At 38.5% G+C, this 132,257-nt stretch overlaps 2 protein-coding genes and 3 long non-coding RNA genes across 5 annotated transcripts; 2 read left to right on the top strand and 3 right to left on the bottom strand.

Moving 5' to 3' along the window:
* Window positions 1-22,229: 22,229 nt before the first annotated feature.
* Window positions 22,230-52,304, bottom strand: LOC116715637 (NACHT, LRR and PYD domains-containing protein 12-like; the record flags this gene model as incomplete). Its single annotated transcript, XM_032556169.1, has 14 exons — window positions 48,946-52,304; window positions 44,737-44,860; window positions 44,051-44,277; window positions 43,919-43,923; window positions 43,422-43,472; window positions 37,859-39,612; window positions 34,529-34,705; window positions 33,374-33,547; window positions 30,459-30,632; window positions 28,425-28,598; window positions 25,760-25,933; window positions 23,223-23,396; window positions 22,539-22,691; window positions 22,230-22,296 (listed from the first exon to the last, which is right to left on the bottom strand). Coding segments are annotated over exons 1-14 (3,450 nt in total), but the record flags the coding sequence as incomplete, so codon positions are not given.
* A 2,354-nt stretch (window positions 52,305-54,658) lies between these two features.
* Window positions 54,659-113,871, bottom strand: LOC116715638 (NLR family CARD domain-containing protein 3-like). The gene is made up of 10 exons (XM_032556171.1): window positions 113,754-113,871; window positions 112,611-112,796; window positions 110,806-111,153; window positions 109,653-109,976; window positions 109,466-109,576; window positions 107,865-108,182; window positions 89,002-90,742; window positions 57,196-57,375; window positions 55,347-55,520; window positions 54,659-54,815 (listed from the first exon to the last, which is right to left on the bottom strand). Exons 2-10 carry the CDS (start codon window positions 112,660-112,662, stop codon window positions 54,659-54,661), a joined length of 3,405 nt encoding a protein of 1,134 aa, XP_032412062.1. The 5' UTR covers window positions 112,663-112,796; window positions 113,754-113,871.
* On the top strand, window positions 75,936-76,830 carry LOC116715735 (uncharacterized). Its single transcript, XR_004338228.1, has 3 exons — window positions 75,936-76,030; window positions 76,446-76,572; window positions 76,782-76,830. It is a non-coding gene; the product is annotated as an uncharacterized LOC116715735 (long non-coding RNA).
* LOC116715747 (uncharacterized) lies at window positions 80,584-81,475 on the bottom strand. The gene is made up of 3 exons (XR_004338242.1): window positions 81,384-81,475; window positions 80,842-80,968; window positions 80,584-80,632 (listed from the first exon to the last, which is right to left on the bottom strand). It is a non-coding gene; the product is annotated as an uncharacterized LOC116715747 (long non-coding RNA).
* On the top strand, window positions 95,075-99,818 carry LOC116715749 (uncharacterized). The gene is made up of 2 exons (XR_004338244.1): window positions 95,075-96,132; window positions 96,566-99,818. It is a non-coding gene; the product is annotated as an uncharacterized LOC116715749 (long non-coding RNA).
* Window positions 113,872-132,257: the final 18,386 nt, after the last annotated feature.

The following is a 132,257-nucleotide window of genomic DNA, read 5'->3' as shown; positions in this document are numbered from 1 at the left end:
TATTTAGATTTTCTGCACTATGTATCTTTGCAAAAACTTTAACTAATAACTCAGCTTTATTTTTATTATCTATTTTTATATTTTTCCATTATCTTTTATTACTGGGAAAAATATTCTTTTGAACTTCCAGACATTTTTTAATATTATTCCAAACTCTGTCTAAATCATTATTTTTCCCCAAAGATTCACAATATTTCCTCCAATAATCCCTTTAATCATTTCTTATAGTTTTATAACTTCTGTTTCCTTTTATAATTAATTAGATTTTGGAAACAAATAATTTTTAAAAGCCTTATTCTGCTGTTTAATTGCTGTTGAACATTCTGGTCCACCAAGGAACTATTTTCTTTTTTTAATGCCACTACTTCTAGGAATAAATATTTTGGCTGTATTAATAATACATTAACTCATTTCTGAATTTAATTTATTTATCAGTTTATTTATATCTACATTTTTCATATTAACTTCACTCTTCACTTTAAAACTATCCCAGTTTGTTTCCCTAATTTCCACCTCCTTCAGTTTCTTCCTGGTTTTCTTCTGTTTCTATTTCTATCCTGATAAAAATAAAATAATGATCATTTCATTGTGTTTTCTTTAAACTCTCCAGCTGCAAATATCAGCTAAAGATTGAGAAACTAATATCAGATCAATAGTCGATTCTTTACCTCTTACCAAGTCCACCTGAGAGCCAACCCCGTTATTTAATATCACCAAATCTTTTTCTTCAATCATCTTTTCTAAAGTTCCTCCATTATTATCATCTTGATCTCCCATAAATGCGCTGAAGTTCCCACACCAAACTATTTTCCCTTCCATGCTCTGGGATTGTTTAAGTTTTAACTTTTCTAATTGTTTAAAGGATTGTAATAATTTATTATTTTAATATTCTCATCATTTGTCCAAATTTCTACAGCAATAATTTCTAAATCTGACATTATTTGGAGCTGAATAAATAGAATATTTTCCGTTAAAAATATGTCCCAGCCTCCTCCATCCCATTCATCCTGTCTTTACTGAGTAACCATGAATATTAAACTGTAATGACGGCTTGAGCCATGATTCTTGAATATATATTATATCTGGTTTTGTATTTAGATTATTAATGAAGCCTTTAAATTCCTGATCATTTGCTATTAGCCTGCCAGCGTTTCATTATTAGAATAATGTGACGATTTGAGAAGCTTCAGATTCAGATGATTTTTCTCCATCTCTAAGTTCATCATGGATTTTTTAACAAGTTAAATCTTTGGCATTAAAAAACTTTGTCGCTGCTTTTACTATGACTTTTATTTTGTCAGTTTTAGTTTTTCCTTGTTCTGAACAATTTATGAAATATGCAAGAAAATGAATAAATTTTCTAATGTAATATTACACTGATTATTGCCTGCCACTCTTTTCCTTTCATAATTTGTTTTTTGGATCATTATCATTATTTTTTAATTCTCTCACTGCTTCAGCAGAAATAATTCTCTTATCAGTTTTAACTCTTTGAATTTCAGCCGCCTCTTTTCTTACCGTACATCCTGCGTTTGCTGCAGTATGATTTCCTCCACAGTTACAACATTTAACAGGATTATTTCCACCTCTTCACCTCCATTCCTCCACTTCTCTGTTTCCCTTTACAAACGTTCACATTTTGTCCAAACCTTTGACATTTATAACATCTTAGAGGTGGAGGAATATAAACTCTTATATTAAAGCTCATGTAACTAATCATCACCTTATCAGGCAGAACTTGATCTTTAAATCTTTGAATCCAGTAGTTCAGATCTACGGTCCATTTTCTCCTCACTCCTAAAAGCCTGTAACTTCTCCTCCTCTTATTATTTTCTTTAGCTCCTCCAAGTTTCTCCTACAGGAATCCCTGATATTACTCCTTTTACTCCTCTTTCTTTCCATCACTTCTTTTTTACACACCATTTGTGATTTTATTCTTTTGCTCAGCGTTTTTACAAATGATAAATAGGTTTCCATCCCTTAAGACTTTAGCTAGTTCTACATCTCCAATAACTTTCTTTAATCCATTTGACAAACTGATAGGACTGATAGGACTTACTCCAATCATTTCCTGTCCAGCCTTCAATTTTAATAAAACTTTAAAATCTTCCTTCATTATTTTCTTTCTTCTTCATCCTCAAAGAAACCAACATTTAGTCCCTTTTAACTTTATCTTTTCCCCTCTTCTATTTTCTACCATAAACCATCCAATGTCCATATTTTCATCTGCCAAAGTCTCCACTACAACTAGTCATCTTGATCCACTCACAATCCAGATTAAGCCAAAAACCATCTTTAAATTCAACGTATTACTCGCCAGATAACGTTTAATCGCTTTCACTTAAAAAACAATAACAAAAAAACGCGTTCTCTCGTTGTTCCTTCCCTGCACCTGGAGCTGATGTTAACGTCTGAAGAAATGCAGCAAAAACAGCCAATCAGAGCCAGGAGGAGGGGCTTAGTGCTGTCAATCACCCTCATGTACTCGCTGCTGAATGTGTTAATGGCAGAAAAACAATTTACTGTTACAGGAAAACTGTTTCTGGTTTTCCTTTTTCTACCAAACACTGGATGATTCAAGTCTTCAGGTTGGTGTTTTAATCTCAACCAGCCTGTTTTTTGTAGGATAGTTTTGTTTACAGAGACTTCAGGTTTCATTTTATTTGTTGTTTTATTTATTTTAGATATTTAAAATGTCTTCCAGTTCCAGTGCTAAGTGGTCAATAAATTAAAAGTTTATTGAACTTTAAGAATGTGTTCTTGCATTATTATTATCTTGAAAATGGTCTTAAATAACAATATATTGATGGTTTCACCCATCAGGTTAGTAGAACATGGAAACATGTTCCACCTGGTTCTGTTCCTGCTCAGGTTGGTTCTGGACCCACCTTCTCCTTGATGAACATGCCGGTGATGATGAGGCATTGATGACACACACACCATCAGTCAAGATCTCACTGCAGCTGCTAGCATGTGTGTTTGTGTGTGTGTGTGTGTGTGTGCAAATGTAAGGTTTGGTTTGTTTTTTCTGCAAAATAAAACTATTTATCAAAGGCCTTTATTAGTTTTGATTAGTTTTTAATTTAGAAATTTAAATTTGATTAAAAAAAATCTCTTCCTGAAAGATGTGGAGCAGAATATAGAAAAAACAAACTGTGTTAAATAATTTCTGTAATTTGTGCATCTTTAATCTTCCATTATTCTAATGTTTGTTTGCATATTGCTAGTATTATAAATATGATGCTTTTATGTAGCTTCCACTGATTTTGTTGTTCCAGGAGCTTATTTTAAAAAACCTTGTACATAATATTAAATATTCATGATAAAAGAGTAAAAACCCTGGCTCTTTATGATTTACTTATGAAATAAACTGAGTTTTTCCCTGAATTGATAGAACTGGATATCAGGACAAAGATCAACAATAAATTATGGTGAACAAGATGTTTCACTGACTTTCTTTCTAAGGTGGTTTCCTCCAGAAACTGTCTCTCTACCGCCCTCTGGTGGCCACAGCTTGTAATTACACACTAAAATCCTCCTGGTTTCTGACAGGTAAAATAAATCAAGCTCCTCTGTCTTCTCACAGAGCTAACTACACAAATACACAGCTTGGTCATATAGAAGCGATCATTAGCAGCTTGTGTAACATTCACTCCAAACATTCTCTCACTATGGAATAAATGTTTTTGCTGTAACTTAATCAGTTTTAATACATTTTAAGCTTTGATGGTGGTTAATATATATTTTCTTGTTTCTGTTTCTAAATGTACATAGGATAGGAAAGAAAATAAGTATCTGCAGACAAAAAAAATCCTCATTATAAAAATCTTTAGAGTCAAAGCAGAAGAAGCAGATTGTGAAAAATCAGCTGCATCACTGACCGGATTCTTTAGCGTTCAGAGTCGTGATCTTCTTGGTCGAGCATTTGAGCCCCCAGGGTGGAGAAGACTCCTTCAGAGGGCAACCTGTGTCTGGGGTTGTGCTGCAGCAGCTTGGCCTCCAAGTCTTTAGCTTCGGCACTAATGGAAGCAAGTGGAGGGTAATAAAAGAAAAAAAGGCCTTCCAGTAACTGTGGCTGCATCAGCGCCTCCTCACACACACACACACACACACACACACACATCTCTTCCTCTTCCTCACCAATTTGCAACACAAAGTTACATCCTTGCATTCAAATAATGATACATGTCAGATTTATTTAATTTTTCCTGCATGTATTCTAACGTTAGAAAAACGTATCTTGAACTAGAATATTAAATAAAAGTACAAGAAGTAATAAAAACTTTAATGTTAATCCTCAACTTCCGGTTCCAGCTTCTCTTCTGAAGGTGAGCTTCTATGATCGTCCTGCAGGTGGCGGTAAAAGCACCTGAAGTTGGTTTGCCAGCCGCCAGTAAAACCCAGAAGAAGAAGAAGATCAACACCGGTTCTGTATTTCATTTAAAATCGATCCGCTTTGCTCGGTAAGTTATTGGTTTCATATTTATTTGTGTCATATTCTGACCAAACATCTAGAACCCATATAGGTTGTTAGTTGCGCTTTAATAAAAGTGTAATTTTGTGCTTTGTCTTGCTTCATAAAGACAACATGGCGCCACTCGGACTTCTCAGCTTTGATTATAAGTTCTGGTTATGAGTTGGGAAAAGTCGAGCTGTTTTATTATTAATGTCGCAGTTTCCTCTTGTTCGCGTTTGACGTCTTAAGGCAGGAAAAGTCGGAGAAAGTCACTTTACTCACTATTCAGCTGAACCAGGAGGAAAGACACCACTTACTTTATTAGACAGTCAATCACAGAACTGCGCATGTCTCACATCTTAAATAGTCGCACAATGATGACGTCAGCGAAGAGCACACCACCGTAGGCCGGGTCCTAGTCCTCACTCTGCACCCTACGCCTCTATGAAGTGTGGACTAGTCAAAGTCACAGTGTTTTATTGGAGTGTGTAAAAATGTGAGAATTGTGACGTCACTTCTACATCCAATAAAGTAAAATACAAATAAATAATATAAATAAATAACTTTCTATTTCACTCCCACAAAAGATTTGACATTAATTTCATAATTATGTATTAAATTTTCCCTGTAATGAGTTTCTGTAAATGAAATTTAAAATTTAATATCAATTCCTGTTTGTTTTGTGTCTGAGTTTTGGAGACAATAAACATTTTTTTATTGCAACTTCATTAATGTTTTTAGAAATATTTTCAAAATTGATTTTGTACAAGAATTTTATTCCACTTTTAATTTTTAATGTGATCAAATTTGGTCAAATTGGGATGAAAAGTTAAATTATGATATTAACAATTTAAACAATTTAAGTTTTTATTCACATTTCCTTCCTTCCTAAAAATCACCCCAGTTTTTAAAGTGAAATTATTTTAATGTTTAAACGTTGCAACATCACAAAATCCCAATCTTTACACCAATATATTAATAACTTAATTTAAGATTAGAAATTCATCTCATTTGTAACATTTTCTGTTTTTCTTTCCTCAGTTAGTTTGTGACGATTCTTTTTTATTTCTTCTTTTTTCTGCTCAGTTTATGAGAACTTGATAGTAAGAAAAGAACTTTGAACGTGAACGGTTCTGAACTGAACTGGTTCTGTTTCAGATCAATTAATTCGTTCTTGTTTTCTCCACAGTTCAGAGTTTCAGGATGAACTGAAGACAATCTGCTGCCGTTTCTCCTGGTTCTGGTTCTGGTTCTGGTCTACATTTTATTATATGTTTATATTTGAATTTAATTTTTTGTTTAATATCAAGAAAAATAAATGTCAATAAAATGAAGATTAATCAATTATTAAAATAATAATCAGCTAATTTGGTAATCGATTAATCAATAACTTCAGTATTCACTCAAAAGTTAATTTGCTGGAAAAAAAACATTCAGATGTAATTAAACCAAAACTGAACAAAAAAATCTATAATTTTACATTTAAGATGAAATAAAATCTGTTTGTAAATATTTTTACTCAGAACTCATTAAGCTGCAGTTTTAGCTTCACCAGGTTCAAATTATGTAAAAAATTAAAATCTCTTATTAATCACCAATTATTAACTGATTAATTGATAAAATAATCAATAGGTCAGTTCTCCACTCTATTGATAAAACCTAGAAATGATCAAGTGATCAATAAAGGAATTCTGTCATTAAATGTTTATTTTCTTATTTAAAAAAGAAACTGAATTATTTGTTTATTTGCATCTTTTATTTCTAATATTGTACAAAAAGGTTCAAATGAAAAATATTGAAAATGTGATTTTTATTTGTATCAGATTTAGTTACTGAAACATTTTAATGTCATTTTATTGTGAAAATTAAAAACTAAATGTCACTAAAAACAGAAAATGGTTCAAATCTTCTTTGTTTCTTGTTTAAAGTTGAGTTTGTGATGTTTAGTCCTAACGAGCTGCAGGCTGCAGAGCTCTGCTTTAACTAGTCTAACTAACCTTCATCACTGCTGAAGACTCTGGAAACTCTCCTGTTTGGAGAAAATGCGACTCTGCTCGGCTCGTCGGGCTTTAACTGTTCCCTCTGAGGTCGAGGCCCAGAGAAAGTCTTTGTGTGTAAAGATGAAGAAATAAAGCTTCAGCGTGTGAGAAGCCGAGTCCTGCTGGCGGATTTAGCGGCCAACAGACGAAGGTCCGCCGGAGCTGAACGAGAGTCGCTGAAGAGAATCTGGAAAGTCTTTGGTCTGAAGATGAAGATGAAGAGAATGTGAAGCAGTGAAGCTCCAAGCAGCCAGCAGTCCTCTGATCAAATCATCAGCACTTTTCCTCGCCTCATTTCTTCCCTCGGCTGGTTTTTCACCAAAATTTTACAAAGTGTCAAAATGTGGTGATTTTTCTATGACAAATTTACGCGGAAATCATAACTTTTTGTATTGAGCAGTAGCTCAGAGGAATAAGAAGTGGACTGGGAGTCCACAGGTTGCAGGTTCGAGTCCTGAACTCGACCAATTTTACTTTAATTTTTCCTTTATTTGAGTCAAAACACAACAAGATCCCTGCTGGACTCGAACCAACAACCTTTAGATAAGCAGCCTGTATTCCTGCTCTCTCCGCCACTCGCTCATCTACACTAAAATACTTTTTTTTTAAAACTTGTCTTCTGTTTTCTGAGGATTTCGGTGAAAAAGGGGCGTTGCCAGCGACGACTGAAGGCGTGGCTTCAGAATCGTCTCTAATCCAGGAAAAAAGGTCAGAGTTCAGATCCAGAAGCCACAGGTCCAAGCTGAGCTGATGAATCAACATGTTCAGAACAACAACGGAGGAGATCTGGAACAATTTACTCCACATTTCACTTCATCTGCAGAAACACTTTTTCTTCTTCACTTGGAAACTTGGGACTTTTTATTCGTCCTCACATGTTGGGAACTTTTAAGGTCATTGAAACTAGAAGGAAAATATTGATTTTCCATCCAGTGTTCAGTTTGAAATCTGTAAAAACACAAAATGTTTCCAGGATTTTAGTCCAGTTTCTGTTGCAAATGAAGGAGAAAAGTTCAACTTTTATTTCTCTGCAAATTCATGAAACACAAAAATAAAAATTAACTTTTGAAATTTAGTCTCACCTGGTTGGAAATAGAGGAAAATAAAATGAATTTTAGTTAAAACACAACCAACCCTAATTACATTTTTAATTTTTATATTAAAAAAACATTTGAAAATATAAAAAATAAAATAAAAAGTTTGGAAAGTCAGAAGCGTTTAGAAGCAGCTGTCTTAATTCCTGAATGAAATTATGACTAATTAAATGAGAGGAATGCAGATTGTTTTTCATATTTAGTTTTTATTTGGATGTGAATAAATATCTGCTGGTGGCGCAGCGGCATAAAAACACATGAAGAAGAACCAGAACAAACACGTTACATTCAGAAAGAAACTAAACGTCACATGATCCAAAGAGCTGCAGCTCGGACCGCGCCGCCGCCGCCGCTTTGTGCTTCCTCCGCCACCATCGACCCGACTACCGGCCGGTTCTGACCCAACTACCGGCCGGTTCTGACCAGACTACTGGCCGGTTCTGACCCGATTCTGGAATGATCCTCCTTTTTTTAAAGTTTGGATTTGGGAGAAAAAACAACTAAAACATGATTGTTTCAAACTTTCAGCACAAAAACAGAACCGGACTCTTCAAGTATGAGTCAGAAACAATCTGCATCAGAAAGACACACACACACCCACACACACACACACACACCTACACACACAGACACACACACAGACACACACACACCTCAAACGTGGCATCAGCAGGGAGAATATTCAGGTTTCAGCCAAATCTTGGACCAGAACTTCACCCAGCAGGTCTTACTGGTTCTGTTGAAGGTCGTTGCCGTGGTAACCCTTCCTGCCACCTGAATATTGGTCCCTTCTGACTGCGGCCCGGTCAGAACCGGTCCATTCAGTCTGGCAGTGTCTCTTCTGATATGTACAAACGGCTTCATGTTCAAACAGAAGAGAGAAATAAGAGAGGAAATAAAGTTTTACAGGAAAACAGTTTAACAGCTGAACATATTTACACGTCTTATATACAGAACACACCACCGGGTCAGGGTCACACCATCAACGCCTACTCCACTTCCTGTTTCCAGAATAATTGATTGATTCATGGTTGGACGCAGAGGAGGAAATAAAAACCGATTATTTTACTGGGAGAACAGATAACAAACATGATGAGGAGCTTTTATACTGAAGGAGCCTTCAGGAAGTGACAGCAGGCCGTCCAGGTTCTTCTTGGCACTCTGTGGGTCGGCGGCGGCGGCATCCTGACGGCTGCATCCAGGTTCTTCTGAATAAATTGGTGTTTCATATAAACTCAGCAAACATTTTGAATTTGACAGAAGTTGACTTGTAATTGAGTTTCCAATTCAGGAAGTGGCTAAAAAGCCTCCTAGTGTTTCTACACCTTGAGCATCTTTAGTTTGTTAAAGTTTGAAAGATAAAATATTTAAACTCTTAAAATGTGGTCAAGATTATTCTACACCAATAGCAGAATACTTGAAGTTTGTGATTAGTGAGACTTTGACTATAAATCCAGGTAAAATCCAGGAGTTGGTAAACAACCTCTCACTGCCTGATGATCATCTTTCTGCATGGAGTCGAGCCACTAGTTACCTCTCTGGTTTTTACCTCTTCATTATAGTTTGTAGTTTATGTTTCTAGTATCTTTCTCCAGTTCACCTCTTGTGGTTTCTGGGCCTCCATGGTTTCAGGAGCCTTGTTGGTCCCAGATTCTCCTCCACTCCTCTGTTGTCGGCTGCAGCTCTGCTGTCCTCACATTCATCTGACGGATTTTTCTCCAGCAGCATTTGGATCTCAAACTCTCCACTTCCTGAAGAAGCTTCTCTGTAAAATAACTCCTTACTGATTTCTACATTTAGTAGAAATATAGAATCATCTGCAAGGATGAAGCTCAACCACACCTTGAACCAGGGAGCTTCTCCGTGACCTCAGTGACCTCTGACACAGTTTAAACCACTCTTTTTCCTATATGGAGGACGTGGTGACTGTGGTCCAGATGATTGTGGTCCAGTTACATCAAAAGCCCTGAAATCAACCTGGACTGAAGTTTTATGAATCAAAAGACTAAAAACTTGGTTTTAAATATTCTTTCCTTAGTGTAAAATAATCTGCACCTAGTTTGAAATCTAAGAATTGTAGTTTTTGAAGTAGATCCCATTAAAGATGCTCAAGGTCGTGACCTTTAGTCATTTCCTGTATTAAAAGCTGCAGTCGGGGCATCAAACATCAACATCATTCTGACTGTTTCCTGGATAATTTAACTTTTCATAAATATTTTCCTACCTTCAGACCGGAAGCTCAGCATCTTATCGTCTAAACCAGAGTTGTAGAGCTTTGATTCAGCTCTGTTGGAGCTGAAGCTCCAGTTTAGGAGCCACAGCTGCTGCTGGAGCCTGTTAGCATCGTTAGCATCGCTAGCTCCGCTCAGAGTCTCTGCGGGCTGTTTTCATCTCTGTGGAGCTGCTTCTAGTTCACACTGACAGATAAAACATTGATTTCATGTTAAAGTAGAAAGAAGATTTAAGAAATAAAACAGCAGAAACACGAAGAAAGCAACAAGGGCTTCATTAGCCGATCAGGAGCGGGAAACTAGCTAACAGCTAACTTAGCCTTCTGCCCCCTAGTGGACTCACTGTGTAACTACAACAACCAGAGTAAAGCTAGAGAGCTGATATGTGAAAAGCACTTCCTTTAGGTTCTTTCAAAGTAAAACACAAGGAACTAAATTCTCCTGTAAATACATTTTAGCGCGTTAGTTTATTCTATTATCAGAAGTATAAGGGTGTAATTTTATTAGGATGTTTTATAAATTATATAATTGAGCACTGAAGCCAAATTATCGTAATTATTTTGTTTTCTAGAAAAAAATAAATATTTCATAAATATTCTCCTGACTAAACAGGAAACGCAGATAATGTATGTAAATAAAACATCTATATATTAAATCAGCTGTCAGTCCTTTAGACAGACCATAATAATATTAATATTTATAATGAGAAAGATATAAACGTGATCAACTTAACAGAAATCAGAAACCAGCTGCAGCTCTACAAACTCACCTCTATATTCAGAGCGGGGAATTTCCGCCCTCTGGTGGCCATAGTGGGAACTACAGTCCTGATAATGCTGCATTATTTACATTTAATATCCACTTAATGTGGAGTTTAGAGAAAAACTAACAGTCTTCCTGAGTCATATTGACAATTTACTGACTCAAATATTATCCCGACATTTTTTAATTCACTGTTTGGAGTTATATATATAATAAAAACAGTTTTAAATCTTAAAATGAAGCTGCTGTGTTAAACTCTTACAGGTTTTTTCTGATCACTGAATAAAATTCTGCAGTGACTTTTATTTAACGACAGTAATGTAAGCTGACTTGATCTAACTTTATAACATTTAAAATTATAATAAAGATAAAGATCCGGTTGAACAATTTCCATGAAGAATGTCTGTAGTTATGATAGTTCACCACCAGAGGGCAGTAAGAACTCAATCAACCATCATAAAACTGATAAACTTTAAACTTTTCACTAAATAGTTTCTAATGACAACAACTATATTAATTTAATCCTGTGAATAATAATCTATATATTTTATACTTGTATGTTATTAGAGATGGAGATTAATTATTAAAATAATTTAGGCACAAAGTGAAAAACAACTACTTAGAAAGTAACAATTTCTATTACTCTAGATGAAAATGTAGATGAAAAAATTTACATTTTATTCTGTAAATCTCCTAGAAATATTAACTGAGGGTAATTTTGAGAATCAAAGTCTCAAAAAGCCACAAATATTAAGAAAAACATATTTATTAGTGATAAGTTTCAACCAGCAGAGATCAGAGCATCAAGCTGGATAAAACCACCTACAGGACAATTAATAAAATTAAAAAGTCAAAGAAACTTTTAAAAATATCTGAGCAAAATAGTAAACAGGTTATTTAAGTTTTATTTATATTATTTGGAAGAGACTCGCTCTCTACCGCCCTCTTGTGGTCACACGCTGTAACTACACACTAAAATCCTTTATACTAGTTTAATAATAAATTAATGAGTGATTATTAATTTCCTTTGTCCTTTATACCAGTTTAATAATAAATTAATGAGTGATTATTATTTTTCTTTGTCCTTTATACTAGTTTAATAATAAATTAATGAGCAATTATTAATTTCCTTTGTCCTTTATACTAGTTTAATAATAAATTAATGAGTGATTATTAATTTCCTTTGTCCTTTATACTAGTTTAATAATAAATTAATGAGTGATTATTAATTTCCTTTGTCCTTTATACTAGTTTAATAATAAATTAATGAGTGATTATTAATTTTCTTTGTCCTTTATACTAGTTTAATAATAAATTAATGAGTGATTATTAATTTCCTTTGTCCTTTATACTAGTTTAATAATAAATTAATGAGTGATTATTAATTTCCTTTGTCCTTTATACTAGTTTAATAATAAATTAATGAGCCATTATTAATTTCCTTTGTCCTTTATACCAGTTTAATAATAAATTAATGAGTGATTATTAATTTCCTTTGTCCTTTATACCAGTTTAATAATAAATTAATGAGTGATGATCAGTGAACTGAAGGACAGTCGCTGCTGTTCAGCATCAGAGTTTAAATCTGCAGCTGCTGATAATCAGTTTGTGTGTAAAACAAGCTGCTGCTGGAGCCTGTTAGCATCGTTAGCATCGCTAGCTCCGCTCAGAGTCTCTGCGGGCTGTTTTCATCTCTGTGGAGCTGCTTCTAGTTCACACTGACAGATAAAACATTGATTTCATGTTAAAGTAGAAAGAAGATTTAAGAAATAAAACAGCAGAAACACGAAGAAAGCAACAAGGGCTTCATTAGCCGATCAGGAGCGGGAAACTAGCTAACTGCTAACTTAGCCTTCTGCCCCCTAGTGGACTCAGTGTGTAACTACAACAACCAGAGTAAAGCTAGAGAGCTGATATGTGAAAAGCATTTCCTTTGGGTTCTTTCAAAGTAAAACACAAGGAATTAATTCTCCTGTAAATACATTTTAGCTCGTTAGTTTATTATATTATCAGAAAGCATAAGGGTGTAATTTTATTAGGATGTGATTTAAATTATATGATTGGGCTCTGAAGCCAAATTATCATAATTATACTGTTTTCCAGAAAAAGATTTTTTTTTATAAATATTCTCCTGACTAAACAGGAAACTCTGCATCTTGACCAGTTATTTATTTCATCAGGAAACATTAATATTTAATTTATTTAGGCTATATAGATGAGTTATCTGTATGTAAATAATAAATCTATATATTAAATCAGCTGTCAGTCCATTAGACAGACCATAATAACATTAATATTTATAATGAGAAAGATATAAACGTGATCAACTTAACAGAAATCAGAAACCAGCTGCAGCTCTACAAACTCACCTCTATATTCACAGCGGGGAATTTCCGCCCTCTGGTGGCCATAGTGGGAACTACAGTCCTGATAATGCTGCATTATTTACATTTAATATCCACTTAATGTGGAGTTTAGAGAAAAACTAACAGTCTTCCTGAGTCATATTGACAGTTTACTGACTCATATATTATCCTGACATTTTTTAATTCACTGTTTATAGTTATATATATAATAAAAACAGTTTTAAATCATAAAATAAAGCTGCTGTGTTAAACTCTTACAGGTTTTTTCTGATTACTGAATAAAATCCTGCAGTGACTTTTATTTAACGACAGTAATGTAAGCTGACTTGATCTAACTTTATAACATTTAAAATTATAATAAAGATAAACATCCGGTTGAACAATTTACATGAAGAATGTCTGTAGTTATGATAGTTCACCACCAGAGGGCAGTAAGAACTCAATCAACCATCATAAAACTGATAAATTTTTAGCTTTTCACTAAATAGTTTCTAATGACAACAGCTATATTAACTTAATCCTGTGAATAATAATCTATATATTTTATACTTGTATGTTATTAGAGATGGAGATTAATTATTAAAATTATTTAGGCACAAATTGAAAAACAACTACTTAGAAAGTAACAATTTCTATTACTCTAGATGAAAATGTAGATGAAAAAAATTACATTCTATTTTGTAAAACTCCTAGAAATATTAACTGAGGGTAATTTTGAGAATCAAAGTCTCAAAAAGCTTCAAATATTAAGAAAAACATATTTATTAGTGATAAGTTTCAACCAGCAGAGATCAGAGCATCAAGCTGGATAAAACCACCTAAAGGACAATTAATAAAATTAAAAAGTCAAAAAGCTTTAAAAAAATATCTGATCAATATAGTAAACAGATTATTTAAGTTTTATTTTTATTTTTTGGAAGAGACTCGCTCTCTACCGCCCTCTTGTGGTCACACGCTGTAACTACACACTAAAATCCTTTATACTAGTTTAATAATAAATTAATGAGTGATTATTAATTTCCTTTGTCCTTAATACCAGTTTAATAATAAATTAATGAGTGATTATTAATTTCCTTTGTCCTTTATACTAGTTTAATAATAAATTAATGAGTGATTATTAATTTCCTTTGTCCTTTATACTAGTTTAATAATAAATTAATGAGCGATTATTAATTTCCTTTGTCCTTTATACTAGTTTAATAATAAATTAATGAGCGATTATTAATTTCCTTTGTCCTTTATACTAGTTTAATAATAAATTAATGAGCGATTATTAATTTCCTTTGTCCTTTATACTAGTTTAATAATAAATTAATGAGCGATTATTAATTTCCTTTGTCCTTTATACTAGTTTAATAATAAATTAATGAGTGATGATCAGTGAACTGAAGGACAGTCGCTGCTGTTCAGCATCAGAGTTTAAATCTGCAGCTGCTGATAATCAGTGTGTGTAAAACCAGCTGCTGCTGGAGTCTGTTAGCATCGTTAGCATCGCTAGCTCCGCTCAGAGTCTCTGCGGGCTGTTTTCATCTCTGTGGAGCTGCTTCTAGTTCACACTGACAGATAAAACATTGATTTCATGTTAAAGTAGTGTTAAGAAAAGTGATTGATTTTAATGTTTAATACAGCTAATCTACGACATGTGTAACAGTTATATACAATACTCTTATTTGGAACAGGTCTCGTCTGAGATGCGGTAAGCAGACAAAGCAGGGCCCTTTTTTCCTCCCCCGCTGACAGACACAGCAATAAAATTTACAGTCCGAAGGGGCAAGAGACTTTTTGGCGTCAGGGATCTGCCCGTATCAGGCGGAGATGAGCGCGAAGTGGTGCGCCCTCTTACTTAGATAAAAACCAGACATCTGAGCTGTAATGAGGGGAGTTTCCAAGTTTCTAATAGGTCAAAGAACGGAACGCCTTGGCTGCATAAATTAAATAGGGAAACACCTATTTGCTATAAGATTACGTACATTTTAGCACGCAGAGAGAGAGAGAGCGGCCGCTATTTTTTGCCTTTTTTATCTGTGTCTTATGTTTGTCTGTCTTCCCCTTTGTGTGTGTTTTTTATTTTTATGAAAAATGCATATCTCTGTTCCTCTGCAGCTTTGTTGTCGATTGCTTTGTATGAGATTAAACTCTGTGATCTGTGACGTCAACAGGCTTTGTTGTTGTTTCGTTTTAGCAGCACGCCGTCGCTGCACGTCGTCCACGGAGAACGTCACTCGCCGAGGATCCCGGGAAAAATAAAAGAGGAAAAAAAGGAGCCAAACGTTTTATCCAAAGCTAGCATTAAATTACCTCTTTTTTTAATAGTAGAAAGAAGATTTAAGAAATAAAACAGCAGAAACACGAAGAAAGCAACAAGGGCTTCATTAGCCGATCAGGAGCGGGAAACTAGCTAACTGCTAACTTAGCCTTCTGCCCCCTAGTGGACTCACTGTGTAACTACAACAACTAGAGTAAAGCTAGAGAGCTGATATGTGAAAAGCACTTCCTGTGGATTCTTTCAAAGTAAAACACAATGAACTAAATTCTCCTGTAAATACATTTTAGCTCGTTAGTTTATTATATTATCAGAAAGCATAAGTGTGTAATTTTATTAGGATGTGATTTAAATTATATGATTGGGCTCTGAAGCCAAATTATCATAATTATACTGTTTTCTAGAAAAAAATTTTTTTTTATAAATATTCTCCTGACTAAACAGGAAACTCAGCATCTTGACCAGTTATTTATTTCATCAGGAAACATTAATATTTAATTTATTTAGGATATATAGATGAGTTATCTGTACGTAAATAAAACATCTATATATTAAATCAGCTGTCAGTCCTTTAGACAGACCATAATATTATTAATATTTATAATGAGAAAGATATAAACGTGATCAACTTAACAGAAATCAGAAACCAGCTGCAGCTCTACAAACTCACCTCTATATTCAGAGCGGGGAATTTCCGCCCTCTGGTGGCCATAGTGGGAACTACAGTCCTGATAATGCTGCATTATTTACATTTAATATCCACTTATTGTGGAGTTTAGAGAAAAACTAACAGTCTTCCCGAGTCATATTGACAGTTTACTGACTCATATATTATCCTGACATTTTTTAATTCACTGTTTGGAGTTAAATATATAATAAAACTGTTTTAAATCATAAAATAAAGCTGCTGAGTTAAACTCTTAAAGATCGTTTTTCTGGTCAGACTGAATAAAATCCTGCATTGACTCTTATTTAACGACAGTAATGGAAGCTGACTTGATCTGACTTTATAACATTTTAAATTAAAACAAAGATAAAGATCCGGTTGAACAATTTCCATTGATGATGTAAATAATGAATAAATCCAGAAAGACGGCAGGGTGACCGATGGAGAAAGTCCTGATATGTGATGAAAATCGACTGTTTCATCTCATGTAGATCTTAACATATAAACTTATATCCAAGCATCATCATAGGTGGAGTCGTTGGTCCCGTCCGTATTAGCGCTGAATTTTCCTGCTGCCCTGAACACATCTTCAGTAAAACCAGCCTCACTGAGGCCAATAGACCAGCGCTACGTTGCAGGAAAACTCTGAAGCTTCTTGGCTGGTTTTGGCCTCTAAACTGAGACGCTCTCATATGAAGTGAAATGTTGCACATTATAGGTGCTGGAGATGACCTTTAACCCCTCGCTGTCCCAGGTTTTAGGTAGTGTTGAGGTGAAGAGCCAGACTCCTGATCTGCTGTGAGTGACGTGACGCTCGGTGGAAGTCCTGCATCCTGTTCCATCTTCATGTTGGAGACGTGAGGCTTTGCTTCTCCTGTCTGGGATTTGATGGGAAACGAGTCACAAGATTCAGATGATTTCACAGTCGTCACTTTGACGATGCAAACTCTGGTTCCTCTCAGTGTTTGGTCTGTCAGAACGCTGCTCAGGTTCCTCCTCAAGGTTTTCCTGCTTTTCTTTAAAGTTGTACGACTTTAAATCCACACAAATAAACCATAGAAAGTCGGTTATTATCTCATCTTCTAATGCAAATTTTCATCCGTCAACAAAAGCTGGAAAACAAAACTGTTCTCCTGGAACAACAGCTGTTCAAACTGATCCATCACATCTGTGAGCAACATGGAGTTTATCTCTGTTTCATTTCAACTTTGACCTTTTGTTCCTTCCTGTTGCATCAGAAACTTCCCGTCCTTAAAGTGAATCAGACGGTTTGAGTGAAACCAGGTTTCAGGTGGACTGAAGTCGTCTTCACTGTGAACTTCATCAACTTTCTGCTTCACAACAAAACCTTTCAAAGCCAAACACACATCCAAGCAGCTGAGTCACAAATGATCCAAGTTCAAATCTTGTGTTTCTTTTCTCTGGAGGATCTGCTCAGGACGTCTGGATCTGTTCTGAAGTGGATTTAATGCTACAGATCCGGAGGAAGTTTTAGTGTTTGGCTCTGAATCTATAGAGCTGCTATCATGTCTCATTTTAGCTCAAGTTTTTTCACCACAACAGAATAAAATCACATTTTGCCCCATTAACATGCTCTTTAAAGCTTTTTAAATGAAACTAGTACTTCATATTTCTGCTGAATTCAACTCTTCTAACTTGAACTCAGAGTATTTTTCTCTCTTCTGTTCCTGCAGATCATCAAACAGATCAGATGAAAAATAAAACTGAAAATCTTCAACATCCTGATCGACGTCTGGAAACTATTTGAAATAGAAACGTAAAATGTTCTGAGGTCGGTGACCGCCTCGTCGTCGGCCTGTTGCTACACCTGCACGTGAAACCAGCAGAAACGCTGTCGCCATGGAAACGCTACGGGGACAGCTCTGGTCCAAACATGGAGGAGGCAGCATCATGCTGAGGGGAAGCTGGTCCCAGTTGATGTGAGTCATTTTGATGCTTTTCAAGGTCATAGTGAAAGTAAAAAGCTTCAACATATAAAACATTATTTTATTAAGATAAATATAGCCTTCTCAAAAATAAAAACACTTTTTACTCTGAAGAATCTTAAAGAACTAATAGAATTATAATTAGTTTTATTATAATGAAACTATTTTGGATTAAAACCAAATTAAAAACTAAAACTTTTCATAATAATGACAAAATAGAATCTGAATTTGTAATAAAACCTTTTTCTATCAAAATAAAAGCCAATAAAAAGAGAAAAGTGTTTAAAGCCATAAAGTAGAAAGATAAATAAAGCGTACTTCTTGAGGAGGAGTCGGTCCAGCGCTCCGTCTGAGGTCGTCTCCATGGCGACCTTCAGCGTCTCCTTGACCTCTTTGAGCCGAGGGTCTCCGGTCCGACGCCCCGTGGATTTCAGAGCCTGAAGGCAGAGACGGCGAGGCGGACGGCGTCTCCGTGTCCGTCCTCTGGAGACTCACGCTGGGACGTCCTCCTGTCCCTCTGCCATGGTGGAGAACAGCAGATCCTCCAGGACGGCAGGACGCCGCCTTCCTTCTCCTGCAGGAAACACAGAGAGGCGGCGGCATGATGCTGCCACCGCCGGGCCCCCGAGGGCCGCCGGTGTCTGGGTGCTGCAGCAGCAGCCGGAACGAGCTGCGGCGATGAAGGCCTGGAGGAGTCTTCGTCACTCTGGGAGGTTTCCATGACAACTGTCAGCAAATCTCAGTCTGTTTTCTGCTAATGTCAAAAAAACACAATTTCACTGTTGCAGTGTTTCCATGAAATAAGAAATGAAATTAAAACCACATGTGAATAATTTATCTCCAGAGAAAAGTCATTAATATTCATGGCAGACACGGATGGAAAGTTCAAACTCATAACTCAGCCATGGTGGCGCTAGCGCTCATCATCTATCAGCCAATCAGAGGAGACGTCAGCGTCTCGTTCAGGCCTTGGAGCGATAAGCCCCGCCTACTGTGGAGCGGCTACCTGTGCTGCGTTTTGGGAAATTGTATTTTGACAGAAGAGCGGTGGATTCAACATGTTGGAACGACTCTCAGCTTTTTCTCACCTGATGCTGTGAAGCTCTGGAGGAGCCAGAAAAAACTAAAACAAACCATCATCCTCCAAACACTTCCTGCCGTCTTCCTGGTTTCCGCCCAGCAGTAACATCCGGCTGTTGATCACGTGACTCGTGGTGTGAAAAAGTGTTTCGATTGGCTGAAAAACCTCCTCATCCTGCCGCTAAAACTTTCATCCAAACCCCTCAGTGGGTTTATTCCGTTACATTTCTCAGTTTTTATAGTTGATGGAAACGGAGCGACTGTGGAGGGACACAAACGATGAGGGCGGGAATCGAACCAGCAACCCACCGACTGCAGGATGAACTCCTGCTGCTCCTGTTCTCATTTCCTTCACATTTGAGTTTCATCCACCAGAACATGATTTAATCCTGTTCCTGTTATTCCATGTAACATTCTGGAATAAAACCAGGGATTTAATCCACACAATGTTCAGATTTTTCTCCTTCCATGTTTCCAGCTGGTGGCCTCAGAGAACAGAAGATGTTTTAAAATCAAAATTTAAACCAGAATGAAAAACTAAAGCAACATCAAGCTGCACTGTAGCTGAAAAACCCATTGAGCTTCAGTGAAGCGGCTGAGATGAATCGTTCTCACCTCCATGTCCAACTGGAAACTCCTGACAGCAAAAACTGCAGAAAGTTTGAATCCCGTCGCCACTGACAGGCTGAACCAGATTATTTGCTTCTCATTCCTGCTGCAGCTGCAGAGTCTCTTGTTCTTTCTAGTTTCCTCCATATGAATCTAGGAGAGAAATGTTTCTAATTAGATGTGACCTCTGACCTGAAGAATCCTCTGCAGACGAAGCTCATCTGCACTTTTTTCTTCTTCTTCTATTTTTATGGAAGTTGGTAAAAAACTTAAAGTGTCGCCGACACGATAAAACCACTGACATGATTTACAAAGATGAACTATTGACCTTTCATTGTGTGGACACAAAAACCTCCATCATGTGACCTGAAGGCCTCTGATTGGTGGCCTCTAGTGATGTCATCAGAGGCTGCTTGTTGCTCTGCAGGAGACAAAGTGTCTAAAGAGATTCTCCAGAAAGATCCGGCTGCTGCTGCAAAGAATCAGATCAACTGGGAATAAAGTTGGAATTTCAGTTTTCAGCTTTTCTTCAGCAGCTGAACCAGAATCTGCAGTTTCATCCTGGAAACCAGTTTTTCCTGGTTCTGCTCAATTCTTCCTCTAAAACCAGATGTGAGTCTCTGAGGTCAGAGGTTTCTGACATCAGGAGGAAGAGCAGCAGAACCAGTAAAGATACTGGAACCAGTTCAGCTCAGCAACTGGAAACTGCAGCTTTAAGAGAGTTTGTAGAAATCTGCTGTCAGAGTTTGTTGGTTCTGATCAGCAGGAAACCAGAACCCAACCAGAACCACAGCTCCATGAAGCCAGCAGCTTGGTTCTGAAGGAGAACCGGGCCGAGTTCTGGTTCTGGTTCCTCCACAGAGAGAAAACCCAGAGAGGAAAACAAGAAGTGAAAACTCACCTGATCCAGACTCTGCTCTGCTGCTGCATGGAGTCGGAACCGGATCTGATCCAAACCTGACTAGAGCTGAGGCTCCGCCCCCTGACTCTCCTGAGGCTCCGCCCCCTGACTCACCTGAGGCTCCGCCCCCTGACTCTAATGAGGCTCCGCCCCCTTCCAGGTGACATTAAACTCCTTTCCTTCCATGTTTCCTCTCTTTGTTTCCATGGTGATCTGAGCTGTGAAACTCTGAGGTCAGATTTGAACTTTTTCAGGTTTTTCTCAGTTTTCTGCTCATTTCCAACCAACATTTTATTGCAGGAAATCATTTCAGGAAGGAACCAGAAGATTCAGGAGTCTGGGAGATGAGACTGTAACCGACCTGAACACTGAGGCCCCAGAGCGCCCCCTGCAGGATCTGCTGCACCATTAACCAGACAGAAATGGCAGTTTTATACAAGTTATTAATCTAATTCAATAGTTGATGTAATTAATCGAGTTTTGATTATAGAAATGGTTCTCATCTGTTTTTTAAAATCATCTTCAGTCTCAATCCTGCAAAAATAAACTGCTGGCTAAATTAGTAGCTTAAAGCTGAAATCAACTTGAGATGTTTCTGCTTTTACTAATTTAAGCTTTTAAACTAAATGTGAAAACTTAAAATACAGCAAAAATGGCATGGAGGATTAAAATGAAGGTTTAGTTATTATGTGTGTACACAGTCAGCTGCATAGAAAATACACAAAGATTTTTAAAAAACTTTATTTGGTCATTAAACATCCAGCAACCCACATTACATTAGAAGAAATATGAAAATAATCATGAACCAATCAGCACATTATCCCAGTGATTCTCTGAGGTTTGAATAAACCAGTAAAATCCCAGTAAAGAGCCTGATGTGACACATCGAGTCCTAAAGTTCTCTAGAAAACTCAAAACATGAAATATGGAGTTAAAAAAGTAAAAACCAAAACAAACTGAGAATCAATGATGATGCAAAACTTCAAGATTTAGTTTTTAGAATCAACATAAAAATATATAAAATCTTTTTTTCCAGGTTCCAGATGTTCCTGAAAACTGATCTAAGATCAGAGTTTCTGTGGGACATCCAGTTCTAAACTGGTTCAACTGGTTTCTGTGATGGAAGCTGAAGTTTCTCTGCAGTTTCCAGTAAAGCATCTTTTTATCTGTGGAGCTTTGAGGAACATTTTCATGTCAGCAGAAGGAAGAAGCAGCAGAGAAAAGAGGTTTGAAGTGTCTTTCATGGCTTCAAAGCTGAACTGAAAATGATTCCCATGTTTCCATTCTCAGACCATTTCTGGTTCCAGGATGAAAATGAATCACAGAGAAAAAAGATCAACTTTCCAGTTGAATCCAGTTAAGATCAAAACTCCATGAAGCCTCTAAATGGAGCCCAGTTTGAATTGGATCTTTATTGATCCAAAGAGACAAACAATATCAGACACTAAATGACAACATGAGAAAATAAACAGGAGGGAAATCTTGGAGGTCAGAGGTCATCATCATGATCCAGTCAGAGTCTCTTTAGGCTCAAACTGCTGCAGCTTCAACCTCTGAGGATCAGCAGGACACAGAGACCATTTTATACTTTACAGAGATCTGAACCTGCAGAGAGAAGAAGGAAGGAGAGAGCAGATCAGTGAGTGTTTCCAGCCTCTCTCCAGCAGCAGTCAGTGACGCAGCACATCCACTAGATGGTTTCCAGGCTGCAGTCAGACTGATCTCAGAGCTGTGACCAAGATGAACCTGATCAGTTGTTTCCTGTTGAACTGAGAGAACAAACAGATCTGAGATCAGATCTGCTGCTGCCACAGTTTGATGGATGAGGACCACTGTCTCTAGACATGTTGGACGGCTGGACGCTGGAGTCCAGCTGGACTTCCTGGAGACATGGACACAGCAACAACACTCATCTTCACACCAACACAAACACAGGAACACAGCAAGCTGCTGCTCCTCTGATTGGCTGATTGCTGTCTCTGTGTCCAATCAGGAAGCCTGAACCATTCTCCTCCCACTGAGAAGCTGCAGCTTTACTGGGAACACTGGATCTTTGCTTTGATGCTAACTGGGTTTAGTTCAATATGCTGACAGCAGCTGGACTCACTACAAACATTTACTTACTTTACTGTCTCTACAAGATCCTTCAGCTGCTGAACATCTGAATCCTTCAGGTTGTTGTATTCCAGGTCCAGTTCTGTCAGACGGGTCGGGTTGGACTTCAGAGTTGAGGTCAAATAATCACAGCTGATCTTTGACAAACTGCAGTAAAACAACCTGAATAAAGAATAAAAGATGTGAGCTGAAGCCAACAGGATGCAGGTTAACCAGTCCAACAGAACCAGTTAAAGATTCTCATCAATATTAATGCCAACAAGCTGCTGCTTCAATAAAGACCTGCTGACTTCAGAACCAGAACCAGAACCTGGTACTGGGTCATGTTGTGTTGGAGGATTTTAGTCAGTAAAATCATTCCAGGTTCTGATCAAAGTGTTGAAGCATCAATCATTGATTATTGATTAGTTCCTGTCAGATTCCAGGAATTCACTTTTCTAGACTGGGTTGAATGACCTTTGACCTGCTTCATATGAGGGGGATTTCTACACACTGGGGGTCCGAATGCTGTCCTGTTCTGACCTCAGATCAGCAGGTCCAACTCAGTTACACAGAGGGACTAAATTAAACTCTGGATCCAAGTCCAGGAACAAACTCAGAAAATATTTATTAGAACAGAAGAAATTAATTTGATTTATGATCAATTATATCTAATTATTCACAGAAATATCAATAATTATAGAATTAAAATACTTCAATGTCTCCAGTCTGCAGCCTTCAGTCTGTAGAAAACCACAGAGCTCCTTCACTACAGAATCTTCCAGGTTGGTTCCACTCAGGTCCAGTTCTGTCAGATGGGTCGGGTTGGACTTCAGAGCTGAGAACAGAGAAGTCCAGCTGGTCTCTGATAAATTGCATTCATCCAATCTGAATAAAGAATAAAAGATGTGAGCTGAAGCCAACAGGATGCAGGTTAAAACTGAAATATGAACAAATAAATAATAAAAATGTAGAAAATTAATTTCCCTGAATGTAAAAGAAACATGATGAACTGATTCTAACATCTGATCCAGTCAAACTGGTTTAAAGAGTCCAAACCAGCAGAACCAGAACATTTGATCCAAAAAGAAACTCAAAGTTTTTCTAAAAGTTTCTCAGGATCTTAAACTCAGTCGATGTTTTTCTCTCTCCATGTTTCCTTCCAGGCTCTGTATTAGCCGACTGCTCTGTACCATCATTTATCTACTGAGATATTTTATGTCTCCAGTTTTTGTTCATTAATCTATTAATGATGTTTTCTTGCTGGTTGTATTTTAACTGCAGCTCATTGCTAAGTATAACAGATGTAAACGGGTTTATTTCAATCCGTCTAATTCAGCGTTTTACAATATCCATTACAGCTCACATTCTGAAAGTTGATCATTTTCTCATTTTGTGCTGATTCAGTTACTGAACTATCAACTAGAAAATATTTAGTCTTTTCTCTGTGAGATTGATGTGGGTCATTTAGTTCAAGTTCTGAATCCTTCATCAGAGACGGCTGCAGAAATGGGAACATTATCATAAAGGATAAACCAGATTGTGAAGATGAATCATTTTAAATCTATTTTCCTGGTAAACCACATGAGAATGATTTCAGTGAACTGCTGAAGCTTGTTGCATACAAAGCATTACAAAGCTAAGATCTCACTTCCTGTCCTACAAAATAAGAGCTGAATCAAGATGTTTGAACAAAATGACTTTAACACCATAACCTTCACAAAGTCAGTATTTACTGCAGGATTGTTAATTAATTATCTTTCTGTTATTTATGTCTCCTTAATGTCCAGGAACTCTGCCGGAAGACTGTGGTCATCCTGATAGAGTCTGACTGTCAGAACAAACTCAGATTTTCCTCTGGAAGCTGCTCTCAGTGGTTTGGAGGACGACTGACTAGGAATTTGCTCCATCAGTGGAATTGACAATAAAATGGAAACTCATCACTTGCTTCCATTTTGTTTTGCTTCCTGCCAACATCAAACTCCTGCATGTGCTGCAGCTCCATATGAGCAGGCAGTCAAGTCCCCAGAAAGCTTCCCTGTTTCTAGGAACCATTTCATCCAGAGTTAGTCGACTTTCTCTGTCCACCTCTGTCAGACTGTGAACCTTTAGTCTGAGCATGTGGAGATCCTCTCCTAACACACCTGCTTCAGATTCATGTGCTGCAGTCTTTGCTGGTTCTGATGTCTGGGAGCAGAATACTCATGTCCTGAAGAACCTGCAGCCTGTTGAGCTCAGAGAAAAACTCAGTTGTCTGGATTTTTCAGACGAAGCTGAAGTTGGTTTCTGATTGCAGCTTCTGATCCAGGAAATGGATAAAGGGCGATTCCACCTAATTTTAATCTACTATCAGCATCTTTAATCTACTAGAGTTAAAACACTACAACACCTCGACTCTTTAAACCTGGACTGGATGATTATAAACTAATAGCAGAAGATTTAAAACTAAGTGTGGGATTTCAATCAATCAATCAATCAAATTTTATTTGTATAGCACATTTCAGCAGCAAGACATTTCAAAGTGCTTTACATCATTACAAACACAGAATCACAATGCAATATAGAATCAATCATTAAGTCAAGTTCCATAGATAAATTTGTAATTGATTACATTTCAAATACAATTCTAAACAGGTGGGTTTTCAGGTGAGATTTAAAAGAAGTCAGTGTTTCAGCTGTTTTACAGTTTTCTGGAAGTTTGTTCCAAATTTGTGGTGCATAGATGCTGAAAGCTGCTTCTCCTCGTTTGGTTCTGGTTCTGGGGATGCAGAGCAGACCAGAACCGGAAGACCTGAGAGGTCTGGAAGGTTGATACAATAACAGCAGATCTTTAATGTATTGTGGTGCTAAGCCGTTCAGTGATTTATAAACTAACAACAGTATTTTAAAGTCTATTCTTTGAGCTACAGGGAGCCAGTGGAGGGACTTTAAAACTGGTGTTATGTGCTCTATCTTCCTGGTTTTAGTGGAACTTCAATAAAGGGAGATTTCATTCTCTCTCTTTTTGCATCTTGACCTTTGACCTGCTTCACGAGGGGGATTTCTACACACTAGGGGTCCGAATGCTGTCCTGTTCTGACCTCAGATCAGCAGGTCCAACTCAGTTACACAGAGGGACTAAATTAAACTCTGGATCCAAGTCCAGGAACAAACTCAGAAAATATTTATTAGAACAGAAGAAATTAATTTGATTTATGATCAATTATATCTAATTATTCACAGAAATATCAATAATTATATAATTCAAATACCTCAATGTCTCCAGTCTGCAGCCTTCAGTCTGTAGAAAACCACAGAGCTCCTTCACTCCAGAATCTCCCAGGTTGGTTTTGTACGAGATCAGTTCTGTCAGATGGGTCGGGTTGGACTTCAGAGCTGAGAACAGAGAAGTCCAGCTGGTCTCTGACAAACTGAAGCTGCACAACCTGAATAAAGAATAAAAGATGTGAGCTGAAGCCAACAGGATGCAGGTTAAAACTGAAATATGAACAAATAAATAATAAAAATGTAGAAAATTAATTTCCCTGAATGTAAAAGAAACATGATGAACTTGTGAAGGAAAAATTTATTAACAATGTTTAATTAATTTTGAATGTACACTTTATGATGTTTTTATTAAAGGTTTGCACTCAGTTGCAGCTCAACAGGACATGTGCTCTTCTGACCCTCCTCAAAGAAGTGAAGAACAGGGTGTTCAGCGGTTAGACATGTTAGACATGGCTAAGGTGATAAGCCTAGTTTGTAGAAGTTCAGTTACTAGTATCTGATTAGCCATCCGCAGAGAGGCCTTTTTGTAGAAACGCCTGTTTGGACACAGAAAGAAAGTAGAAATTATCTATTATGTTTCGTTAGATAAACCTGAAAGGGTGTCTTATGCACAAGAAACACAAAGAATATGGCCAAAGTTGAGCTGTGAATGTAGATGCAACCCTGCTCAACTGAAACTTACAGATAAGTAACTTATAGATTTTTGCCTGACACTTGAGCCAGGGGGTGTGGCTACGTAATGTGTGATGTATCCAATGTAGATGAGGGGACGTTCAGCCCCAAGTCAGAACTCATCCGATTCTCACCGAGATGTGAGCTTTGTATGTTTTCTCCATTTGCAAAGGTTAATTAAAGCTATTTGTTCTCTTTTAAAGCTGAAGTTTGGTCTCGAATTTTGTGCAACTTAACAAACTGATTCTAACATCTGATCCAGTCAAACTGGTTTAAAGAGTCCAAACCAGCAGAACCAGAACATTTGATCCAAAAAGAAACTCAAAGTTTTTCTAAAAGTTTCTCAGGATCTTAAACTCAGTCGATGTTTTTCTCTCTCCATGTTTCCTTCCAGGCTCTGTATTAGCCGACTGCTCTGTACCATCATTTATCTACTGAGATATTTTATGTCTCCAGTTTTTGTTCATTAATCTATTAATGATGTTTTCTTGCTGGTTGTATTTTAACTGCAGCTCATTGCTAAGTATAACAGATGTAAACGGGTTTATTTCAATCCGTCTAATTCAGCGTTTTACAATATCCATTACAGCTCACATTCTGAAAGTTGATCATTTTCTCATTTTGTGCTGATTCAGTTACTGAACTATCAACTAGAAAATATTTAGTCTCTTCTCTGTCAGATTGATGTGGGTCATTTAGTTCAAGTTCTGAATCCTTCATCAGAGACGGCTGCAGAAATGGGAACATTATCATAAAGGATAAACCAGATTGTGAAGATGAATCATTTTAAATCTATTTTCCTGGTAAACCACATGAGAATGATTTCAGTGAACTGCTGAAGCTTGTTGCATACAAAGCATTACAAAGCTAAGATCTCACTTCCTGTCCTACAAAATAAGAGCTGAATCAAGATGTTTGAACAAAATGACTTTAACACCATAACCTTCACAAAGTCAGTATTTACTGCAGGACTGTTAATTAATTATCTTTCTGTTATTTATGTCTCCTTAATGTCCAGGAACTCTGCCAGAAGACTGTGGTCATCCTGATAGAGTCTGACTGTCAGAACAAACTCAGATTTTCCTCTGGAAGCTGCTCTCAGTGGTTTGGAGGACGACTGACTTGGAATTTGCTCCATTAGTGGAATTGACAATAAAATGGAAACTCATCATTTGCTTCCATTTTGTTTTGCTTCCTGCCAACATCAAACTCCTGCATGTGCTGCAGCTCCATATGAGCAGGCAGTCAAGTCCCCAGAAAGCTTCCCTGTTTCTAGGAACCATTTCATCCAGAGTTAGTCGACTTTCTCTGTCCATCTCTGTCAGACTGTGAACCTTTAGTCTGAGCATGTGGAGATCCTCTCCTAACACACCTGCTTCAGATTCATGTGCTGCAGTCTTTGCTGGTTCTGATGTCTGGGAGCAGAATACTCATGTCCTGAAGAACCTGCAGCCTTTTGAGCTCAGAGGAAAAACTCAACTGTCTGGATTTTTCAGACAAAGCTGAAGTTGGTTTCTGATTGCAGCTTCTGATCCAGGAAATGGATAAAGGGCGATTCCACCTAATTTTAATCTACTATCAGCATCTTTAATCTACTAGAGTTAAAACACTACAACACCTCGACTCTTTAAACCTGGACTGGATGATTATCAACTAATAGCAGAAGATTTAAAACTAAGTGTGGGATTTGTGGAACTTCAATAAAGGGAGATTTCATTCTCTCTCTTTTTGCAACTTGACCTTTGACCTGCTTGAAATGAGGTGGATTTCTACACACTGGGGGTCCGAATGCTGTCCTGTTCTGACCTCAGATCAGCAGGTCCAACTCAGTTACACAGAGGGACTAAATTAAACTCTGGATCCAAGTCCAGGAACAAACTCAGAAAATATTTATTAGAACAGAAGAAATTAATTTGATTTATGATCAATTATATATAATTGTTCACAGAAATATTGATAATTATATAAATAAAATACCTCAATGTCTCCAGTCTGCAGCCTTCAGTCTGTAGAAAACCACAGAGCTTCTTCACTACAGAATCTCCCAAGTTGGTTCTGCTCAGGCCCAGTTCTGTCAGATGGGTCGGGTTGGACTTCAGAGCTGAGAACAGAGAAGTCCAGCTGGTCTCTGATAAACTGCAGTCCATCAATCTGAATAAAGAATAAAAGATGTGAGCTGAAGCCAACAGGATGCAGGTTAAAACTGAAATATGAACAAATAAATAATAAAAATGTAGAAAATTAATTTCCCTGAATGTAAAAGAAACATGATGAACTGATTCTAACATCTGATCCAGTCAAACTGGTTTAAAGAGTCCAAACCAGCAGAACCAGAACATTTGATCAACAAATAAACTCAAAGTTTTTCTAAAAGTTTCTCAGGATCTTAAACTCAGTCGATGTTTTTCTCTCTCCATGTTTCCTTCCAGGCTCTGTATTAGCCGACTGCTCTGTACCATCATTTATCTACTGAGATATTTTATGTCTCCAGTTTTTGTTCATTAATCTATTAATGATGTTTTCTTGCTAGTTGTATTTTAACTGCAGCTCATTGCTAAGTATAACAGATGTAAACGGGTTTATTTCAATCCGTCTAATTCAGCGTTTTACAATATCCATTACAGCTCACAATCTGAAAGTTGATCATTTTCTCATTTTGTGCTGATTCAGTTACTGAACTATCAACTAGAAAATATTTAGTCTTTTCTCTGTCAGATTGATTTGGGTCATTTAGTTCAAGTTCTGAATCCTTCATCAGAGACGGCTGCAGAAATGGGAACATTATCATAAAGGATAAACCAGATTGTGAAGATGAATCATTTTAAATCTATTTTCCAGGTAAACCACATGAGAATGATTTCAGTGAACTGCTGAAGCTTGTTGCATACAAAGCATTACAAAGCTAAGATCTCACTTCCTGTCTTACAAAATAAGAGCTGAATCAAGATGTTTGAACAAAATGACTTTAACACCATAACCTTCACAAAGTCAGTATTTACTGCAGGACTGTTAATTAATTATCTTTCTGTTATTTATGTCTCCTTAATGTCCAGGAACTCTGCCAGAAGACTGTGGTCATCCTGATAGAGTCTGACTGTCAGAACAAACTCAGATTTTCCTCTGGAAGCTGCTCTCAGTGGTTTGGAGGACGACTGACTCGGAATTTGCTCCATTAGTGGAATTTACACTAAAATGGAAACTCATCACTTGCTTCCATTTTGTTTTGCTTCCTGCCAACATCAAACTCCTGCATGTGCTGCAGCTCCATATGAGCAGGCAGTCAAGTCCCCAGAAAGCTTCCCTGTTTCTAGGAACCATTTCATCCAGAGTTAGTCGACTTTCTCTGTCCATCTCTGTCAGACTGTGAACCTTTAGTCTGAGCATGTGGAGATCCTCTCCTAACACACCTGCTTCAGATTCATGTGCTGCAGTCTTTGCTGGTTCTGATGTCTGGGAGCAGAATACTCATGTCCTGAAGAACCTGCAGCCTGTTGAGCTCAGAGGAAAAACTCAACTGTCTGGATTTTTCAGACGAAGCTGAAGATGGTTTCTGATTGCAGCTTCTGATCCAGGAAATGGATAAAGGGCGATTCCACCTAATTTTAATCTACTATCAGCATCTTTAATCTACTAGAGTTAAAACACTACAACACCTCGACTCTTTAAACCTGGACTGGATGATTATCAACTAATAGCAGAAGATTTAAAACTAAGTGTGGGATTTGTGGATCTTCAATAAAGGGAGATTTCATTCTCTCTCTTTTTGCAACTTGACCTTTGACCTGCTTGAAATGAGGGGGATTTCTACACACTGGGGGTCCGAATGCTGTCCTGTTCTGACCTCAGATCAGCAGGTCCGACTCAGTTACTCAGAGGGACTAAATTAAACTCTGGATATAAGTCCAGGAACAAACTGAGAAATATTTATTAGAACAGAAGAAATTAATTTGATTTATGATCAATTATATATAATTATTGACAGAAATATCAATAATTATATAATTCAAATACCTCAATGTCTCCAGTCTGCAGCCTTCAGTCTGTAGAAAACCACAGAGCTCCTTCACTCCAGAATCTTCCAGGTTGGTGTTGTACAGGTCCAGTTCTGTCAGATGGGTCGGGTTGGACTTCAGAGCTGAGAACAGAGAAGTCCAGCTGGTCTCTGACAAACTGCATTCCTCCAATCTGAATAAAGAATAAAAGATGTGAGCTGAAGCCAACAGGATGCAGGTTAAAACTGAAATATGAACAAATAAATAATAAAAATGTAGAAAATTAATTTCCCTGAATGTAAAAGAAACATGATGAACTGATTCTAACATCTGATCCAGTCAAACTGGTTTAAAGAGTCCAAACCAGCAGAACCAGAACATTTGATCAAAAAAGAAATTCAAAGTTTTTCTAAAAGTTTCTCAGGATCTTAAACTCAGTCGATGTTTTTCTCTCTCCATGTTTCCTTCCAGGCTCTGTATTAGCCGACTGCTCTGTACCATCATTTATCTACTGAGATATTTTATGTCTCCAGTTTTTGTTCATTAATCTATTAATGATGTTTTCTTGCTGGTTGTATTTTAACTGCAGCTCATTGCTAAGTATAACAGATGTAAACGGGTTTATTTCAATCCGTCTAATTCAGCGTTTTACAATATCCATTACAGCTCACATTCTGAAAGTTGATCATTTTCTCATTTTGTGCTGATTCAGTTACTGAACTATCAACTAGAAAATATTTAGCCTTTTCTCTGTCAGATTGATGAGGGTCATTTAGTTCAAGTTCTGAATCCTTCATCAGAGACGGCTGCAGAAATGGGAACATTATCATAAAGGATAAACCAGATTGTGAAGATGAATCATTTTAAATCTATTTTCCAGGTAAACCACATGAGAATGATTTCAGTGAACTGCTGAAGCTTGTTGCATACAAAGCATTACAAAGGTAAGATCTCACTTCCTGTCCTACAAAATAAGAGCTGAATCAAGATGTTTGAACAAAATGACTTTAACACCATAACCTTCACAAAGTCAGTATTTACTGCAGGACTGTTAATTAATTATCTTTCTGTTATTTATGTCTCCTTAATGTCCAGGAACTCTGCCAGAAGACTGTGGTCATCCTGATAGAGTCTGACTGTCAGAATAAACTCAGATTTTCCTCTGGAAGCTGCTCTCAGTGGTTTGGAGGACGACTGACTTGTCGTTCCTTCGTTCGTTCGTTCGTTCGTTCCTTTGTTCGTTCCTTCGTTCCTTCCTTCTTTCCTTCCATCCATCCATCCATCCATCTTCTTCCGCTTATCCGGGGTCGGGTCGCAGGGGTAGCAGCTTCAGAAGGGAGGCCCAGACTTCCCTCTCCCCGGCCACTTCTTCATGCTCTTCTGGGGGAATCCCGAGGCGTTCCCAGGCCAGCCGAGAGACATAGTCCCTCTAGCGTGTCCTGGGTCTTCCCCGGGGCCTCCTCCCGGTGGGACGTGCCCGGAACACCTCACCAGGGAGGCGTCCAGGAGGCATCCTGACCAGATGCCCGAGCCTCAACTGGCTCCTCTCAATGTGAAGGAGCAGTGGCTCTACTCTGAGTCCCTCCCAGATGAGTGAGCTTCTCACCCTATCTCTAAGGGAGAGCTCAGAGACCCTACGGAGAAAACCCATTTTGGCAGCTTGTATCTGCGATCTCGTTCCTTCAGTCATGACCCAAAGCTCATCACCATATGTGAGGGTGGGAACGTAGATTGACCGGTAAATCGAGAGCTTCACATTTTGACTCAGCTTTCTACTCACCACCACAGACCCGTACATCACCCGCTTCACGGCAGATGCTACCCCTATCTGCCTGTCGATCTACCGCTTCCTTCTTCTCCCATTCGTGAACAAGATCCCAAGATACTTGAACTCCTCCACTTGGGGCAGGACACCCTCCCCCCCCGACCCGGAGAAGGCACTCTACCCTTTTCCGGCTCAAGACCATGGCCTCGGATTTGGAGGCACTGATCGCCATCCCAGCCGCTTCACACTCGGCTGCGAACCGCTGCAGCGAGAGCTGCAGATCACGACCTGATGAAGCCAAAAGGATCACATCGTCTGCAAAAAGCAGAGATGCGATCCTAAGGCCATCAAAACGGATCCCCTCAACACCTTGGCTGGTCTATAAATTCTGTCCATGAAAGTGATGAACAGAATCGGTGACAAAGGGCAGCCCTGGCGGAGTCCAACTCTCACCGGAAACGAGCCTGACTTACTGCCGGCAATGCGGACCAGACTCTGACACCGGTCATACAGGGACCTTACAGCCCGTATCAAAGGGCCCGGTACCCCATACTCCCGGAGAACCCTCCACAGGGCTCCCCGAGGGACACGGTCGAACGCCTTCTCCAAGTCCACAAAACACATGTAGACCGGTTGTGCGAACTCCCAGAACCCTCCAGGACCCTGCTGAGGGTGTAGAGCTGGTCCAGTGTTCCACAAACAGGATGAAAACCACACTGCTCTTCCTGAATCCGAGGTTCGACTATCTGACGGACCCTCCTCTACAGGACCCCTGAATAGACCTTGCCAGGGAGGCTTAAGAGTGTGACCCCCTGTAATTGGAGCACACCCTCCGGTCCCCCTTTTTGAACAGGGGGACCACCACCCCAGTCTGCCAATCCAGGGGAACTGCCCCCGATGTCAATGCAATGTTGTAGAGTCGCATCAGCCAACACAACCCTACAACATCCAGAGCCTTAAGGAACTCCGAGCGGATCTCATCCACCCCTGGGCCCTGCCTCAGATCAGCGGGTCCAACTCAGTTACACAGAGGGACTAAATTAAACTCTGAATCCAAGTCCAGGAACAAACTCAGAAAATATTTATTAGAACAGAAGAAATTAATTTGATTTATGATCAATTATATCTAATTATTCACAGAAATATCAATAATTATAGAATTAAAATACCTCAATGTCTCCAGTCTGCAGCCTTCAGTCTGTAGAAAACCACAGAGCTCCTTCCGTCCAGAATCTTCCAGCTTGGTTCTGTACAGGGTCAGTGCTGTCAGATGGGTCGAGTTGGACTTCAGAGCTGAGAACAGAGAAGTCCAGCTGGTCTCTGACAAACTGCAGTAGCTCCAACTGAATAAAGAATAAAAGATGTGAGCTGAAGCCAACAGGATGCAGGTTAAAACTGAAATATGAACAAATAAATAATAAAAATGTAGAAAATTAATTTCCCTGAATGTAAAAGAAACATGATGAACTGATTCTAACATCTGATCCAGTCAAACTGGTTTAAAGAGTCCAAACCAGCAGAACCAGAACATTTGATCCAAAAAGAAACTCAAAGTTTTCTATCAGCCTGGATGAGTTGAGCTATTTCTGCTGGTTCCTGATAATCAGCTGGAGACCCGACTTGGTAACTGGATCAGAACCACTCAGTTTATTCATTAATGGCCTTGGGTTCTTATTAAAGCTGCTGAAAGCCAATGGAGGCCATTATTTCCTAAGGAGACGTGACCTGATGAAGCATCATCACAGAGACGAGGCTCCAACCGACTGACAGCTGTCAGACTGAAGAGGACGGTTCCTCTCTGACCCGGCCCAACAGAACCACAGCTTCAGGACAAAGCTGAGGAACCTGCTGCTGCTGCAAACCTCACTTTCATTCATTTCATCTAGATTTGCTTTTCTACAATCAGTCATTTCTTAGATTTGGTCATTAATGATGATTTGAACTTGTCAGTGTTTGTGGCTCGACTCTGGAGGAACAACATTTCATTCTGGATGTAAAGATGAGAATCAGAAATGAGAAATAAAACAATCTGAATCTTTACCAAACCAAACTGAAACATCTCCATCATTAATTTACATCATTTGAATTATTTTACTCATTTTGTTCATCAGTTAAAAACATTTTAAAGTAAAAAACTGAAAAACAAAGTTCAATAATCTCAAAGTCTGAAATAAGAAAATAATTCATTTATAAGGTAAAATGTTAGAGATTTAATCTGACATTTAAACAGATTGTTTTAAAACAAAATATATTAAATTAACTTATTAATTAAGCTAATAATTGAAGAATCAATGAATGATTTTATTGGATAAATAAAAACAAACCTCAGCTTCTTCACTTTACTGACTGAACTCTCCAGGATCTCAACCAGAGGCTTCAGATCAGAGTCTCCACCTCCCAGCATGATCTCACTTATTTCCAGTTCAGTCAGATCTGGGTTGGACTTCAGAGCCGAGGCCAAAACTTCACATTCAGCCATTTGGATCAAACAGCCACCAAGTCTGTGATTAGAGAAGAAATAAATTCAGTTCTAATGAAATCAATCTGGATCATAAACAGACTAAATATGATAACAGTGATGTCATCATCTGATCAACATCTGATCTTCAATTTACTGAGTTTGACCCCTGTTATGTTTCTTCTCATATTCCACTTTCACTTTTAGTTTTCCCAAGGGACTTATTCTTTCACCTGTGTATGTTTTTAGTTTCACTTAGGTGTGCTTTAGTTTCAGATTTGGAAACTTGTCTCTGTAATCTTCATATGAGATCAGTGAAAGGGCTGACCCAGTATCCAGTTCCACCTTTAATGTAACCACTTGTACTTTAGGTGTGAGCCATATTGCATCCTTATATTTCTCCTTGTCTTGTATTGTATGCAGCTCAAGACATGCCAAATGTTCCTGGGAAGAAGATGAGTCTGTCTCATTTACTTCATGCAGTTTCCTATCTTTGTTCCACATTTTGTTTTTCTTACATTATTTTGATCTGCACATTTTCTGTATATGTCCCTTTTAGTTGCATTGGAGACATTCTTTATCCTTAAACCAGCCATTAGCAGCGTTATGTGACTTTTTGCCGCATCTGTAGCAGGTCTGTAATTTATCATTAGGCTGCGCACGCATTTTATTGACAGAACACGGCTCCATGAATTTTCCCTGAAGCTCCCCTGCATCTTTGGCTGCAGTTTCCATAGATATAACTATTTCTAATGCACGATGCAACGTCAGATTATCCTCTGTGAGGAGTCATTTCTGTGTGCTTTCATTGTGCAGCCCGCAGACGAAACGGTCTCTCAGCAAATCTGACAGCCCCTCCCTGAACTGACAGTGCTCCGACAGCCGCCGAAGCTCCGCGATGAACTCCGAAGTGGACTCGGTTTTTAACTGATTTCGTTTATGAAATCTGAATCGTTCGGCTATGACCAGTGGCTTCGGCTGGAAATGTTTTTGGAGAACCTCTGTGATCTCCTTGAAACTTTTGTCTGCTGGTTTGGCTGGTGTGATGAGGCTGCGCAGCAAGTTATACGTTTTCGCTCCCATTAGGCTCAGTAACACAGCGACTTTCCTCTCATCCTCTACTTTGTTAGCCACACAGTAGCTACTGTTCAACTCGCTCCACATATGTTGTCCAGTCCTCTGTGCCGTTTTCAAAAATGTTCATTTGTCCAACGCCTCCCGACATTTTCGTGCGGTGTTCGTTACTCACTTTCTCTCTGTAGGTCGTTAGCTAGCAAGCCACATTAGCATCCAGACGGAGGGTTTTCCTGTTCTCCTTTTCTTGTCTTTTTGTCACTTTCTCAAGGCTTTTCCTCTCTCTGTCGTTACATGCACATCGGGGATCCGTTTAAATCTCGTCGCCAGTTTGTTATGTTTCTTCTCATAACTATATAAACTCAACAGAACCTCAGTGAAACGTGACTTAGTTTATTAGACATTTGTCCCCAAGAACATAGTGAGATCAATGTGCTATACCACATTTGGTATTCTTCCACATAGAACACAAAATAGTGCCATTGCATAATGTATTGTTTTATCACATACATAACAACCCCACAGAGAATCTGTGCAGGTCCTGGTTAAAGTCCAGGTTCTGGTTCTGGTCCAGGCTTCATGTCCTCAGACCTTCAGCTGCAGTCAGATGTTGAAGATCTTCTATCATCTGTGAAGGAAAGTTCAGTTTTCTCTGCAGCATCTGATGGAGCTGCAGCATCAGAGCCTCAAAGGAGCTGAAGCAGCTGATGAAGAGGCTGACTGAGCTGATGAAGGAAACTACTGGAGATGATGGAGAGGAGGAGGAACTGCTCACAGCTCAGACTTGGACTAGACCGTTTGGCTCCTTGAGATCTTCCACCAAGCAGGAAGTGAGTTAGAAATGAAGTGAGCAGAGCAGGAAGTCCAGCCTGCTGTGGACCTCTGGCATCTCTGGGTTTGTTTAGCCAATATCTGCTGCAGCATCTAGAATCATCATCATCATTAATAATAGTAGTATATTCTATAGAACCATAGTTCCCAGCAGCAGGTTATTAAATGCTGCCACAGAGGAAACTGGGAGCAGACCAGTATCATGATGCTCCCAGTTCTGTCTCCGTTCATCTGCTGGATTTGATGTTTTAACAAAGTAGAAAGTGGACAGTCGTCAACCTGCTGCAGCTCAAAGCTTCAGATTGTTCTGGTCGTCCTGCAGAGCAGCAGCAGAACCGGGCCTGCTACTCCTTCAGGTCTGAACCATCCTCCCAGACTGTTGATCTGAGAGGAACTGGGACAAACTGGTTGGAAGAGGGAACCATGTCTCTGCAGTGGTTTGTCCATTGTCTCAGAGGAACAAAGGTTTGGATGTCAGAAGAAATTGTTGCTAAACTCCTAAAGAGCTGAAGACCAAAACAGAGAGTTTGGGTCCAGCAGCATTTTTCATGGTGAAGCAGTGAAAGTTCTCCAGTAACTAGAAGAGGCTGGGATGTCTAAAGAGTTGAAGTTCATGTCTCTCCAGGTCTTCATGGCTAACAGCTTCAACAAAGGCTGCAGATGAAGAGTTGATGAGGAAAATGGTTCCAGCTCTGGAAGCAGAGTTCTCAGAGCTTTGGGAGGATCTGACAGAAACTAGGACTTTTCTGCAACAAGACAACAATCACCACATTTTGGTCTCATTTACAAACTCAGAGGAAACTAGTGGGAGGAGGAAGAGGTGAGGATGATGACAGAATGAAGAAGATCAACACTCTTCACAAAGTTTCTAATTAATGAAAGGTTTATTTTAATGGTTCTAATTTTCATTAAACCTAAACAATAATTTTATAAAAACAGTCAAAGATCCTAAAAGGTGAATTATGGAGTGAAGAGAAGCTTAAAGTTTAAAATGTTTCTCTGGCTGACTGGATCTTAGAGAAAACAGAATTTCTAGAGTTCTGAAGGTTTTTATTCATTTCAACATGAAAACTGATAAACTGTTAAATATTTTTAAAATTATCAAAATGTCTGAAACCAAAAGCTGCAGCTGTCCTGGATGATCTGAATGTTTAGATGGTTGAATGGCTGAAATAGTCCAGAGGATGAAGGAAGAAGTTAAAGACCAAAAACATCCAGAACCAGAAGAAGAAGAAACAGGAGGACAATAGAGCTGAATCAGCATTCACACAATGAAAACATCTGGACTCACCGAGCCTTTCTGCAGTTCCTCACAGCTGGAACCAGTCTCCGTCGTCCAAAATCTGATGTGTTGTACTTCTCCAGGTCCAACTCATCCAGAACCTCTGACATCTGCAGCATGAAGGCCAGAGCTGAACAGTCAGTCTCTGAGAGCTCCTTCCCTGAATCCAGCAGCCGTTGGATCTCCTGATAAAATGAGACGTCGTTCATCTCCACCAGACAGTAGAAGATGTTGATGCTTCTGTTAGGAGAGATTCTATCAGAGTTCATCTCCTTCAGGTTGGTGATGATTCTTCTGTCATGAGAGATATATTCAGTGTTCATCTCCTTCAGGTTGGTGATGATTCTCTGGATGGTTTCTGGACTGTTCTCTGTCTGACCCAGCAGATCTTCTAAGAGTCTCTGGTTGGACTCCACAGTGAGACCATGAAGGAAGCGGACAAACAGGTCCAAGTGGCCATTTTTACTGCGGAGGGATTTCTCCATGACTTTCTTCATGAACTCATCTAGAGATGTTTTTCTGTGTTTTTCTCCCAGAAACGTCTTGATCACCTTTGACTTCCTGCTGGTGAAACAGTGGAGCATGTAGACTGCAGCCAGAAACTCCTGGACGCTCAGATGAACAAAGGAGTAGACGGAGATGTTGCGCGTCCCTCTCTCTCTTTTAAACATTTCAGTGAACACTCCTGAGAACAACGCAGCATCTTTGATGTTGATGCCGCACTTTTTGAGCTCTTTGTCATAGAAGATCAGGTTTCCCTTCAGCAGCTGCTCAAAAGCCAGTTTTCCTAGAGACTCAATCAGCTTCTTGTTCTCTGGATCTTCTTCAGCTTTTCCAAAATACTTTTCCTCCTTGATTGCAAAGTGAACCTCCAGGAACTCTATGTACATCTCAGTCAGAGTCTTGGGCAGCTCTCCTCCCTCTCTGGTCTCCATCACATTCTCCAGAACTTTAGCAGTGATCCAGCAGAAAACTGGGATGTGACACATGATGTGGAGAGTTTTTGATTTCTGGACGTGGGAGATGATCCTGCTGGCCTTCTCTTCATCATCTCTGAATCTCTTCCTGAAGTACTCCTCCTTCTGGAGGTCAGTGAACCCTCTGACCTCTGTCACCATGTCAACAAATGTTGCAGGGATCTGATTGGCTGCTGCAGGTCGTGTGGTTATCCAGAGGAGAGCAGAGGGAAGCAGTTTCCCCCTGATGAGGTTTGTCACCAGAACATCCACTGAGCTGGACTCTGTAACATCAGTCAGGATCGGATTGTTGTTGAAGTCCAGACCAAGTCGACTTTCATCCAGACCATCAAAGATGAACAGAACCTGGAACTTTTCAAAGCTGCTGATTTCTTTGGTTTTAGTGAAGAAGCTATGAATCAGTTCTAATAAGCTGAGCTTTTCTTCTTTCAGCAAATTCAGCTCTTTGAAAGTGAATGGAAATATGAAATCAATGTCTTGGTGGGTTTTGCCTTCAGCCCAGTCCAGAGTGAACTTCTGTGTTAACAGTGTTTTCCCAATGCCAGCCACTCCCATGGTCATCACTGTTCTGATTGGTTGATCTCTTCCAGGTGGGACTTTAAAGAGGTCTTCTCTTCTGATCGTTGTTTCTTGTTTCCTGGATGCTGTTTCAATCTGTCTGACCTCATGTTCCTGGTTGACCTCTCTAGTTAACCCCTCTGTGATGTGGAGCTCTGTGTAGATCTGGTTCAGAACGGTTTTATTTCCATGTTCAGCGACGCCTTCAAAGAGACTCTGGAACTTCTTCTTCAGAGACGCTTTAAGCTCACGTTGACACCGAATATCAAAATCTGAAGAAAGAGACAAAGACAGGAGAGGAGACACTTCAGCTGAACATAAGGAAAACAATAATTTTTTGATATTCTCAGAGACGATTTGTGCATCAGCTTTAATGAATGAGAAAAAAGTAAATCAATAAATAAAAGGTTCAAATTTGATAAAAACGCTGCATGGTAAGAAGAACTATAAACCCGGTTCTTTCTGCAGAGCTGGTTAGAATTAGTTTTGATCATTAAAACTCTTTCCCGGTTTTCTCTGGTTGAAGGTTTCAGTTAATCAGACATAGCTCCCACAGAGCGACCTCTGACCTTTCAGATTTATCAAAGTGTTTAATTTGAAATGGCATTCTTTTTGAGCACTGTCTGAAAGCTGGAAACAAAAAACCGAACTGGCCACTTTATTAGGTACACCTGTCCAATTACTTGTTAATGGTTGGAGGTGATAGAAAGGCAGCTGTAGCCGAAATGAAATCATTACAGCCCATCTTCAACACATTGAACCATGAAGGGAACCAAGATTAGTTACAATAATAGACTTATCTGAGAAACATTTATTTCAGATGTAAGAACAAAATCTGATGAAAAATCTGACACTACTCCAGTTTAGTTTACATTTTGTGAAAAGGAAGTTGTGCTCATGTTTCTGTCTGACGTTTCTGTATCATTTATTTTAGAGGTTCTTGGTGCAGCGCTCCCTGCAGGCAAGGAAGGGAACAGGTTTTTCAACTAGTTTGCATCATTTGACTCAATGCAGTGTGAACGAGAACTTCAGTAGCTGAAAATGATACAGAATTTTGGTCCCAATCAAACTGAGTCTACCAGACTAACATGTGGAAAAAGCCTTAAGATCAAAATTTTACAAATTTTCTATCGCACCTAAAGCTAAAGAGGTGCTTTAGGTGGGCAAAAGTAGCTCATACTTTTGCCCTTGATCTTCGTTGTGGCTTTGAACGTATTAATCGTCTATCCTGTGCTGTGACCACTAACCACCTTTCTATGATTGTATATATGCTCATGCCTTCAGGAATATTTACATCAATGGTTATCGGAATATATTCCAGATTTGAATTTGTTACTCTGAGGAACAGAAAGCAATAAAAAATAGGGAAATGATGCAGCTGTGCTCAGTGTTCTGTTTGCACAAACATGAAAGACCAAACTATGTAATATTAACTGTTTTTGTTGGAGAATTGAAAGGTGGCTAAACTCCTAAATATATACAAGTAAAGGAAATGACGCACTTCGGACTCGGGTTCTCTTGCTGCTTTAGGCCATGGCGAGTTGGGAGATTTATTACTCTTACAACTTCATCAGTACAAAAACCAAAAATCTCCTCGTATTCCTAACATCACCCTTTTTTATACAATCTCATCTTTACTGATGTGAGTTGGAAAGTTTCAACCAATAGCATTGCAACCCTTGATTTATGGAAGGATCCTTACAAGGCTGATTGTATGTTGGACCTCCTTGAGAATATTTGGGCCTCTTGATCTGCTCCATTTCAGATTTGCCAAATAAGCCAATTTATCACAGATTGTTGTTCTTATCTGTACAAACTGCATCCTTTCCCAAGTAATATTTGGTCCAACTTTACGCTTCGCATGCAAGGGAAGGGAGGGTGTCAGGTCAGTTTGACCCAAAGAGGTGCCAAGAATCCTTTCGCAACAACAATTCCAGAAATAGTATTTCCTCTCCTACATTTTTCAATGGGTTTAAAAGAAATAAAGTTCATGTGTGACTGTTGGTTTACATCTTCTTACTATATAACCTAAATTCAAAAGGGCTTTCAAGTGTCAGAATGTAGTTATATTTATATTTATAATGACATAATCAGTTGATCTGAGTCTTTATCATTATGTTTGGCTCAGCAATTAATTTCTATAAAACAAAGTGAAACATCTGGTTTTATTTGAGACCATCAGATCCAGAACCTGGAGGTTCTCCATTGCTGAGTGTCGATGCAAACATCAGAGTTGACCACAGCTGCTTCTGTTCATTTAAAAGTAAATCTACAGAAGCATTCATTTTATCTCTGTTGGCTGTACAAGCTGTACAAAACCTTTTCATTAAGTCCTTCAGGGTCAAAAAAATCCCATCATAATCCATATTAACCTGTCAATTTCTAAACTTGAAAATGTCATAGTGATGACATATTCAAATGAATTTAGTTTTCATTCGATTTAATTAATATTCAACAAGCTGAACCCAGAATCTATTGTCTCATCAAGCAGATTAATATATTTAACTTTTTCTCTGTGGTGACAAATTTTGAAATCAGAAATATTTGAAGAAAAATAATTTATCGTTTATAGTTGAATCAAATACAGTAGAGGCTGTAAAAGCAGCTTTAATGAACTGTGTGTCTCACCTGGACCAGAGGAGTCAGAGGACAAACCCAGCTGGTTGGACAGAGTCGGATCTCTGTGATGAAGACGTTTGATCATCAATCTGCAGGCTCTCTGTCCTTTCTTCATCACAGCATCTATGGTGTCACGGGCCTTGTCTGCTCTGGTTTGGTTCTTCTCAAGTATTTCCTCTTTCTCCAAATCACCAAAGACACCATCTGTCTCAAGCCCATCAAGGAGCTGTTTCAGGATTTCCTCAGAAACTCTCTTCACAAACTCAGAACGAACTTTGAAAAGTTTTTCCTCTGCAGGCAGAAACAGAAACAGGATTCATTCAAACTGACGTCTGAGAGAAAAACATGATGCAGATCAACTATTCATGTTGCTCCATCCAGAGATTCCCCTCAGAGTCTGTTAATCAGCTCCTCAGGTCTAAACCTGTTGTTGTGTTTCTGCCTCATATCTGAGTGATGACCACTGATTCTGTCTACATGAGAACAAATGAAGCTTCTGGTTCATCACTTTATTTCCTCACTGCAGGAAGAACAATAAAAGAAACACCTTCTAAATATAAAGCTGCACTATTTTAGAAAAATCAGAAAATTATGATATTATTGGTAAATATTGTGATGAAAATATTGACTGATTAACAAACATTTTCATCACTTTTTTCCTTTCTTTACCATCATCACCAAGTCTTCATCTCAGTCTCTAAGCTTTAGGTTCTCTGTCACCAAATGTTGGAATAACAGACACAGGAAGTCTTTGCATCTGAGATAATAAATTAGCCATATGTCCTCCTGTATTGAAGTTCACAAATCAAATATGTTTCAATAAACCTCACAGCTGGTTTTAAATATTTTGCAGTTAAGACGAAACTAAGAACCTGTTGGATAAATTGTATTTTTAGTAATTATCAAATATTCGTTGTATCATGTAGCCTTGTAGTTACATTTAGATAATGTTTAATTATATGCTTTTTCTCTTTTTCTTCTTTTTTAAGTAATGTTTCTGTGTGTTAAATAACTTTGATTCCTTCCTGTGACTTGCTTGAGAAAGAGAGCAGTGAAGCCTTCCTGGGAGATAGCGGAGACAACTCTTCTAGCAGAGTTTATTGCCCAGCAATAAACTCTGCTCTCCTGTGTGATATACAACTTGTCCTACTCAACGCCGGCCGTGTCTGGTACTCGACTGGAGCAGAAGGATTTAGAGTGTAGATAACATGTGTCTAAATAGTGAATGTCATTAGCGCTGCAACTATGTGATGAATTGTTTTCCCCCTCCCTTTGAGAAGTTGCAAGCGCCCGATGTACGAGGGTTTCTGAAAGTAATAAAAAGAGAGGAGCGGACAAATGTGTTTCAGAGCGTTTGGAGTTTTGTAACTGTAAACACATCTCTGTCCGTTCTCCTCGCGAGTACAAAAGAATCTAACTCTCTTGTCTTTCCTGTGTTTGTTTAAATTGTCTCTAATAGGTATTAAGACCTGACAGAACCTACAGCAGGTTTGAAGTCTTTAAGTATTTTAGTTTTTGAAGCAGATCAGCTTAAAGATGCTCAAGATAGTGAGAAATTACATGAAATTGCCCTTTAGTCATTTTCTGAAAACACATAAAACACTTGAATAATATATTAATTGCTTAAAAGATTAAATGTCAAAATTAAAACCTGGATCTGCCCACAAAGAATCAATTATTACACAACCATTATCTGACTGATGATCTCTTTATCCATCCTGTCTGCATTTCATTCCTCTGAACCCTGTGATGTCTCATCATATTGATCCTATGAAGTGTTTCACTAGAGCTGGTGGCATGGGTTATGGTGCAAAGTGACCCTTCAGAATAAAATTAATTATTTATTTTTCTGAACAGGCTCCAATTAAATGAGGACCATGTTAACCAGAGTTACCAGCACATAAGTTCCAGTTACACCAGCTGAAATAATTGATCACTAAAAGACTTTTAAACCTTGAATTTCCAAATCTCAACTAAAGACGTGGATCTGGTCCGACAGAGACGACAGGAGGCTCTGATTGGAGGAGTTCAGTCTCACCTGGAGAACAGCTGCTCTGATTGGCTGTCGGCCGTTCAGCTCCAGTTCTGGGTCTTTCTTTACACTGGGGGCAAGAGGAAGATCCAGATGGAGCAAACTGGTCCCAGTGGGACCTGATGCACTGTCTGCAGAACCAGTTTCCACAGCTGGTATAGACCAAATCCATCAGAACCTCCCGACACAAAGCACAGCAGGACGGCTGCTCCTTCTCACCATCGCTGTTCCTCTTCCTCCTCCTGTAAAGACATTTCTTCATCAGTGAAATATTTCACTATCAACAGGCTGGAGCTGAAGATGTTCATGAAGGTCCACCACAAACTAGAGACCAGAACTGGGTCAGAACAGAACCTCAGAACATTGATGATCTCTGGTGTGAAGTTATTCATTGTATTATATCTGGTATCATGACTGATACCAGTGTTCCCAGTCTGGAAGCTCCAGTGCTTCACTGGGTTTAGAGACAATCTGAGTCGTTGCTCCTCACATTGTTGGTTGTTTTTGTTTTCATGCAACATTTTCATCATTGATTCATTCAGACCTTCATTCAAACTCTGATTTACTTCATGACTAACTTTAAATTAATATCTCAGAAAATTAAGTTACTGTTTATTGAAACACTGAAGATCAACCAGTTAATATCATTTATTTTATATCTCTATAGATTCACATGAATCAGTTAGAAACTGGTTTCTTACTTTCTGTCTGAGGGTCCAGGTTCATTACTGAACTCTGGAGGTTCTGGTTTGGACCGGTCACTCCTCACAGATGGACTGATGGGTCCTGGAGGTTCTGCTCTGTCCTGATCTTCCATCTTCTGGCCTTTAGGAGAGAGAAACCAGAACCAGTCAGTCCAGTGATCCGGTTCCAGTAACTGTCCTGTGAAGCAGAAAGCTGGTTCCCATCATGTGTTCAGAGGATCAGAGTGAATCATTTGAATGAATGAGTGAACATTTCCTATGAACTAGTGAACGTATTTAGCTCCCAGTGGACTTGAACCCATCATGACTCTATTGTAGCTCTGTATGGAGGGAGTCAGTGAGCAGAAGGTTCTGAGGGAGCAGCAGCTCAGGTCGGGTCCACAGCTCTCCTCCAGACAGAACCGGGTCCAGCTGGGATCTCAGCAACATGTCAGCCTCTGTGTGCAGCTCAGCAGGATTTCCTCTCAGCTCAAGAGACACAAAGCAGCTTTCAGGGACCACAGCATCCAGCTGAGGTACCAGCTGGACCCACTGCAAGGAATCATGGGTAAACAGCTGCTTCAATAGGGGGATGAAGCCCCCAAACACTCAGCGAGGCCTGAAACATATTCAGTCTATTGATCTGATTGAACTTCAAAATAAAGAGACACATTAATGCAACTCTTTTAGTTAGAAACTAGTTTGTTACAACTGATCTAAAATGTTTGTGAAATTATTTATTTTATTATTATTGCTCCATTTAAAAGTTTTGTTATTTTTAGGGTTGAACCGACTGCAGTTTTCTGGCTGATCGATTCCGATTTTGCAGATACTGATTGCTAAACACAGCAACCTTTCAGGTAAGAGTCAGTCTGGATCTGGATGCATTTTTCCAGCAGAGCTTTGAGAGACAAAGAGTTTCTTCCTGCTGAAAGGAGCAACAAGAGGAAAACCTGGAAAAAGATCAAACTCAGTGAGGAGGAAGAGAGGAAATCTGTGGACGGCTTAAAGCCGGTTCTGATCCACAGACAAGAGAAACATCAGTTTCTGCTGAACCCCAGACTGATGAGGGACGGAGTGATGTGATTCACTTCCTGCTGATTTCAACAAGCAGAGAAACTAGTTTACAATGTTTTAGTTCTGCTTTTTAGGTTAAAACACCAGAGAGAGTCGCTGCAGCAAGAACTGATGGACTGTAAAAGTTACATTAAGTTCTCAGTTTATTTAGATTAAATCTGAAAAGTTCATTATTGCTCCACACAAACAGATCAGCTTTAGATGCTGCTGTCATGGTAGATCATAGCTGATCATTCACCAGGTTAACTGCGCAGTAACTGAGCTGTGTGTTTATAGTGTGTTCAATATTTCTCTTTTTGTTCCTTATAGTCGCATAATGTAACCTCACTTAGCATCACTTTAGAAGCAGCAACGTCTCACAATAAAGTTTTTCATTTGATCTAATTCCTTTCTAGATCAGGCCTTCAATAAAGTAAACAGAGCGCTGCTGCGGGGACCAGGCCCTATGAGAGCCGAGCGACCCAGGCCGAGGTGACTGAGGCCCCGGGAAGCCTCGGTGGGTTCATCGGTTAGAAAGGCTCCAGAGAGCCGAGAGACACGGAGGGACCCGGAGCGGCAACACTTACCTCTAGTAACAAGTCAGCAAGTTATTTCCATCCTGCAGCTCAAAATAGAGGCTGATCTGAAGAAGAAGACCAAAGTTAACTGAGTTTCTATTTCCACAAAAAGTCACATAACTTGTGTTTTCCTCTAGAGCCAAAGTTTGATTCATCTGAATAAACATTAATAGTTCAGTTAGATTTAACAGAGTGAAAAAACTAGAGTGAAGATGGAAAAGCTTCAGTATTTCTGTTTTGCTGTTAGTGAAGCAGATCTGAAGCTGAGCAGCTTTTTTCATGGATTCAGCAGAAAACCAGCAGAACAAACTGCAGTTTAACAGGCGTTTGATGGAGGATTATGAGCGCTCACTGCCCTCTGGTGGTGAACTATCGCAACTACAGATATTCCTCTTCATATTAATTGTAGTTTATTTGATCTCATTTTCACTTTTATCAGGCCAAATCAAATCAGCTTAATGTTAATGTTAAATAAGAGTCGCTGCAGGGTTAGTACATGGAAAATAAAACTTATTCTATAAAAATCCTCCAAAAATGATTCACTGTGGGTAATTTTGAGACTCAAGGTCTGAAAAATTATAATAAAAATGTGTTTGAAATAAAATTCAATCATCTGCAATAAGAGCATCAAGCAGAATGAAAGCGGCTTATAGAGAAAAATTTTATATAAAAAGTTAATAAAGTTTAAAATATTACTAGTTAATATTACTTAGTTAATTGCAGTATGTTGTATAACTGAATTAATCTGTGAATAAATGTATTACACATATAACAATATTATGTTGTTGTTGTTAATGTCATGTAAATATTTTTATCTGTTTTTAAAGACTCTCTATCGAAATAAGAAAATTATACAGTGATGGTGCAAAACCTCTGCAGAGTTTAATTTCCTGCTTTTGAATAAAAGTTTCAGGGAGGAAACAAGAAAAGTACAAATTATTATTTAATATGAAAGCTAATTGAGAAAATTAACTCTTTTATATCGCCCTTAATGTGAAAGTGAATGTGGTTTGTAAACTCTCTACCACAGTACCAACCTTTTTATTACCGCGGACCGGTCAAGAATTGGCCATTTTGCTGCGAGGCAGGACGTCAGATAATGCTTCTGCATGTTGGTGTTCCCGCTAAAGCCTTTTTTTTTTTTTTTGGTTCCGATTTTCCCTTTATGACAATCTTACAACGTCCTGCAGAGTGTGGTGTGTTACGTGGTGGTGTGTTACTTGGTGGTGTGTTACTTGGTGGTGTGTTACTTGGTGGTGGGAACGTCGTTTATCGCAGCCTGTGGGGTTTTTCCTGACTGGGAGCGAAACGCAGCCTGTTGAATGTGACAGGTAGCCAATCAGAAAGCGCGGTGATGTAAGAACGGAGGAAAATCCCAAACCGTTGACATGGCAACTTAGAGTCCGGTGGATATGAGAGGAGATATGTAGAAATGTTTATTACTACACGTAAAGGTCATTTTTATACATGTTTATTATATGTGGTTATGTTTATTCAGTTAAAATGTTAACTACAAACAAACATAACTCACCTCCAAATCATAGAGCAGCAAATAGAGCGGCTGCTCCGCCATCTTTTATCAAACGCCGTTTTCTTTTTTATCTCTTAAAATTAGTTCACAAACTGTCACTGCTGCTTCTATATCGTCATCCTGTTTGATTATTCTAAATTCACGTTTGGTCTGTTGGGGTTTTACTGGATTTTCATGTGGAACCGGTTCTGTGCTGTGTTGCTCCTGCCATGTGTCTGGACTCACGAACCGACCGAACCTGTTGGACTTTTATCGGCTCTGTGGTCTCAGAGGTTTGGAAAATCGGCCGATAATCCTTAAATCATGTTGTGTGAACCAGACCTAAAACTCACAAGCTCTACTCCTCTCATCTCAACCACTGCTAATGCTCTGACTCTGGTCACTATGGTAACGTTTACATAGCCCTTCAAAATAAGACACAAAATACAGATGCACCACAAAAACGAACATTTTACTTTCGTGAAAATTTTAACTGATAACAACTAACGGAGCCCTGAGCTTGTTTCTCTGCAACCAGACGGTCCATCTGGGAGAGATGAGAGACAATGACACCCCAAGTGTTGCTTACGCACAGAGTGCTTGGTCTCTAGTGGCGAAGCTTCACTGCCTCAGTAACATCCGGTCATCATATCATGCAGAGCTTGGACTGTGGGAATCACCTACCGGTCCGGGATAAATCCATCCTCCTGTCTTCTCTGGGCTTTTTCCCTTCATAAAGAAACTTTCCAAAGAATCTGATCTGTTTCTGACTCATTTTGCTGCTTGTGGCTCAATGTTGGCGCACAAGAGGTAACCGAGAGAATCCGGTTAAAGGGTTTTCAAAATAAAAGATCCTCCAGACTCAAATAATACATAAAACGGAAATATTTAATTATTTCTTGCACGGCCCGGTAAAAATTGGTCCACGGACCGGTACCGGTCCGCGGCCCAGGGGTTGGGAGCCACTGCACTAGAGGGCAAAAACCGCCCTGTTCCGATGTAAATAGAAGTTCAGTTCGCGGCTACACAGCTAAAACATCAACATCATCAGGATAATTTAACTTTTCATAAATATTTTCCTACCTTCAGACCGGAAGCTCAGCATCTTAGCGTCTAAACCAGAGTTGTAGAGCTTTGATTCAGCTCTGTTGGAGCTGAAGCTCCAGTTTAGGAGCCACAGCTGCTGCTGGAGCCTGTTAGCATCGTTAGCATCGCTAGCTCCGCTCAGAGTCTCTGCGGGCTGTTTTCATCTCTGTGGAGCTGCTTCTAGTTCACACTGACAGATAAAACATTGAAGTGAACCCAGGAGAAGAATCTGTCTTCATTTATCTCACTGGGAACCAGTTAACCCGCTGGTCTGAAGCTGGAAACCAGTTAGCTGCAGCGCTACAGACTCGTATCATTTAGAGCAACGAGTTTATTCTCTTCTTCTTCTGTAGCGTTTTCTGGCAGTTTACAAACTTTGTGTATTACCGCCATCAACTGGACGGAGATGTAATTCAGAAATTCATTTTTCCTATAAATCTTCAAATCTTAAAATAACTAAATTATATACATACTTATACACTCACACACAATTACTAAATCCTCTCAGCTAATTTTGTATCTTTTAAATATTTAATAAGGGCTTGAATTGTATCATGTGATTGATGCTTCCCTAATTAATTAGCCATAGTTACTGAACTCCCCATTACCCTTTCCAGTTCTTTCCTCTCTTTTATATATTTTCTACAATAAATCAACACATGTTCTGCTCTACATCATATTCACTTTCTCTTGCCTTAACTGCTTCTTTAGCCAACTTATCTACTTTTTCATTACCTACAATTCCTTTATGTGCTGGAACCCATGTGAATTGAATATTTATCTTTTGTTGCTTTATATATCAAATAACTAACTTCATCAAAAAGATCTTGACGGCTTCCAGGTTTTCCACTTATAATACTGGTTAAGCAAGACATTGAATCTGAACAGATAACTACCTTACTGGCTTCACCTCCAGCAGCCATTGTAATGCCAAAATAATTGCCAACATCTCTGCTGTAAAAATTTATAAATTATCTGTTGTTCTTCATTTTATAAAAGGTTTTTGTTTCGGAACATAAACTGCTACTCCTGTTTTACCATTTTCCTCTTTTGATGCATCTGTATATATTTGTGTCATATTTTCATACATTGTTTCTAAATACTGCTGAATAATTTGATACAAACCTCCAAAGGACTGTTCTATTTTGTGGGTTTCTAAATTTACTATAGACAATTCAAATAACCATGGAGCAATTTTAGATTTACCGGTAATTACAGTTTTACAGCATGATATATTATTTATCCCCAAATGATCTGCATAAATATTTCCTTCCCATCCCAAACTCCTAATGTTATGGCCATACTCCCAACATTCTCTGAATATCTGTCTAGCAGGTGATTTTCCTCATGTCCTTGTAATTGTAACCAATAATTTGCTGACAGTTTCATCCCTTAAGTCCAGAGGCATTTCTCCAGTTGTCACCTGAAGAGCAGGAATTGGAGACGTTCTAAAAGCACCACAACATTTCCGGAGCGCTTTAGCTTGGATTCTATCTAAATCTAATAACAAAGAATTAGCAGCTGACTTATAAATAATACATCCAGAGTCCAACACAGATCGAATTAAAACATCATACAATCTTTTCAAAGACGTGCTTGTCGCTCCCAATCATTCCCAGACAGACATCTCAAAATATTAATGCCCTTTTTACATTTATCAATAATCTTTTGTATATGTATCTTACATGAAATTTGGTTTAACATTCTGTCTTTTGATAAAAACATTAAACTCTATTAAGCTTCTTGCATTCCACTGCAATATGGATAAAACCATCAAATTTCACCATTACTGGACTGTTGACCTTCATTCATCCCAGTTGTTAAAACTGCACTGAAAAGACAAGTCTTCAATCTCAAGCTATTTTTCTGCTGCTTTAATTATTATTTTAATTCGCTCTGTTCAACTATCTGTCTGTGCTGAACAATTTATTACTTCCACAATAAATGCAACAAATTTCTTTTTCTCCACAATCTTTGTACTTCCTAAGGTTCTCTGGTTCTGCATTTGCTCTGTTGTTTCAGATGGAGTTTGGAGCACAGAAATGTTTTTAGCATTAACATTTAAATTACTTTTAACTGCATCTGCATAGGTAACTTTTTCCTTTACTCGTATATTTTGTACCTGCTGTTAAGAAAGAATAATTTAAAATTAACTTTTGGACAAAACGTTTGGCTCTTTCTTCCTTAAATTCCCGGGATCCTTAGCGGGCAGCGCTAGAAGAGAGAGAAACAACAACAGTGTGCGTTGACGTCACAGATCACAGAGTTTAATCCCATACAAAGCAACGCATGAATCAATTAACAAAGCTGCAGAGGTACGGAGATATGCATTTTTCCTTATACAGAGAAAGACAGAGAAGACAGACCAACAAAACGAAGACAAACGAAGACAAAGACAAACAAAAAGGCAGAGCCGATGCAAAAAAGCAAAAATAGTGGCAGCTCTCTGAATTTTTAGCGCTGACACGAAATTTTATACTAAGGGGGTGTTTCTTCTATTTAATATATGCAATCAAGGCGTTCCGCTCTTCGACCAACTAGAAACTCCCTTAGGCACTCAGAGAAACTTGGGAACTCCCCTAATTTACGGCAAAGATCCAAGGGCCATCTGGTCTCTGTCAAAACAAAAGGGCGGACCACTTCGTCCTGACCCCTGTGGTGCTACGGCCGTCCCGGGCGCAGAAAGATCCTGAGATGAGACTTCGCAGATACCTTTGGAATCTGAAGTCTCTTCCCCCAAGCTCCAGCGCTTCTGCCCCATCGGAATGCTAATTTTATGGCTTCGTGTAATCTAGCCGCACAGCGGGGAGGCCCCTGCCTGTCTGAATGCCTGTTCATCTGGCCCAATCCCGAATGCTCACACAAAACCTGTTCCAAATAAGAGTGTTGAATATAACTTTTACACATGCCGTAAGATTAACTGTATTAAGCACTAAAAATAATCATTTTTCCTCAACACTGCGCTGCTCTTTTATGAGCTTCACATCCTTTAAATGCAGCACTATGTTCCCCACCACAAACTTTAACTTAGTTCCTTCAGAACATTTTTTATACTCATGCTCCCCTCCACACTTAGCACACCTAGCTTTAGCTCTGCAAGCAGCAGCAATCTGTCCAAACCTTTAACATTTGCAGCATCTGGTTGGTGGAGGAATATATTGCCTTATTGAATAACTGACATACCCAATCATCACTTTTTCAGGTAATCTATCCTCTTCTAGGACAACTGACTTACCAGGACTTTAACCTCCTTCTTCACATGAGGGGGATTTCTACACACTGGGGGTCCGAATGCTGTCCTGTTCTGACCTCAGATCAGCAGGTCCAACTCAGTTACACAGAGGGACTAAATTAAACTCTGGATCCAAGTCCAGGAACAAACTCAGAAAATATTTATTAGAACAGAAGAAATTAATTTGATTTATGATCAATTATATATAATTATTCACAGAAATATCAATAATTATAGAATTAAAATACTCCAATCTCTCCAGTCTGCAGCCTTCAGTCTGTAGAAAACCACAGAGCTCCTTCACTCCAGAATCTCCCAGGTTGGTTCTGTACGAGATCAGTTCTGTCAGATGGGTCGGGTTGGACTTCAGAGCTGAGAACAGAGAAGTCCAGCTGGTCTCTGACAAACTGCAGCCCCTCAACCTGAATAAAGAATAAAAGATGTGAGCTGAAGCCAACAGGATGCAGGTTAAAACTGAAATATGAACAAATAAATAATAAAAATGTAGAAAATTAATTTCCCTGAATGTAAAAGAAACATGATGAACTTGTGAAGGAAAAAAATATTAACAATGTTTAATTAATTTTGAATGTACACTTTATGATGTTTTTATTAAAGGTTTGCACTCAGTTGCAGCTCAACAGGACATGTGCTCTTCTGACCCTCCTCAAAGAAGAACAGGGTGTTCAGCGGTTAGACATGTTAGACATGGCTAAGGTGATAAGCCTATTTTGTAGAAGTTCAGTTACTAGCATCTGATTAGCCATCCGCAGAAAGGCCTTTTTGTAGAAACGCCTGTTTGGACACAGAAAGAAAGTAGAAATTATCTATTATCTATATTATCTATTAGATAAACCTAAAAGGGTGTCTTATGCACAAGAAACACAAAGAATATGGCCAAAGTTGAGCTGTGAATGTGTATGCAACCCTGCTCAACTGAAACTTACAGATAAGTAACTTATAGATTTTTGAGCCACTTGAGCCAGGGGGTGTGGCTACGTAATGTGTGATGTATCCTATGTAGATGAGGGGACGTTCAGCCCCAAGTCAGAACTCATCCGATTCTCACTGAGATGTGAGCTTTGAACGTTTTCTCCATTTGCAAATGTTAATTTAAGCTGTTTGTTCTCTCCTAAAGCTGAAGTTTGGTCTCGAATTTTGTGCAACTTAACAAACTGATTCTAACATCTGATCAAGTCAAACTGGTTTAAAGAGTCCAAACCAGCAGAACCAGAACATTTGATCAACAAAGAAACTCAAAGTTTTTCTAAAAGTTTCTCAGGATCTAGTAAAAACCAAAACAAACTGAGAATCAATGATGATGCAAAACTTAATATTTGGAGATTTTATAATGACTATTAAAAGATAAAAATATATAAAATCTTTTTTTCCAGGTTCCAGATGTTCCTGAAAACTGATATAAGATCAGAGTTTCTGTGGGACATCCAGTTCTAAACTGGTTCAACTGGTTTCTGTGATGGAAGCTGAAGTTTCTCTGCAGTTTCCAGTAAAGCATCTTTTTATCTGTGGAGCTTTGAGGAACATTTTCATGTCAGCAGAAGGAAGAAGCAGCAGAGAAAAGAGGTTTGAAGTGTATTTCATGGCTTCAAAGCTGAACTGAAAATGATTCCCATGTTTCCATTCTCAGACCATTTCTGGTTCCAGGATGAAAATGAATCAGAGAGAAAAAAGATCAACTTTCCAGTTGATTCCAGTTCAGATCAAAACTCCATGAAGCCTCTAAATGGAGCCCAGTTTGAATTGGATCTTTATTGATCCAAAGAGACAAACAATATCAGACACTAAATGACAACATGAGAAAATAAACAGGAGGGAAATCTTGGAGGTCAGAGGTCATCATCATGATCCAGTCAGAGTCTCTTTAGACTCAAACTGCTGCAGCTTCAACCTCTGAGGATCAGCAGGACACAGAGACCATTTTCTACTTCACAGAGATCAGAACCTGCAGAGAGAAGAAGGAAGGAGAGAGCAGATCAGTGAGTGTTTCCAGCCTCTCTCCAGCAGCAGTCAGTGACGCAGCACATCCACTAGATGGTTTCCAGGCTGCAGTCAGACTGATCTCAGAGCTGTGACCAAGATGAACCTGATCAGTTGTTTCCTGTTGAACTGAGAGAACAAACAGATCTGAGATCAGATCTGCTGCTGCCACAGTTTGATGGATGAGGACCACTGTCTCTAGACATGTTGGACGGCTGGACGCTGGAGTCCAGCTGGACTTCCTGGAGACATGGACACAGCAACAACACTCATCTTCACACCAACACAAACACAGGAACACAGCAAGCTGCTGCTCCTCTGATTGGCTGATTGCTGTCTCTGTGTCCAATCAGGAAGCCTGAACCATTCTCCTCCCACTGAGAAGCTGCAGCTTTACTGGGAACACTGGATCTTTGCTTTGATGCTAACTGGGTTTAGTTCAATATGCTGACAGCAGCTGGACTCACTACAAACATTTACTTACTCTACAGTCTTTACAAGATCCTCCAGCTGCTGAACATCTGAATAATTCAGGTTATTGTGTCTCAGGTCCAGTTCTGTCAGACGGGTCGGGTTGGACTTCAGAGTTGAGGCCAAATAATCACAGCTGATCTTTGACAAACTGCAGTAAAACAACCTGAATAAAGAATAAAAGATGTGAGCTGAAGCCAACAGGATGCAGGTTAACCAGTCCAACAGAACCAGTTAAAGATTCTCATCAATATTAATGCCAACAAGCTGCTGCTTCAATAAAGACCTGCTGACTTCAGAACCAGAACCAGAACCTGGTACTGGGTCATGTTGTGTTGGAGGATTTTAGTCAGTAAAATCATTCCAGGTTCTGATCAAAGTGTTGAAGCATCAATCATTGATTATTGATTTGTTCCTGTCAGATTCCAGGAATTCACTTTTCTAGACTGGGTTGAATGACCTTTGACCTGCTTCACATGAGGGGGATTTCTACACACTGGGGGTCCGAATGCTGTCCTGTTCTGACCTCAGATCAGCAGGTCCAACTCAGTTACACAGAGGGACTAAATTAAACTCTGGATCCAAGTCCAGGAACAAACTCAGAAAATTTTTATTACAACAGAAGAAATTAATTTGATTTATGATCAATTATATCTAATTATTCACAGAAATATCAATAATTATAGAATTAAAATACTTCAATGTCTCCAGTCTGCAGCCTTCAGTCTGTAGAAAACCACAGAGCTCCTTCACTCCAGAATCTCTCAGGTTGGTTCTGCTCAGGTCCAGTTCTGTCAGATGGGTCGGGTTGGACTTCAGAGCTGAGAACAGAGAAGTCCAGCTGGTCTCTGACAAACTGCAGAACCACAATCTGAATAAAGAATAAAAGATGTGAGCTGAAGCCAACAGGATGCAGGTTGATGATGATAATTTATTTCAGACGTTTCACCAACAAAACATAATAATAATAATAATAATAATAATAAAGATTTTTATGTTTCTAAGTGTAAATATAATACTTTACTATCAATTTACAAACTCAAATTCATGTTTATTCAGTGACTGAGTCTGATGAAGTTTAACTTATATAATCAAAATCCTTTTTTATTCATTAATTCATAGAATAAATAGTATTTATGTTTCCAGAATCCTTTCCAAAACAAATAAAACAATAATATTTCCTGAACCAGATGAAAGTAATACATACACCCATATACAGTATATAGATATGCATTTACCTGCATATATACATAAATAATATTATCAAATATTTGTTGTTTCATGTGCCTTTATAATGTTCTTGTCTTATATGCCTTTATTTGTTTCATCTTAGCATAAAGAAAGTTTCTGTGTTGTTGAATTACTTTGATTCCTTTCTCAGAAAGCCTCTGAGGAAGAGCAGAGAAACTGTTTTCAACAGGTTATCGCTCAGCAGAAACCTCTGCATCCTGACCTGTTGGATATAAAACTGTCGCCATGAAGACGTACAACTTGCTCTGTGTTATCCTGTGTCTGGAACACAATAATCTAGCGTGTAGATACCGTGTGTTTTGTTAGTGACTCGCATTTGCGTTGCAATCATGTGACTGAAGTGTTTTCCCCCGCCCCTTTGAGACGCTCTCTGTAACAGGGATCCTAACGGCAATAAAAAGGGAGAACGGACACATATGTTTTCAGAACGGAGGAGATGTGTGACTGAAAACATCTGTGGCTGTTCTCCTCGCGAGGACAAAAGAATCTAACTCTCTTGTCTTTCTTGTGTTTGTTTAATCTCTCAATAGGTGTTTAAACCTGACAGATCATATGCTTTATCCATGTCCTTTTCTTTCAATACTGACTCCCAGTTTTGTTTAGATAATTTATCTTTAAATGATTTTATAGATTCTTCTATCCTTAATCTGTTAGAAATTAGATTACTCTTATCTTTCATTAGTTTTCACAAACAACAAAATCAAGTAAATGATCACTAATATCAATAACTAATAATCCACTTATTGTATTGTTATGTATTAAATATCTGATCTATTAATGTAGCTGTTAGACGTGATTCTGCTGGTAATTTGAGGGAAAAAGCTCAGACTGCATATAGTATTAATAAAGGTTAAACTGAAACATGAACAAATAAACAATAAAAATGTAGAAAATTAATTTCCCTGAATGTTAAAGAAACACGATGAACTGATTCTAACATCTGATCCAGTCAAACTGGTTTAAAGAGTCCAAACCAGCAGAACCAGAACATTTGATCCAAACAGAAACTCAAAGTTTTCTACCAGCCTGGATGAGGTGAAGATATTTCTGCTGCTTCCTGATAATCAGCTTTTTGTTCATCAGTAAAAACATTTTAAAATCAGAAAAACAAAGTTCAATAATCTCAAAGTCTGAAATAAGAAAATAATTTATTTATAATATAAAATGTTTTAGAGATTTTATTCTGACATTTAAACAGATTGTTTTAAAAGAAAATATATTAAATTAACTTATTAATTAAGCTAATGATTGAAGAATCAATGAATGATTTTATTGGATAAATAGAGAAAACAAACCTCAGTTTCTTCACTTTACTGACTGAACTCTCCAGGATCTCAACCAGAGGCTTCAGATCAGAGTCTCCACCTTCATATATGAAGATCTGATTTATTTCCAGTTCAGTCAGATCTGGGTTGGACTTCAGAGCCGAGGCCAAAACTTCACATTCAGCCTTTCGGAGCGAACAGTCACCAAGTCTGTGATTAGAGAAGAAATAAATTCAGTTCTAATGAAATCAATCTGGATCATAAACAGACTAAAATATGATAACAGTGATGTCATCATCTGATCAACATCTGATCTTCAATTTACTGAGTTTGACCCCACAGAGAATCTGTGCAGGTCCTGGTTAAAGTCCAGGTTCTGGTTCTGGTTCTGGTCCAGGCTTCATGTCCTCAGACCTTCAGCTGCAGTCAGATGTTGAAGATCTTCTATCATCTGTGAAGGAAAGTTCAGTTTTCTCTGCAGCATCTGATGGAGCTGCAGCATCAGAGCCTCAAAGGAGCTGAAGCAGCTGATGAAGAGGCTGACTGAGCTGATGAAGGAAACTACTGGAGATGATGGAGAGGAGGAGGAACTGCTCACAGCTCGGATTTGGACTAGACCGTTTGGCTCCGTGAGATCTTCCACCAAGCAGGAAGTGAGTTAGAAATGAAGTGAGCAGAGCAGGAAGTCCAGCCTGGTGTGGACCTCTGGCATCTCTGGGTTTGTTTAGCCAATATCTGCTGCAGCATCTAGAATCATCATCATCATTAATAATAATAGTATATTCTATAGAGCCATAGTTCCCAGAAGCAGGTTATTAAATGCTGCCACAGAGGAACTGGGAGCAGACCAGTATCTTGCCTCTGCAGGAATCATCAGCCTGGGATCTGATCTCCTCAGAGATCTACCTGCCTTTAAATGCTGATTACCTGTCTCGCTAACAAACCAGCTGTCCTCTGTCACTGCGTCTTCCATATATGGGCAAGAGGAAGAGTGCGCAGCACATCATTCCGGGACAAGATGCCCCGGCTACATTAGGCCATCGTCTCTGTCTGCTAGCTACCATCGTCTCCGCCTGCTAGCTACCATCGTCTCCCTCTGCTAGCTACCATCGTCTCTGCCTGCTAGCTAACATCTCTCTCCTTGTTAGCTACCATCGTCTCTGTCTGCTAGCTACCATGGTCTCTGCCGGCTAGCTACCATCGTCTCTGCCTGCTAGCTACCATCGTCTCTGCCTGCTAGCTACCATTGTCTCTGCCGGCTAGCTACCATTGTCTCTGCCTGCTAGCTACCATTGTCTCTGCCTGCTAGCTACCATCGTCACTGCCTGCTAGCTACCATCGTCTCTGCCTGCTAGCTACCATCGTCTCTGCCTGCTAGCTACCATCGTCTCTGCCGGCTAGCTACCATCGTCTCTGCCTGCTAGCTACCATCGTCTCTGCCTGCTAGCTACCATCGTCTCTGCCTGCTAGCTACCATCGTCTCTGCCGGCTAGCTACCATCGTCTCTGCCTGCTAGCTACCATCGTGTCTGCCTGCTAGCTACCATCGTCTCTGCCTGCTAGCTACCTTCGTCTCTGCCTGCTAGCTACCATCGTCTCTGCCTGCTAGCTACCATCGTCTCTGCCTGCTAGCTACCATCGTCTCTGCCGGCTAGCTACCATCGTCTCTGCCTGCTAGCTACCATCGTCTCTGCCTGCTAGCTACCATTGTCTCTGCCTGCTAGCTACCATCGTCTCTGCCTGCTAGCTACCATCGTCTCTGCCGGCTAGCTACCATCGTCTCTGCCTGCTAGCTACCATCGTCTCTGCCGGCTAGCTACCATCGTCTCTGCCTGCTAGCTACCATCGTGTCTGCCTGCTAGCTACCATCGTCTCTGCCTGCTAGCTACCTTCGTCTCTGCCTGCTAGCTACCATCGTCTCTGCCTGCTAGCTACCATTGTCTCTGCCTGCTAGCTACCATTGTCTCTGCCTGCTAGCTACCATTGTCTCTGCCTGCTAGCTACCATCGTCTCTGCCTGCTAGCTACCATCGTCTCTGCCGGCTAGCTACCATCGTCTCTGCCTGCTAGCTACCATTGTCTCTGCCTGCTAGCTACCATCGTCTCTGCCTGCTAGCTACCATCGTCTCTGCCGGCTAGCTACCATCGTCTCTGCCTGCTAGCTACCATCGTCTCTGCCTGCTAGCTACCATCGTCTCTGCCGGCTAGCTACCATCGTCTCTGCCTGCTAGCTACCATCGTGTCTGCCTGCTAGCTACCATCGTCTCTGCCTGCTAGCTACCATCGTCTCTGCCTGCTAGCTACCATCGTCTCTGCATGCTAGCTACCATCGTCTCTGTCTGTTAGCTACCACCGTCTCTGCCTGCTACCTACCATCGTCTCTCCTTGTTAGCTACCATTGTTTCTGCCTGCTAGCTACCATCGTCTCTGCCTGCTAGCTACAATCGTCTCTGCCTGCTAGCTACCTTCGTCTCTGCCTGCTAGCTAACATCGTCTCTGCGTGCTAGCTACCATGGTCTCTGCCCGCAAGCTAACATCTCTCTCCTTGTTAGCTACCATCGTCTCTCCTTGTTAGCTACCACCGTCTCTGCCTGCTACCTACCATCGTCTCTCCTTGTTAGCTACCATCGTCTCCGCCTGCTAGCTACCATCGTCTCTGCCTGCCATCCATGTAAAGAACAACTTCTATGTCTCACTTCTATCTGCTGTATCTATTCCAAAACAATGTGAGTTTCTAGCCTTGAATCTTGAATTCACTAAAGCTCAGCACATCACAGTTATAGGATGTTATCGACATTCTGCTGTCTGTGATGCTCTCACTAATCTGAACAAATATCTAGCTGATCTAAATAATACTGAATTAGTTTTGTTAGGAGATTCAAATCTAGACTGGTTGACATCATCTTCAGATAGCTTAAAAACTATCTGTGATTCTTTAAATATCACCCAGTTGATAAATTACAGCACCTGACCTAATAACAAATGTCCTCTAAAATCATCACTCCTTGATTTAATTATGACAAACGCTCCACATAAAAACAGAGGGATAGGAGTTTTTACAAACAACTTTAGTGATCATTGTGCTATAGGTGTAACCTGGTTGTACTTTTCTTTGTTATAATTATGTAGCCCCTGGTTTAAAACCATGCACTTAATAGAATAGAATAGAAGTACTTTATTTATCCCAGCAGGGAAATAACTTCGCAGTTACAGCATAGAGACAAGACAAGACAAGAGACAATAACAACGTCCGGGTGTTGAGTCTGGAGTTTGGCTGTGGCAGAGCTGATGACGTCAAAGGCCTTTAATATTTACAAAATATTTACAAGGTTGGTTTAATGTAAAAAAAAAAAAAAGGGAGGATAAGTGAGAAACGTGTATTATTGTTTTTGTAAATTTTTAATCCGAGTGACTATATACATGAGGGAAGAGGTTACTGTTGTGAGTAATGTGAGAAATACTGGAAAAAACAGGAAGCCAAAACTTTTCTGGAGGTGACTGGTGTATTTACATAAGTGTATTCTTCTTTGATCAGTTATCTCATTTGTTTAAAGACTGTATTAAATTTCCTATCTATGAAAGTATTTTAGGTTAACGAGGGACAAGTGAACTCAACAGAGAAACAACGGGACAGTGGGCTGATGGGAAGAAGGTAGAAGAACGCGGGAGAGAGAAGAAGGAGGAAACTAATGGAGACCGCTGCTAATGTTTGCAGAGGTTGAGGTGGGAGAAGGAACTGGAGTTTTCGGGCGTGTTCTGCACAAGTATCCCTGAACACGGTGTGTGGGATATCTGTGCAAGTATTCTGTAGTAAAAAGCTCGGAGGAAGACTGCAGCTGATCCGAGGAGAACTGCGGCTGATCTGAGGTGGGAGAGGAACATGTCTACATGGCGACACTGATTTTAGCGCAATGGAGGAGTAGTCCTGCAACTCGTGTGGCGGAGTTTTAAAAGAAATTGGACTCACGAAGCATCCTTGAGGGAGAGGACGTCGGCTGAGGGTTAGATTTGCGTTCTGCCATACTAATGGCTGAGAAGAGCAGCAGTGCAGAAACATCCATGTGACCAGTACAACAAGAGAGCCAAGGGTCACCCTCTGTCAGTTGGAGATCAGGTCCTGGTGGCGAACAGGGAGCCAGAGGAAAGCAGAAGCTTTCTGATAAATGGGAGCCTGTAATGAACACGGTGGTTGCATCCAAACTGGCTCTCCCCCTATTTATCGTTTAAGAGACCGTCATAAGAGCGTGTCGTGCATCACAACCTCCTTCTTGATGTGAACTTTTTACCTGTGGGGATGACCTTGGATGGAAATGTGAACCACCATACTGTGGTTAGAGTCCCCCTGGTTCCTGATTCACATGGAACAGGAAGTTCTAGCGAGGCTCCTAGTGCTGTTCCTGCTGAGCCTTCTCTACCTGACTCCCTGTCCTGTAGTGATGGAGATGACCGTTCTGCTTCCTGGGTTCAGGTTGTGTCTTCGGCTCCATCAGTTGGACATAGTGACCTGCCTCATGACTCTGAGAACTCCTCTATGGAAACTGGAGTACTGGCGACTGCTGGTTCCTTACCTCATCTTCCTGATGCTGCTGGCTCTGTTCATCCTCCAGACAGTGAGGGAGAGGATGCTGTTCGCCACCTAACTTCACACTTTGGGAGGATTATTAAACCAGTTTATCGCCTGATAGAGTCCATGGCTGTCATTGAGGCGCTTTATGATAAAGATAATGTTCAGCCTGTTATTGATGTGTGAGTTTCCAAAGTCTCGTATGATTCCTGCCATTGGCTAGGATTGTCCTTTTCTTGGTTTACATGAGCTTCAGTGCCATCTACGGGGATCTTTCGTTTTCCTCCCTCTGTGAGCCTGGCGGTGTCCAATCCGTCGGCAAAGGATCTGTCATCGTCGCTGAGGTGACCATGGCAGGGCGAGCAGGCAAAGAGGGAGGGAGCGTGGCAGAAGATGAGCAGGTTAGACGTGGTGAAGGAGGATGGGGAGCTTCATCCAGGTTCTCATCTGAGTCCAGAGCTTGGTTACACTGTTCTGGGTGGCTTGTGGCGGAGGAGCAGGAACCGGGAGGGGAGGGGGCGCGGTGAGAGATGGAGGAGGCAGAGGATGAAGAGGAGGTGGAAAGAGAAGGAGGGATTGCTTCTTCCTCCTTTGACGCTAGGAAGATCTGGACTTCATTAGCCGTTTCTGGGTTGAACCTCCTACCCAGGTTGCGCTTGGCCCACTTGTATGTGTTTACTCTGTAACGGGTGTAAAAGGCACCTCTTGTTGTCCATGGGACACTGTCAGACTTCGCTGCGTCGAGTGATCTCTAGTCTCCTGACTCTATTGTAGGGTAGCTGTTTTGCTGATGTTACATTGTTGCAAAAAAAAAAAAAAAGTTTTGTCCCGATGTTGAGGTTTTTTGTTTACACAGTTTTCTTCATTTTGTGTAATTCTAGGGAGGTCAGTGTAACCTGGTTGTATTTCTCTTTTGTTATAATTACACAAAATGTATTTGTTTTGGTTATTTGTATTGTTCCCTACCTGACTGAAAATCTCTCATCGTTTTAACCGTGTTACTTTAAGAGCGGAAGCTCCTCCTTTTTATTTCTTCTTCTGTGGTATTGTCTTTAAATTGTTTGTGTCCCTTAGACCCTCCCCTTTTGTCATGTTGTCCTGCGGGAGAGGTGTGTGCTGTTTGTTTCATCTAAATACATCCAGTTTATTTATAGATTTATTAAGTTAATTTTTGTTACGTACTTCTGTTTTGTGTCGGACTTGGAGCGGGCAGCTTATAACACGGTTGTTTTCTCTTTGTTGTTCTCGTCAGAATAAATCGAGAAATCACTTTTTAAAGACAAACCGTGTCACGGCCTGATCACTTAAAACCAGCACAACGCAGAATGGATCCAGTTACATAGGTACAGTTAGAAATCTCAAGTTACCAAAACCTAAGCCACGTATCGTGACCAAAAGAGATTTAAAACACCAAATGAACAAGCTTTTGTTCATGACTTGTTACATTTTAACTGGAATAGGGTTTCTCTCCTTGATAACGTAGATCTTGCTTGGCAGTATTTTCATAGAGTTTTTAAGACTAATAAATGAACATGCTCTGATCTGCAGGCGGCGCGTTGCAGACGCAGCGGCCTCTAGCTCTCCCAATATACGGTGAATTGTTCGTTTTTGTTGAAAATTTCTAAATGTTTGTCTCGTCAAACTATGTCGGAATACAAGTGAAACCGACGGGATCTCCTTAACATCCAAAAAAACAACTTCTGCAATGTTTTGGAGTACTTCACCACGGAGACAATAAAGGAACTCGGACTACTGCGACGGCCCCCAACAACACCGGACTCGCCGAGGCGGTGCCCCCTAGAGAGGAAACGCCGAAAGCGGTGTTCGAGGAAAGCTAAAAGGGGTAAGCGCGGTGGTATCCGGGCTAGGCTAGCGGCTAACCCAACACGCCCAGCTATACCATCAATCCTACTGGCAAATGTACGGTCGCTGGACAACAAAATGGATCATATCAGACTGCTAATGTCGGCGAACCGAACAGTGAGAAACTGCTGTGTGCTTGTTTTCACCGAAACTTGGCTTAATGACGGCATCCCCGACTCTGCCGTACAACTGGAGGAGCTAACATGCTACCGAGCCGACCGGGCACTTGTGAACAGAGAAAACGGTGGACGCAGGCGGGGAGGAGGTGTGTCTGTTTATGTCAGGAACTCGTGGTGTCGGGATGCTGTAGTGGTATGTAAACACTGCTCACCATTGGCAGAGGTTATGATCATAAAGTGGCGTCCCTATTACCTGCCAAGGGAGTTTACGGCTATCTTGCTGGCTGCTGTTTACATCCCTCCGACCAGCAACAACAGTGAGAGGAATGCAGCGCTAAATGAACTGTACCAAGCCATCAGTGAACAACAGACTGCACACCCAGACGGTTTTCTCATTTTGGTCGGAGATTTTAACCATGCCGACCTCAAGTCTGTCCTTCCAAAACTCTACCAACACGTGGATTTCCCAACAAGAGGGAACAACATCTTGGACCTGGCCTACACAACACAAAAAGGAGCATACAAAGCAACCCCATTACCGCACATTGGACTCTCTGATCACCTTACTGTTATGCTAATGCCAGCATACAGGCAAAGTGTGGAAGCCATCAGAACTGTTAAAAGGGACATCAGGGTGTGGCCAGAGGGGGCTACAGCTGCTCTCCAAGACTGTTTTGGAAAAACGGACTGGAAGATGTTCAAACAGGCAGCTACCCACAATAGCCACACAGACATTGAGGAGTACACAGACACTGTGACCTCCTTCATCACAAAATGCATTGACGATGTGACTGACACAAAAACCACCATCACCCGGGCAAACTGCAAACCATGGCTAACAGGTGATGTCCACAAGCTGCTGAGAGCCAGGAATAAAGCCTTCAGAGCTGAGGATGAACAGGGCTTAAAAACAGCAAGAGCCAACCTGTCCCGTGGCATCAAGAAGGCAAAACGAGAGTACGCAAACAAGATAAGTACACACTTTAAGGACAGCAGAGATCCACAGAGCCTATGGCGAGGTATTCAGGCCATCACGGACTATAAGCCTTCCCCACGGAGCTGTGACAGCAACATCTCTCTGCTGAACAATCTGAACAGCTTCTTCGCACGCTTTGAAGCACAAAACAACACATGCCCAGAGAAGAACCCCTCCCCCGCCCCTCATGACCAGATCCTTCGCCTCTCAGCCGACATGGTGAAGAGGACACTGGCCAGAATCAACCCCCGGAAAGCAGCGGGACCAGACAACATCCCAGGTCGTGTGTTGAAAGACTGTGCAGAGGAGCTAAAAGATGTCTTCACCGATGTCTTTAACATCTCCCTGGAACAAGCCATTGTTCCATCACTTTTCAAAACCGCAACCATTATACCAGTGCCAAAGAAATCCTCTCCATCCTGCTTCAATGACTACCGTCCAGTGGCACTGACATCCATTATCATGAAGTGCTTTGAACGGCTAGTCATGGCCCACGTCAAGTGCAACCTTGCCATCACCCTGGACCCTTTTCAGTTTGCATACAGAGCAAAACAATCCACAGAGGATGCGATCTGCTCTGCCCTCCACCCTGCCCTCACCAACCTGGACAAAAAGGACTCTTATGTGAGAATGCTGTTCATTGACTTCAGTTCAGCATTCAATACCATAATACCACAACAACTTATCTGCAAACTTCTAGATTTCCTCACTCAGAGGCCTCAAGGAGTACGGGTTGGCAACTTAACCTCGAGCAGTATTACCCTGAACACAGGCGCCCCCCAGGGCTGTGTGCTCAGTCCTCTGCTCTTCACCCTGCTGACACATGACTGCACAACAACCCACACCTCCAACCATATAGTGAAGTTTGCAGACGACACAACTCTTGTGGGCCTCATCACCAAGGGTGATGAAACCCACTACAGGGAGGAGGTCCATCTTCTGACCAAGTGGTGCAGCAACAACAACCTCTTGCAAAATGTCAGCAAAACCAAGGAGATTGTTATGGACTTCAGGAAGGGCCATATCGAACACCCACCACTGACCATAGATGGCGCTGCAGTAGAGAGAGTAGGCAGCACAAAATTCCTTGGGGTGCACATCTGTGAAGACCTCTCCTGGACCACCAACACCACATCACTTGTGAAGAAGGCCCAACAACGCCTCTACTTCCTGCGCAAGCTCAAGAAGGCAAGTGCTTCACCACCCATCTTGACCACTTTCTACAGAGGTACCATAGAAAGCACCCTGACTAGCTGCATCACAGTGTGGAGCGGAAGCTGCACAGAACAGAACAGAAAAGCCCTGCAGCGCATTGTGAAAACAGCCTCTAAGATCATTAGTGCCCCACTCCCCGCCCTGCAAGACCTGTACACCACCCGACTCACCCAGAAAGCGGTCACGATTGTGGGAGATGTAAATCATCCTGCCCACAAACTGTTCAGTGATTGATTGATGCTCCTAAACGTAAAATTAGGGTGAAGGGGAGAAATAATCCTTGGTTTTCCTCAGAGATTGGGGTTCTGCTTAAACAAAGAGATGCAGCTTGAGCAAGAACAATCAATACTGAGGAGAGCTGGCTTTGTTTTAGGAAACTGAGGAATAAATGCGCCTCATTAATTAAGAAAGCAAAGTCAGATTATTTCCTTGCTGAGATGACAAAAATGTAAATGATCCAAAGAAATTTAGTAAAACAGTGAATCAGCTGCTGAGCCACTGAGGGACTTTCCAAAGTTTGTTTGGGAAAAAAGTAAAATGGTTTCTGATAAATTAGCAGTTTTAAATTATCTTAATGAGCTTTTTATCTCTGTAGGCTCTCTATTTAATGATTTAAATTCATTCGGCCAAATGTAAATACTGATGAACTATTTTTGAATAATGATTGTAATTCCACCACTTTTAACTTTTCCCCTATTTGTACAGCTGAGATTATTAGAGAATTAAAAACAGACAGCAGAAAATCAGCAGGGCCAGAAAACCTGGATCCTTTTTATCTAAAGTTGGCTGCAGAGTTTATAGCAGAGCCATTGTCTCATATTTTAATATAATCTCTAACAAAATCCCTAGTGTCTGGAAATCAACATTTGTTTTGCCTCTATTTAAAGGTGGGGAATCGTCACAGGTAAACAATTACAGACCAATTTATAAACTATGAATCCTAGAAAAAATCTTTTAAAAATTAGTTTCAGATCAATTGAAGGTTTTTTTAGATTGAAATTGTGTTTTACAAAATGTACAGTCTGGTTTTATAAAGAAACATAGCACTGTTACTGCCACTTTAAAGGTTTGTAATGATCTTATCCAGGCTCTTGATAATAAAAACATTGTGTTGCTTTACTTATTGATCTATCAAAGGCATTTGACAGAAAATCAGGCTTTTAATTGAGATTCTACACAGGATTGGCTCTAGCATCAAGCCACCATGTTGGTATCTGATTATCTGTCAAACAGAACCCAGAGAGTTCAACTGGCTTCACTTCTTCTATCCTTACTATTATAAATGGTGTACCACAGGGCTCAGTTCTGGGTCCACTTTTATTCTCTATTTATATAAATAACTTACAGTATGTGACAATGTTAGTAACTTACTGCTATTATTCATCACTTTCACAGGCAACACAATATTTACAGTCTGCTGTCAATGTTGTTCAAACCTGCTTACAAACTTTAAAGTTGGTTTTGAATGTTTATAAGACAAAAGCAAAAGTTTTTTTTAACACTCTAGAAAACTACCAGAAATCCCTCTATTGCTGACCACTGCTGCTGGAGCACAAACTGAGTTTGTCTGTAATTATAAATATCTTGGTTTTATTCCAGATAAAGAGCTTTCTTTTAAAATCACAAATTTGTTATGAACATTGAAAATAAAGATTGGGTTTTATTACCAAAATGGATCTTGTTTCTCTCAAAGCTAGAAGTAAATTGGTAGCAGCAACTTTCCTGCCTCTCCTGGATTATGGAGAAGTTTTATATATAAATGCTTCGACCTTAAATCACTGAATATTGTGTATCATTGAGCTTTAAGGTTTCTAACCAGTAGCAGACGTTTTACTCATCATTGTGAGTTTATGCAGAAGCTGATTGGCTCCTTTATGGAGAAATAATCACCTGATGATCCTGATCTATAAATCTCTACTCGGCTCGGCTCCAGCATACTTTAGCTCTCTCTTACATAGATCTGTTATTTCCTATTCTTTACACTCTAATAACATTTTTCTTTTGCATTTTCCACGTGTTTGAACTGAAAAGGGGAAGCAAACATTCAGTGTTTTGGCTCCTTCAGCCTGAATCAGCTCCAGTCTGAACTCAAGTTATCAGAACTGATTTCATTGGATTTATTTCTTCTTATAAACAGGCAACAAGATCCTATTAACCAGTGTCACTGCTTTTAAATTGTTTTATATTGTTTTACACTTGTGCTTATGTATTAATTAGTTTTATTTTGTAACCAGGTTGCTGTGTATCGCAGACTTTCTGCCCAGGTTCCTCTTTAAAAACAGATCCAGATCTCATTGGGTTTACCTGCTTAAATAAAATAAAGGACATTGAAATCTCAACCCATAATCAGAGCAGATATTCAGTAAAACCAGCACTGCAGGGTCAGAGGTCAGAGGTATATGGTGTTATCTGGGTAATCTCTCTTTACTCAGGACATTCAGCTCTAACTCTGGCTATGAATTCAATCTACAGAAAACAGCTTCTTTCATTAACTATCAACAATCACTAAGGATTCAGAAAATGTCCAGGTTTAATTGATATAAATATCTATCAGATATTTGGGAGTTTAAATTCCTGCAGAGTTTTAAAAACCTTTTTGAATTAAATTCCACCCACTGACAGCAGAGATTAGAGCAGATCTACAGCATTGGTCATTATTACCCATAAATCCACATAATCAGATATAATAAAGATCAACCTTTTACCAAGGATTATTTATTTCAGGCTTTGCTTTACAGGAACCTGCCAAACTATTCAATGATTGGGACAAAATAAACACTAATTTTATCTGAGCTGAACAAAAAAGAGAGTAAAATTTCAGACACTAAAACAGTCAAAAGTAAAGGATGGATGGACTTTAAAACATTTAGAGGATTATTATAGAGCAGCACAGATGAGAGTGATAATTGGTTGGTTTGACCCAACATGTAGAGCTAAATGAAACCAGAAAACTCTCCGCGAGTTTTTTTTATTTTGACTGAGTCCAAAACCTCCTAAAAACTACTCTGGGATTTTTTGATTTTTGGGAACTTATCATGTTGCCAGAGTAGCTTTAACAATTACTAGCAGCACAAAGAAAGCTGTAACTCACAAGTGGTTGATGTGGAACCACCATCATCTTTGGACTGGAAGGAAATCATTAAGGAAATTCATCCAATGGAGAGACTGACTTTCATTAAGACTTTCTGCTGATAAATAAAAAATATTGGAAGAAATGAAACGTCCACCTGAACCTGGCACCAAATGTAGGATCAATGTAATTATCTCTTTTTTATTGTGAATGTTCTCACTTTGGGTTTTACCCTTTTTATTATTTAATTGTCTTTGTTCAACAAGATACTTTGCAGGTTTTGTTAGTGGAGATCTGAATGTTAAATGTATTTATATCTCTAAAACTGCAAAAATAACAAAATATAAAGTAAAATAAATAAAAAATAGTCCAATGGACTTCCGGACCGGACCACCATCACAATGATTGCATAGTGAGAGCGCTCCTGGTTGAACCGGAGTAATTAGAGAAATTCTCCCCATAGAACCTAAGTAAATATAACAATATAATAACTTAAAAAGCGGGGACAAGATTGTACCACTATCTTGAGAAATAAACGCCGACTGAAGTCAGGTGGGTGAGAGAGAAAAGACGCAGCAACAATTAGCAGCTAGTGGGTTGAAGCTAACAAGCCACACGAGGAGCAGCGCCTGAAAATGACCGACACTGAACTGATCCTGCGAGAACTAAAAGGGTTTCGCCAAGAAAATAAAGAACAATTTGAGACGATAAAAGAAGAACTTGCAAAGGTGAACACCAGGATGGAGGAGGTGGAGGGACGTATGGAGAAAGCAGAGGAAAGGATCCTAAATACGGAGGAGGTTATCACGGCTATGCTAAAGCTACACGCTAAGCTGGAGGACAAATTGATGGATGTGGAGAGTCGATCCAGACGAGAGAACATAAGGATATATGGGGTACCGGAGGGATCCGAGAAGGAATCGACGATGATCTCATTTGTCGAAGCTCTACTCCGTCAAGGTCTTGAGTTAAACGAAGACACCCCTGAACTCCACACTGAAAGAGCTCATCGGTCTGTGGGGCCGCAGCCGCCGTGCCACCACGCTCCATCATCATCAGGTTCTTAAGCTTCGGTACGAAAGAGATGATACTCCGTAAGGCCTGGCAGAGGAAGGGGTTTACATGGCAAGAAAATCACATCAACCTGGATCATGACTATCCACCTCTCATACTTAAAAGACGAAGGGAATATAAAGAAATCCGCAAAGTTTTGAAGGAAAATAACATCCACTTTCAGACCCTCTTCCCCGCGAAGCTGCGTGTTGGATACGAAGACGGAACCAGAACCTACGATACGGTAGAGGAGGCATCAGAGGACCTGCTGAGACCGTGTCAACCATCAAACCTCCGGAGACGCTCATGGAGCAGGTGCAGCAACTGTCCTGGACGAGAGTGGACCGACGAGCGACGAAGGGCGCATTTAAAGCCGGCCGGGGTACAAGGAGAAGCTGCGGGCCTTCAGGAGAACACCTGCGGGCCCTACGGGACCCAGCGGATCTTCCCCAGACAGAAGACAGCGCGAGGAACTGTGAAATATCTTCAACCAAATCTGTAACTAGTGGTGGAAACAAACTTTTGAATAATCCGGTTCATTCAGAACCTTTTTTCCTTTGGAAACTTTTCTCGGTTTTTTCTTCTTTTTTTCAGCCATGCGACTGTTGCAGGTAAGGGCCTCTCCCTCTGCACCGAAGAGGGAGATTTTTTCCTTCGAGCCCCTTGTGGGGACTCAACAGGGTCAGGTTAATAGACCCCTACCTAGGAAGTTGCATGGACAAATTATGTTCAGTTTTATGTGTATTATGTTAATTGTTTGTTCCCTGCCGGTTCTCGCGGGGAGGGGGAACTGCACCAGGTTTCTGAGTGAGAAGGAGGAGGGAATCACATAGATGCAAAACGGATCTTTAAAAATAGCATCATTTAATATAAATGGAGTACTCAATCCAGTTAAGGGGGAAAGAATCTTATCAAAATTAAAGAAAGATAAAATCCAAGTCGCTTTTTTGCAAGAGACACACCTCAACGACTCAGAACACGCCAAATTAAATAAACAAGGATTTAAACATGTTTATTTCTCTTCACATGGCTCGGGGAGGCGGAGAGGAGTGGCGACCCTCATATCCAAGGCTGTAAATTATGAGCACATTTCTGAATATAACGACAAGGAAGGCAGATTTGTTATGGTAACAGGTAAATTAGAAGGAATCGTGATAACTCTCCTTAACGTGTATATTCCTCCTGGAAGTGACTGGTCCTTTTATAAACAAATAGTCGATATAATGACAACAAAAAGTCAGGGGATTTTAATATGCGGCGGAGACTTTAATGTCCGATTAAATCCGAAAATTGACTCTTCAAATGGGAAACCCGACGCAAAAAACATTAGCAGAAGATTAAATACCTGGATGAGTGAGGTGGGGGTCGTGGACGTTTGGAGAGAAAGAAACCCAAAGAGTCGAGATTACTCTCACTACTCACATGCTCATTACGTCTACTCCCGCATAGATTACTGCTTTATGTTCAGGGAGATCTTTTTAGGGTAGACAGCTGTGAAATGGGACCCAATACTCTTTCAGATCATGGTCCCATTTACATCTCAATCCGTCTGAATAATAAGAGGAGGTCCACTCTGTGGAGACTGAACTCTAACATTTTGAACAAATTGGACATTAGAGATAAACTAAAACGTGAAATTAATTTATATTTAGAAAATAACGATAATGAGGAAGTGACTCCTCCTATAATCTGGGACGCGTTAAAAGCAGTAGAGAGACTCTATAGGCACCCTTCTGTCAAAATTTAATCGGGGTTTGATTGATGAGTGATTTATGACCCTAATCATTAATTGCTATTAATATCCACCCCCCCCCCCCCCCCACCCCCCACCCCCCCCCCGCCCCCACCCTTTCCCACACACACCTGTTACGCCAACTGTTATTCCCACTATGTGTTTTAAAAATAGTACAATTAAAGTATGAAAAAACATTATGAGTTTTAAGAATAATACAATGAAAGTATGAAAAACAATAAGTGTTAGATAATTGAGAATAATATACAATATAGTATATTTAAATAGAATGTTGTAGTTACCTCCGGTTTTTCTCACTAAGCCATTTGGTGTTTGTGTGTGTGTGTGTGTCCGGCTCTCTCGTGCTGACTATGAGTTTGTGACATAATACCGGACAGGCCTCACCTGTCATCTGTGTGTGGCGGGCTAAAAAAAAAAAACCCTAGGTAGGCGATTCTCTTGACCTGAGGGTCATCACAGAGGGCCTGTAAGGAAACTCTATGTCTCCAGAAAACAGATTTTCAAACCGTCATCGATTATCAGCTCGGGATCTGCGCGGGAAAAGGCGGGAGCCAGCTGTCCGTGTCTTTCAGGGTGATTCTCATCAATTATCAGGTATTAGACAATCTTCCTGAATGCTGTGTATCAGGAACGGGAGAGGGCATAAGGGTGGACAGAGGCGTGTGTGTGTGTGTGTGTGTGTGTGTGTGTGTGTGGGTGCACCCGTAAGACTGAACACATACCTCTAGAGAAAGCCTAGAGTTTTAACTGTTTTACTGCTTTATTTTATGGTAGCACGACTAGTCAGTGCTGACTATGAGTTTGTGATTTCCTTCATCACTTAAATTTTAAACTCTTATAGATTTTGTTTTCTGTAACACTTGCTAGTGTGATACGTTTCAGTAAATGTTCCTCATCTGTACACGTACTTCTTAAGAATATGTGACAGACAGTAAACAGGCCTACTCAAATTTAACTTTTATCTTTCCGCAGTTAAAGAATTTGTCCAGACTTTTCCAGAATTTGGCCCGGTATCACTGTGAATAATTTTGTTCAGTTTTTTTCTTGCTGTTGAATCAACGCTGATCTTCCCACTGCTTCATGTTTTCTCCAAAATAGTAAATCCTGGTTTAAATACATTTGAAACTCATAGATTTTTTTTCTGTAACACTTGCTAGTGTGAAACATGTTAGTAAATGTTCCTCATTTGTACTCGTACTTCTGAACAATATCTGACAGGGGCTAAACAGGCCACGGTGAGGTTACTCATATGTATCTTTCAGCTTTCCCTCCACCCATTATCTTACACACTTTAGTGTGTTCACTAGCAAAATATAGTACACCTCTAATTTTTTTAATTTTTCATTATTAAAACTTTGAAATGATCAATGTGAACCATCAGTCTGTATTAAAATAGTTAATATAATTCATATTATTTATTTAGATTTGATGTTTTAATGTGTGCCCTTGGATTTATATTGATTTATTCAATATAATATATTGATTTATTTATCAAACTGAATAGCCATTCCGTTTTTTTTATATAGTATTTTTTTCTTTTGGTGTTTGTTGCACAAATTCAAATATATGCCGGCTATCAACCAACAATTAAATCAGTGAATTTGCGTTTTTTTTCTTAAATACTCCCTCTCACCGAGACTTACTTACATCTTCTGACAGCTAGCCCAACTTATAATAACATTGACTAAATTTGCTATTGGTACACTTTACCTAAAAATAAAAATTAAACATACTCACTACACAACCATGCTCCAAGAGTTGCTCACAACATGGTGAATTGTTTTGTTACCTTAAAAATGATCTGCAGCTTTTGTTTCTTGGTCCTAATGATGATGTTCACTAATGTTCACTAACAGACAGTTCAACACCTCTTGTAATTGATAAGCTTATAAATGATCAATGCAAAGCATCAGTATGCGCTAAAGAAGATCATATCAGTCAGATTAAGTAAAATATCATTAAACTCAAAGCAATCAAAATTATATTTCTCTGAAAGGTCTTTTTTTTCAGGGAGTTTAGACTGTATGAAAGGAATCAGTGAAATATACTATGAAATATTTTATCTGCTGCATCCCCATAATAAAACTTCAATTGTGAATTGAATGATTACATTGCATCTAGACACAAAAGAATCAACCATTAATTAGTAATCATACTGACTAACAAGATCTGATCAAACAAGAAACTTGACTACCTCAAGGGATTTCTCACATTGGAGAACGAACCGTCTGACTTTCTTTAGCCACTAAATTTAACCTTACCAAAGTTTTGCCTTGGAGCAAACAGGTACTGAGTTTGAAGCGGATCAGACGCCTTCAGCCATCTGCTAAAGCTAGACTCCGGCCTTCCTCACTGTAAAATAAAACATTAGACTTAAAAAAAAGTTCAAGCGAACATCACTTAATTATCATCGACTTGTTGTTTGTACTCATCTTAAACAAGTGGCAGGAACATTTGGATATATATATAAAAAAAAAAGCTTTATAACTTAATCTATTTAAGTTGAGTCCATGCAACAAGTAAAATAAAAAGTGAACTATTTGAAAGTAGTGAGGATTTAGGGTGGTAAAAGTTGAACATTTTAACATGCCCAGACACTTTCTGCTCAAGCAAACCAAAAGGTTTTGAACAGAACAACCATGTCAAATAATGAGACCGTGAATCTTTAATCTATGTAGCAAATATATTGCTGCTGCTGCTGTAAGCAGAAAATAAAAGAAGTTTTACGGAGAATAATATTTTGGATGAGTTTAAGAATATTGTTTGCCAAAATCACACGGTGTAACTACACTTGTCTTTTATAAGTTGCAGTATTTGAATCTTTTTGAGGCAATTGGTTGCATAAATTAAAGTAAATACGACCTATTTTCCTGCTCCACATACTTAGTTAGCAATGTGCCAGTTAGCTTCCCAGTCTGAACTTCTGGGCAATGTCTTGATTCAGTCAAATTTTCTATCTTGTATCTCCTGAACTCTGATATTTTGCTTGCTGGTCTTCATCGTGCTCTGAATGCAGTATCGGGTTTCTCTTACTTTAACCCGCCCAACTTACACCTGATTGGCATGTTAGCCTTTTGATTCCCTCCCAGCGAGGCGGTGCTTCACAAAGCAAACTGTTTGTCAAACTGTTGATCTGCCTCATGGCTGTTTTAGAAGATATGGTGACTGAGTTTTAGAGAGTACTAGCCAGCTCATGCAGCTTGTTTTTATTAGATGCCAGTCCTAAAAGTACATATCTTTAAAATATGAATAAATACGTACAATTCCATAATTATTCGATCCAACGGTTGTAGAAGTTTTGTAATAATGCAATTCAGGTATTTTACATTTTCTGGACTAAAGGAGGATTTCAGTTCAACACCTGTGGTTTCTTAATGTAAGTGTTTCTGCTACTGGACAAGAAACAGGGTTAAAAGAGGATTTAGAAAGCAAAATACAAAGATGATAGTTGTTTTTACCGAGAGCAAGGCTGTGACTAGTTATCAGGACAGCATGAGACCTGTGCAATTTCTTAATCTTTAGGAAATATTTTTGGACACAGCCATCCGCAGGAGCAAGATGAAGCAAGAACATCACAACATCGGATGTATTTTTTCATCCTTCTATCCGTGATTTAAAACTATTTTTAATTTTGTGTCATCTTAAAGATGGAAAGAGTCAATTATGTTTTCACCCATGGAAAAGTGTAATGTGTTTATTATGAGTAGGATTAACCAAGCTGAAGGAAAATAAAGAAAAAGGATAAATAAATATTCATTGATACAGAACCGAATCAGCAAATATGAACTTATGAAACTATTGAAACCTTCAAGAATTTTATGCTGTGTAAGATATTTAAGAAAATAATAATGAATCTGCGTTCATGAATTTCTTTATTTGGTCATTGTCTGTAAAATACGTTTACCTTTTGTTTTGTTGAACACCAGACATCTCATCTCTTTCCCACAGTTTCTTTTCACTTAGTTCCACTACTGCTGTGAATTTTATAGTCAATGTTTAAAGCCAACACAGAGTCTGAAGCGATGGAGGAAATTTACGTCAATATGGAACCTGTTGGAAAAACTGCATCTAATCACACAGGTAAGAACAAAGTTACAGAGAAATTTAGTTTGTAATGAATTCAATTTTGCTAAGGTTGAGGTTTTTGTTAAGGTTCGAACAGCTCCAAAGAGAGGCTCTGCCTCCGTGCAGCTGTATGTTTGGGAATCCTGAATGTTTTACTTTTGGCTGAACTCATCACCCTCAGTGTACACAGTGAGTCTTGTTCTAATTATCTTAAAGATGTAAAAAGAGTAAATTTTATGTTTCTGTTATATAAAAAATGTCATTGTTCCCCTTCTAAAATCAAACTGACCAAATAGCAAGGGTTTAAAAAAGAATAAAGCTTGGTGACTCAAAAGTTTTGCAGAGAGGTGAAACATTACACTAAGTTACATGAGTCTGATTCATTTTCAACAATGGTTGCATTTGTAGCCATTTAGGTTAGCGTGTCTTTAATATCTTCTCTTTTTCAAACTATTTACCCAACGATTCATTGTTCAGTGTTACCTCAGTTTAAATTCTACAGGCATAACCAAAATCATGAAACTATTTTGTAAGTCTTAAGTGAAAATACGGTGTTGCCACTTCTTTTTGCACACATGTTTGTTAATTTTATTTTTTTTTTCAGCTCATGACATGACAGCAGATTTTTCTGACATCAGCAACATTCTGACCGACCAGAACAGCAACAGCGAGTTTCCCTCCATGATCGCTAACTTCACTGAAACGGCTCCACGAGCTGAAGACACTTTAAGGTTGGTCAAAACTTAAAAAAAATTTGGATCTCGTTAAAAATTGAATTCTACTCTGAATTGTAGAGTATAACTAATAACTTTCCTTTTTGGTCTAAATGAATATAATGTAAATGAACAACTTTTATTTTAATTTATTAAGTGCTCTATCATTTGCGTGTGCTGAAAAACAATGTAAAACAAACTAAACTTTGTTTGTTTTCTCCTTAAAGGGAAATTGTGTCCTACAGAACGAACAAACATCAATTGTTCCTGTTCATCCAGGGGCTGCGGAAGAAGAGAAGAGCAGATCCACTAGTGATGGATGATTAGGATCTGTGTTCACTGTGATATTATTCACCAACAATAATGTAGCTTACGGTGTTACATAAAACCCTAAAGATGAAATGTACACTTCCAACTGTTGTGACCTGCATCTAATAACACAACAATTTTATCGCTTGTACTCTGTGTTTTTCTTTCTTGTTAAAACTCTGACATGATAAACAAATGTTTTTGTTTGTTTGTTTGTTTGTTTGTTTTTGTATTTTTGCGGAGAATCGGTTGATGCGTTCTGATTGTGTATTAATGTGACTTTTACTACGAAACTTTATGGAGTTCCAGTTGTGTCCGGTAATAGCGGATTAAGTTCTATCTTGGTAAAATTATATTTCCAATTATTTACTATCATTTGTAATAAAGTGATGCCAACACCACGGATTCAACAGTGAGGAGTTTGTTCTAGTCATCTTAAAGATGGAAAGAGTCAATGTTGTGCTGATTCTGAGTAACTGAATGATTAACTGAATGACTTTTCATTCATTTCAGAGTTCAATCAGCGAGGTTATTCATTTTGTGATGGTCCTAGTCTATGAAAGAAAGAAACAAAGAAAGAAAGCAGCAAATGTACATGTTGGTTCCCCTGAAAATATGGATAAATTCAGTCATTGTAGGGTTAAAGTAATTTGAAGAAGGAGAAGCGTATAAACAAGTCAAGTCAATGACGAGTCAATGACTTGATGCATTCTGCATTTTTAACTCGGTTAACTTAACTTTTTGTTTTTTTTACTGACTTTAATACATTTAAATTGCTACGTTGTTTGATAAGTAGAATGGAAATGACTTTTTTTGTAAATGGTCTTGTAAATTAGCGTTTTAAAAATCAACTGAATTGAATTAAGAAATTTGACCATCGGATTGGACTGAAGAGAAATGATGAGCAATGTTTTATGGGTTTGGGTTTAATAAAGCAAAGATTGGTATTTTTGTAACATCAAAAGTTCATTTTTGAGGCAAACAGAAAATCCAGCTTATTATAGTTTACTGGGACTAACAACCCCCCGGACAAATTTGGAAAAAAATTCAGCTAAAGTGGGTGGTGCTTTAAGGCATAAACAGACACAGCCTAGTGTGGGGATAGATGGTGAGGGGATAAGCAGGGCTGTAGTAAGCGCCGTTACCAACTTGGTACTTTGTGGTTATAGTTTTCTCCAAGTTGCGCTTAAGAAAGTATGAACATGGGCAAAACTGAGAAACTCTATCAATCAACCAACTGGATATTAAAGTATGTCACCGGAGATTTGTTCTCCTGTCCACGCGATGAATCCTTGGCCCACTGCATCAGTGAAGACTGTCGCATGGGAGCAGGCATAGCGGCGATGTTCAAGAAGAAGTTTGGTCGAGTCTCAGAGTTAAAGGAGCAGAGTGAGTCAGACTAGTTACTAAAGTCTTTGTTTTGGAAAAAAATGTTTTACATTTTTTTTCCAGTTCATCCAAATGTCTGATTTCAACAGCAAGTGCTAAATCATATCCTGTTTTGTATTTTTTTGTATGTCCTAATAGAGAAGCTTCCGGGGCAGTGTGCTGTCCTGACACATGATCAACGTTTCATCTACTATCTGGCAAATATACCACAATTATACTGCATAGGACCAAAAGTTGTTTCATTATTCGATCTGGTAACTGTATCTTTCCTATTATGTGTCTCAGATCACAAAGAAAAAAGCCAGCCAGAAACCCACGTATGTCAGCCTAAGACAGAGTCTGGAAGACATGAAATCTCACTGCTTAGAAAATGGTGTCAATAGGATATCAATACCCCGGTTTGTAGGAACTACTGTGAATAAATGACTATAATAAATACCCTTAAATCTTCTTTATTGGGGATAATTAATCAATTTGCTTGTCTCATATCTCCCCCCTCAGAATTGGCTGTGGCCTGGACCAGCTGCTGTGGTCAAAGGTGTCAAAGATCCTGGAACAGATCTTTAAAGAGACACATATCTCCATCACAGTGTACACCCTGCCCTGTGTTGGGTCAAAGCTTCAAATGCATGCCATGTAGTACATTTTCATTTGAGTTTTGTTTTTAACTTTAAATCCTTTATAATCTCTTAAAATTTTGGATGAAATCAACACTCCTTAAACAGTTTTAAGGAAACAATAAACAAGGAAACAATAAAAACCTCCCCATAAGATGTTTAGATACAAGACTTTTAACATCCCACTGATGTAAAAAATGATGTTTCGTCCCATTAAAGATACGAAACTTATTGTAAACACTGATGTTGCACTGTCACTATCGTACTACATGATGCTACTACTAAATCATGCTACACAAAATGATCCAACAAAGCCCCTGAGGCAGGTAAAATACAATAGTTATGCCTAAAATTTGTTCTTTGTTATTCTAAATCTATATAGTTGTTGAAAACGTAGCTTTTCCTGTGAATCTGTAAATCTAAATTGTGAAAGAGTTTGCTTCCCTAGCTTTATTTTCCTGACCCAAATTCAGGAGCAAGATTGTTGTCACAAGTTTTTTTTGTCATGAGTTTATAATGATTCTGATGCTTGACTTTTTTAGTATTTGTAACCTGTGAATGATGTTGTACAGAATATTAGGACTTATATCTTTGTAAATAAAATTTAAGATCATGGTTTTTGACAACCTTTACCTGCTCAGACAACAGGCAACGGTATGTAGGAAAATGCAATTTGAAATTTTTAAAAAATTTCTTAGTTTTGCCTCAAAAATGAACTTTTGATGTTACAAAAATACCAATCTTTGCTTTATTAAACCCAAACCCATAAAACATTGCTCATCATTTCTCTTCAGTCCAATCCGATGGTCAAATTTCTTAATTCAATTCAGTTGATTTTTAAAACGCTAATTTACAAGACCATTTACAAAAAAAGTCATTTCCATTCTACTTATCAAACAACGTAGCAATTTAAATGTATTAAAGTCAGTAAAAAAAACAAAAAGTTAAGTTAACCGAGTTAAAAATGCAGAATGCATCAAGTCATTGACTCGTCATTGACTTGACTTGTTTATACGCTTCTCCTTCTTCAAATTACTTTAACCCTACAATGACTGAATTTATCCATATTTTCAGGGGAACCAACATGTACATTTGCTGCTTTCTTTCTTTGTTTCTTTCTTTCATAGACTAGGACCATCACAAAATGAATAACCTCGCTGATTGAACTCTGAAATGAATGAAAAGTCATTCAGTTAATCATTCAGTTACTCAGAATCAGCACAACATTGACTCTTTCCATCTTTAAGATGACTAGAACAAACTCCTCACTGTTGAATCCGTGGTGTTGGCATCACTTTATTACAAATGATAGTAAATAATTGGAAATATAATTTTACCAAGATAGAACTTAATCCGCTATTACCGGACACAACTGGAACTCCATAAAGTTTCGTAGTAAAAGTCACATTAATACACAATCAGAACGCATCAACCGATTCTCCGCAAAAATACAAAAACAAACAAACAAACAAACAAACAAAAACATTTGTTTATCATGTCAGAGTTTTAACAAGAAAGAAAAACACAGAGTACAAGCGATAAAATTGTTGTGTTATTAGATGCAGGTCACAACAGTTGGAAGTGTACATTTCATCTTTAGGGTTTTATGTAACACCGTAAGCTACATTATTGTTGGTGAATAATATCACAGTGAACACAGATCCTAATCATCCATCACTAGTGGATCTGCTCTTCTCTTCTTCCGCAGCCCCTGGATGAACAGGAACAATTGATGTTTGTTCGTTCTGTAGGACACAATTTCCCTTTAAGGAGAAAACAAACAAAGTTTAGTTTGTTTTACATTGTTTTTCAGCACACGCAAATGATAGAGCACTTAATAAATTAAAATAAAAGTTGTTCATTTACATTATATTCATTTAGACCAAAAAGGAAAGTTATTAGTTATACTCTACAATTCAGAGTAGAATTCAATTTTTAACGAGATCCAAATTTTTTTTAAGTTTTGACCAACCTTAAAGTGTCTTCAGCTCGTGGAGCCGTTTCAGTGAAGTTAGCGATCATGGAGGGAAACTCGCTGTTGCTGTTCTGGTCGGTCAGAATGTTGCTGATGTCAGAAAAATCTGCTGTCATGTCATGAGCTGAAAAAAAAAATAAAATTAACAAACATGTGTGCAAAAAGAAGTGGCAAGACCGTATTTTCACTTAAGACTTACAAAATAGTTTCATGATTTTGGTTATGCCTGTAGAATTTAAACTGAGGTAACACTGAACAATGAATCGTTGGGTAAATAGTTTGAAAAAGAGAAGATATTAAAGACACGCTAACCTAAATGGCTACAAATGCAACCATTGTTGAAAATGAATCAGACTCATGTAACTTAGTGTAATGTTTCACCTCTCTGCAAAACTTTTGAGTCACCAAGCTTTATTCTTTTTTAAACCCTTGCTATTTGGTCAGTTTGATTTTAGAAGGGGAACAATGACATTTTTTATATAACAGAAACATAAAATTTACTCTTTTTACATCTTTAAGATAATTAGAACAAGACTCACTGTGTACACTGAGGGTGATGAGTTCAGCCAAAAGTAAAACATTCAGGATTCCCAAACATACAGCTGCACGGAGGCAGAGCCTCTCTTTGGAGCTGCTTCGAACCTTAACAAAAACCTCAACCTTAGCAAAATTGAATTCATTACAAACTAAATTTCTCTGTAACTTTGTTCTTACCTGTGTGATTAGATGCAGTTTTTCCAACAGGTTCCATATTGACGTAAATTTCCTCCATCGCTTCAGACTCTGTGTTGGCTTTAAACATTGACTATAAAATTCACAGCAGTAGTGGAACTAAGTGAAAAGAAACTGTGGGAAAGAGATGAGATGTCTGGTGTTCAACAAAACAAAAGGTAAACGTATTTTACAGACAATGACCAAATAAAGAAATTCATGAACGCAGATTCATTATTATTTTCTTAAATATCTTACACAGCATAAAATTCTTGAAGGTTTCAATAGTTTCATAAGTTCATATTTGCTGATTCGGTTCTGTATCAATGAATATTTATTTATCCTTTTTCTTTATTTTCCTTCAGCTTGGTTAATCCTACTCATAATAAACACATTACACTTTTCCATGGGTGAAAACATAATTGACTCTTTCCATCTTTAAGATGACACAAAATTAAAAATAGTTTTAAATCACGGATAGAAGGATGAAAAAATACATCCGATGTTGTGATGTTCTTGCTTCATCTTGCTCCTGCGGATGGCTGTGTCCAAAAATATTTCCTAAAGATTAAGAAATTGCACAGGTCTCATGCTGTCCTGATAACTAGTCACAGCCTTGCTCTCGGTAAAAACAACTATCATCTTTGTATTTTGCTTTCTAAATCCTCTTTTAACCCTGTTTCTTGTCCAGTAGCAGAAACACTTACATTAAGAAACCACAGGTGTTGAACTGAAATCCTCCTTTAGTCCAGAAAATGTAAAATACCTGAATTGCATTATTACAAAACTTCTACAACCGTTGGATCGAATAATTATGGAATTGTACGTATTTATTCATATTTTAAAGATATGTACTTTTAGGACTGGCATCTAATAAAAACAAGCTGCATGAGCTGGCTAGTACTCTCTAAAACTCAGTCACCATATCTTCTAAAACAGCCATGAGGCAGATCAACAGTTTGACAAACAGTTTGCTTTGTGAAGCACCGCCTCGCTGGGAGGGAATCAAAAGGCTAACATGCCAATCAGGTGTAAGTTGGGCGGGTTAAAGTAAGAGAAACCCGATACTGCATTCAGAGCACGATGAAGACCAGCAAGCAAAATATCAGAGTTCAGGAGATACAAGATAGAAAATTTGACTGAATCAAGACATTGCCCAGAAGTTCAGACTGGGAAGCTAACTGGCACATTGCTAACTAAGTATGTGGAGCAGGAAAATAGGTCGTATTTACTTTAATTTATGCAACCAATTGCCTCAAAAAGATTCAAATACTGCAACTTATAAAAGACAAGTGTAGTTACACCGTGTGATTTTGGCAAACAATATTCTTAAACTCATCCAAAATATTATTCTCCGTAAAACTTCTTTTATTTTCTGCTTACAGCAGCAGCAGCAATATATTTGCTACATAGATTAAAGATTCACGGTCTCATTATTTGACATGGTTGTTCTGTTCAAAACCTTTTGGTTTGCTTGAGCAGAAAGTGTCTGGGCATGTTAAAATGTTCAACTTTTACCACCCTAAATCCTCACTACTTTCAAATAGTTCACTTTTTATTTTACTTGTTGCATGGACTCAACTTAAATAGATTAAGTTATAAAGCTTTTTTTTTTATATATATATCCAAATGTTCCTGCCACTTGTTTAAGATGAGTACAAACAACAAGTCGATGATAATTAAGTGATGTTCGCTTGAACTTTTTTTTAAGTCTAATGTTTTATTTTACAGTGAGGAAGGCCGGAGTCTAGCTTTAGCAGATGGCTGAAGGCGTCTGATCCGCTTCAAACTCAGTACCTGTTTGCTCCAAGGCAAAACTTTGGTAAGGTTAAATTTAGTGGCTAAAGAAAGTCAGACGGTTCGTTCTCCAATGTGAGAAATCCCTTGAGGTAGTCAAGTTTCTTGTTTGATCAGATCTTGTTAGTCAGTATGATTACTAATTAATGGTTGATTCTTTTGTGTCTAGATGCAATGTAATCATTCAATTCACAATTGAAGTTTTATTATGGGGATGCAGCAGATAAAATATTTCATAGTATATTTCACTGATTCCTTTCATACAGTCTAAACTCCCTGAAAAAAAAGACCTTTCAGAGAAATATAATTTTGATTGCTTTGAGTTTAATGATATTTTACTTAATCTGACTGATATGATCTTCTTTAGCGCATACTGATGCTTTGCATTGATCATTTATAAGCTTATCAATTACAAGAGGTGTTGAACTGTCTGTTAGTGAACATTAGTGAACATCATCATTAGGACCAAGAAACAAAAGCTGCAGATCATTTTTAAGGTAACAAAACAATTCACCATGTTGTGAGCAACTCTTGGAGCATGGTTGTGTAGTGAGTATGTTTAATTTTTATTTTTAGGTAAAGTGTACCAATAGCAAATTTAGTCAATGTTATTATAAGTTGGGCTAGCTGTCAGAAGATGTAAGTAAGTCTCGGTGAGAGGGAGTATTTAAGAAAAAAAACGCAAATTCACTGATTTAATTGTTGGTTGATAGCCGGCATATATTTGAATTTGTGCAACAAACACCAAAAGAAAAAAATACTATATAAAAAAAACGGAATGGCTATTCAGTTTGATAAATAAATCAATATATTATATTGAATAAATCAATATAAATCCAAGGGCACACATTAAAACATCAAATCTAAATAAATAATATGAATTATATTAACTATTTTAATACAGACTGATGGTTCACATTGATCATTTCAAAGTTTTAATAATGAAAAATTAAAAAAATTAGAGGTGTACTATATTTTGCTAGTGAACACACTAAAGTGTGTAAGATAATGGGTGGAGGGAAAGCTGAAAGATACATATGAGTAACCTCACCGTGGCCTGTTTAGCCCCTGTCAGATATTGTTCAGAAGTACGAGTACAAATGAGGAACATTTACTAACATGTTTCACACTAGCAAGTGTTACAGAAAAAAAATCTATGAGTTTCAAATGTATTTAAACCAGGATTTACTATTTTGGAGAAAACATGAAGCAGTGGGAAGATCAGCGTTGATTCAACAGCAAGAAAAAAACTGAACAAAATTATTCACAGTGATACCGGGCCAAATTCTGGAAAAGTCTGGACAAATTCTTTAACTGCGGAAAGATAAAAGTTAAATTTGAGTAGGCCTGTTTACTGTCTGTCACATATTCTTAAGAAGTACGTGTACAGATGAGGAACATTTACTGAAACGTATCACACTAGCAAGTGTTACAGAAAACAAAATCTATAAGAGTTTAAAATTTAAGTGATGAAGGAAATCACAAACTCATAGTCAGCACTGACTAGTCGTGCTACCATAAAATAAAGCAGTAAAACAGTTAAAACTCTAGGCTTTCTCTAGAGGTATGTGTTCAGTCTTACGGGTGCACCCACACACACACACACACACACACACACACACACACGCCTCTGTCCACCCTTATGCCCTCTCCCGTTCCTGATACACAGCATTCAGGAAGATTGTCTAATACCTGATAATTGATGAGAATCACCCTGAAAGACACGGACAGCTGGCTCCCGCCTTTTCCCGCGCAGATCCCGAGCTGATAATCGATGACGGTTTGAAAATCTGTTTTCTGGAGACATAGAGTTTCCTTACAGGCCCTCTGTGATGACCCTCAGGTCAAGAGAATCGCCTACCTAGGGTTTTTTTTTTTTAGCCCGCCACACACAGATGACAGGTGAGGCCTGTCCGGTATTATGTCACAAACTCATAGTCAGCACGAGAGAGCCGGACACACACACACACACAAACACCAAATGGCTTAGTGAGAAAAACCGGAGGTAACTACAACATTCTATTTAAATATACTATATTGTATATTATTCTCAATTATCTAACACTTATTGTTTTTCATACTTTCATTGTATTATTCTTAAAACTCATAATGTTTTTTCATACTTTAATTGTACTATTTTTAAAACACATAGTGGGAATAACAGTTGGCGTAACAGGTGTGTGTGGGAAAGGGTGGGGGCGGGGGGGGGGTGGGGGGTGGGGGGGGGGGGGGGGGTGGATATTAATAGCAATTAATGATTAGGGTCATAAATCACTCATCAATCAAACCCCGATTAAATTTTGACAGAAGGGTGCCTATAGAGTCTCTCTAGCAGTGATTAGGGGTAAAATTATATCCATAACCTCATATGAGAAGAGAATCAGAGAAGAAAAACTCCAGGAATTAGAAGAGGATTTGAAACGATTACAGAGAGAACATGCAAAATCTCCCAAAGATGACAACACCAAACATAAGATTATAAAACTAAAGAAAGAAATAGAAGAAATAAACATTCAGGAAATCCAAAAAAAGCTTATTTTTATAAAACAGCAATACTATGAGGTAGGTGGGAAATCCCTGAAACTTTTATCATAAAGGTTAAGAAAACAACAAGCCTGCAGAACTATACATAAAATAAGAAACAACGTAACAAAGGCAATAGAAACTAATCCGGAGAAAATCAAAAACTGCTTTCAAAAATACTATAAAACATTATATTCCCAGTCACAGACAAGCAGCGACAACCAGACCGATGCCTTTCTGGAAAAGACCAATCTTCCAACGATCACTGATTAACAAAATAAAAAATTAATATCCAAAATTACAAAAGAGGAAATTCAATCAGCAATCAAGAGAACTAAAAAGGGAAAGTCTCCAGGGACAGATGGATTCACTACAGAATGGTACAAAATTATGCAAGACCAACTAATCCCAACATTAGAGAAAACTTTCAACTGGGTTTTAGAAAATAAAAATATTCGCCCTCATGGAGAGAAGCAGTGATTTCAGTCAAACCGAAGGAAGGGAAAGACAAACTGGAATGTGGGAGTTATCGTCCTGTAAGTCTTCTAAACAATGATTATAAACTTTTCACCTCCATACTGTCTAAAAGAATAGAAGTCATATTACCAGCTTTAATACATAAAGATCAGACTGGCTTTGTCAGGCAAAGACAGACCCAAGACAACATTAGGAAAACACATTATGAGAGAAGTCACTCATAAAAACTAGAGGCACTGATATTAAGTCTAGATGCAGAGAAAGCATTTGATTCGGTGGGGTGGTCGTTTTTATATAAAGTGCTTTCAAAATTTGGATTTCATACAACGATAATCATTATCATTTAAATCATTTAAATCATTATATACTAAACCAACAGCTAGAATTAAAATTAATGGAGATTTGACCAATTCATTCACTTTGGAGAGAGGAACGAGACAGGGGTGTTGTGCGTCGCCGCTTCTCTTTGCCTTGTTTATTGAGCCCATGAGTCAACTGATCAGGCAGAGGTCAGAGGTCACCATGACATCTGGGGAGCAAAAACTATCCTTGTTCGCTGACGATTTATTGATAAGTATAACACAGCCCACACAGACAATCCCAAAACTGATGAAGTTGCTCGAAGAGTTTAGTTTAATCTCTGGTTACAAAATTAATATAAATAAAACTCAAGTATTAACATTTAACTACAATCCACCGTCTTCAATAAAGACTGTGTACAACTGGAATTGGGAGGCCAAGTCTATCAAATATTTGGGTGTTTCACTACCGAGGGACTTCTCAAAACTGTTTGATATAAATTATGGCCCACTAAATTTGAAAATAAAATCAGATTTACATAGATGGAATGTTATTCCCTTTTTAAGTTTGAGCTCCCGGATAGAATCCATCAGGATAAATATCCTTCCACAGTTATTGTACTTATTTCGATGTCTACCAGTCAGAGTCCCACCTAAACAGTTCTTAGAATGGGATAGATTAATAGCGAGGTATCTGTGGCAGGGTAAAAAGGCCAGAATTAAGCTTAGAACTCTGCAACTAAAAAAGGAAAAGGGTGGAATGGGCCTTCCCTGTTTACAGGAGTACTACCATGTTGCCTAGCTGAGACCTTTAGTCTGCCTCTGTTCACCATCATATACTGCAGCTTGGAAGGAAATAGAAGGCACGACAATAAAAGGAATCCCAATAACAGCCCTACTTAGTGATTATAAATTACAAGAAGAACAGCAGATCCCAGAAGACTCCATAACTGGTAGCTTTCTCAAGTCCTGGCAGGAATTGGCTAAAATCTGCAGAATAAGAGATGCATCTAAAATTATGAGGTGGTGCGCCTATGATTTGGATTTTACACCAAATAGAATTGATAATAGATTCAAGTTATGGACCTCAAAAGGCTTAACTGCCTATTATTCATTTGTCAACAAAGGGACATTTCAGAGTTTTGAAACCTTACAGACGGATCATGGGCTGGAAAAAGATGATTTTTTTAGGTACCTGCAGGTGAGACATGATTTTAATAGAAATTTTAAAGAGGTGTTGAGAAAAAATGATTCAAGTTTCATGGAGGTGTTTCTAACACTAATTAAACCCAGATCAGACAGCAGAATTATCTCTAAGTTATACAATGCCATGCAGCTATCTAAACATGAGAATACAGAATACATAAAGAGGAAATGGGAAAAGGAAATTAAGGTAATAATCTCACAAGAAGGCTGGGAAGAAATATGTCAACTGCAGTGGGTCTCGACTGGATCAAACACATGGTGGGAGTTTTGTTGGAAAAACATCGCACGATTTTTTGTTCCACCCATTCAGAGACGATATCAAAACAACGGGGACGCCTGCTGGAGACTCTGTGGATCTAAAGGAGCCAAACCACTTCCATGTTTTTTGGGACTGCCAAGTAATAAAACCATATTGGGAAGAGTTCCACAAACATATTGAAAATATATTCAATGTAAAAATTTCATTCAAATGTGAAACGTTGTATTTGGACAACCTACAGTTGGACACATGGACCAACAAAGACAAAAAACTGCTGGCTATACTGGCAGCCAGTAAGAAAGCCATCGCAAGGAAATGGCTAAAACCAGACCCACCCACCATCGATGAATGGATTGAAATTGTTTATCAGATTTATGTTATGGAAAAGATTTCTTTCTCCCTCCAAGTTGAAAAAGAAAAGTTTTATAAGATCTGGACCAATTGGACTGAGTATGTAAAACCAATTAGATCCGATTTCATTTGATTGTTCTTGTGAATTATGTGCCCTGACCTTGTATGTTATTGTGTTTTTTTTTATTGCTCGAGATGGTGCATTCCCCGTTATTGTTCAATTCTGTTCATTTTTGTTATTGTTCACAACAAAAATTAGTAATAGTCCGTAAAAGAAAATACCAGAAAGGCAGTATGGACAAAATCACTTGGATTCTCAGGTTGTATATTTATGTATGATCTTAAATGGGTAAAGCTGTAATTAACGAATGTGATGGAAATCTGTCTTTCTAAATAAAAAAATAATTACAAAAAAAAAATAGTCTAGGGGATGAAGGAAGTAGTTAAAGACCAAAAACATCCAGAAGCAGAAGAAGAAACAGGAGGACAATAGAGCTGAATCAGCATTCACACAATGAAAACATCTGGACTCACCGAGCCTTTCTGCAGTTCCTCACAGCTGGAAACAGTCTCCATCGTCCTGATTCTGATGTGTTGTACTTCTCCAGGTCCAACTCATCCAGAACCTCTGACACCTGCAGCATGAAGGCCAGAGCTGAACAGTCAGTCACTGAGAGCTGCTTCCCTGAATCCAGCAGCCGTTGGATCTCCTGATAAAATGAGACGTCGTTCATCTCCACCAGACAGTAGAAGATGTTGATGCTTCTGTCAGGAGAGATTTCATCAGTGTTCATCTTCTTCAGGTTGGTGATGATTCTCTGGATGGTTCCTGGACTGTTCTCTGTCTGACCCAGCAGATCTTCTAAGACTCTCTGGTTGGACTCCACAGTGAGACCATGAAGGAAGCGGACAAACGGGTCCAGGTGGCCATTTTCACTGCTGAGGGATTTCTCCATGACTTTCTTCATGAACTCATCTAGAGATGTTTCTCTGTATTCTTCTCCCAGAAACGTCTTGATCACCTCTGACTTCCTGCTGGTGAAACAGTGGAGCATGTAGACTGCAGCCAGAAACTCCTGGACGCTCAGATGAACAAAGGAGTAGACAGAGATGTCGCACGTCCCTCTCTCTCTTTTAAACATTTCAGTGAACACTCCTGAGAACAACGCAGCATCTTTGATGTTGATGCCGCACTTTTTGAGCTCTTTGTCATAGAAGATCAGATTTCCCTCCAGCAGCTGCTCAAAAGCCAGTTTTCCTAGAGACTCAATCAGCTTCTTGTTCTCTGGATCTTCATCAGCTATTTCTTCATACTTTTCCTTCTTGATTTTGAGTTGAACTAGCAGGAACTCTATGTACATCTCAGTCAGGGTCTTGGGCAGCTCTCCTCCCTCTCTGGTCATCATCACATCCTCCAGAACTTTAGCAGTGATCCAGCAGAAAACTGGGATGTGACACATGATGTGGAGACTTTTTGATTTCTGGATGTGGGAGATGATCCTGTTGGCCTTCTCTTCATCATCTCTGAATCTCTTCCTGAAGTACTCCTCCTTCTGTGGGTCAGTGAACCCTCTGACCTCTGTTACCATGTCAACACACTGAGCAGGGATCTGATTGGCTGCTGCAGGTCGTGTGGTTATCCAGAGGAGAGCAGAGGGAAGCAGTTTCCTCCTGATGAGGTTTGTCAGCAGAACATCCACTGAGCTGGACTCTGTAACATCAGTCAGGATCGGATTGTTGTTGAAGTCCAGACCAAGTCGACTTTCATCCAGACCATCAAAGATGAACAGAACCTTGAACGTTTCAAAGCTGCTGATTTCTTTGGTTTTAGAAAATAATTTATGAATCAGTCCTAATAAGCTTAACTTTTCTTCTTTCAACATATTCAGTTCTCTGAACGTGAATGGAAATATGAAATCAATGTTCTGGTTGTTTTTGCCTTCAGCCCAGTCCAGAGTGAACTTCTGTGTTAACAGTGTTTTATCAATGCCAGCCACTCCCATGGTCATCACTGCTCTGATTGGTTCATCTCTTCCAGGTGGGACTTTAAAGATGTCTTCTCTTCTGATTGTTTCTTGTTTCCTGGATGCTGTTTCAATGTGTCTGACCTCATGTTCCTGGTTGACCTCTCTAGTTAACCCCTCTGTGATGTGGAGCTCTGTGTAGATCTGGTCCAGAACGGTTTGATTTCCAGGTTCAGCGACGCCTTCAGAGAGACTCTGGAACTTCTTCTTCAGAAACTCTTTAAGGTCAGGCTGATACAGACCAACAATATCTGAAGAAAGAAAGAAAAACAAACAAAATAAAAACAATTTGCAATATTCTAACAAGTAACTGGACTAACAAAGTGGCCAGTTTGGTTCTTCTTCATAAACTTCTATGAAGGAAACATAATTCAATAATTAGAGAAAACTCAATGAAAGTTATTCCAACATCAGTCTCAGGGCCGGCCCAAGGCATTAGCAAACTAAGCAGCCGCTTAGGGCCCCAGAGCCACCAAGGGGCCCCCTCAGTGGAGCTGATTGTTTTTAATAACAATTTCTATGTCATCACAATAACAAAAACACCCAATTTCATAAAGAAGTGATTTGTTTTTACAATATATTTGATAATGCATGTAGAAATAATTATTTTATGGACAAAAAGAAAAACAAATTGCTCTTGGTTCCCCTTGGTGCCGCGGTAGGTACCGCAGCTTCACCGGTATCATGAGCTGCAACGTGCAGAGGGGATCCAAACGTCCAAAGCTCCGGTCAGAAGATAAGTTGGCAAAACAATGTCTCAAAAAAGGACTTATCCTTCAGGGTGAAATAAAAGAGGAATAATAGAAATAAAGCCAAGATAAAGGTTTGTTTAAATGTTTTTTGATAATGTAATGTTTATAAAAGAGATTTGTGAAGCTGCTAATAGAAAATTAGCTTGATAGCGACCTGGAACGGTTCAGTTCAACAGCCAAACATTTATGCTGCATCTTCGTGTGAAGCTGAGTCTAAACTTGAAATGAGTTGATTCTCCTGCTTTTCTCTGTATATTTCTGAGGATTTTTGGCTTCAAAAAGTCGTGTTTGATAACGTTTGATAAGAATAATTAAAACTTCTCAATGTTTGATATTGTCTAGCAAAATGTTTTACATCAGGCTACATGGCTGCTGCATTAATGTATCAATAAGCTGCTCTAAGCTTTAGCTGGTGATATGATGTTTGCTGCTCATCATTTTGTGGCTAAAAACAAACTATATTTTTACATCAACTTCCAAGTTATGTGAAACTTCTGTTAAAATCATTTGAAGGCTCAGAATCAACCCGGTACTGGTACCGGTCCACATTCTCAGGGGAGAAAGACTCACCTGGTGTAAATTAAGTTTTTAGCTATTGAAGTTATGCTTAAGACAGGGGTCGGCAACCAATGGCTCCGGAGCCACGTGTGGCTCTTTCATCCTTATGTTGTGGCTCCCAGTGACTTTGGGAAATAGAATATTTTATTAAAATTAAAATCATTTAAAAATAAAATTCTAAATCTGAAGATTATGGTAAACTTGTAACATTAAAACAAAAAGTTTTGAACATTTTTACCACCCATAATATACGTCATGTCCGCCGATGCGCGACAGGCATTCCTGGCGAACCCCACATGTCTGGCAGACCGCATTTTTTAGCGAACTGATTTATTGACTTTTTGATCCTTGCCTGGAAGATACATCATGAATAAATCCGAGAACAGGTAACATTCTAAGATAAGATAAGATAGATCTTTATTGTCATTGTTACAAGGACAACGAAATTTAAAAGGTGCCATCAGTCAGTGCATATGTGTCAGGTCTAAATACCTATTAAAGACACATTAAACAAACATAGGAAAGACAAGAGAGTTAGATTCTTTGTTCTCGCGAGGAGAGCAGACAGAGATGTGCTTTCAGTTACAAATCTCCAACCGCTCTGAAAACACATCTCTCGCTCCTCTGTTTTTATTGAATTTAGGAACCCTCTCATACTGGGCGCTGCAACTCTCACAGGGCGGGGAAAACAATTCATCACATAGTTGCAGCGCTAATGACATTCACTATCTAGACACATGTTATCTACACTCTAGATCCTTCTGCTCCAAGCACGGCGTCGAGTACCAGGCACGTTGTATATCTTCAAAGTAACGAAGAACAAAGCAGAGTTTATTGCAGGACTGTTAAACTCTGCTGGGAGCAACTAACACCTCTATCTCCCAAGGAGTCCTCCAGGGTAACAAATGCTGAGAATAGCTATCACCTCTCTCTCCCAAGGAGGCCTTAGGAAGGAATCAAAGTTATTTAACACAAAGAAACATTACTAATAATAGGAGAAAAAGCATATATTTAAACATTATCTAAATGTAACTACAAGGCTACATGATACAACGAATATTTGATAATTACTAAAAATACAATTTATCCAACAGTTTCCCCCCTGTTTATCAAATATCTGTTCCACATCTCATATCCCTCCAAAAACAGTCACTTCATTAATGTCAGCATAATCAAACAATGGTTTCACTTAAAAAAAGTAAATTCAGCTTTGTCATTTTCCATCAGGGGAATTACTTTAATCTTTTATCAAAGAACGCAGACTTTGAAGGAGACCACATCCACAGGGTACCAGAAAAACAGTTGCAAACTGTAATGAGAAAGCAGAGTTAAGATTTTCCAAAAGCATCATTCATTTGTGTTTCCAACACAAATATCTTCAATTCACTCCGTGTCCAAGTGAATTCTCCACCGCCCGTGACTCTGTGGCTGCAATCGTCGAAATAAATGTGAAACTGCTTCTCCAAGCAGTCGCACTCTTCTTCAGAGACAACAGCTTTTGTTGTAGTTCAGAGTCAGGCTTGGAGCTCAGAACTCCAGGCCAGTCTGTGTGTAGAAAGCAATGAGCAACTCATCACATGAAGCCTTATCTCCTAGTTGACCAGTTCTGCTCATTAAACGGTGAATGTGATCTATTCAATCTACGCTTCAATTATTATATATTATACCTCCAACAGATGGAAAACACCAAAACCTTGTAATCACCTGTTTCAAAGGACATGTCTCCAAAATAATGTTTTCCCAGAATGTTAAACATATGCAGATCTTCCTCTTAAACCAATCTTGTAAAATAGAACTAAACAAACAAACAATAACAAAAGCTTAAAATGTGCTGCAGTTTTACAGTTACATTTACCATCAAAACAATAAATATCAGTGTGAATTAAACAGTCCAGTTTGAATTACTTTTATAGAACAAACTAGATCTTACTGGTTGTTTGTCTAAAACATTCTACATGCGTTCCTTAAACAAAATTTCAAAAGAGTTAGACCTGGAGAAATTATGTCAATGTATAACTTAAACAAATCCAAACATTTTCAAAATCGCCCAGTGCTCTCCAGGCCTTTTACTGGTAGTAGAAGTTACGGTTTTATTCAAATTCATTTAAAATGGATGTAAATCAAAAAATCAAAATCAAGTTTAGAAAAATCATTTATAATCCCACATCTCAGACCCACCTGAGTACTTCTACTGATTAGTGATAACTTAATCAATAACAGATTTTTCAAAACATTTCTTAAAACATTTTTTAATCCATTAAATTAATGCTCTGAAAATGGTTAGCACAATAATATTTTTACATTCTATAATTATTTTCCCAAGTTAATTAACCAAAATATGCTTCATTATCACTATAAATTTGTCTATTGATTTCAAATTACTTTAACCCATTGTCAGAACATCTTTCAATGGAAAACAACTCAAATCCATTCAAAATAAGCACATATATTACCAGACAATATTTTTCCCTTTCACTTTTATGTGTAGCACAGATCAGACATGTTCTTCAAAAGTTTTGTTTAAGTAATATAAGTTTCAGTAGTCTAATTAAGTAATATAAAAGATAAACCCATAACATATTCTCCCCCTTGATGCATTACCTGCTAATGCATCACAATTTCTACTACTTTAAATAACGATGTTGATGAAACAGGGTTATTATTTTAGCTGAGAAAATCCACCCATATTCAACGCTGCCTTTTCTAAAAGGCAAACTTTCAAAAACAAACAGAACAATTTATTTTAGCATGATTTAAACCTTCAAGATAACTATTTTCCCAAAACACTTCACGTTACAGTGTCAAAGCTCATCATTACATTTTACTGTTATGATTTACAATACTTCATTTTACAAACTTCTCAAGAATTTTAACTAATGTTTAACAAAGCATGTTTACCACTTAAGACTCTGTGAAGGTTTCGCATAAACCAGCCAGAGAGACGAAGAAAATTCAAAATATAGTCATTAACAAAGAAAATCCAAAAATTACAAATTGGGCCCAAACTGAAGTCAACATAACAAAGTACAATTCAGGTGGTAACAGAACAAACTCAAGCACAAACTGACCTAACAAGACATGAGGGGAACTTAGATAGTGGCTGATCAGACCATTAACACACTAGGGGTAATTAAACACACAAAAACCTAAAAAATACTGGTCAGAATATTACTAAATCTACAAATGAAAGAAATTAAACTAAAAACCAAATTTCCCCCTCCCCTGGTGAACGGGTCTAGAGGAAACTGGTAACTCAAAAGAAAGAAATTAATTTGTTATATTTAACAAAATATAAAGAACTGACACTTAAAATTAACTAAATGGGAGTCAGACTAATGAAAACAAATTTTAGAGAAAATGTTTCACTAAATCTAGGAAACCAAACTGCATCAAAATCCTGCCTTATGTGATGGTAAAGACTCTCTAAAATTTATTAAATCCTTATATTTTTAGATTTCACAATTTATATTTTAAAGTCACTACACTAGTCTGAGCAATCTCTATTGTCAGATCATAAAACAAATCCTTAAGCCTACCATAAAACCCCCCCCTCACCTCTCGGAGGGACCGACTTTATGGCAGGAAAGAGAGCCAATAAAACATATACTAGTGTTTTGTAAAGAGGCTTCACATGTCAGTTATTTGAATCTAAGGGGGGGGGTAGAAGTCACAGCACAGCTCTGGGGCTCCCCTGGTGAGCTGCTGTGAATGGGGGTTGTAACTCCTCCCTGGGCTTAAGTATTCTCATGTCTAAACAGACATACTTGTCGCTTTTTCCTGTTTTGTTCTATTTATTTATTTTTCTTTATTTCCTTATTTCATTTGCAGCCCTCTCTTCTTTCTGTAGGCACTTTTGAAATGAAATGACCTTTTTGCAATGTATTTAAAGTTCTTGAAAAAGAAATAAATCCATAAATAGTGTAATGTTGATGTATCTGTCCTACCATCCCCCCTGTTGAGACATGCGAAACGCCATGACTCAATATTGCAGCCCACCTATACAAGTTTCTTTTGCAAGATAGGCTTGTTTGCAGGTCACTTATAGATTTGAACTTCTATTTTTTGCTCCATTTTTAGTCCAAAGATCCTTTTCAATTTCAGGACTTAATTGTTGCATGACTCTTAGGATCTCTTGTCATAAGTTTGATTTTTTTTCCATATATAAGACCTTTATTTGTCCCTCCGCTGCTTTTTTTTTTTCCATCTCATCAGCGAAGGCGTTCCCTAGAGACACTTTATCTTTCCCTGTGGTGTGTGCGGCACATTTACAGATTGCTAGTTGTTTTGGTAGCTGCACAGCTTGTAGGAAATCTTTTAATAGGTCTGCATGAGTTACTGGTTTTCCTGTAGAAGTTATCATACCCCTATTTTTCCAGTACTGTGCAAACGTGTGTACTGTTGCAAACGCATATTGACTATCGGTGTAAATCGTCACTTCTTTATCTTTCATTAGTTTACAAGCAGTGGTTAGCGCTATCAATTCTGCAGCCTGAGCTGAATAGTGTGAGGGAAGTTTTTCAGCTTTTAACACTAGTTTTTCAGTCACTACTGCATAACCGGTTTGAGTTTTTCCTTGTTCATTTTTCTTTGAGGTACCATCAACAAAAAGTATTTCACCTTGATCTAATGGTAGATCTTTTAAATCATTTCTACTCTTTGCGTTTTGTTCTGCCATTTCCTGACAATCATGCTTTGTACCATCATCTGGAAGAGGTAACAAAGTTGCAGGATTTAAAACTGTGCATCTTTCAATAGTCAGATGAGGTTGCGATAATAATGTGCTCATACAGGAGAGATGTCTTGCAGGCGATAAAAAGTCATATTTGTTTGTAATAATAGTGCTGAAACTGCATGCGGCACTTTTAATATTAACGGATGAAACAGTACAATAGGAGCACTAACTTCTTCTGCCATAGAAGCAGCAATCACAGCTCTCACACAGGGAGGCTGGGCGCACGCCACACTATTAAGTTTGGAAGAAAAATATGCTATTGGTCTCATTTTATCACCATGTTGTTGAACTAGTACCGAGGTCATAAACTGACCTTTGCAATCCACCATCTGGAAAAAAGGTTTTTTATAGTCTGGTAAGGCAAGCGCAGCAATTGACACGAGGGCCTGTTTTATTTCACATAGTGCTTTTTCTGCTTCCTCTGTCCATTCCAAAGAGGAAGATCTTTTTTAGATCTTTTTCATACATTAGTTTGCTTAAAGGAGCCACAATTTCTGCATAATTAGGCACCCAGTTTCGACAATAGTTAATTAACCCAGTGGAAGCACTAGTTTCTATGTTTGAGGAAGTAGTTACCCAATCGGTAGCTGCTTCTCCTTCCTCAACAAGATTACCTAATTGATTCCACTGCTCATTTCTTTGTTTAAACAGAGATACATGCGGGGAGGTCCACGTTCTGTCTAAAGATTTTAAATCATCAGGAAGAGCAACAGCTGCAACGGCTGTGTGTTTTGTATCTGCATACAGATAGGTCACTGTGATTTTAGCTGGAGTGACCTTGTTGAGCCTGTCTTCCTAATTCTTGTCAGGTCCAGCCGCATACTTGAACCAAAGAGTTATGTGTAAATTGTCAGGAGGCATTTGATCCTGTGGGGCAGAGATGGCTTTACCCCCATCTGTCAGGAGTGCCTGAGCAAAGTTATGTGGGGGTCTGTCGGGCACATCTAATGTATAACAATAGTGTGGATTTCCATTTCCCTTAACAACAAAGAAATCTCCCTTTTTTATTTCTGACTGCCTTTTAACTGCTATGTGCCCATCAGTGGTTGGAATCAAAGCTAATCCTAGCTGTATAAGGCCATCTCTGCCTAATAAGTTTACTGGGCATTCTGGGAGCATCAAAATGGACAACTGACAAGCTTGTCCCAGTGGATCTCTAAACCAGACTGGCTCTGATTCATTGACTTGCGTTAATTTACCCCCAGCTGACCTTACGACAGTTTCCCCACTAATCTTTACCCCAGAAATGTTTTCCCTGCATGTTGTTAAACTTTCTAATTCTAGTCATGCTGACTGATCTATGTATTTTTTCTGGGCAATGTCTGGCTATGTGTCCTACTTCCCCACAACACCAACATCCTAAGTTATTTTTTCTGTAATTTCCCCTTCCCATTCTCCCCTGCTGTCCTCTGAGGTTCTGAGGTCTACCCCTAAACTTTCCTCTTCCTCTCCTTTCTTGATAAAATATTTGCTCCTCATCTTGGAAAAAGGCTCCTGAAACCTTTTTCTTTTCTTTTGAGACCTCTTCTGCGCGTATAGCGTGGTTAATGTATTCATCTAAAATCCCAGTCCTCAATCCTATGTAATGTTGATGCATTCTCAGGCTGTATTCATCAAACGACTCTTCCTCCTCTTCTCTTTTTTGTGCTAATTCTAACCAAAATTGTACATCCTCATACCCTTCTTTGTGCATTTTCTTTGGATTTGACTTTGTTTTTTGTTTTATTTTATCCTGCAGTACTGTTAGTTTTTTTGAGTTTAGACGGCCGTCAAAGTTATAGTTTGTTATCCATTTATCTAAATGTTTTATTTTATGCGGATCCTGATTTTCAATATTTCCAGTCATTTGTTTTTAAACTGTCTCTTGGCTTATTCTTACTTATATTTTTTCCCATTTTTTTTAATATAATTTGGCCCAGTTTTTTCGACTCCTAGGGAATCCTATAAACTGGAGATCTTTTCAGTAGGCCAGCAATTAAAATACCTGTATTGGTAACCCCCGCTTCAACTCTTTCGAGTGGGGGGTTCTTACCTGTGCATCCAAAACAGGTTTGCTGGTTACAATCCTACTGTTTTATATGAGATAAAACACCAAATGGTATTTATATCTCCAATCACACTCTCACGTTTTGTTGCGGAATTTAAGCGCCTGCTCCGCCGGACTCTATCGTCCTTTCCAATTACAAATTTAGTGCCTGATTTGAATATCGTTTTTTATTGTTGCCATTTTTATATATATCGAATTGAGGAAATTTTATTATTGTTTTTATTTTATCATTATTATTATTATTTTCCTAATTTATTAAATTTTATAATTTTTATTTTTATCGCCTAAAAATTTTTTTTTTATTTTTATTTTTTTTTATCGCCTAATTGATTAAATTTTACAGCAGGTCTGCACCAGGCTCCGTCCACCTGTTTCCACGAAATTTTGCGCAAGGACTTCGGACGCCCTTAACGGATTTTGTGCTCTATTTGTTACCTGTTAGAGTCTAGAATTTACAGGGTTTTCTATTCGCGCAATGACCCCCAGTCATTCGCCACACTTTTAAACAAGAATCCACTCATCCTCTGTCTTCCCCTCGGAGTCGTCAACCGTCAGATTCCAACAGGTAGGCCGACACCAGCCCTTCAACAGGTTTTGAGAAGTTTCCAGTAAGAAAACTTGCCGTGCGCACGCACGGACTGTACTGGGATCCACCACACCTGCCGGAATCTGTTCGGTATATTGACTTCCGGCTGCGAAGGACCAAATAATGTCAGGTCTAAATACCTATTAAAGACACATTAAACAAACATAGGAAAGACAAGAGAGTTAGATTCTTTGTTCTCGCGAGGAGAGCAGACAGAGATGTGCTTTCAGTTACAAATCTCCAACCGCTCTGAAAACACATCTCTCGCTCCTCTGTTTTTATTGAATTTAGGAACCCTCTCATACTGGGCGCTGCAACTCTCACAGGGCGGGGAAAACAATTCATCACATAGTTGCAGCGCTAATGACATTCACTATCTAGACACATGTTATCTACACTCTAGATCCTTCTGCTCCAAGCACGGCGTCGAGTACCAGGCACGTTGTATATCTTCAAAGTAACGAAGAACAAAGCACAGTTTATTGCAGGACTGTTAAACTCTGCTGGGAGCAACTAACACCTCTATCTCCCAAGGAGTCCTCCAGGGTAACAAATGCTTAGAATAGCTATCACCTCTCTCTCCCAAGGAGGCCTTAGGAAGGAATCAAAGTTATTTAACACAAAGAAACATTACTAATAATAGGAGAAAAAGCATATATTTAAACATTATCTAAATGTAACTACAAGGCTACATGATACAACGAATATTTGATAATTACTAAAAATACAATTTATCCAACAATATGCTTAAAAACAAAAAATAACTGTCTCACAATTCACACACAATGTAAGAATTAACATTGAAGATGTTCAGGGGTTAACTGAAGATGGCAGAACATTTAATGCTACGTGGACAGATCATTTTGCTTTCACCGCTGATGAAACTGGTTCACCAGTCTGCTTAATATGTGGCGACAGACTGGCAAACAACAAGAAGTCAAATGTTGAAAGACATTTCGAGAACAAACACTCTGTCTTTGCTAAAAAATATCCCGAGGGAGAGGAGAGAAAAAAGGCCGTTTCTGAGCTGATGCGAAAGGCTGAAGCGAGCAGGAGTCACTTCAAGAAGTGGATTAAGACGCAAACTCCACTACATGTGCCAGTTTCGTGGCTACTCAGTAAATAATCAAGCATGGTAAGCCATTTACAGATGGAGATTATCTACAAATATAAATACATAACTATATATTGTTAAGTGAAATAGTCTTTTTTTTTTAATTCAGGAGGACAGGTGACCACACACACGCGATGGACACCGAAGCAGACTGCGCATTTTTTTGGTTAGCTTGGTTCGTTCAGTGCCGGTGGATAATATTTGGATAAGTTTTGATTTTTATCTCCTGAATAAGAGGAGGACAGGTGACTGCATTCTGTTTCTGTTTCTCCTTCAGTGCAGGTTGGGTAAGTTTTGATTTTTATTTCTTAAATACAAAGACCCAAATAGACAGAGGGTATTTTGTTTGAAATTGAGCATCAACAAAGTGTAAAATGCGTTTTGTAACATGCAGAAATAAAATTTTGTGTTCTCTGTAGCAGTTCGTTGATTTCATAAACGCAACATAGTATCGATTTTTGTACATAGCATGTAGGTTTTATATATATGACATCAAAATGGGTTGTGGCTCCAAATGCTTTCTTTTTATTGGGAGGCGGTCCCAAATGGCTCTTTGAGTAGAAAAGGTTGCCGACCCCTGGCTTAAGAGAAATTAATTTAATCAAAGAATGTCATGAATATGTGTGTAGGGCTGCACTGATTGCAGTTTTCTGGCCGGTTACCGATCTTTAAAAAACCTGACCTGTCGATTTTGATTTTGACCGATACCGATTTTTTTTGTCTGAAATTTTGCTAAATATAGGAAGAAAGTCAGTGAGTTGTCAACAGTGGGGTGAATATTGTTAACTGTAAACATTCAGACATGACCTTGTGGGCCAGTCTGTCAGTCAAACCTCTCACTGCAGAGCAGAAGAGGACAGACCTTTGCTGACAAAAATAAGATCAGGGGATAAGATGGGCTTCACTTGTAAGTATTAGAAGATCACGATCCCCCAAAATTAAGGAAATCGGCCCCCAGAAATCGACTGGCTGATAAATGTATCCTATATTATACATGCATAGGATATAATGCAAACAGCATCATCAGAGATGCAATAAGTTTATAGCAGGTGTGTGAATGATTTAATATTTTAACTGTTGATTGCAGCCAGTCCACATTGTTAGCAGAAACAAAGGGCCCCAAAACCAAATTTTGCTTAGGGCCCCATGGAGGCTTGGGCCGGCCCTGGTCAGTCTACAAAGTCTGTAGTCTGTAGTCTAGTCTGTAATCTTCTTTTGTCAACCACCAAAACCTTCAGGATGGAGCCCCATTGAGTGAACTGGAAACTCAGTCCCTGTCTGACTGTGAAGTGTCTGCAGGATTAGCAGCACATGATGCTTTGACCAAAGAGCAGGGTGGTTTTTGTGTTCAGCTAACAGTTATTTGGCAATCAATTTGATTGAATGGTTTCCACATACATAAATTCAAAGTTTTTAAATTATTTAACATTTAAATGTAAGATTTTAAGGAGCTGGCAAGTTTACTTCGAAAAAGTTAAACAAACAGTCTTCATAGTTAGATTGTTTGGTTACCATAGCAACAATCTGATGTGTTTTTAACATCTGCCACAAAAACTGTTTTGGTTTCTGAATTTATGGAACAAGATTTTCAGATCTCCGCACAGCCACGGGAAATAACTCTGACTAAGTAAACAAAGCATTTGATAAGGTTTGATGGATCATGTAACAGGAAAAATAATATAATAAAATAAAACCAGCGTGATGTGTGGCTCTGAGGAGAAGCTCCTTTACTGATGTTGCACAATGTTTCAGTGACGAAACTGCAGCAGCAGCAGAACAGAAGCTGCTGGTCAAATGTGTGCTAATGCTATCTCTCCCTCAGTAATGTTTATAACATTAAAATACTTTTAACTGTTTTTGTGTTGCATAAAAATGTTATGTCAACTGTTTCTAAGTTGATTTAAGGAGTTTGGGTTTGGTTAGAGTGAAACATTGTTGCTTTTATGAAGTTTGTCTGAGATTTTCCCTCCAAAATGTTTTTCTAGGACAGTGTACAGGATCTGCCTACGTTCTGCCCGCTGGCTGAATGTGTCCCCCTGCTGGAGATTATAGGTATGTGCTAAAAACACACTGTTACCTGTTGTGGTTTTATATCTTTTTATTTCAGGACTGCATTTTAGAATATGCCTCTTATGCATCGTTTTACAATTTGAGTGATATTAATACTGTCTTAATTAATATTAAATATACTCATTGTATTATTATCTTTGTTTATCTGGTGTTTAGTGAAATGTCTTTATTATATATTCATTTGGTTCATTATGCTGGGAATTATTTTGCATTTATTGATTACAGTGATATGATTTAACATTTTTCTTATTTGTTGCTGTTGACCTATATTCCCAGTAACAGACTGGTTTAGAACTATGGCCATATAGATGGTTGAAGTGGAAGCTGATAGATGAAACTTCATGGTGTGTGAAAAGGTCAAAGGTTATGAGTTGTTTCCATCATGAGGTGAGAGTCCCAGAGTTCTGCTGGGCTTCTGAAGGGCGTCTCAGAGTCTGGAGGTCCGTATTCAGCAGAGATCCTCTCTATGGAGGCCGGAGACGATGCTGTGCTGCAGCTTGCAGAGATCTTGGTAAAGTGCAGCTTGATGAGCTGAACCTGCAGTAACCTCACTAAGACAATCAGCTGTTTGAGGTGAAACTGAACGTTGACAGCTGGTGATAACAGACTGATGGTTCCCTTCATCTGCAGCTGATCCACAACAGCGACTGATGCAGGAGGAAAACATGCAATGATGTTGATGAATGTTGTGATAAATCCTGCATTGCTTCCTCTTAATTGGGGCCTGCCATGCAAAGCAATGGCAGGAACCTATTGCTATTGTCGGAGAAAGTGTTTCTTTAATCTTCTTTATTTTTCTTCCGTAACCGTTAATGCGGCTCATACCGCTGGGTGCACACCTACAAATGAGGTATCAAAACGTGCAGAAAATTCACGCCATTCCAGCTATTACTTTTGGTGGGATTTGGGCTTAACGTGGCGACATAATTCGCAAAAAACTACGAAAAAAACCCCATTATAAGTCAATGGGAAAAATCCTAGAAATACCCTATTTTTGAGGATTTTCTGTGTCGTCACAAATTCACCTAGAAATGCCATTCAAATTTCATTTTGTAGATACGTCTGTGATCTCTTCGAAAGTGAAGACGGCTCGTCGATACCAGTTACGGTTTGTCCACAATTTGCCTCTAAGCGACCCAAAGTTTCTCATTTTTCCTAAAGTTAGAGTGCGTCTCTGGCTGCTTAGAGTGAGAGATGAAGACAACTTTTTCAGCCCAAACCATTTTTGAAATCGCCATCACGCCCACAAATATCGCACGATTAGTATCAAAATCGGTCCTGACATTGATACGCCTGTCTGCTCCGGTAAAATGTTTTCGAAATTTATCTAGACCGTACGGTTTTCTGTCACGGTGCTTCAGAGCAAAGTCATGCGACAGGATTTTCTGAGGCTCTCAGGCTCTTTCACTAACAGTTCACACCTTGGTGTGAAACTTATTTAACATAGCAATGGATCTCAAGAGGCTATTGGCTGCTGATTTGGACTACAAATACGCATCATTGTAGTTCTATCTATAGTGAAACCCTCAGTTGAAACAGATCAGGACTTAACTGGCCTTTATAACTACTTGCTGCTATGGGCTGTATATAACTGATTTAACTCAGTAACTGTTACATATGGGATTAGTTTTGAACTTTAAAATTAAGCATATTGAAAATTTCACAATAAAAGCCCTGAGTATTTTTACATGACGTAATTGCTCTTTTTGGCTTTATGTGACTTTTTCATCCAAAGCACTGTTACACATGGTATTAGTTTGGCCCTTTGAAATGAAGCTTAACAAAAATTTCAAAATAAAAGCCTTGAATATTTTTACATCATGTAATTGCTCTTTTTGACTTTTTCATTGAAAGCACTGTTACACATGGTATTAGTTTGGCCCTTTGAAATGAAGCTTAACAAAATTTTCAAAATAAAAGCCTTGAATATTTTTACATCATGTAATTGCTCTTTTTGCCTTTATGTGACTTTTTCATTGAAAGCACTGTTACACATGGTATTAGTTTGGCCCTTTGAAATGAAGCTTAACAAAAATTTCAAAATAAAAGCCTTGAATATTTTTACATGAAGTAATTGCTCTTTTTGGCTTTCTTTGACTTTTTCATCCAAAGCACTGTTACACATGGTATTTGTTTGGCCCTTTGAAATGAAGCATACTGAAAATTTCAAAATAAAAGCCTTGAATATTTTTACATGACGTAATTGCTCTTTTTGGCTTTATTTGACTTTTTCATCCAAAGCACTCTTACACGTGGTATTAGTTCAGAACTTTAAAATGAAGCATACTGAAAATTTCAAAATAAAAGCCTTGAATATTTTTACATCAGCTACTTGTGTTTTGAGCATTATATAACTATTTTAACCCAAGGACTATTACGCATGGGATTAGTTTGGCCCTTTGAAATGAAGTTTAACAAAACTTCCAAAATAAAAGCCTTGACAACATTTTAAATCGTACTGAATGGTGCACGTCCGCCTTGCTTAACGTTCTTGTGGTTCTCCGCGTGCTACTGATTACGTTACGGCGTTCTTTAGCGTCGATGCCGATTTGTGGCGTGACGACGCCGGGCCCAAACCCCACGGCCGCGCCTTGGCAGGCCCCGGCTAAATTTCTTCCGAAATTTTCTAGTATGCATATTGCATTCATTGACATTGGGACTATAACAGAAGAGATAATTTTACATTTAGAGTTCTTGCCATCTTGGAAAACGTTTAATGCACTTAGCTTCCCCTAAACCAGTGCTTCTCAATTCCAGTCCTCAGTCCTGATGTTTTAGTGTCTCTATTTCAGAACAGCTGATCCAAATGATTACATGAAATCTTCTGCAGTCATCAAGTCCTGCAGAAGCCTGTTAATCACCACAGATTCAATCCAGGTGTGTGGCAGAAGGGGAACAACCTAAAACATGCAGGGCTGGAGGGCCTGAGGACCAGAATGAGAACCACTGCCCTAAACTAATGTTTCTTCAGTAAAGTTTGTCTGTGTTGCAGTTTTGGTTATTCATGCTCTTATTTTGAAGTGGCTAAAGAATGTTAAAGCAGTTCTGTTTCCTGTCTAGATATTTTGGGTTCTCAGCCTGCAGAATCAAGCGGAGGCCAATGCCAGGCTGATCAGCTTCTCCTAGCAGATCAGGGAACCCTGTTGTTTTCCCATTCATGTTTCCTTTTCCCTCATTTTTCTTCTTCTCTGAAACTCATATTGCAGCCTGAAATTTATTACAACTTTTATTTGTTATTCGGGTTCAGTACCCACACCACTCAGGGTTTCCCCCAGTGTATCATAGGCCTGGCAGCCCACCATGCTTTACATGCCCAGCTGCCAGGCTAGGCTTTGTGCATGTTTGTTTTTATTAAAGAGAACAAAAATATTTTTGTTTAATAAATATATTCTTAAATAAACCTGACTGCAAGTGTCTCTTCTGTGGTGAGCATTTTACTGGCAGGGCAGAATTATTCCTGAAAGAAAGATGCGTTTATAGTTTTTAATAGTAGATGCATTGAACAAGGAGCCACCAATCAGGCCGCTGGAGAAACTGCTTCACAAGATGTCGCGGCTTGATCTCTGAACTTTACAGGTGGCTCATATAGGCTCACCTATATGGAGATTTATATCGACCACCTGTGAGGATGAGAATCCGTGTTTCTTTTTGAACTTATCAAGGAAGAAGTCAAGTTTAAATCCATGGCTTTTGCTCTGTTCACGCAGCTCAATGTGAACCGTAAATGTTCACAGTGAGCTGCTCTGTGTTCACAGGTACATTTAGATCATTTATTGGTGCTGATTACCTTAATTTTGGGACATCGGTAATCGGCCGATTTTTACATGTGAAGCCAATTTTATCCACCGATGTTATCAACCTCAGCAAAGGTCTAAAAATCAACCACTGTGCTTTTCTTTTCTCCTGTGAGAGAGGTTTGACTGACAAATCAGCCACCCAGGTCATATCTGCACTTTTACAGTTAACAATAATCACCCATTGTTGCCAATTTAGCAACTTTCTTGATAATATAGAGCAACATTTCAGAAAAAAAATGGTATCGGCCAAAATGGAAATCAGGCAACCAAAACAGTCTCTGTGGTGCTTAATAAAAACTCAATAGACACGAAATGGAAGAGCTACTAAAGCCACATAAATTAAATCTCCTGTTTGTCCCTCTACATCCAGCAGCAGAGATGCCTGTGCAGCAGGTCTAGCTCATCACGCAGGGCCGGTCCAAGGCTTTATGAGGCCTTGAGCAGAATCTGACTTAGGGGCCCCTCTTGCTGCAAAGAACATCAGCACCACTAACAACATTTCACCATGAATTTAGTGAAATCTGGGAGAGGGGGCCTGGTTTGGTTAACTTAGCAGTCAAAGGTAGTTGTAGTTTACTAAGATGCATTAATGAACATCTGAAACCCAAAGATTAATCTGAGAGCATCAGATCGTTGCTATAGTAACAAAACAATGTAACTATGAAGATTGTTCTTTGCATTTTTACAAAGTAAACTTGGCAGCTCCTTAAAATCTTAAATGTTACACAAGGAGGAGAGATGCTGATTCCTCTCCAGGTAACGTTCTGGGCGAGAGGCGGGGTCACCTGGACAGGTCACCAGTCTGTCGCAGGGCAACTCAGAGACAGACAGGACACACAACCATGCATGCACACACACACACCTAGGGAGAATATAGAGAGACCAATTAACCTGACAGTCATGTTTTTGGACTGTGGGAGGAAGCCAGAGAACCCGGAGAGAACCCACCATGCACAGGGAGAACATGCAAACTGTGCAGAAAGACCCTGGGCCCAGAATCGAACCCAGGACCTTCTTGCTGCAAGGCAACAGTGCTACCAACTGCACCACTGTCCAGCCCTTTACAAAACTCAACAAATGGCAATTTGTTGTTTTTTGGAAAACTTTTTCCAACATCTTGACATCAAAATGTTCAGTCAGACCAAAAACAGCTGATGTCGTCCAGGAGGAGCAGAGATTCCTGCCAGAGGGCGATTCTGCCAAGTCTCTGGATCCTCTGAGATCCTGGACAACCACAACACCATCTATCCAAACCTCTTCCACCTTCTTTACAACCTCTTTGCTCTCTAGCGCCATCTGGGCCGTGTGAGCCGCTGTTTTCTGCAGCTGGAGAATTTTATCAAAAAAGTGAAACCGACTCGATTTCAAAATGTTGGAAAAACTTTTTAAAATAAAAATAAAATCCCAGTCCACATGCTTCCTCATTCACAACATGTTTGCTGCTACCAGGCTGCAGGAACTTCAGTTCTGATGGTTCTGACCCGTCTGGTGGTTCTGAACAGTAACTGGTGTCTCCAGCAGGGGACACTGTCCTAGTCAAAGTCTCCAGCTGCTTCTTCAGGTCTCTTGTCCCTGATTGTCCTGAACCTCCTGATCTGGTTCCTCCTCTTCATCACTCATTACATCACATTGACCTTTGACCTTCTAATCAGCCAATCATTGCTATTGATCACCACCAATCATCTGATTGGAAAAATCCAACATTTATACCACTGACCTTTGACCTGGAGATGAACCCGTTTCATCATCAGGGTGATTCCTTTCCTGACTCTGCAGGTGTAGATCCCGCTGTCTGCCACTGAGGGGCGTTCCAGAGTCAGACTGAGGTCTTTAGTCTTCAGTGGGTTTTTACCCATCCTGGTTCTGGTTCTGCTGGTCAGGTTCTGTTCTTCAGGATCATCAGAACCTTTCGGATACACACAAACCGTCCTGTTCTCTCCGTCCCTCCACTCCACTCTAGAGCCTCCAGGCAGGCAGACGATGGTTCTGCAGGGCAGCAGGACAGACTTCACCCATGGATCCACCTTCAGTGGAGCTGAGAGACAACAGAGAACAAGATGAGAGACAGAGAGAGAAATAGAGAGAGAGAGAGAGAAACAGACAGACAGACAGAGAACAAGATGAGAGACAGACGGACAGACAGACGGACAGACGATGAGAGAGAAGTGGAGCAGATGATGAGCAGAGAGTTGATATCGTCAGAGTTCCTCCTGGACCAGTTTGGACCCATCAGGTCAGAGACCATGAAGGTGTTTCTGGTGAAAATGTTTCCTTGTAACTGAGACGTTCAAGTCAGAGAGAAAAATCCGACAGCAGTGTTTCATCCTCAAGGCAGTTTGGGGAAGAAACTGTTCTGAAGGCAGAACTGAATTGTAGTTTCTAGCTTCACCACTAGGGGGCGCAGTCACTTTGTGAGTAATGTTTTGTTCAGATGTGAAATAATGTTCAGGAATCAGTGCAGATCTGTTGAAGTTGTGTTTGTAGGTAGTTTATGGTATTTATGACCATCAGACTGGTAAGATACAGTCTATTAGTGTTTAAGAAGAAAAATGTTTGTATTTTATTACTTTAGACCAAAGTGGGTCCTGGAGGGCCGACATCCTGCAGGTTCTAGTCTCTCCTGGTGGTAGAAACAACCTTTTCAGCAGGTCAATGTTCTTCTAACGAGCCTCATTGGATCCAGGTTTGTTAAACCAGGGAGAGACTAAAACATGCAGGTTTCGGCCCTCAGGGGCCCACTGTGGCCCCCACTGCTTTAGACATTTTCTGTTTGCTCATTTTGCCCAGAAGAAGCTGAGTTTTACTTTAAATGGTGAATTCTGTTATGTTTAGTTTTTCTCTTTTACTTTATTTAACTTTATTAGTAACTAATAAAACATCCAAACTCCGCCCACTTCCACAGTCCTTCACTGAGAGGAAGAGACTTTAAATCCTGCTGCTAGTTTATAAATCACTGAACGGATTAAAGATCTGCAGCTGCTGGATCAACCTGCTGGTTCTGGTTCTGCTCTATATCCAGAACCAGAACCAGTCATGGAGAAACAGCATTCAGCTTCTATGCACCATAAATCTGGAACAAACTTCCAGAAAACTGAAATACAGCTGAAACACTGAGTTCCTTTAACTCTAACAGACTGTAGAGACAGCAGCTGCTGGTTCTGGTTCTGTTCATGATGTTTCTAACTACACTGCATTTGATCTGAACATGAATGAACAGAAAGATCTGAACTGATGACAAGATGAACAGTTGACCTCTGACCCCCAGAACAGGTCACATGATGTCTCACAGCATTCTGGGTCAGAAACATTCAGACTCACCTGGCAGGAAATAATCTTTAAAATGATATAAAACGCCTGCAGAGACGATGAGAACCAGAACCAGCAGAACCAGCAGAACCAGCAGAGCTGTGGCCCAGGATGGAAAGGGTTCTGTGGAAAAACAGAGAAAGATTGACCTCACTCTGACCTTTGACCTTCACCAGCAACTCTGACCTGATGCTCTGACCTTTCTTTACATATTTCAGAACCACAGTGTGTCTCAGGACGTCCTGGTCTCTGTAGACGGTGCAGACGTAGCGTCCATCGTCTCTGTGTGTGGGATACATGAGGGTCAGGCTGACGTCTCCGGTCCTCAGGAAGTCTTTGTTCATCTTTGTTCGGTGGCTGCAAAAACCGTCCTGGTTTCTTTGGTTGCTGCTGTGAACCATCATACATTCTGATTCTGACCGGGTCCACTCCACTGATGTGTCCTCAGGAAGGTGGGATGATGTTGTGCAGGGCAGGATGACAGAATCTGACCCTTCAGTGACCTCGACCTCCTGCTGATCAACTGAGAGGAAATAAAATGATCAGAAACAGTTTGGATCATTTTCTGGTTTGATGTCATCATTCAGTTTCTGTCTGCAGGGAGAAAAATCATTTCTTTAATGATCAACATAAAATCAGAAACTTGAATCCATCAGTGGTTCATGTGACAGTTATTGATGCATCAGAGGGTTTGATCTATACATAGCAGATCTACAAAACCTGTTAGTTCTGTGGAGGCTGAAGATGAGAAACAAATATTAATTATTCCTGGAGATTCATCCTGTAAATGTTCAGTTTATCCAGCTGGTCAAAGATCATCAGAACATAAATAATAGTGTAAAAAGTGAAAAAGGTCATGATAAATCATGTTTTATAATCTTAATAAACATAAAGTCTTTTAAGAAGTCATAAAATGATGCTGAATATTGATCTAATTCGTTCTATATTTTATTTTTATTGATATTTACATGAATGTGTTTGAATGAAGCTGCTGTCATTAAAGAGCCATTAACTGCTTTACTGTTAAAGACTAAAATAGTGACTGAGGTCAGTTATGGAGACTGAAAGAAACATGAAATATTAATGAAAGCATTTCCATTTTGTTATGAATTAACAGCAGGTTTATAGGAAATAAATCTGTTTCCATAGTAACTCAGATTATAGAAATTATTGCATTAATAATAATTTCATTATAGAAATAATCCATTCATCCATTCCTTGGTTATTCTGAGTTATTCTGGGGATGGTCTCCATGGTTACAGACACTATGAACAATTATTAATTTTCTCATTTCAATAAATTCATTCATAGCATAGAACTTTAAAATAGGGTGTGCTGCTTGTTTATCTGACCTTTGACCTTCAGGTGAATCTGTTTCACCTCCCGTCCTTCTCTTCCATCAGAGATGCTGCAGGTGTAGTTTCCTCCATCAGACTGCTGAGGTTTCCTCAGAGTCAGGCTGAAGTTTCCAGTATCCAGAGCGTCAGGATTCATGGAGGTCCGGTTTCTGAAACGCTGGTTCTGGTTCTTAAGATCGTCACTGTTTTCTCTCCGTAGGTGGACGGAGTTAGGACTGAGATCACTGCGAGTCCAGATGAGGAACGGATCTTCAGGTGGATTATCAGAGTAAACGCAGGGCAGCAGGACAGACTCCGCCCCCTCATTAACCTCCACCACTCCACCCAGAGCATGCTGGGAAACTGAGGACACAAGACGAGGGTTTAGTGTGTAGAAATACTGATCAGTTATTCACTAGTGATGAAAGATTTCAGTCTGTCTGCTAAACAGCTCAGTGATACTGAACTCTGATTGGGCAGCAATGATCTCTGTTCATGTAATATGTAACTCACATTAAGCAATAAGTCATAAAACTGATAAAAGTGCATTAAAATAACTGTTAAAATTTAAAACTGGAAGATTGAAACAGATGAAACTCAAAACGAGTTGGTAGCTTCTTTGTTGTTATTTGCAGAAATCCTGCTGTCAGTTTTCAGGTTGTTTTATCTCATGAACTGATTTGATAATAAAGATTTTTGTTTTAGTATCTTGGTGATTGTTGGGGCAGATTCTGTTTCTGTGACTTCCTGAAAAACTAAAATTCTTCTAACTTTATTTTTCTGGGATTTCTGGTCCTGATTCTTTATAGTTACAGAATTTAAACCTTCCAGTAACTTTCAGTCAGTTTCTGCTGTGAAACTGAAGCGTCTTTGTTGATCAAACAACAATTTGGAAACTTCTGTATATTCTACATATTTTTATTACTTCAATAGAACCTCATTGTGAGCGATCATCTCAAAAGGAGCTTTTACACAATTACAGTCTAAACCCAGATATCTAAAAATGTAATTCTAGTCATAAATACATTAAGATATTTGTTAAAGGATCCAGGATTAGTTCAACATGTTGCAATAAATATGTTGCAGTTTTCCTGTTGACTAAAGAATTGCTGTTTGTGATACAAAAACTCATCATCACATCCTGAATATCATCCATAGATCAGGTTTGGTTTTATAAAACCAGTAAACCAGAGAAGAACCGGACCCACCAGAATCTGATTCTCCATTAATGGTCAGACCAGCATCATGCATCAGCAGCAGAACATTATGACCACCAACCTGTGAGACCCAGGTGAATTCAGGAGAAACAAACTACAAACTACAACCACCCAGGCGGCCATCTTGGATTCAAATGAACATTTATGTAGATAAACTGAAGACAGGAAGAAAAACCAGAACCAGAACCAGAACCTTCAACATCTGCAGACATTCATCACTGGTTTCTGAGGTTAATGTTTCTGGGAGCTAATGTCCAGATTACTGGTCTGATTGGGTCTCAGTGGTTCTGATGCTGACAGAACTACAACCTGATAGAAACTGATAGAAAACATCAGAACCAGATCAGCTGCTGAACCCAAACCAGAGAAATTAGATCCAGACAGGAAACGGCAATAAACCAGTGAGATCTACTGGGAGGACTGGTGAGAGACGAGTCGCTGGAACCAGAACCTGAGGTTCTGATCCAGAACCAACAACCAGCTGAGGTCACCAGGGGTCAGTTAGAGAGAAGAATGAACCAGAACCAAGAAGCTCTGAGGCTGATCAGCAGCTTGCAGAGAGACTGGAGAGGATGAGGAGAAGAGAGAGGAAGGTGATCTTACCGAGCAGGAGGATCATCATCATCATCATCATCATCATCATCATCATCATCATCTTCCTCTCAGAACCACAGAGAGGCTTCCATCAGATCACCTCTGACACCAGATCAGCGTTTCTACTGGAACCAGCAGAGACACACAGGAGGAAACTCCACTGCTGATTGTTCAGACTAAAGGAGAAAATGAAGGCTGGAAACATCAGGTAGAGAAACAATTCACTGATTAAAACATAGAAAACAAAACAGGTTTACTAGTAAGAGTTTGTAAACAGTGATGGAAATTATCACTGTGATTCAACCAATAAATTCACAGATATTTGTTATTTCCTAAAACATTTAAAAACCAGAAACACTCAGAAACAGAGCGACGGTCAGAGAGGAGGAAAGATTCATTCAGGGAGTTAAATATCTGAGATCTCCAGGACTAATCTGACATTTTTATTAGTTTTTTAAATTAGGTTTTCCTTCTAAAGTCAAAGTGTAAAAAAAAAAAAAGACAGCTGATCCAAAATGGCCGACTTCCTGCTGGGTGTGTCAATCGGTTCTGATGGTTTGATGTTTTAACTCAGTTACATAGATTTAAATAACAGCAGTGGGTGGGGCGGATGTTTTTACATACTCTAGGGGGCGCTGTGTTGTTGTTTCACTATAATCACTTATTACTGATCAATAATTGATTGAAATGTGATCAGCTGTCCTCTGTCACCACAGACTGATTCAATCTGGATTTTCTACTGATAAAAGCCCAGAGAAATCCTCTCTGATCAATAAATTATTGACTTCATATTGAAATATTTTCCATCCACCAACCAGGAACCCAGATATCTCAGCCGGGCCACAAACACTCAGAACCTACTGGTACCAGTTTGACTCCACTATGAAACTGGGAGCAAACTCAGCTTGTTGTCTGGGTTATATATCCCAACTTCCTTTACAACCGGTTACCCGTTATTATCCTCCGCTACATTGTGCTAACTAACTAGCATCACAGCATGTTGGCTACTTCCGCTAGCCGCCCTTAGCTCCGAAACACGACAAAACTCTTCCAATATTTTTCACACATTGACGCATTTCCCTAAACATTCCTCGAACAGCACCAAATAATAAAAAAGAACTTTGTTAAAATAAACTTGAAGGTTATTCTCACCTGATAAACAGCATGTAAATGAGCGTAGTTTCTGTTTCTCCAATTTCTCAGTTTATGAGAAACGGAAGAGAAACAGGCAGCTCAGAGTCTCCATGCGCCACCTACTGGTGAAACACCGTTACTACACCCATCGTCATTAACCCCTGTTAAATAAAATAACTACTAATCATAAACATTTAAAGAAATTCATGCTCCTTTTTTCCTATTGTGGGAACACACCAGTGGGCATCACACTACTTTAGCAGGTTTCCTCCTATTTTACATCCAAATATTTACACAACAATGAAACTTCTCACTTTCTCTGCATCAATGATAATTAATAAGTGGAATTATTGGTTTTAAACTAATGAAAATTATTTATCATATTTATGAGCTCGAAATGAAAAAACTGTCAGATTTCTGAATTTTAAAGCTCCAAATCAGGTGGAAAAAGCGTTAAATTTCCCAGGTGTTAAGGAGCCGTTGGTCTCCAATCAGAGTAAAACTTGGTTCTGATCTGCAGGATTCTTCAGAACCGATCCGGTTGGCGGGTCGTTAGCGGGCAGGAAGCGGCTGCATCTGCAGGGAGTCGTAGGTGTCTCTGGTGGCCGAGCTCAGACCCTGAAACCAGCCGATCAGTTAATCAATCAGCTGATCAGAGCGGATGCTGGACGGGTCGGTCCGGTCCGGTTGGTATCACCTGGTAAACCTGCTGGTTCTTCCGCTGACGCTGCAGAAACAACAGTTTTTAATTCAACCGGTTCCAGAATCTCACCAACCTGCCTCCTCTGTCCCACTGCTCTTGCCATTTCTTCTTGATATACATTTTAATAATATTTTTACCTCATTTTTACTTATTTTAATATTTAAACCAACAATATTATTTTTTGCTGCAAAACTATCAGCCAACTCATTTCCTACCACAACACAGGAATCCAAACTAGTTTAACATGAGAACCAGAATTTTTAATCCTAAAAATTGAGTGAATTATATCCAATATAATATCTACCTTGATTCTGAATTTAACTCTAGAATATTTATTAATGCACAACTTGAATCTGAACAAATTAAAACCTCTCTCTCTTGTTTCCTCAATCTATTCTAAAGCCATTAAAATAGTCATTAATTCACCTGTAAACTCTGTCAATTTATCTGTTATTCTTTTATTTCTCATAATATTTAAATCTGGAATTATAAATGATATACCTGCTCTATCATTTAACATTTTAGAAGCATCTGTATATGTTTGTAAAAACTCTGAATATTCTCTTTTTATATAACTTTCCACCTCCTTTTTTCTAACTGTTTCTCTTTTCTCAGAAAGTTTAAATCAACTTCAGCCAAAGATCCATGATGGAATAACAGGAATAAAAACCACAGGACTAATTAAAAAGTTATCTATTCCTACATCTTTTACTTTATTTATTATTATCCATCCAAAACTATTCATTTGTTTCTCTTCTTTTTCTTGACAAGGTTGCAGCGTAACTTATGGAGGATGACCTTCATTCTGTCCTTTAATATTTAATATTTAATATTTAATATTTAATATTTAATATTTCTGTCCTGAGCTCCAGAGGCATCTCACCATCTCAACCAGTAGAGCTCAAACTGGTTTTCATGGCTCCACAACAAAAGTCTTAATGCCTGATATTGTATTCTATCTATTTTTAATAAACGACTTGAAGCTGAATTGTATAAAATAAAACCATAATCAAACATTGATCTAATTAGTCCAATATAAATTGTCTTTAATGTGTTTAATTCTTTGCCTCTCAAACATCTCATTATATTTAAAAGTTTTTTACTTTTTTCAACTATTTTATCTACATGTAAGTTTTTTATCAAACCAGATACACAAATATTTAATATTTAATTGTTCTGTCTTTTCTATAACATCCCCATATAATTTGAGATTTGCATTAATATTTAATTTCCTATTAGTAAAAACAACAAATTTAGACTCTGATGTTGAGAATCTAAAATCTTATAAACTATTTAATGCCTCGTCTAGTTTCCTTTTTACAAATTCTGTATTTTTCTCCTCTTCCAAATAAAACCATCATCTGTAAATAATGAGACACCAAAAGATTTAAATATCATTAATCATTTTAATAAATAGCATAGGACTTATTATATTATCATTTTCAACTTGATATTTTGAACTTATTTTCCCTCCTATTTTTACTCCAATATTTCTTTCAGTTAATTGTTTTTATCCATCTATATATTTTATTTATATATTTTATTTGTTTTATTTTAACCAACAGCCCTTCTGTCCATAACATGTCATAATCCTTTTCCACATCCAGGTTATTAAATTCTCCTTATTAATCTGAGCTAAATTAATCTAATTTCATGTTCCAGACATAATCAGGATCTTTTCCACTTCTGCCTTTTCTAAACCCAAATTAATAAAACTTAATTTTCTCCTTAGATCATAAAAAATAAATTAATCTGTTATTTACCATTTTTTCCATAATTTGACCTAAACATGATGTTGGTTTATAACTTTCAGCTGAATTAGGATCTTTGCAGGTTTACAGACGGTTTAATGATAATATACTATAATATAATATAAATAATTATGGCTTCTTTCCATTTATCAGCTAAAATCTCTTCCTCCCACCTTATTATATAATTCTAATAATATTTCTTTACTCAAATCACTAAGATTATTTAACAAACTGTAACTGATTTGATCATTTCCAGGAGTTGATTTACTGGAATTATTCAATGTTTTATTTAATTCTAACAAAGAAAACTTCATATTAATAAAATCCTCACAATCTTCATCATTATGAAATAAGTCAATATTTCTCTGTAATCTTATTTCACCTCCTCTTTTTTCTTTATTATTTAGATTTTCTGCACTATGTATCTTTGCAAAAACTTTAACTAATAACTCAGCTTTATTTTTATTATCTATTATAATATTTCCATTATCTTTTATTACTGGAAAAATATTCTTTTGAACTTCCAGACATTTTTTAATATTATTCCAAACTCTGTCTAAATCATTATTTTTCCCCAAAGATTCACAATATTTCCTCCAATAATCCCTTTAATCATTTCTTACAGTTTTATAACTTCTGTTTCCTTTTATAATTAATTAGATTTTGGAAACAAATAATTTTTAAAAGCCTTATTCTGCTGTTTAACTGCTGTTGAACATTCTGGTCCACCAAGGAACTATTTTCTTTTTTTAATGCCACTACTTCTAGGAATAAATATTTTGGCTGTATTAATAATCAGAGGTGTGACCAAGTCACTGTGTTGCAAGTCTCAAGTAAGTCTCAAGTCTCTGTCCTCAAGTCCGAGTCAAGTCTCAAGTAAAGACAGGCAAAAGTCGAGTCAAGTCTCAAGTCAGGAACCTTTAATTTCAAGTCATTTCGAGTTGTTTTTATTTATTTTTTTAAAATAATTTGCAATTATACATAAAATTCAAATATTAGACCATTTGTTCTTTTTAAAATATGTATTTGAGGTTCATTTGTGATCCTCTTATTCATCTGGTATTCTTCAAATCTGTCAGAAGTAAACAGATGTCAGAAAATAAATTACAGCCTTTCATGAATTACATTTGACTTCAGTTTACTCCTTCTATTCATAAATAAACATCAACACTACAACAATCATAGTTTTCAAAAAATGAAATAAGTATAAATGAAGTTATCACAAGTAAACTCAGGAAGGTCTGGTGCATTTATTTTTCTGCTTTTATTTCTAAGTATGTTAGTTTCAGTCCTCCGTAAATATGGGACAGATATTCTAAACACAAAATTTATTTGGGACAGTCACTGTATTTGGTCTTTTTTTTTTTCCCAGCAAAGCTATACTACTTGGAAATGGGTTCTGTGCGACATGTGACAGTCACGCCGGTCAGTGCATTAAGTCAAAAACAGTTGACTTAATGCACTGACTGCAGTAAACAATATATTGTCAATATAATTTCCCAACGTAGATGTCTTCAAATACACCAACCATCCTTAGATGATACTAGACCCGGCTCATCATCATGATGGGACAGAGAGATTCTGTTCCCTGTGTTCAGGTCCAGAATCTGCTTTCTGTTCCGGAGCCCCGCTCACTATCCACCGGCTTCCTGAGCTAACACGGTGCACATTATTTGTGGAGGCATTTGAAGGACCGGATTTATGGTAAATCATCACCAATTTAACCCGGAGTACACATGCTAACACGAAGTTAGCTAAAGTCAACTATCTTACAGCAAAAGAAAAGTGCCACCTACCGATCTTTGTGAAGCTTCAAATGCCGGACAAAGTTGGACGTCGTGGCATCTCCATCCGATATTCTCTTCTTGCATGTTTTACAAGTTGCAGTTCGTTTTTTAGTCGAAAGTTCATAACCTACGTAGCCAAAAGAAATTACTCGCGGAAGCATATTGAGCCGTTATTTCGTATTTCGTTCCCTGAGCTCTGTAGCTTTGCCGCGTTTTTTTAAACGTCCAAATCCTGTTAATTTGATTGGTTGTGCTGCAGCTACGTACACATACATACATAAGGAGAGAGGAAAACCATAGTGACGGTCTGCGCATATTGAATGAGTGAAATTAATTAATGACGCCACTTTATAAATAATGGGTTTTAAATTTTAAGACTTTGAGTAAAAAATATCAAGTCTTTTCAAGTAAACAGCTTCAAGTCGAGTCAAGTCCCAAGTCAATGGCATGAAAGTCAAAGTCAAGTCCGAGTCTTTGAGCATTTTTTCAAGTCAAGTCTCAAGTCCTGATTTTAACGACTCGAGTCTGACTCGAGTCCAAGTCATGTGACTCGAGTCCCCACCTCTGTTAATAATACATTAACTCATTTCTGAATTTAATTTATTTATCGGTTTATTTATATCTACATTTTTCATATTAACTTCACTCATCACTTTAAAACTATCCCAGTTTGTTTCCCTAATTTCCACCTCCTTCAGTTTCTTCCTGGTTTTCTTCTGTTTCTATTTCTATCCTGATAAAAATAAAATAATGATCATTTCATTGTGTTTTCTTTAAACTCTCCAGCTGCAAATATCAGCTAAAGATTGAGAAACTAATATCAGATCAATAGTCGATTCTTTACCTCTTACCAAGTCCACCTGAGAGCCAACCCCGTTATTTAATATCACCAAATCTTTTTCTTCAATCATCTTTTCTAAAGTTCCTCCATTATTATCATCTTGATCTCCCATAAATGCGCTGAAGTTCCCACACCAAACTATTTTCCCTTCCATGCTCTGGGATTGTTTAAGTTTTAACTTTTCTAATTATTTAAAGGATTGTAATAATTTATTATTTTAATATTCTCATCATTTGTCCAAATTTCTACAGCAATAATTTCTAAATCTGACATTATTTGGAGCTGAATAAATTGAATATTTTCCTTTAAAAATATGTCCCAGCCTCCTCCATCCCATTCATCCTGTCTTTACTGAGTAACCATGAATATTAAACTGTAATGACGGCTTGAGCCATGATTCTTGAATATATATTATATCTGGTTTTGTATTTAGATTATTAATGAAGCCTTTAAATTCCTGATCATTTGCTATTAGCCTGCCAGCGTTTCATTATTAGAATAATGTGACGATTTGAGAAGCTTCAGATTCAGATGATTTTTCTCCATCTCTAAGTTCATCATGGATTTTTTAACAAGTTAAATCTTTGGCATTAAAAAACTTTGTAGCTGCTTTTACTATGACTTTTATTTTGTCAGTTTTAGTTTTTCCTTGTTCTGAACAATTTATGAAATATGCAAGAAAAGGAATAAATTTTTCTAATGTAATATTACACTGATTATTGCCTGCCACTCTTTTCCTTTCATAATTTGTTTTTGGATCATTATCATTATTTTTTAATTCTCTCACTGCTTCAGCAGAAATAATTCTCTTATCAGTTTTAACTCTTTGAATTTCAGCCGCCTCTTTTCTTACCGTACATCCTGCGTTTGCTGCAGTATGATTTCCTCCACAGTTACAACATTTAACAGGATTATTTCCACCTCTTCACCTCCATTCCTCCACTTCTCTGTTTCCCTTTACAAACGTTCACATTTTGTCCAAACCTTTGACATTTATAACATCTTAGAGGTGGAGGAATATAAACTCTTATATTAAAGCTCATGTAACTAATCATCACCTTATCAGGCAGAACTTGATCTTTAAATCTTTGAATCCAGTAGTTCAGATCTACGGTCCATTTTCTCCTCACTCCTAAAAGCCTGTAACTTCTCCTCCTCTTATTATTTTCTTTAGCTCCTCCAAGTTTCTCCTACAGGAATCCCTGATATTACTCCTTTTACTCCTCTTTCTTTCCATCACTTCTTTTTTACACACCATTTGTAATTTTATTCTTTTGCTCAGCGTTTTTACAAATGATAAATACACAGTAAAAATGCCAGTGTTAAAATCTCAGGTGTAGTGTTAAATAAAGAATGTGAGTGTTGTTTTGACACCACACAGCTTTAAAATAACACTGCAAGTGTAAACTCCGTAATATTTGCGTTGTTAAATTCCAGTGTTAATTGGTTGGTGTTGCTTAAGCCCCGCCTTCGCGTAACGGCTGCAGAGCACGTTCTACCTTCTGTCGTCACGCCACCAGCCAGTCGGTCGGTACGGCTTCATTTCGCACACGGAAGACACAATTCTTTCCTAAAGGTGAGCTAAATATTCATACATGACCATTGTTTCGTTGGAAATGTGCTTTTTAGTTTGAGACTTCAAAGAGTGCACGATATTCAACCCATTTTGCATGGAAAATCCACCAAATTCAAGGTCCCGCCGTTTTGCCAAATCTAGGCGAACGGTAAATTTGAATTCTGTTATATTTGGTAAGTTCTAGTTGTCATTTTAAACCATGGATAATACTTGTATTTCTGTATTATTTGAAATATTGGCGATGTGTGTATCTAAAAAGCTAACTTTGCAAACGGTAGCAGATTCTGACTAGCTAGCTAGCTCAACACTCTAGCTTGGATGAAGTGTATATAGTTGACAGAGCTGACGTGTTCAAAGTGATAGTGGAAGTGATAAAGGGTTGGTTTAAAATATCTGTAAGGTGGCAAAGCTTGGACCGTGTCCCTTTTTTGTTATGCAGAAATGCTGGTTCAAGTGGAGTATCAGACCGTCCAGAAATGGGTTCGGGTTCCAGTGACGGATGACTGCTATGATTACTTGAAATTCATGCTCGAGGGTAAGTTGAGTACTAAATATGTTGTGGCAGCTGCCATTAAATTAAGTGAGCTTAAGGTAGTTTATCATAAATTATGCCCGAATGCTTATTAACCAACCCCTGTCCGTGTTCAAGTAATAATTATGTCATTATTTTTCATAAAAACGGCTATGTCAAACAATATGGGGAACATTAAAGATAAAATGTACTATTTCAACCACCAGTTCGTTGTCTGAAAATGTTATTCTAAATATTTTCAAATTATGAATGTAATTGACTCTTACCAGTTCTAACCATATGCTATAATGAGCATGTTAAGATTAGTATATTTGTTTCCTTCCAGTTCATGTTAAATTCAATTTGGCAAGTGAAATCTGTGTAGACCTGAAGGAATCTTCTGGAGTTGATGTGGATGCTGATATTTTTGATGAACTCCTGAGGTCTGCTACAGTGTCTTTCAAAATAGTAACTAACACTTTGGTAAGATTTAAAAGCATTAAAACAAGTGTTCCTTCTAATGCATTTTAAAAATATATAAATCTGAAGTTAATTTTAAGTTGTTTGCTAATGAGTCTTCTAAACTTTATACAGTGGGCGCCGTTGACGAGAGTGAGGTAACAGACGCTTCCTTCAGTTCTGAAGATGGGTCAGCCTGGTCAGTTCAATCTCCAAGCTCAGCGATCTCATCTTCTACAGTGATCACAGAGAACACCAAAGCACAGAGACGACGACTGGCTGAAGGACCACCTGACGGCAAGATGGCAAAAGATGTGAGTTGTGTCAAGGTGGGAAATACTTTTACCCAACTTTTGAATTGGGTTTTTTAATGGTATTTTTTATTCTGTTAGATTGAGCAGGACTTCATCATGCTCTTTGGAGAAGACCTCTCGGGGAAGTTCATTGCAAGATGGCCAACGTTCTACAAACCAAAGGTCATCACTGTCAGCAAAAGCCTTCGACAGAGCGTTCACCTGGATGACCTTCTGTCTGCTCAGGAGGAATCAAGTGATTATGGTATGTATTGATAGATAAATATGTTCAACAGTCTTTTCTATGTATGCATTCTCAACATGGCTTGTTATGATTTTATCAGAATGGGATAGCGACTTGGCAGCCATTCTCCTGCTGGTTCATCTCTTGCCTCTAACCGCCAAAGGGAAGAAACATGTAAAAATTAGTGCAACTGAGGCAGCTGATCGTCTTGTGAAGTTCATGAAGGTATGTTTTTGACATGAATTATTGTGCTTCACTTACTGTAAATTGATCTCATTTTTACAAGACTGTAAAATGTAAAGTCATTATTTGGCATTATTTGTATTATAAATTTATAGTTATTTTTGGAGGGGATGGGAGAGATCAGGGTTAATTTTATGACAAAATGGAACAAAAAGTTGGTTATGGGAAAATAATGGCACAAAGAATTGTATGAGCCCATTAGAACTGATCTTTTCACTTAAGCTCACAGGAGTTTCCTTGCAAGTCGCATCCCCTTTTATGGCATGTTCACAGTTAAAGGAAGGTGGAAAATGTTCTTAATTTGTTGCTAGTGAGGGACTAAAACCCCACCATGTGCTGTCTTTTAATCTTAGGTGGGGACAAGCATGGCGACATTCCTTGGAAAAGTTGAATCTGCACAGCCCTTCCTCCTCTGCGTTGGAGAGAAGAAGAGCCGTATTCAGAAGTTCTACATCATCCTGGATCAGAAGCCCAATCCTTGTGTGGCACAGACTGCAGTGGCTGCCTTCGATTAACTTTTTAAGGCGCACTTTGTGTTTGCTGTGTCCTACGATGCAACCCTCTTCAACTTCTACACATTCATCCAAACAACAGTTTATGGGATTGATGCGGCAACAACAAAGGAGAGCCCCAGAGTCAAGGAAATCAGAGTGAGAATTAACAACACTTAAATATGCCAACATGTTACATTTGTAAGGTTCAGCACAGAAATTCTTCAACTCTTTTTCAGCATTTGAAATTTAGTTATGCTTTGTATCCAGGGCACAAGTTGCGTTTGAAATGTGGGGAACATAGCTGTTCATCTGTTTTTTACACATATTCTGGGTTCAAAAAGCACTTGATGAAAGAACATGGAGACACTATTGCCATAGATTCTGTTTATGTGGACAATGTTGGAACAGATAGTATTGAGACTGATGATGTTTGTGCTGATGACACATTGAGTAGTACTTCTGTGCCCCGCTACTATTTTGTATGAGCTGTGCATTGAAGGTCTGTAATACTGAAATGGGTTTAATAAAAGTTGAACTTTCCATTTCTGTGTATTGTTTTGAATATTTTTTTACCACTGGATTTGGTTAATATTGACACCTTGTGGGGTCAGTTATTTACCTTTTTAACACACATTATGTTTTGAGGTTAACACTACACTGGTGTTACTTTTGACATTATATTTTAACACTAACACCGTTGTAATGTTAATGTGACACTCGGTATTGTTGAATATTAACAATATCTGGTGTTAATCTAACAAAAAATGGGTGTCAACCTTTTAACACTTTGAAAAGTGTTACTTTAACACCAGCTGACTTGGACACATATAGACACTTTGTGGGTGTTAAAATTAACACTGTGGGTGTTAATTCAACACTGGCATTTTTACTGTGTAGGTTTCCATCCCTTAAGACTTTAGCTAGTTCTACATCTCCAATAACTTTCTTTAGTCCATTTGACAAACTGATAGGACTGATAGGACTTACTCCAATCATTTCCTGTCCAGCCTTCAATTTTAATAAACTTTAAAATCTTCCTTCATTATTTTCTTTGTTCTTCATCCTCAAAGAAACCAACATTTAGTCCCTTTTAACTTTATCTTTTCCCCTCTTCTATTTTCTACCATAAACCATCTGATGTCCATATTTTCATCTTCCAAAGTCTCCACTACAACTAGTCATCTTGATCCACTCACAATCCAGATTAAGCCAAAAACCATCTTTAAATTCAACGTATTACTCGCCAGATAACGTTTAATCGCTTTCACTTAAAAAACAACAACAAAAAAACGCGTTCTCTCGTTGTTCCTTCCCTGCACCTGGAGCTGATGTTAACGTCTGAAGAAACGCAGCAAAAACAGCCAATCAGAGCCAAGAGGAGGGGCTTAGTGCTGTCAATCACCCTCATGTACTCGCTGCTCAATGTGTTAATGGCAGAAAAACAATTTACTGTTACAGGAAAATGTTTCTGGTTTTCCTTTTTCTACCAAACACTGGATGATTCAAGTCTTCAGGTTGGTGTTTTAATCTCAACCAGCCTGTTTTTTGTAGGATAGTTTTGTTTACAGAGACTTCAGGTTTCATTTTATTTGTTGTTTTATTTATTTTAGATATTTAAAATGTCTTCCAGTTCCAGTGCTAAGTGGTCAATAAATTAAAAGTTTACTGAACTTTAAGAATGTGTTCTTGCATTATTATTATCTTGAAAATGGTCTTAAATAACAATATATTGATGGTTTGACCCATCAGGTTAGTAGAACATGGAAACATGTTCCACCTGGTTCTGTTCCTGCTCAGGTTGGTTCTGGACCCACCTTCTCCTTGATGAACATGCCGGTGATGATGAGGCATTGATGACACACACACCATCAGTCAAGATCTCACTGCAGCTGCTAGCGTGTGTGTGTGTGTGTGTGTGTGTGTGTGGGTGTGTGTGTGTGTACTTGTATGTGCAAATGTAAGGTTTGGTTTGTTTTTTCTGCAAAATAAAACTATTTATCAAAGGCCTTTATTAGTTTTGATTAGTTTTTAATTCAGAAATTTAAATTTGATTAAAAAAAATCTCTCCCTGAAAGATGTGGAGCAGAATATAGAAAAACAAACTGTGTTAAATAATTTCTGTAATTTGTGCATCTTTAATCTTCCATTATTCTAATGTTTGTTTGCATATTGCTAGTATTATAAATATGATGCTTTTATGTAGCTTCCACTGATTTTGTTGTTCCAGAAGCTTATTTAAAATAAAAAACCTTGTACATAATATTAAATATTCATGATAAAAGAGTAAAAACCCTGGCTCTTTATGATTTACTTATGAAATAAACTGAGTTTTTCCCTGAATTGATAGAACTGGATATCAGGACAAAGATCAACAATAAATTATGGTGAACAAGATGTTTCACTGACTTTCTTTCTAAGGTGGTTTCCTCCAGAAACTGTCTCTCTACCGCCCTCTGGTGGTCACAGCTTGTAATTACACACTAAAATCCTCCTGGTTTCTGACAGGTAAAATAAATCAAGCTCCTCTGTCTTCTCACAGAGCTAACTACACAAATACACAGCTTGGTCATATAGAAGCGATCATTAGCAGCTTGTGTAACATTCACTCCAAACATTCTCTCACTATGGAATAAATGTTTTTGCTGTAACTTAATCAGTTTTAATATATTTTAAGCTTTGATGGTGGTTAATATATATTTTCTTGTTTCTGTTTCTAAATGTACATAGGATAGGAAAGAAAATAAGTATCTGCAGACAAAAAAAATCCTCATTATAAAAATCTTTAGAGTCAAAGCAGAAGAAGCAGATTGTGAAAAATCAGCTGCATCACTGACCGGATTCTTTAGCGTTCAGAGTCGTGATCTTCTTGGTCGAGCATTTGAGCCCCCAGGGTGGAGAAGACTCCTTCAGAGGGCAACCTGTGTCTGGGGTTGTGCTGCAGCAGCTTGGCCTCCAAGTCTTTAGCTTCGGCACTAATGGAAGCAAGTGGAGGGTAATAAAAGAAAAAAAGGCCTTCCAGTAACTGTGGCTGCATCAGCACCTCCTCACACACACACACACACACACACACACACACACACACACACACACACACACACACACACACACACACCCACACCCACACGCACACACACACACACACACACACCTACACACACACACACACACATCTCTTCCTCTTCCTCCTCACCTTGCAACACAAAGTTACATCCTTGCATTCAAATAATGATACATGTCAGATTTATTTTATTTTTCCTGCATGTATTCTAACGTTAGAAAAACGTATCTTGAACTAGAATATTAAATAAAAGTACAAGAAGTAATAAAAACTTTAATGTTAATCCTCAACTTCCGGTTCCAGCTTCTCTTCTGAAGGTGAGCTTCTATGATTGTCCTGCAGGTGGCGGTAAAAGCACCTGAAGTTGGTTTGCCAGCCGCCAGTAAAACCCAGAAGAAGAAGAAGATCAACACCGGTTCTGTATTTCATTTAAAACCGATCCGCTTTGCTCGGTAAGTTATTGGTTTCATATTTATTTGTGTCATATTCTGACCAAACATCTAGAACCCATATAGGTTGTTAGTTGCGCTTTAATAAAAGTGTAATTTTGTGCTTTGTCTTGCTTCATAAAGACAACATGGCGCCACTCGGACTTCTCAGCTTTGATTATAAGTTCTGGTTATGAGTTGGGAAAAGTCGAGCTGTTTTATTATTAATGTCGCAGTTTCCTCTTGTTCGCGTTTGACGTCTTAAGGCAGGAAAAGTCGGAGAAAGTCACTTTACTCACTATTCAGCTGAACCAGGAGGAAAGACACCACTTACTTTATTAGACAGTCAATCACAGAACTGCGCATGTCTCACGTTTTAAATAGTCGCACAATGATGACGTCAGTGAAGAGCGCACCACCGTAGGCCGGGTCCTAGTCCTCACTCTGCACCCTACGCCTCTATGAAGTGTGGACTAGTCAAAGTCACAGTGTTTTATTGGAGTGTGTAAAAATGTGAGAATTGTGACGTCACTTCTACATCCAAAAAAGTAAATTACAAATAAATAATAGAAATAAATAACTTTCTATTTCACTCCCACAAAAGATTTGACATTAATTTCATAATTATGTATTAAATTTTCCCTGTAATGAGTTTCTGTAAATGAAATTTAAAATTTAATATCAATTCCTGTTTGTTTTGTGTCTGAGTTTTGGAGACAATAAACATTTTTTTATTGCAACTTCATTAATGTTTTTAGAAATATTTTCAAAATTGATTTTGTACAAGAAATTTATTCCACTTTTAATTTTTAATGTGATCAAATTTGGTCAAATTGGGATGAAAAGTTAAATTATGATATTAACAATTTAAACAATTTAAGTTTTTATTCACATTTCCTTCCTTCCTAAAAATCACCTCAGTTTTTAAAGTGAAATTATTTTAATGTTTAAACGTTGCAACATCACAAAATCCCAATCTTTACACCAATATATTAATAACTTAATTTAAGATTAGAAATTCATCTCATTTGTAACATTTTCTGTTTTTCTTTCCTCAGTTAGTTTGTGACGATTCTTTTTTATTTCTTCTTTTTTCTGCTCAGTTTATGAGAACTTGATAGTAAGAAAAGAACTTTGAACATGAACGGTTCTGAACTGAACTGGTTCTGTTTCAGATCAATTAATTCGTTCTTGTTTTCTCCACAGTTCAGAGTTTCAGGATGAACTGAAGACAATCTGCTGCCGTTTCTCCTGGTTCTGGTTCTGATTCTGGTTCTGATCCTGGTTCTGGTTCTGATCCTGGTTCTGATCCTGGTTCTGATCCTGGTCCTGGTTCTGGTTCTGATCCTGGTCCTGGTTCTGGTCCTTTTTCTGATCCTGGTTCTGATCCTGGTTCTGGTTCTGGTCCTTTTTCTGATCCTGGTTCTGATCCTGGTTCTGGTTCTGATCTTGGTCCTGGTTCTGGTTCTGGTTCTGGTTCTGGTTCTGGTCCTTTGTTTAGTCCAGTCGTCTGCAACCTTTACAATCTAGAGACATTTTATTTTATTTTATTTTATTTCCCAGTTTAATAAAACGGGTCCAGAGCCACAAAACCACATTTTAAATATTTACTTCATTTAATCTGTTTTAACTGTTAAAGACAAAATATTTTATTTTGACTTTTTCTACATTTTATTATATGTTTATATTTGAATTAAATTTTTTGTTTAATATCAAGAAAAATAAATGTCAATAAAATGAAGATTAATCAATTATTAAAATAATAATCAGCTAATTTGGTAATCGATTAATCAATAACTTCAGTATTCACTCAAAAAGTTAATTTGCTGGAAAAAAAACATTCAGATGTAATTAAACCAAAACTGAACAAAAAAATCTATAATTTTACATTTAAGATGAAATAAAATCCTGTTTGTAAATATTTTTACTCAGAACTCATTAAGCTGCAGTTTTAGCTTCACCAGGTTCAAATTATGTAAAAAATAAAAATCTCTTATTAATCACCAATTATTAACTGATAAAATGATCAATAGGTCAGTTCTCCACTCTATTGATAAAACCTAGAAATGATCAAGTGATCAATAAAGGAATTCTGTCATTAAATGTTTATTTTCTTATTTAAAAAAGAAACTGAATTATTTGTTTATTTGCATCTTTTATTTCTAATATTGTACAAAAAGGTTTAAATGAAAAATATTGAAAATGTGATTTTTATTTGTATCAGATTTAGTTACTGAAACATTTTAATGTCATTTTATTGTGAAAATTAAAAACTAAATGTCAGTAAAAACAGAAAATGGTTCAAATCTTCTTTGTTTCTTGTTTAAAGTTGAGTTTGTGATGTTTAGTCCTAACGAGCTGCAGGCTGCAGAGCTCTGCTTTAACTAGTCTAACTAACCTTCATCACTGCTGAAGACTCTGGAAACTCTCCTGTTTGGAGAAAATGCGACTCTGCTCGGCTCGTCGGGCTTTAACTGTTCCCTCTGAGGTCGAGGCCCAGAGAAAGTCTTTGTGTGTAAAGATGAAGAAATAAAGCTTCAGCGTGTGAGAAGCCGAGTCCTGCTGGCGGATTTAGCGGCCAACAGACGAAGGTCCGCCGGAGCTGAACGAGAGTCGCTGAAGAGAATCTGGAAAGTCTTTGGTCTGAAGATGAAGATGAAGAGAATGTGAAGCAGTGAAGCTCCAAGCAGCCAGCAGTCCTCTGATCAAATCATCAGCACTTTTCCTCGCCTCATTTCTTCCCTCGGCTGGTTTTTCACCAAAATTTTACAAAGTGTCAAAATGTGGTGATTTTTTTATGACAAATTTACGCGGAAATCATAACTTTTTGTATTGAGCAGTAGCTCAGAGGAATAAGAAGTGGACTGGGAGTCCACAGGTTGCAGGTTCGAGTCCTGAACTCGACCAATTTTACTTTAATTTTTCCTTTATTTGAGTCAAAACACAACAAGATCCCTGCTGGACTCGAACCAACAACCTTTAGATAAGCAGCCTGTATTCCTGCTCTCTCCGCCACTCGCTCATCTACACTAAAATACTTTTTTTTTAAAACTTGTCTTCTGTTTTTTGAGGATTTCGGTGAAAAAGGGGCGTTGCCAGCGACGACTGAAGGCGTGGCTTCAGAATCGTCTCTAATCCAGGAAAAAAGGTCAGAGTTCAGATCCAGAAGCCACAGGTCCAAGCTGAGCTGATGAATCAACATGTTCAGAACAACAACGGAGGAGATCTGGAACAATTTACTCCACATTTCACTTCATCTGCAGAAACACTTTTTCTTCTTCACTGGGAAACTTGGGACTTTTTATTCGTCCTCACATGTTGGGAACTTTTAAGGTCATTGAAACTAGAAGGAAAATATTGATTTTCCATCCAGTGTTCAGTTTGAAATCTGTAAAAACACAAAATGTTTCCAGGATTTTAGTCCAGTTTCTGTTGCAAATGAAGGAGAAAAGTTCAACTTTTATTTCTCTGCAAATTCATGAAATACAAAAATAAAAATTTACTTAACTTTTGAAATTTAGTTTCACCTGGTTGGAAATAGAGGAAAATAAAATAAAATAAGGTTTAGTTAAAACACAACCAACCCTAATTACATTTTTAATTTTTATATCAAAAAAAACATTTGAAAATATAAAAAATAAAATAAAAAGTCTGGAAAGTCAGAAGCGTTTAGAAGCAGTTGTCTTAATTCCTGAATGAAATTATGACTAATTAAATAAGAGGAATGCAGATTGTTTTTCATATTTAGTTTTTATTTGGATGTGAATAAATATCTGCTGGTGGCGCAGCGGCATAAAAACACATGAAGAAGAACCAGAACAAACACGTTACATTCAGAAAGAAACTAAACGTCACATGATCCAAAGAGCTGCAGCTCGGACCGCGCCGCCGCCGCTTTGTGCTTCCTCCGCCACCATCGACCCGACTACCGGCCGGTTCTGACCCAGCTACCGGCCGGTTCTGACCCGATTCTGGAATAATCCTCCTTTTTTTAAAGTTTGGATTTGGGAGAAAAAACAATTAAAACATGATTGTTTCAAAGTTTCAGCACAAAAACAGAACCGGACTCTTCAAGTATGAGTCAGAAACAATCTGCATCGGAAAGACACGCACACACACACACCTACACACACAGAGACACACACACACACACAGAGACACACACACACCTCAAACGTGGCATCAGCAGGGAGAATATTCAGGTTTCAGCCAAATCTTGGACCAGAACTTCACCCAGCAGGTCTTACTGGTTCTGGTGAAGGTCGTTGTCGTGGTAACCCTTCCTGCCACCTGAATATTGGTCCCTTCTGACTGCGGCCCGGTCAGAACCGGTCCATTCAGTCTGGCAGTGTCTCTTCTGATATGTACAAACGGCTTCGTGTTCAAACAGAAGAGAGAAATAAGAGAGGAAATAAAGTTTTACAGGAAAACAGTTTAACAGCTGAACATATTTACACGTCTTATATACAGAACACACCACCGGGTCAGGGTCACACCATCAACGCCTACTCCACTTCCTGTTTCCAGAATAATTGATTGATTCATGGTTGGACGCAGAGGAGGAAATAAAAACCGATTATTTTACTGGGAGAACAGATAACAAACATGATGAGGAGCTTTTATACTGAAGGAGCCTTCAGGAAGTGACAGCAGGCCGTCCAGGTTCTTCTGAATAAATTGGTGTTTCATATAAACTCAGCAAACATTTTGAATTTGACAGAAGTTGACTTGTAATTGAGTTTCCAATTCAGGAAGTGGCTAAAAAGCCTCCTATTGTTTCTACACCTTGAGCATCTTTAGTTTGTTAAAGTTTGAAAGATAAAATATTTTAACTCTTAAAATGTGGTCAAGATTATTCTACACCAATAGCAGAATACTTGAAGTTTGTGATTAGTGAGACTTTGACCATAAATCCAGGTAAAATCCAGGAGTTGGTAAACAACCTCTCACTGCCTGATGATCATCTTTCTGCATGGAGTCGAGCCACTAGTTACCTCTCTGGTTTTTACCTCTTCATTATAGTTTGTAGTTTATGTTTCTAGTATCTTTCTCCAGTTCACCTCTTGTGGTTTCTGGGCCTCCATGGTTTCAGGAGCCTTGTTGGTCCCAGATTCTCCTCCACTCCTCTGTTGTCGGCTGCAGCTCTGCTGTCCTCACATTCATCTGACGGATTTTTCTCCAGCAGCATTTGGATCTCAAACTCTCCACTTCCTGAAGAAGCTTCTCTGTAAAATAACTCCTTACTGATTTCTACATTTAGTAGAAATATAGAATCATCTGCAAGGATGAAGCTCAACCACACCTTGAACCAGGGAGCTTCTCCGTGACCTCAGTGACCTCTGACACAGTTTAAACCACTCTTTTTCTATATGGAGGACGTGGTGACTGTGGTCCAGATGATTGTGGTCCAGTTACATCAAAAGCCCTGAAATCAACCTGGACTGAAGTTTTATGAATCAAAAGACTAAAAACTTGGTTTTAAATATTCTTTCCTTAGTGTAAAATAATCTGCACCTAGTTTGAAATCTAAGAATTGTAGTTTTTGAAGTAGATCCCATTAAAGCTGCTCAAGGTCGTGACCTTTAGTCATTTCCTGTATTAAAAGCTGCAGTCGGGGCATCAAACATCAACATCATTCTGACTGTTTCCAGGATAATTTAACTTTTCATAAATATTTTCCTACCTTCAGACCGGAAGCTCAGCATCTTATCGTCTAAACCAGAGTTGTAGAGCTTTGATTCAGCTCTGTTGGAGCTGAAGCTCCAGTTTAGGAGCCACAGCTGCTGCTGGAGCCTGTTAGCATCGTTAGCATCGCTAGCTCCGCTCAGAGTCTCTGCGGGCTGTTTTCATCTCTGTGGAGCTGCTTCTAGTTCACACTGACAGATAAAACATTGATTTCATGTTAAAGTAGAAAGAAGATTTAAGAAATAAAACAGCAGAAACACGAAGAAAGCAACAAGGGCTTCATTAGCCAATCAGGAGCGGGAAACTAGCTAACTGCTAACTTAGCCTTCTGCCCCCTACTGGACTCAGTGTGTAACTACAACAACCAGAGTAAAGCTAGAGAGCTGATATGTGAAAAGCACTTCCTTTGGATTCTTTCAAAGTAAAACACAAGGAACTAAATTCTCCTC

Source organism: Xiphophorus hellerii, chromosome 24 (genome assembly GCF_003331165.1).
Source record: "Xiphophorus hellerii strain 12219 chromosome 24, Xiphophorus_hellerii-4.1, whole genome shotgun sequence".
Lineage (NCBI taxonomy): Eukaryota > Metazoa > Chordata > Actinopteri > Cyprinodontiformes > Poeciliidae > Xiphophorus > Xiphophorus hellerii.
Note: the sequence above shows the minus strand (reverse complement) of the source record. Positions and strands in the feature narration are given on the sequence as shown.

Coding starts and splice junctions, on each gene's coding strand:
- LOC116715638 (XM_032556171.1), bottom strand. CDS start 112,662: ATGATGATGATGATGATGATGATGATGATGATGATGATGATCCTCCTG. Junction 111,154..112,610: donor GATGATGATCCTCCTGCTCG/GTAAGATCACCT, acceptor TTGTGTCCTCAG/TTTCCCAGCATGCTCTGGGT. Junction 109,577..109,652: donor TCTGAAATATGTAAAGAAAG/GTCAGAGCATCA, acceptor GTTTTTCCACAG/AACCCTTTCCATCCTGGGCC.